This window comes from Barbus barbus, assembly GCF_936440315.1.
Source record: "Barbus barbus genome assembly, chromosome: 33".
In the NCBI taxonomy this organism is placed as follows: domain Eukaryota; kingdom Metazoa; phylum Chordata; class Actinopteri; order Cypriniformes; family Cyprinidae; genus Barbus; species Barbus barbus.
In genome coordinates this window covers 28,308,542-28,425,671 of record NC_136761.1, presented here as the reverse complement: position 1 = coordinate 28,425,671, position 117,130 = coordinate 28,308,542, and the positions used below count along the sequence as shown (strand labels likewise).

Below are 117,130 nucleotides of genomic sequence, written 5' to 3'. Positions count from 1 at the left end.
CCATACCGAACTTGTCATTCCCATACTCGTAGCAAGGGGTCAAAACCTCTCTCACGCTATCATAGGTTTCAATGTGATAGAACAAATTGTGAACTTTGAACCATTGAACAAGTCCAGCCAAGTACTGTGAGCGACAGCATGCTTGAGAGAACTGTGAAAGCCACATTCCCCAGCCTAAAGAGGAGCAAAGCCCAGACATTCATTAAACTTGTGAGTGCAGAGAGCTCATGTGAATACATAGTAAAGACCATGAGAGGGCATGTTAACGTTCCTAAACGTAGTACTGTGCAGGTCTCATGCCGAGCGTACATGCAGCCAGTTAAGGAGGACAGCACACTGATGTTTGAACCTGATGTGAATCATTGCTGGGCAGATGGGCTTGAATTCAAAGAAAGTTTAGTAAGGCTGACAAGAGGGGCTCCAACAAATATCATAATTGAGGTATACAATGACACTGATCATGATATCACTCTGTTGGGGCAGACTCCGATTGGTACAGTACAGCTTGTCAAGAATGGCGGCGTTTGTGACACCCTGGGGTCTATATGAATGGGTGCGTATTCCCTTTGGGTTAATGAATGCCCCTGCAGCCTTCCAGCGATGTATGGAAGAGTGCTTAGAAGGCTTGCGAGATGAGATCTGCATTCCATACCTCGATGACACCTTGGTGTTTAGTAAGACCTTTGAGAACCACGTCCAAGATGTAAGGAAAGTGCTTCATGTTAGGCAACATGGCATCATGGCATCAAACTTAAGCCGAGTAAGTGTGAGTTTTTCAAACCTGAAGTCAAGTCAAGTCACCTTTATTTATATAGCGCTTTTTACAATGCAAATTGTGTCAAAGCACTGCACAATATCAAAAAAGGAAAATAATGTGTCAATACATTTAAATAGTGTCTTTGCAATCATCGCTGGAAATGAAGCGTCCCCAACTAAGCAAGCCAGAGGCGACAGCGGCAAGGAACCAAAACTCCATCGGTGACAGAATGGAGAAAAAACCTTGGGAGAAACCAGGCTCAGTCGGGGAGCCAATTTTCCTCTGGCCAAACAAACCAGCAGTTCAGTTCCAAACTGCAGCAAGTCAGATTGAATGGGCTCAGCTGGTTCCAGTGGTCTTTTCCGATGGCTGTCTAAGTGGCGGGGTCCTCAATGGGGATCTGTCTCTGGCGTTCATCCAGGTGTCTGGCCTCTGCCTATGATCAGGGACACATACGTCATCTCCCGGCGCTGATCCTCCATCTCAGGTGTTCGGTCATCTCAGATCATGTAATGGTTGGATCCAGACTGAAGTTCTGTAATTCCTAGCAGAAAACGGAGAGACAAGCAAAGACATGATTAGCGTAGCTGCTGTTCCATCTAAGCAAAAATGAATTGTTCAACCCAAGCTAAAGAATAATAATAATGTACGTCTGATCAGATATAACTGCAGTACAAGATTATAAGATGCATTATGTGAATGCTTGGCTAAAGAGATGTGTCTTTAATCTAGATTTAAACAGAGAGAGTTTATCTGAACCCCGAATGTTATCAGGAAGGCTATTCCAGAGTTTGGGAGCCAAATGTGAAAAGGCTCTACCTCCTTTAGTGGACTTTGCTATCCTAGGTACTACCAAAAGTCCAGAGTTTTGCGACCTTAGAGAGTGGGTAGAAGACAAGTTAGGTACGCAGGTGCTAAACCATTTAGGGCCTTATAGGCAAGTAATAATAATTTGTAAATGATACGGAACTTAATAGGTAGTCAGTGCAGAGACTGTAAAATTGGAGGAATATGATCATATTTTCTTGATCTGGTAAGAACTCTAGCCGCTGCATTTTGGACTATCTGTAGCTTGTTTATTGAAGATGCAGGACAACTACCTAGCAGTGCATTACAATAGTCCAGTCTAGAGATCATGAATGCATGAACTAGCTTTTCTGCATCAGAAACAGTTAGCATGTTTCGAAGCTTGGCAATGTTTCTAAGATGGAAGAATCCTGTTTTTGTAACATAGGAAATATGATTTTCAAAGGACAAGTTGCTGTCTAAAATAACACCCAGATTTTTGACTTTAGCGGACGTAACAGTGCATCCGTCTAGTTGCAAATTATAATCCACGAGATTATGTGTACTGTTTTTTGGTCCAATAAGTAATATCTCTGTCTTATCTGAATTTAGTAGGACGAAATTATTGGTCATCCAATCTTTTACAATTTTTACACAATCTATTAGCTTAGATAGTTGAGAAGTTTCATCTGGTCTTGTTGAGATATATAATTGAGTATCATCAGCATAGCAATGAAAACTTATCCCGTGTTTTCTAATAATATTTCCAAGGGGCAACATGTAAACTGAAAATAGCAGAGGACCTAGGACAGATCCTTGTGGTACTCCATACTTTACTGGTGATAATTGAGATGACTCCCCATTTAAATGAACAAAGTGGTAGCGATCGGACAGGTAGGATCTAAACCATCTTAAAGCCTGTCCTTGAATACCAATATAGTTTTGTAATCGATCTATGAGTATATTATGGTCTATAGTGTCAAACGCAGCACTAAGATCAAGTAATACTGGTGTAGCAGGTGTGTAAGAAATGATTTTGTGATTCCACTTGCCATGACCATATTTGGCGTTTCCTGCCGCCATGCTGACTTGGGGGTTGGCGCACTTTGCTGCTTCCCAGTCTGTATGAGAATTCACAGCGGTAGGTCGCACACGTTTTTGCAGGGATTCAATGATGAACAACTTGCTTTGGAACGATTAGAGATGGTTTTCCAGAGACTTCAGGCTCACAATTTGAAACTGTCTCAAAAGAAATGTCATTTCATGAAACCTTCCGTCAAGTTCCTTGGACACATCGTGAGTAGTGAGGGTGTTGCTACAGACCCTGAAAAGGTCAGAGCTATTGTTGACATCACTGAACAGGATCTTATGGAAGATGGTTCTGATGTTTCGTCACAGAGAAAAATAAGGTCATTCTTGGGCATGGTGGTTTTCTACCAGCAGTATATCGAAGGTTGTTCTCGCATTGGCAGACCCCTCGTTGCATTGACATCAGGCATGAGGAAACCGAGGCATGCCAAAGGCCAGAAGCGTGCAACGGCAGGCAGAAAGCTTACATCATTGGACTGGACACAGGAATGTAGAGATGCCTTTTATGCCCTGAAACAAGCTTTGCTGAAAAGGGTTGTTTTGGCTCACCCAAATTTTGATAAACCCTTTCTGCTGTCTGTTGACGCTTCTAGTAACTTGGGGTGGTGCTTTCTCAGGTGGCCGAGGATGAAGTCGCTCGCCTCATAGCCTTTGCTAGCAAGTCATTAAATTATGCCCAATCAAAATATCCAGCACATAGGTTGGAGTTTTTTGCCCTCAAATGGGCAGTCTGTGAGAAATTTAGTCACTGGCTCAGGGGTCAGCGGTTCTCTGTGTGGACGGACAATAACCCTCTGACCTACATTCTTACGAAGCCCAAGTTGGATGCGTGCGAACAAAGATGGGTCGCAAAGCTTGCTCCATATAATTTTGACATCAAATACATTCCTGGGCCTAAGAATGTAGTTGCAGATGCCCTTAGCCGTGAACCGTTTGTGCGACCCAGTGTGTTCCATCGACTTACCAGAGTGCCCTATGGTGCTCTTTTGGAGGAGTCTCAAGTGGTGAACCCGGAGAAGGTCCAAGATGTGTTCCGCTGGTCATATCACCCTTTCGAGAATCAAGCACAAGACAAGCCCAGTTCGGATTTTAAATCATGTTGCTTTCCATAAGAAATCTTTTGTCTCTCAGGAGGATGTTTCTGCCATTTTAAACTGCAGTAGGCAACAGGACAATCATGTTCGACCATATGCTTACCTGCTGCCGCAGTTAATTGAGTCAATAATTCCATCTCAGCTATTGGAGCATCCAGTACTGTCAAGGCAGGAGCTGATGGAATTACAAGATGCTGATCCTGTTCTGAGCAGAGTGTTTCATTTTGTGGAGCGCGAGCGTAGGCCATCTAGGCGGGAGCGGAGCAAGGAATCGCCTAGTGTACTTCGGTTTCTGAGACACTGGAACAAACTATCAGTGAGGGTAGGCTTATTATACCGTGTCTCCAAGGTTGTCATCACAAAGAATAAGACTTTTCAGTTTATTGTACCGTCTGCCCTTCGAAATAAAGTGCTTAAGGGAGTACATGATGAAGCTGGACACCAGGGTCAACGCAGGACGCTTTACCTCACCAGACGTCGGTTCTACTGGCAAGGGATGGAAAAAGAGGTGAAAGAGTATGTTCGATGTTGCAGAAGATGTGTTGTCAGTAAGTCACCAGAGCCTGACGCAAGAGCTCCGCTTGAGAGTATCAGAGTATCAGGACATCAAGACCTCTTGAGCTGGTTTGCGTAGATTTTTGGTCTGCCGAAGACTCATCTAATAAGTCTCTAGATGTCTTGGTCGTGACAGACCATTTTACCAACCTGTCACAGGCTTACCTCTGTCCTAACCAATCAGCGAAGGCGGTTGCAAAACAGCTGTGGGACAACTTTTTCTGCATCTATGGTTTTCCGGAGCGAGTACATTCAGATCAAGGTGCCTGTTTTGAAAGCAGGTTAATTTCTGAAATGCTTCAGCTTGCTGGTGTACAAAAATCCCATACAACTCCTTACCACCCTATGGGTAATGGCGCGGTGGAGAGATTCAACCGCACACTGGGCAACATGATTCGTGCTTTACCACCTAAAGCTAAGCACAGATGGCCTCAGATGTTGAAGTCTCTCACCTTCTGTTATAATGCAACAATTCATGAGACAACTGGTTTTCCTCCATTCCAGCTGATGTTTGGAAGAACTCCTAGGTTGCCCATCGACATGCTGTTTGACTCTGCACTGCTTGATGAACAGGTGGTTGACTATAATCAATATGTGCAGTCTTTCAGAGAAGATCTTTCACAGGCTATGAAACTGGCCCAAATGCTCTGCTTCAAAACAACAGCAGAGGCAAGCAAACCTGTACAATAAGAAGCTCAAAGGTGCTCCAGTGAACGTTGGCGACAGAGTACTCCTGGCCAATAAGGGAGAGCGTGGCAAGAAGAAAACTGCTGATAGATGGGAGAGTCATATCTACATTGTGACCGGAATGAACAGTGAAGTTCATACCTTCAGAATCAGAAACGATGTGACTGGTACTGAGAAAGTTGTTCATAGAAATCTCATTATGCCAGTGAACTTTCTGCCTCTACGAAACGAAGTGTCTGATGTTGAAACTTGTGAGAGTGTCGCTTCAAGCAGATCAAGTCTGTCTGTGAATGAAAACGTAGAGCTGAGTTTACCTGTCGATGACCTGGACGGAAGAACTGTGTCGTGGGTGTCTGAGCTCCCAGTTTCCCAAGATGCTGGCCCATCTGAATCTGATTCTGTCCAGTTAAGTGTAGATGACCAGCCTCCTTCCCTGACTGTACCACATGATGCAGACAACAGTAGACTGACAATTAAGACTGCCTGCAGGTCTTTGACTTCTGACGAATCTGGCGATGACAAGAACATGGTTCAGGCTGATGGTGTAAATACTGATGCTTTAGCCACTGACCATTTGCAGCAATGTCCCAGAGCACCTTGCGGTCAGAGTGGGTCACTGACGGTCAGAACCAGATGTGGGAGGGTGGTGAAACCAGTCATTAGACTGATTCAGAATATGCATCAGAAGGTTTTGTCTGGGTTGTAGTGATTCGGTGTATCAAAATGATTACCTTTGAGGATTAAATTTGTGATACGTTTCAAATATCTGTGATTTATGGTACCTCTTGAGGAAGAGTATTTCAGGGTGATCCAAAAGTGGATAAGATCTTATGGAATGCTGTGCAAAAATGATCACTGAATGTATGTAATGTGTAACAGGCATGTTATTCATGTGGGGGTTTAGAGGATTTGCAACCCTCTTACATTTCTAATTCTGAAAAGAATGGTCTTACGACTGGAGTATTTAGTGTTTCATGTGACATACAGTATTATCTTTTGGTACTATGGTACAGATTACCCCCCCCCCCCCCCTTACTTCCCTTTTTGTTCTTTCAAAATTGGTTACATGTACCTGTTATTTTTTTTCTTAGGGGACTTTGTAAGCATTTTGATGTTTTATGCTGTACATTTTTTTTTTGTCATGTGCAAGTTGAAGTCAGCAGGGGGGAATGTGGCAGGTGTGTAAGAAATTATTTTGTGATTCCACTTGCCATGACCATATTTGGTGTTTCCTGCCGCCATGCTGACTTGGGGGTTGGCGCACTTTTCTGCTTCCCAGTCTGTATGAGAAGTGTGGGGAAGTCGTGGCCTAATGGTTAGAGAATTGGACTCGTAATCGAAAGGTTGCGGGTTCGAGTCCCCGGCCGGCAGGGATTGTAGGTGGGGGGAGTGAATGTTCAGCGCTCTCTCCACCCTCAATACCACGACTGAGGTGCCCTTGAGCAAGGCACCGAACCCCCCGGGCGCCGTAGCATAAATGGCTGCCCACTGCGGGTGTGTGTGTGTGTGCGCGCGCATTTTTTCACTACTCACTGCTGTGTGTATGCACTTGGATGGGTTAAACGCAGAGCACCAATTTCGAGTATGGGTCACCATACTTGACAATACGTCACGACTTTACTTTTTACTTTTTTTTTTACTTTACTTTTTACTTTTTTTTTAAAGTCACAGCAGTAGGTCGCACACATTTTTGCAGGGATTCAATTAAGGCCTTATTTCATGTAACAGATGAATTCACATGATTATATTTGTATGATTGTGATTTAAATCCCTCTGTGATGCACACTCAGGTGTTTCGTTGATTTATTATTATTTTTGTATTATGTGTAATATTCTCTCTTTCTCAGCGTCGTGCATTGCAGCCGCACGCTGGTTTATATGCTGCACAAGTCCTCATGCATGTTCGTTTGTGTTATCCAGGTACATGTTTTATTGTTATGTTCTCAAAATGAGTTTTTGTGAAAGTATATGCCCCAGTCTGTATGAGAAGTCACAGCGCGTCGTGCATTGCAGCCGCACGCTGGTGTACCTCATGCATGTTCGTTTGTGTTATCCAGAATAAACGAGAACATGAAGGCAAGAATTCCTATATTTCGTACTTGATTTCTACACAACGCTGAAAACACACCGCTACACTAGCAATGAGGTGCAGCCTTGATCTGAAGCAAGTAGTAAGTCATTCGTAATTTTAACAAGTGCAGTGTCTGTACTATGATTGGGCCTGAAACCTGATTGAAATTCTTCATAAAGATAATTTTTTTGCAGAAAGGAGCATAATTGAGTAGACACAACTTTTTCTAAAAATTTTTGACATAAACGGAAGATTTGAAATGGGTCTGTAATTTCCCAGTTCATTTGAATCTAGTTGTGGTTTCTTAATAAGAGGCTTAATAACCGCCAGCTTGAATGGTTTTGGGACGTGACCTAAATATAACGATGAGTTAATAATATTGAGAAGCGGTTTTTCTGCTACGGGTAACAACTCTTTCAGTAATTTAGTAGGTACAGGATCTAATAAACACGTTGTTGGTTTAGATGCACTGATAAGTTTATTTAGCTCTTCCTGTCCTATAGTTATAAAGCACTGCAGTTTTTCTTTGGGTGCGATGAGTGAAGCTGAAATACTAGACGCAGTACTTTTTCCACGCAATTCTAAAAACTTCTAATTTAGTTTTTCTCTGTTTGCACTCAAGAATACGAGTTTCTTTCTTGAGAGAATGGGTATAACTGTTGTACCATGGCGCAGTACATTTTTCTCTAACCTTTTTCAAATTGAGGAGGGCAACAGCTTCTAATGTATTAGAGAAGATAGTGCCCATGTTGCTAGTCATTTCGTCTAGTTCATGCGTATTTATGGGTACACAGAGCAGTTGAGATAAATCAGGCAAGTTATTTGTGAATCTGTCTTTGGTGGCTGGAACAATAGTTCTGCCCGGACGATAACGCGGAGCCATATAACTAATATCAGTAATAGACAGCATGCACGATACAAGGAAATGATCAGTAACATCGTCACTTTGAGGTACGATATCTATATTGGTAAGATCAAGTCCATGCGATATAATTAAATCTAGAGTATGATTAAAACGATGAGTGGGCCCGGTGATGTTTTGCTTGACTCCAAGAGAGTTTATTAGGTCAGTAAACGCAAGTCCTAACGCATCATTTGTATTATCAACGTGAATGTTAAAATCTCCGACAATTAGCAGTTTATCGACATTAACTAGTAGATCTGAGAGGAAATCTGCAAATTCTTTTAGGAAATCTGTATATGGCCCTGGCGGTCTATACACAGTAGCCAGAGCAAGAGATAGGAGAGATTTATTTTGCATATCTAACAGTGTAACATTAAGCAGAAGTAGTTTGAATGAGTTAAACCTCCTGTATCCTGTTTTCTGAGTAACATTGAGTATATCACTATATATTGTTGCCACACCGCCGCCACAACCAATCTGACGGGGCTCATGTTTATAACAGTAGCTTGGTGGAGTAGACTCATTTAGACCAAAATATTCATTTGGTTTAAGCCAGGTTTCAGTCAGTCAGAGTACATCAAAATGATTATCTGTGATCATTTCATTTACAATAACTGCTTTTGGTGCGAGTGATCTAATATTTAGGAGCCCAAGTTTTAAAAATTGTTTTTGTTCATTTATTTTGTGTTTTTCTGGTTTAATCACGGTCAGATTTTTTCTAGATGCTGCATTAAATTTATATTTTGACCTCGCTATTCGGGGAACAGACACAGTCTGTATAGATTGGACAACGCAAGTACTTCTATCTTTTAAGTGGGTAGAACAAAAGTTATCATAGCAGTTATTTGAGAATTGGCTTACTAGTCAGATGGAGCGTAGCGTCCTGGAGATGTTGTCCGACAGGAGTTCCGCTCCGACTCTGCTGGGGTGCAGGCCATCAGCACGGAAAAGCCTAGGACGCTCCCAGAAAAGATTCCAATTATTAACAAAGAGCAGTTTCTGTTCTTTACACCATGACGATAACCATTCGTTTAAAGCAAACAGTCTACTGAATCTTTCGTTTCCTTGTCGATACGTGGGAAGCGGTCCTGACACGATGATCGTCGCCGTGGGCGATGTGCTGCGTACCGTCTCGATCAGGCTCCTGTAGTCCCTCTTCAGTGTCTCCGTCTGCCGCAGCTTGATGTCGTTGGCCCTCGCGTGCAGCACGACAGCACCGATGTTCTCATTGCCCTTCAGGATCGCGGGTATCTGCGCAGAAACATTGAGAACACGTGCACCGGGGAAACAGTGAGTGTGCACTTTACCTTCAGCTGACGTAGCACGGACGTGCCGGACGATGGAGCTTCCCAGGACCACAGCATCGGAGGGGGGCGAAGCGGTTCCGGGTGGAGATGAAGGACATCTGGGAAGATCGTGTTCTGGGTGCACAGTGTCTGTGCAGAGATACACACGGAGTAGAGGTGGTGGGGATGTTAGAAGCGTGTACTTTACCTTCAGCTAGCGTAGCACGGACGTGCCGGACAATGGAGTCTCCGACGATCACAACGTCGCGTTCTGTCTCGCGGAGGGGGGCGAATTGGTTCCTTGTGGAGATCTCGAAGACGGGGGGGGGAGTCGTCACCCGAGGCCTGGCTCGCGTCCTCCGCTGCTGCAGCACCCAGGGTCCGTGGTGTCCCGGCGCCGGAGTGAAGGACATCTGGGAAGATCGAGTCCTGGGTGCACAGGGTCTGTGCAGAGAAACACACGGAGTAGAGGTGATGGGAGTGTTAGCAGCATGCTGTATACCTACCCCGGATTTGTGAGCGTCAGCCCGGGATGTTTCCAGCGCGGCTTTCCGCTGTCTCAGCTGGGCCTGCTTCTCCACCAGGTCGCGGATCTGCTTCTCCACGGCTTCCAGCTCCAGCTGCACCGAATGAAGCTTGGACGTGTCCTCACCTGCACTCAAAGGTAGACACAAATCCGCCATTTAAGCAAGTAACAGTGAAACGATAGTAATGTGTGTGAATAGAGGATTTGCAATGTAAGCGAGATTAGCGGCAGCCACGCTGCCATTGCTAACGGGCTATAAGCTAATAGCAGACTCGAGAATCAGAATAAAACTAGTGATAAACAGGCGCTCTGATTGGATTTGTTATAGAACGCTATAGTGGATATATTCACACGTTATAGAAAAGCCGTTTGAATAAGGCAGTAGAAGCCCCACTGTCGTCGTTAAAGCAGGTTCAGTGGCAAACAGTTCTGTATATCGTACTAACTAACAACCCGACCATACACGCCAACAGTTTGACTAAGGCTGTCAAAGCCCCACTGTCGTCGTTAAAGCAAGTTCAGTGGCAAATGGTTCTGTATGGTATAATGTTATTGCATTGAAAGTCGAGCAAGATCACGGAAAAAAATAAAGGCGAAAAGGGCAAGGCCATGTGTGTGTGTGATCTCAGTCTGGGTGTGTGCCGTAAGCGGAAGCGTCCTCTGGTGGCAAGCGTCCTCTGGTGGCCGGAGAAATCTAAAGATCTGAAGTGTGTGGTTTGACCAATTCCCAGTGCTCTTTATGCTGACCTATGATGTTTTTCAAGACTGTGTCGATCTGATATAGGCTGGAAGGCTGTTCCACAACCTTTGGCCAGCAACCGCAAAGGCTCTACCCCCTCTATGCTTTAACCGAGATCTGGGGACAAAGAGAAGTCTTTGATCACCAGACCTCAGACTTCGAGTAGGGTTGTAAAAATAAATTTGGTCAGATAAATAGCTCGGTGCCAGATTATTTATAGATTTAAAAACATAGAGAAGAATTTTGAACTCAATTCTAAAATGCACAGGTAACGATTTCAGAATAGGAGTAACAGAATCAAATTTACGTTGTCCTTTGAGGGATTTAGCAGCAGCGTTTTGAACTAATTGGAGACGAGCGATGGAAGATTTAGAAATGCCGAGATAGAGTTTCAGTAATCCAGGCAAGTTGTAATGAGCGCATGCATAGCAATCTCTAAAGTTTTCACAAAAAGAAACGATTTAATTTTAGAAAGAAGGCGTAGCTGAAAAAAACAGGAACTAATAACCACATTTATTTGTTTATCAAATTTAAGACTCTGATCCCAGAAATCACCTAGGTTCTTAATACAGGAAGAAGTAAAAGGAGCAAGGTAGTCCAAATCAACACGTCTGCTCCCTGAATTTTCACTAGGGCCGAAGACTATAACCTCGGTCTTTGATTCATTCAGAAATAGAAAATTATGAGAAAACCATGTTTTCAGGCAGGCAAAAAGTGATTCCAGAGCAGAATGTTTATTTCGTTTCAGAGGTAGATAAATTTGGGTATCATCTGCATAGCAGTGAAATGATACACCATGCTTTCTGAAAATAGAGCCCAGAGGAAGTAAATACAAAGAAAAAAGAATTTGTGCAAGAATATAACCCTGCGGCTCTCCACAGGAAAGTTTAGCAGGCAATGAAGAGAAATTGCCCACTCTGACAGTGAAACTTCTATTTGTTAAATATAATTTGAACCAGCTAAGAACAGTTCCCTGGATGCCCACAAAATATTCTTGTCGAGATAAAATAATTTTATGATCAACTGTATCAAAAGCCGAGGTCAAGTCTAACAGAATTAAGACAACAGAGTCACCAGAGTCAGTCGCCAATAAGATATCATTTAGGACTTGTAATAAAGCAGACTCTGTGCTATGCAGAGGCTTAAAACCAGACTGGAAGGTTTCAAAAATATGATTTACACTAAGGAAGGACTGTAACTGAAAAAACACAGTTTTCTCCAGTGCTTTTGTAATAAACGGAAGATTTGAGATGGGTCGAAAATTATTAAAATTACTAGTGTCAAGAGAAGATTTCTTTCTGTCACAGTAGCGTCTTTGAGGCTATCAGGTATAGTCCCTGAAATTAGACATTTATTCAGAAAAGACACCAGACTGGGACCAATCGAGTCGAAAATTTGATTTAAAATACGTGGAGGGAGAACATCAAGAGAGCAAAAAGACGGTTTCAAATGGTCAATGTTTCTTTGAGAGACTGGAGAGCAACTGGATCAAAATCACTCCATATAGCTGAAGAGTAACAACATTCAGGTGAAACATTAGCAAGAGGTTGTAGCTGAGATCTCAGAGTAGTAATCTTATCACAGAAAAACCTTGAGAAACCTTCACATAATGACACTGAGGGATTTGAAATCACATTTGCGGGAGGATTTAACACAGAATTTATAACAGAAAATAAAGCTTTAGAGCTATGGTGATTCTTTGCAATTAAATTTCAAAAATACTTAGACTTAGCAGATTTCACTGCTTTCTGAAAAGAAGCAAGACCGTCTTTAAGCATTTCATATGAAATTTGCAATTTGTCCTTTTTCCATTTTCGTTCAGATCTTCTACAAGCTTGCCTCAGAGAGCGGATGTTATCATTGAGCCATGGATCTGTTGTAGGTTTTGACTTCTTGGGAAAGAGGAGCAGTGGTATTCAGAACCTCTGAGCAGGCATTATAAAACAGACTAAGATGCTGTTCAGCATCCAAGTCAGGTAAAGATGACTCCAAGGACAGAGACAAGCACACCTCGTTAAAGGAGTTTGTGAAGTCATCACAAAAGTGAGAAGAAAATGAACGAATCATGTGTACGGTAGGAGTAATATATAGAACTTAACTGAGAGAAAGGCAACGTAAATAATACAGGCATATGATCTGAGAGCAAAGTGTCAAAAACCTGAACATCAGTGATAGAAAAACCGTAAGAGAGAGCCAAGTCCAAAGTATGTGCGTGTGTATGTGTAGGATCTTTCACCCACTGAACCATATTGAATGAATCAATCAAAATGAGAAATTCCATTTCCAGAGGTTTGGACTGACAACACACATGTATATTAAAATCGCCTAAGAATATTATCATACTTTGTTATACCATCACCCATAAAGGCAGTAAATTCATTTATAAATTCTAGGTGAGGAGGCCGATACACCAGCGCTAACAAAACCGGATGGAACAGAGCTACAGTGGATACTAAAACTGTTTTTTAAAATTACTGCTAGACCGCCCCCGCGGCCAAAAGAGCGGGGCAAATAAAAAAATGTGCAGTCCGCTGGAACCAGGTCAGAGAAAGGGCTCAGATCACCAACCTTAATCCAAGTGTCTGTGATGAACATAAAATCCAAGGCATGAGTAATGAAAAAGTAATTTAGTAAAATCGTCTTATTAACAAGCGACCGAGCATTAATCAGCTAGAAGGTGGTGGAGAGATGATGGGAGCAGAGGCTCTGTTCAGAGAGCGAAGATTCTGAAGATTAACTCCACCGCGGCGAACACAGAGAGGAGAGTAGCGAGAGGTCGTAAATGGAGAATCCATATGAGTGGGTCGAAGCCAGCGAGCAGGATGATCCAGCGAACGTCAGATAGCACAGCGGCCACCACCTAAGGTCCGTGTCATACGGAAAAAGCTGGAAACACGACCCATGCGTAACTCCACTTTCAATTTGACAGCAACCCCTCCATGCTTTCCGCGTCTCCTGCGACGCTTTCTCCGGGAAATATCAGGAAGCCATCTGCGCAGATGATCTGGAATATCCGAGATAAGGTTTGGAGAACACGATTGTGATTTAACCACAGAGCTTGCTAACTCTGAGGTATAGGTAGTCACAACAGAGTCTTTAATATCCAGAAGTAACTGGCGATCATAGACCAGAGGGGAGTAACAGTTTGACACGGATAGAAAAACAGAGACAACACCAAACAGCAGAGAGGCCAGACGGCATGCCACGTACACCGGCGCCATCTTGAATGATAACTGGAAATGTATAAAAGTAAACTTAGTAAACTGGAAATGTATAAAAGGTTTGAACTTATGATGTTCTGGGTTCATTCCGACTCCATTGAACCCAAGGTACTACATGTACTTTGTCACTGCTATGCTGCAATAAACTTCTTCATCAAGATCTTCAAAGTCCTCTTCACTTTTTCTTAGCAGTGACAAAGTACATGTAGTACCTTGGGTTCAACGGAGTCGGAATGAACCCAGAACATCATAAGTTCAAACCTTTTATACATTTCCAGTTTACTACCCTTCATCAGTGTGTCTGGATCTCCTGAAGGATTCAGTGTGGACACAGTTACTGTAAGAACTGTATTACAGGCTGCCAGGATCAGGAGGATCAGATGAGGGTCTACAGATGCCCTCAGTGCAGACAGACCTTCAGTCCAAGACCGGCTTTAGCTAGAAACACCATCTTGGTTGTTTCATATTTCATACAAAGTATTAGCTTTTTCTTTGTAAATATCTGTGAAATTGATTAGCAATTTCTGAGTGAAAATCCAGTGTGTCTGAAATGTTATCGCCATATTTTTACAGTGAATGTGTGGCATCCACAGCTGCCAGATTTTTCTGCTGTAACGTACTGAGTTTTTGCACTGACTGTGTTTCTCTACCGCAAAAACGAATACATGCTATTAGAGAAACTCAATACTCCAGCATTAAAACAGTGACGCAGCAGATCTGAAGGCCTCTTATTTTGTCCCAGCAAACTAAAATAAGAAAGTTTTTCTAACGTTCCATTTATGTTATGAAAACGTTATTTCTGTGTGTTCAATATCTAGTTATTAAATGTTTAAAAAAAATTGTCTTGGTTACAAGACAACATTAAGAGGAATGTTACATTTTGTTATTTTGCAAACATTATGAGAACTATTCATTATGAGAACATTACTTTTGAATGTTCTCTAAAGCCTTGTTCAGACTGTCAGTTCAAATCTAAACTAATCCAAGGATGTCTTTTGAAAAGAGTAGAGGTGTGACCTCTACAAAACTACAAAAGCTGTTATTTTTAATACCTATCAAAACATTTCCTGGCTTTATATCGCGATGTATCACTCCAGCACGGTGAAGAACTTGAAGGCCAAGAAGAATCTCCTTCACTATTTTCCTCAAAGCTGTGTCTTGTTGTTTTTCCTGACGAAGAATTCCCATGTAATCCTCCATATCATATTCACAAAGCTGTAGCGCAAGATAATAAAAGTCTTCATCCTCTGCCAAGTCCACATACCTGACAACGTTCTTACTCTCAAGATTTAAATCTTGCAGATGTTTTAATTCATTTTCAAAGTATTTGGTGTTCTGTTTGTCCTTGAGTATTCGTTTAATGGCCACCTCAGTGCCATCTTCCTTCAGGCCAATATACACTGTGCCACTTCCTCCAGAGCCAATATTGTATTTATCACTTCTAGAAAAGTAGAGGTTCCCAACTTTCTTCATGGTAGAATCTTTCAGGAGCTCCTCTATTTTACTTTTGTACTTTATTGAGAATGAGTTCCACCTGATGATATTGTGTTTAAATCTGTCTGTTTCTACTTTTTGAGACTCAGTTCCCTGTTTTTCATGGTCTGTCTGTGAGGATGACCCTGCAAAATCCATTTGTAAAAAAGCTGAGTATAAGGTTTGAATATATGCTTTTCTTATTTTTTAATTTTCACTACTGCTTTACCTTCAAGTTCTTGAATGACATCAGGATTGACTTCTTGCAGTACTTTGTAAAAAGCAGATTTTACTGCAAGTCCTCCAGATTTGACAGCGTCTAGAAGCGCTCTCATTTGAGCCTGTTTAGAAGTTGTCCTTGTGATCTTCGAATTCACTTCCCAGGTAAGCTTTCCATTTCCATACACTTTAATTAATAGTCCCTTTATAGTTACTGCTATCATAAAAATACACTTTATATGTAGGTTTAAAATTCCACAAAAGACGCATTTAATGTCCAACAACAAATATTTTAGCAAACGTCTCAAATGCATTATCATCACCATTTTTGCACAGATATATTCGCTGTTTGCCATGGTGGATCAATCTGATTCATGGTCGACATTAAGGGCTGCTTAAGAATCAACTTGCACAAATTAGTGAGATTGTGTGAACTTACATCGTCGTTTATGGAACCGCAATTTTGTGATTCATCACCAGAGTTTGAGAATAAAACACTGGTCACTTTCTAAATAATAAAAGTATAGCGCATCCACTAGTAATTATATATAAATAAATCGGTTTTTACAGATGCAAATATGTTAGAAACAATGCATCGCGATTTAAATGACAACTTTGTAGCCGATGCACACTTTTTAAATGCATCGGATCGTTAACTTTTTATGCCGATGCACCGAGCGAATCGAATCAGATAGATAGATAGATAGATAGATAGATAGATAGATAGATAGATAGATAGATAGATAGATAGATAGATAGATAGATAGATAGATAGATAGATAGATAGATAGATAGATAGATCCAGGAAGCAGGAACTTACCTAGGAACTTTGCGCAAAAGGAAGGATATAGTCACTAGGGGCTGATTTAAGACCTGCCCAAAACCCAGCCCAGTTTTGCCCTGTTTCCTGTCACAGTTGACAGCTGCGGGGATTCCTATAAAGGACCTTAATTTTAAGACCTAATGGTAAAATAGGTCATTGTCACATATTTAGTTTATTTGACTGTAGAATTCTAACAGAATGTGCTATTTTCAAGTGCAAGCTGATGTCATTTTTTTTCAGAAAACAGCTTGATTTTTTTTAAAAAGTACAGTTTTTGATCTTTAATGTTGTGTGGTGAGTTTGTAAACATAATTTAAATAGACAAAAAAAAAAAAAAAAAAAAAAAACGGAATACATTTTCTGTTTTTTATTTATAAAAAAAGAGAAAATCATGATCGAAATAATCCAACACTTCTTACTCCAAAATTCAACTATATTACATGTATACAAGTATTTTTGGGACACTGGGTTGCACAGGAGATGTTTTGTTCATACACACACACATCTAAGGGAAGTCGTGGCCTAATGGTTAGTCGAGTCAGACTCGTAACCCAGAGGTTGTAGGTTCGAGTCTCAGGTCCAGCAGGGATTGTAGGTGTGGGGAGTGAACCTGTTGGGGTGGATGGATTGGGCTGGGTGATGTGTTTGGTCCCCCTCAGCCATACACAAACTAATTGCCCTATTATAAAGACAGCCCATACACAATATAAAAATCGATATTTAGGCCAAAGTGGGTGAAGATAAAAATCTTTGTCATTATTTTATTTTGTTATTAAAAAATGAGAACGAAGATACACATTACAAATACACACAATATACAAATAAAATAAACTGTGTTTTATTTTCAGGTATGCTACAATAGTGAAAGTGAAAGTGATGTGACATACGGCCAAGTATGGTGACCCATACTCGACCTTTGTTCTCTGCATTTAACCCATCCAAAGTGCACACACACACCGTGAACACACACACACCGTGAACACACACGGAGCAGAAGGTGTATTTAGCAGGAGCATTCAAGAAATTGAATGAACAAATATAAAAATAAAACACTATAAATACTGATTCCTAGCAACTGTATTAAAGTTTTTCATTCAGGAGTAGTAAGTGATTTTTCTCTTTGTGTTTGGTGTTTCATTATCATTAAAGGAATAATTCACCCAAAAATAAAAATAGTGTTATTTTGATACCATCATTTACTCACTCAAAAGCTGTTTTAAACCTCAATGAGTTTCATTCTTCTGCTGTACATAAATGCTCTTTTGAAGAATGTGGAAAACCAAACAGTTGCTGGTCCTCAGTGAATTCCATAGGATTTTTTTTTCAATGTCAATGTGGACCAGCAACTGTTTGGTTACCCAGATTCTCCAAAATATCTTCTTTTGTGTTCAGCACAAGAAAGAAATTAATACAGTTTTGGGACAACGTGTGAGTGAGTAAATAATGACAGAAATACAATTTTAGAGTGAGCTATCCCTTTAATTACAGTCGGCAGCATGTTAGTACTGTCCCTTTAAGACCTGCTCCCATCTAATACACAGACAGGCATATGTTTCTCTCAGCTGTTTACTTTCATTTTAGACATAACCAACTGAGTCTATACATATACCTTGTGTGTTTTGACAGTATTAGAACAAAAGATAACGTAGTTCTGTAATCAGGCGCTGTTTGACGGGCTTTTTGTTTAGCGCGCTTTGGGTGTATGTGCTCAGAAATAAGCGCATGTCTGACCAGCGTGTGAATGAAACGTTTAACCGGCAAGGCTTTAAAGCAGATGCAAATAATGTACTTTTGTAATTGTGAATAAGTGCAGCGTCCCGTGAGAGTAACTCTACCGCTGAGTTAACACTGATGTGAATGTAGGCCTACAGGTGCATCTCAATAAATTAGAAAGTCGTGGAAAAGTTAATTTATTTCAGTAATTCAACTCAAATTGTGAAACTGGTGTATTAAATAAATTCAGTGCACACAGACTGAAGTAGTTTAAGTCTTTGGTTCTTTTAATTGTGATGATTTAGGCTCACATTTAACAAACTCAACAAATTAGAATACTTCATAAGACCAATAAAATAAAAAAAACATTTTTAGTGAATTGTTGGCCTTCTGGAAAGTATGTTCATTTACTGTATATGTACTCAATACTTGGTAGGGGCTCCTTTCGCTTTAATTACTGCCTCAGTTTGGCGTGGCATGGAGGTGATCAGCCTGTGGCACTGCTGAGGTGGTATGGAAGCCCAGGTTGGTTTGATAGCGGTCATCTGCATTGTTGGGTCTGGTGTCTCTCATCTTCCTCTTGACAATATCCCATAGACTCTCTATGGGGTTCAGGTCAGGCGAGTTTGCTGGCCAATCAAGCACAGTAACACCACGGCCATTGAACCAGCTTTTGGTATCTTTGGCAGGGTGGGCAGGTGCCAAGTCCTGCTGGAAAATGAAATCAGCTTCTCCATAAAGCTTGTCAGCAGAAGGAAGCATGAAGTGCTCTAAAATGTCCTGGTAGATGGCTGCGTTGACTGTGGACTTCAGAAAACACAGTGGACCAACACCAGCAGATGACATGCAGCCCAAATCATCACTGACTGTGGAAACTTCACACTGGACTTCAAGCAACATGGATTCTGTGCCTCTCCACTCTTCCTCCAGACTCTGGGACCTTGATTTCCAAATGAAATGCAAAATTTACTTTCATCTGAAAAGAGGACTTTGGAGCACTGAGCAACAGTCCAGTTCTTTTTCTCCACAGCCCAGGTAAGACGCTTCTGATGTTGTCTCTGGGTTCAGAAGTGGCTTGGTAGCTCTTTTCCTGAAGACGTCTGAGCGTGGAGACTCTTGATGCACTGACTCCAGCTTCAGTCCACTCCTTCTGAAGCTCTCACAAGTGTTTGAATCAGCTTTGCTTGACAGTATTCTCAAGCTTGCAGTCATTCCTGTTGCTTGTGCACCTTTTCCTACCCAAATTCTTCCTTCCAGTCAACTTTGCATTTAATATGCTTTGATACAGCACTCTGTAAACAGCCACAGCTTTCAGTAATGACCCTCTGTGACTTACCCTCTTTGTGGAGGGCGTCAATGTTCGTCTTCTGGATCATTGCCAAGTCAGCAGTCTTCTCCATTATTGTGGTTTCAAAGAACAAGAGACCCTGAATTTATACTGTAGAGATTTTCATTCATTGAAACTCAAATGTAAATATTCTAATATTTTGAGATACTGATTTTTGACTTTCATGAGCTGTAAGCTCTAACTTTACATGCAATGAATCTAAAATATAGTAAAGTTTAACGTTTTGAAATAACAAGAAAAAATGCATTTTTTCACAACGTTCTAATTTATTGAGATGCACGTGTATGTCTCGTTGTACAGTACATAGAGACAGCGGTGATAGAACTGCAGCTGATAGAATGTGCGCTGCAGCACGATACTACGGTATTTCCTCGTCCACGATCAACAATTGTCATATCGAACACCCCTTCCCTCGGCAGAAATCGTAGACCGGGGGCACCGGACCGCAAGGGCACTTTACCGTCGGACCTCAAAGGGGCAGGGGCTTGAGCTGTTAATAATTGTGTCATTAAGATTCAACCTATTCATTCAAACAGCTTTTGACTGTGTTAATGAGTGAATCACTGAATCATTTGTATCAACCGATTCATCCAAAAAGCTGATTCTTTCAATAAGTAAACACCGTCCATTGCTCAGAGACGGAAAACAGTGCTGTGATCTTTGTTTGGAACTATTTTCGTTGGCAAAATTGAGCAAAAACAAGCAATATTATGTCTAAAATGTAAGTCACTTAGTGCTTTACTGAACTTTTAGAAAAAAGATTATTAAATGTGTTATGCTGATATCTGTAGAAAAACTGTACTCTTTGTGTGATATAGATTGAGTTAACTATATTATAATTATATAAATATAAAAAGCATACAAAAGCATTTATGCCGTCTACAATTTAGAAATGCCTGGAATTTTTAATTTTAACAAACTAAGAAATCATGTGTGTGCACTCTGTGTGTGATTTGATGATATAGCCTACTTTATAATGTCAGATCACACACCATTACAACAACATTTACCCTATTATAGCAGAGGATATACTGTATATTGCACACCCCAGGCACTTTAACTGGGAAAATGAAATTATCCGCAGTTGTGCGCACACTTGTTTGCACATGAGCAAAGGTGTTTTTAGGAGTGTAACTTGTGAAACCTGCTTTCCTGCAGTCTGTGTTCTTCTGACTTCTGACTGTTTTGTAGTAAGTAACGAATATGCTTCGGGGAAAGGTATCGGAGTAAAAGTATACATTTTAATTAGGAAATGTAGAGGAGTAAAGGTAAAAGTTGGCTGAAATATAAAAACTCAAGTAAAATACAGTGTAGATGCAAAGTCCTGTATTCACTTAACTTGAATACAGCGGCAGGAAAAATGGGTTCTTACTCGTCACAGAACACAGTCAAAAGTCCGTAAACAAATGCGAGTTTAATCAAAACATAAAAATTACAAAAAATCCAGTTGGTTCTTGTATCCTATGATATTACACTTGTAAGAAAACCCTTATTTCTCTGCCCGCACCTATTCAACCTCGTGTATCAACATTTGCGTGGCCGTTAAAGAAACAGAACTGAAATTATACATCAGAAACATAAGAAATAATACTGAAACATATACATAGAAAATATCAAAATCTAAAGAAAGTTACAAAAATTATACTTTACGTTATTACAAGCAAATCAACACTCTAAGTAACAATAACAATATACAAATTATTGACATATTAAATTGGCTCTTACATACCAGCCCCTAAATGTCTTTGTGTTCAACAAAACAATTACCAACCTATATACACCAAAGAGCCAAACAAATTTCTTAAAAATAACATATATTCTTGACTGAATATGCCCTAGCTTGCAACATGGCGTAGCTTTGCATTCTCTATTTGGTAGGCTACGTCACTGCGACGAATATGGTCCAGTTATGTCATTCTTTAGCCTGTTGATTTTCATTCATAGTATATTATATTATTATTATATTATTATTAGGGGTGTGCAGCGGAGCCATTATTTATTGTTGTGACTGCACCAGACAGACAGCTGCTCAACCTCTTCTCCTGGATGAGACAGATGACTGGTGTCATCTGCGAAGTTCAGGAGCTTGACCGAGGGGTCTTTAGAGGTGCCATCATTGGGGTAGAGTGAGAAGAACAGTGGGGAGAACACACACCCCTGAGGAACACCAGTGGTGAAGGTGCAGGTGTTGGATGTGAGTTCTGCGCTTTGAGCTCCAGCTAATCTGAGATGAGACTGAATATGATCTCACACATGATCTGAGAGGAATGTGCTGTCGTGGAAAGAACCATAGAGAAAAAAAGACACAGATTTATATCCCTAAATGTTGATAACTCTCATGAATGGAGAGAGAGAGAGTGAATGTGTTCATGAACGAGCCTCAGGTGCTTTATTTACTCTCTATGACTCATTTTTAACATCACTGTAGTATCAGATCACCAATGAAAACTCAGCCAGTTTACCTCAGATTATGACACAAACTCCTGCAACATCCTTTCAGCAGTTAAAGATGATGCTGAGCAACTCTGTACAAATTCACACAGATCACATCTCAGACTGTTCATTATCTACTTTCTTTAACCTTCAGAGAAGAAAACATAATTCTTCATCTCGACTAGGAACGTTAACAAACACTGTAAAAAAGTGATTTTCAGTTTCTCTATTTCAGTGTATCTACTACACAATTTCATATTTAATTGTGTTTTTGAGATTTGAAGTCAATGAAGACTATGACCATGTACTTGGTGCAATGGATTCTCTCCTCCATCTGCTGGCGAATAGAGAAGATCTGGATGCAATAGCCTCAAAGAGGATGAAATCAGGCTTGCTCCAGAGCTGTCACCTTTCTTGAAGTTGGGCATGATCACAGCTTTCTTCCAGGTTGAAGGGATTTGTTCCGATCACCCGATTAGCTTCATGAGGACGAGGAACATTGTGCAACTTCTCCACCAGCCTTGATTGCTTTGGTCACTACACGGCCCAAGCCAGTTTCCATTCTTCAGTGATTGTACGGTGGAAGGAACCATCCATTTTCTTGATGTTGTCATTGGTCAACTTGGACTGTCCACTCAGCCTCTTGTACGGTGGCCGAGAGAGCTCAACGCGCTGCAACTTCAGAAAACACATGCAAATAGACAAAACACCAGCAAATCAAGAAAACATCTTCATCATTTTGACAACACATGCGCTGCAAATGCTCACAACACATGCAAATAAAGAAACGCTGCAAATGCTCACAACACATGCAAATTGAGAAACGCTGCAAATGCTCACAACACATGCAAATTGAGAAACGCTGCAAATGCTCACAACACATGCAAATTGAGAAACGCTGCAAATCCTCACAACACATGCAAATTAAGAAACGCTGCAAATCCTCACAACACATGCAAATTGAAACACTGCAAATCCTCACAACACATGCAAATTGAGAAACGCTGCAAATCCTCACAACACATGTGTTGTGAGGATTTGCAGCGTTTCTGAATTTGCATGTGTTGTGAGCATTTGCAGCGTTTCTCAATTTGCATGTGTTGTGAGGATTTGCAGCGCATGTGTTGTCAAAATGATGAAGATGTTTTCTTGATTTGCTGGTGTTTTGTCTATTTGCATGTGTTTTCTGAAGTTGCAGCGCGTTGAGCTCTCTCGGCCACCGTACTCTTGAGAGTCTGATAGAGAACCTCGTATTCTTGCCTCGACGCTTCATCTTCAAGATCGGCTGCTGCATTATGCCTCGTTCAGCTTTCATCCAGTGTCTGACTTCTCGATTTAGTTCAATGGTGCTTGAAGTTGATGTTTCATCTGTTTCCGCTCTTCAACCGGGTCCAGGCATTCATCCGAGATCCATGGTTGGGTTCGGTGCCAGATGGGAAGCAAAGCACCGTGATGATTTGCGCTTCTTCTTCAACACTGTCAGTACGTGTGTGTGTGTGTGTGTGTGTGTGTGTGACTACAGGAGCAGGAATGAGGAAGCTGCTTTACAGTCTCACAGACACACCTGTTTTACTCTCATTACTCGAACACAGAAGCAGGAAACAGGAATCAATTGAGTTCAGGGAAAGAGAAGCTGAAGTGTAGTTGAGCTGTTGTGTGTTTGTGTCTCTGTATTCACGCAGAAAAATGGCAGAACCCAGAGTTTCTCAGGATGATTTTTCATGTCCAGTGTGTCTGGATCTCCTGAAGGATCCAGTGGTCATTCCCTGTGGACACAGTTACTGTAAGAGCTGTATTACAGGCTGCTGGGATCAGGAGGATCAGATGAGAGTCTACAGCTGCCCTCAGTGCAGACAGACCTTCAGTCCAAGACCTGCTTTAACTAGAAACACCATGCTGGCTAAAATAGTAAAGAAACTGAAGAAGACCAAACTTTCTGCTGATTGTGACGCTGGAGCTGGAGATGTGCAGTGTGACGTCTGTACTAGAAGAAAATACAAAGCCGTTAAGTCTTGTCTGGTGTGTCTGAACTCTTACTGTCAGAATCACCTCGAACAACATGAGAGTCGGTTTAAAGGAAAGAGACACAAAGTGATTGAAGCCACTGGACGACTGCAGGAGATGATCTACCAGAAACGTGAAAAGATCCTTGAGGTTTTCTGTCGCACTGACCAGAAATGTATATGTACACTGTGTACAATGGATGACCATAAAAACCATGACACTGTATCAGCATCAGCACAGAGGACAGAGAAAAAGGTATTTAAAACTAGAGATCAAGTCAATACTCAGTGTAGTGATCCAATAGTACGTTTATTTTCTGTGTAGAGCCACAGCTTAATTACACAGAAACACTGTCAGTGTGAAGCTCTATGTCTGTGTCAGTTGTGAAACAAGCATTAATCTTCATGTTAATTCATGTATCATGGTGGTAAATGATCGATCATCACTTTTGGAATTTGAACCTATAGTTATCAGCTCCACTTTTACTGGATTCATCTGTTCACATGATGATTTAGTGCCAGTAGTTTTCTGTGACATTCACTATCATCTGTTTGTCCTCCAGCACCAGCTGAAGGAGACACAGAAGATGCTCCAGCAGAGAATCCAGCAGAGAGAGAAAGATCTCCAGCAGCTGAGAGAGGCTGTGGAGTCTCATAAGGTGAGTCTGGAGAAGAAGAGAAGTTTGTCTCAGTCTCAGTTCAGACTCACTGAAGCCTGAATCACTGTGTGTCCTAACAGCGCTCTGCACAGACAGCAGTGGAGGACAGTGAGAGGATCTTTACTGAGCTCATCCGCTCCATTGAGAGAAGCCACTCTGAGCTGATATGGCTGATCAGAGATCAGGAAAAGCAAGCAGTGAGTCGAGCTGAAGGACTACTGGCGCGACTGGAGCAGGAGATCAATGATCTGAGGAGGAGAGACGCTAAGCTGGAGCAGCTTTCACACACACAGGATCACATCCAGTTCCTGCAGGTAACACAGATCTAGAAGAACAGGATCATAAGTCGCTTTTCCACTGTTGGGCCAGTGTGAGTCAGTGCTTTAAACAGGCCGGGCGGGGCTAATAGACTCGGACCTGTAGCACCGAGCCCAAAATCATGAGGTGTTTCCACCATCGGGCCAGAAGCTCCGCTGCTCTTCACTAAAACCCGCCCTTTACACACCTCTCTGGAACAACGTCACGCAACCCCATCATTTCCCCAACAAAGAGAAGTCATCAGAAAACTAATAAGAAATAAGTCACTGGAACTAGTGCGATCACAAAACGAACATAAGAGCTGACTTTTGTTTGCATATTTTGTTAAAGATTTAAATCCAAAAGCATTGATGTTGTACAATAATAAGTGAAACATTGATCATAATTAATTAATTTATCAGGATTGAAAATGAGTCCGTTATTTCACAAAAGAAAGAGGACACACCTTACTTATTATATGAGTCTGTTTCTGTTTATTTGTAGTCACAGTATACATCACATTTAGAAAGAATGATAATTTCTTTCTTTTATTTCCATCAAAAATACGCCCTGAGTAGCAGAGGGAGCTCCTGAACAAAAAACATTATTATATTTTTTATGACATGCGTGGAGCCAAAGTCTCGAGATGATGGTCGTATTTACCATGTTTACTGTGGTAACGTTAATGGCTAGCGTGCATCACTTATAATTATTTCTACCTTGTGGTGATCATAATCCACATCGGATCTCAAACAGAAGTTATTTCAAACTCTCGCAACTGTCTGAAAGTAAGTTTTGAGATAAAATAATTTTAAAAGTCTTTTAATATGAATGAATGAATGATGCATTTATATAGCGCATTTATTGTGTATTGCCGTACACCCAAAGCGCTTTACAATCATGTGGAGGTCTCTCCTCAACCACCACCAGTGTGCAGCATCCACTTGGATGACAACGGCGCCAGTGCGCTCACCACACACCAGCTACAGGTGGAGAGGAGAGTGTGATAGAGCCAATCAAGTGGATATAGTGGTGTTATAGCTGTTAACATTATGAAATTATCCGCGGCCTTGACGCTCTCCAGATGCAGAGAAACCTCGCCTTTGTTCATAACCACTCCTCTATCCCCAGTTGGCAAAAAGCCCTGGCCATTGGCCCCTAGGAAGCACAGACGAGGCATGATCAAGCCCCGGAAGTGACCGTGGAAACGTGACTGGCCCTGGCACGCACTAGCACACCCGCTTTTGGCCCGACAGTGGAAACATGGCTATAGTGGACTTGAGCTGATCCTGCTGTGACAGGAGACTCACAGAGAAACATTTCATGAGTGTCTTATTTTATAATCATCAGTCAGACTCTCATCTGATCATTTTCTCTGGAAATTCCTAATCTCTTAGGAATCATTTCTCTGAGCTCTTTCTTCTGGAAGATATATTCTGCTGTCAAACACCACTAGCGCCACCAAGAGTTCAAAACTTCACTAACAATTCAGCTTTTTACCTAATTTTTCCTTTTGATTTATTACGTCATGGTGAAATCAGTGAACTCAATAGTACAGTAAAGTTCATCAAAATTGGATCAGATGATCCTCAAACCTGATAAAAGAAAGTTCACATAGAGTGTAAGTGGGGAATACTAGAATCTGTAGCTCTAATGTGATATAATGATCTAAGATGGCGCAGCACATGGCAGCTTCAGTGCTTGGGAAATCGTGCGGCGGCGGGACGTGCTTTTACATCAATGAAAGGTGGTGTACAGATGTAACTGTGTTAAAGAAGATATGCTGTTCTGATCTAGAAACGCTCTTCATTCACTGCAAGCCATTCTATTCGCCGAGGCAGTTTTGTTCGTTCATTCTCGTGAGTGTCTACATTCCTCCGCAAGCGCACGTAAGCTCAGCTTTACAGAAACTCGCTGATCTGATCACAGACACAGAACAACAACACCCGGACTCTGTTTTAATCATTCTCGGGACTTTAATAAAGCAAATCTCTGCAGTGAACTGCCAAATTACAGACAGCACATCACATGTCCCACCAGAGACAGTAATATATTGGATCACTGTTACACAGAGATAAAGGACGCATATCACTCTATCCCACAGGCAGCTTTGGGGCTCCCTGATCACTGTTTGGTTCATCTTATATCGACCTACAGGCAGAAACTTAAATCTGCTAAACCTGTATTAAGAACTGTTAAAAGATGGACTAATGTTTTACAAACAGGTTTTACAAGCCTGTTTCGACCTTACTGATTGGACTGTTTTCGAAGCTGCTGCAAATGATCTGGACGAGCTCACAGAGACTGTAACATCATATATCAGTTTCTGTGAGGATATGTGCATTCCTACCAGGACTCCTCTATCTTACAACAACGACAAAAAACTCAGACAGCTCCGTCAGGCCAAAGAAGATGCTTAGAGAAAGGGGTATAAATTCTTGTATAAACAGGCCAAATACACACTGGAAAAGGAGATCAGAGGTACAAAGAGGAATTATTCTGGCAAGCTAAGGAACAAATTCTCTTCCAGTGATTCTGCTTCAGTGTGGAAAGGTATGAAAGACATCACTAGTTACAAGACACCACCCCCCAGCATTCTGGAGAATCAACAACCGGCAGACGATCTGAATGAGTTCTATTGCAGGTTTGAAAAAACACCATTCACACCTCCTGCAACCCCCACCCCCCTCTCCCCCACACCTGCACTGCAGATAAGTGAAGACGACGTGCGCCAGGTCTTCAGAAAGAACAAAAAAAGGAAAGCACCAGTCCCAGATGGTGTGTCACCAGCTTGCCTAAAAACCTGTGCTGACCAGCTGGCCCCATCTTCACACAGACCTTCAACAGATCACTGGTGCTGTGCGAAGTCCCCTCATTCTTCAAATGCTACACCATCATCCCCGTCCCAAATAAATACAAAATTACAGGACTAAATGACTACAGACCTGTGGCTCTAACGTCTGTAGCCATGAAATCATTTGAAAGACTGGTTTTGGCTTATTTCAAGGACACCACTGGACCTTTACTGAACCCCCTGCAGTTTGCCTGCAGCGCAAACAGGTCTGTGGATGATGCAGTCAACATGGGACTGCGCTTCATCCTACAGCATCTGGACAGACCAGGGACTTATGTGAGGATCCTGTTTGTGGACTTCAGCTCTGCTTTTAACACCATCATCCCATCACTCCTTCAGCCCAAACTAACTCAGCTCTCTGTGCCCACCTCCATCTGCCAGTGGATCACCAGCTTCCTGACAGACAGGCAGCAGCTAGTAAAGCTTGGTAAATTCTCATCCAGCACTCATACAATCAGCGCTGGAGCTTCTCAGGGCTGCGTTCTCTCCCCACTGCTCTTCTCCCTGTACACCAACGACTGCACGTCTAAAGACCCCTCTGTCAAGCTCCTGAAGTTTGCAGACGACACCACACTGATCGGCCTCATCCAGGACGGTGACGAGTCTGCTTACAGACAGGAGGTTAAGGAGCTGGCTGTCTGGTGCAGTCTTAACAACCTGGAGCTTAACACGCTCAAAACTGTGGAGATGATCATGGACTTCAGGAGAAACCCCCCTGCACTCCCCCCACTCACCATCATGAACAGCACTGTGACTGCAGTGGAGTCATTCAGATTCCTGGGCAGCACCATCTCTCAGGACCTGAAGTGGGACAATCACATTGAGTCCATTGTGAAAAAGGCAGAGGTTGTACTTCCTTCGCCAGCTGAGGAAATTCAACCTGCCACAGGAGCTGCTGAAACAGTTCTACTCCACCATCATTGAATCCGTCCTCTGCACGTCAATAACTGTCTGGTTCAGCTCAGCTACCAAATCTGACCTCTGAAGACTATGGAGGGTAGTCCGGATTGCTGAGCGAATCATTGGTACAAGCCTCCCTACTCTCCGAGAACTGTACTTATCCAGAGTGAGCAAAAGGCTGGCAGAATCACTCTGGACCCCTCAAATCCAGCACACACCCTCTTTGAACTGTTACCGTCTGGGTTCGGGTCCAAAACTTCTACGAGTGCCTCGGACACGGGTCGGGTTCGGTATTAGCAGCCTCGGGTCTCGGGTAATTAAAATAAATGTGCTTTTCCCAAATGGACCCGATTAGACCTGAATTCTTTTAAACTTTCCCGGATGCATAGCCTACGTATGTGTTCATGTTAAGTTAATTTTTGAGAAACGCACATAAAAAAGGAACATAGGTTAACCTCAGAAATCCATCTTATATATCCATCAGGAAATCCACTTACTTCATTACGCTGCGTGCCAATGCAAAGCTTTTCTTTTTTGTGTGCAGAAGCCCTTCACCAAAGATGAGGTAAATAACGTTGCAGACAAAACTAGCAAAACCATGATTTATTTACCTATCGATTTAATTTTTATGAAACGATCACGTTTATATTTCAAATTCACTGGTTAGCCTACAATTGAAAGCCAAAGTCAGAAATAACATGTATCCATCAGGCAGGCAAAAATATAAAGTAATAGGCTAATAAATAATTAAATAAACTGAATGAAAGTAATGGAGCAGCGGCCAAATCAGTCAGCAGGACCCCAGGATTTTTCCGGACCGATGTGGGGCTGCAGGCTGTGCACACGTCAATGCCGTTTATGTTCGGGTCTAGTTGGGTTAGAAAACAAATGTGGTTGGGTCGGGTCAGACTCGGGTCTAATTTCATTGGGTCTGTCCCGGGTCGGGTTTATATTTAAAAAAAAATTATTTATGTACGTCGGGTTCGTGTAAGAAATTATTTGGGTCGATTCGGGTCAGGTACGGATTTTAGGACCCAAGAAGACCTCTAGTCGACGCTACAGAGCACTGAGCACCAGAACGACCAGACACAGGAACAGTTTCTTCCCTCAAGCAATCCATCTCATGAACACTTGACATTAAACATGGAACACACAACACTATTATACGTTATTTAATTATCACCACACATATTTATTTTTCCTTTCAAATTTGCACATATCAGACCTGTACACACATAATTGTCTATATTATATATTGTGTTTTTGCTATTTTGTACATTGCCTATTTGTATATTATTATTTTATTATCTGTGTCCTGTCCTGACGCTTTCATTCTGATGCACTGTGTAGCTTCTGTCGCTATTACAAACTCCTCGTATGTGTAAACATACCTGGCCAATAAAGCTCATTCTGATTCTGATTCTAATGAATATAAGAATGAAGCTGATGCTGTGAAAGTACTGGATTGAGGTTACTAGAGTTACTAAAGATCGGTCAAGTCAACAAGAGCCACACAAATCTGATGTTGGTGCAGATTATTGGGTGAAGTGTGGAGCTGATGATTTTTGATTTCTGTTTTCTGTAGAGTTTCCAGTCTCTCTCAGCTCCTCCTGAATCTACAGACGTAAATGACGATCTCTTCAGTTCTCTCATCCCTTTTGATTACCTGAGAGAATCTGTCCATCAGCTGAGAGACAAACTGGAGACTTTCTGCAAAAAGGAGCTCAAGAAGATCTCAGACAGAGGTAAAGTCCTGGAGATTGATCTGCTCTCAGAAACCAGTCCATCATCATTTCATATCATGGAGAACATCATATTAGAAATGTGTTAGGAATGGATGCAGGATCATGAGAATCACACTGTTCATGTCTGTTGATTTCCACAGTCACATTCACCAACATTGATCTCTGGGCCAGGAAGGACTTCCTACAATGTAAGTCAGTAAGAAAACAAGCAGAAAAACTCACTGAGTGTGTTCATGTTCTTCCTGTAGAAGGTGAAAGAAGAGTTTTATAAATGATGTAAATGATGATTAGCACAGATATCTGGTCATCTGTACTGAGACACTGATGATACACTGAACATGAAGAGTTCAGCTAAATGAAAAGATCAAACAGATTCATAATTCCTGATTCTGATGTGTTTTATCTCCATCAGATTCCCATCAGCTCACTCTGGATCTGAACACAGTGAATAAACGCCTCCGTCTGTCTGAGAACAACAGAGTGATTTCTAACACTGACAAAGTCCAGTCGTATCCTGATCATCCAGACAGATTTGATGAGTGGTGGCAGGTGTTGTGTAGAGAGAGTGTGTGTGGACCCTGTTACTGGGAGCTGGACTGGAGTGGAGATGATTTTGGTGTGTATATATCAGTATCATATAAGAGCATCAGCAGGAAGGGACGGGGTGATGAGTGTAGGTTTGGAAATAATGATCAGTCCTGGAGTTTGTACTGCTGTCCCTCCAGATACTCATTCTGGCACAATAGCTTAAAGACTGATCTCCCTGTAAAGTCCATCAGCAGGAGAATAGGAGTGTTTGTGGATCATAGTGAAGGAACTCTGTCCTTCTTCAGCATCTCTAACAAAATGAGCCTCATCTACTCAATCCAGACCACATTCACTCAGCCGCTCTATCCTGGGTTTTATGTTTGTGTTGGATCATCAGTGAAACTGTGTTGATGAATCAGAATAGACTGACGAGAGATTCTACACTGATAAAAATGATTCTGTGGTGAAGTAAATACTACAGAAAAACAAATATAATTTATACATGAAAAAGGTAGTTCAGGCAATAATTTAAAAAACAAGTTCTATTTTGGTACTCAATTCAAGCTTGTAGAAGTTAAAGCGTAAATATAAATGCTATAAAATTAAGTAAAACCTACTCTACTTTTCTGATACTGGTGTTACCGTTATGCATTGGGGCATGAATAATTGATAAGTTTGATTTTTTTGTTGTTGTTTTCCAGCTGTATTTATACTGTTTTATCATTGATTTTGTTGTTAGGTTTAGTAACTTGTGATTTTGTTACATCTACTTAAAATGTCATTCATGTTTAAGTCGAGTCACCATTATTTAAATAGGGCTTTTTACAAATGGTGTCAAAGCAGCTTTACAGTATTAAACAGGGAAGTAGTGTGTCGAAATATTGTGTTCTCCTCAAACGGAACCAGCAGTTTAGTTCTAGGCTGCAACAAAGTCAGATTGTGCAGAGGGCTCATCTGGTTCCCGTGGTCTTGTCCCGATGGCCGATGAAGACGAGGTCTTCACTGGGGATCCGTCTCTGGGGGGCATGTAGTTGCCCTGGTCTCCGCTGACATTCAGGGCTGTAGAGGTCGTCTCTAGGTGCTGATCCACCATCTGAGCTGGATACGGACTGGATCTGGGTGGCTATAGTGACCTCAGAATAAGAATAAAACAGACTAATATTAGCGTAGATGCCATTCTTCTAATGATATTCAATTTTCATATTCATATTCAAAAACGAACCACAGAATTTTATTTTACTGTCATTGTGTATTGTGCACCAAGTATTAAAGTCTCTGTGTTCAGATGAGTGCTGATTTACTAATTATATAGATATGGTGTCTACATGACATCTATTATGGCTTAATTAGGTGCTATATTAAAGCTGCAATCTATAACTTTTTTTGGTTAAAAATGATCCGAAATCAATATTTGAGAAAATTCATAAACAGCCAGTGTTCAAAACTATCACCTTACTTAAACCCGATTCACAACGGTTATCTTATAATAATGTTTTCTGATTTGAGTGGTACGGGTAGGTTTCCGCGAAATTCGAGCATGGCACTGCGTCATTACATCACGTCTGTAAACATAAAGACGTTTTCCCGGCTAGTAGGCTATCGCACGTGAGGATCCTTCAGGTGGTGGATCATTTATAGCCTTTACTTACAGCAGCTAGAATAATTCAATTTATCATTTTGATGGCGGATTTTAATCCAGAAAGGATTATGTGTTTATGAAACACGTATGAATGAAATTAAATTATGTGGGATTATACAAGTTATTGTATTTTAAATAGAACCAGTTTGAAGGAAGATTAATTAGATTTTTGGATTAATTTCTTAATATGAAATTCAAATGGTATGACAATTAGATATTAGACTGTACAGAAATTGAAATCTACATGCTAATACACACTGTACTCATAGTCAAGCAATGCTAATGTTGTTAACATTAATAATTTGAGAACAAAGTATAACGGCTGTTTCACACATGCTCCGTCTGCAGTCCGTATGCGGTGCAGAAGCAGCACGGACTCATTGTGCTTTCACACAGGATGCGTTTGCAGTCCGCTCCTGATCAGCAGCTGTTTACAAACACAACATTTATCCATTATTTTGATTTCAAATCCAAACGCTGTTAGCCTTTCCTGAAAGTGTTTTTCAGCATTGTGATCCTCAGTTACACAATTTTTCATAGACATTCACGTTTAAATTCAATTAATATATATATATATATATATATATATATATATATATATAAAAAAAAAAACGTATTAAATGCATTTGGCTTCTAGATTTGTATATTAAGTTGCTCAAGCAAGTGGAAACACATTTAAACACAGCATATAGCCTACTTTTCACAAATAGTTTAAATTAAAACATACAACTGACAGAAACAGTCTGCTCTCGTGCCTTTTACATTTAAATCTTTATTACAAACAGTCTTGCGGGTCTTAAAGAACTTTGTTTTTCTACCTCGGGACAAGTGCATATGTTGCCTTGTTTATTTAAAAGTGCACTTTTATTTGTTTTAAACCTAGCCAAAAAGCCTGTGAAACACAGTAGACTTTAATTATATCTATTTATAGTAAAATTACCACATTTCCATGTCAATCCATGTTCATTTTTACCGCGAACAAAGCAGTGTCACTTTAATTCAGCGCATGCAGTACAGCAAAAGTAGACTCGGTGTGGAAATGATCGCTGCACTGCTCCTGGAACACACTGCCGGACCGCAACCGCACTCGAACGGAGTATGTGTGAAACAGGCGTAACAATGATAATACTTTGTACAGTTAGATGTGATATGAGCTAACTGATCTTTAGATTTAATCACCATTGGTAGTGCGATTTATTGTAATGCTTTTTCCTCAGTTGGGCAGAACAGAGTTGTTCAGATGCAATATACGGTGAACATTCTTATTTGGGTCATATATTCCAAGACATAGGGTAGAATCTGTGATTGCGAAGTACAGTAAATATCCAGACCGGTGCGGTGATTGACAACTATACATTCACCTCAAAACATTAGATTCATCCGCGCATCACAGCCTCACGCACCGAAGATAATTCCGCAAGAAACTGCAATTCCAGCTTTTCAAACATAGAGGGCGACACAGAGGTAAAAGTTACGGACTGCAGCTTTAAGTCAAATCTAATTATTGCCAAGTAAGCTTTGACTAAACTCAAACTCAAACTTTTACTGGCCAAGCTGAAGTTACTTATTTTCTTTGTTAAATTGACTAAACTTAGGTTTGTAGATTTTACTTATTCCTATTCGTGGAATTATATATAATGGTGTAATGTGTATATTTAATGTTTATATATATATATAAATGTTAAGTTCAGTAGTAAGTAGACTGTACAGAGCAGTAGCAGTAAAAATTTACTTAAAATGTGTTTGTGCAAATTGTTACGAAGATTTTTAAGTAAATCCTACAAGTAATTTTTTCAGTGTACCCATAATGCTTTGAGCTGCATGATAAATAGTTAATTCTCAGCAGAGAGGAGGGTAAAATTGCTGTTTTTGAAGCAACTAAACTCAGCTTCATTGTTTGTAGAGAGAGACACAGATGCAGGTAATTCACTCACGCAACTTTAATCTCTCTCTCTCTCAAAATGGCCATATTTGAGGCAAAAAGTTGAGTAGTTTGTATCACTGGATATAGCTATCGGTTACTTAACATTTCTATCATAAAACAACTTCCAGCTTACCTCACTTTCTTTCAACGTTAAGCTGATGCCTCATCCTGGAATTTGTATTCTGCTTCTGAGAGCAGTAAAACCTGCCTACTTTGATTGGCCATCTCAGTCACTTTGACACTGACGAGCGCTGTTAGACCGCATTGATCTGAAGCGACTCGTATACACAGCGGTCACACAAATGATTCGCATCTGAAGACTAGCGCAGGTTAATTCTCACACTTTAATAGTATTTATACATCCTAACAGGCTGTGTAACTATGAGGAATGATTACCTCAAAATATAGATCAGTATGCAGTTTTCCCCAGTGATTATCCCTCTGTGTGCCACAGCTTGCTGACCCCTGTTATATGAGTCTCTTCATGACATTAATACTGCAGCTGAACTTCTGTCAGTGAAATAACATGTCAGAATAAATGTATTATAAATACTCATATAGACAGTAAGATCAGTGTGTGTGAGTCCTGCTGAGTGAACGTGTTTCTGTGCTCTGTTTGTGTTGATCGAAATCGGTCATTTCATTTTTACTGTATTGTCACAATTTTTATTATTACTATCAAAATGTCTTTTCAATTTAAATTATCAGACACAGCCAATAAATTATTTTCATTATTCATTATGTGTTTCCTGTGAGGCTCAATCAAATTCACATTGTGTTTTCATTTTATTGAACAATTCTTTTAATTTCTTTTTTTTTTTTACCTTATGGAGCTCCGGCTGTTTTCAGTGTTTTGTGTTGTTCTGTCTTCTGGCGTCGTGAGCTGCTGTTTTTAAGTCATCATTATTTATACAATGCTTTTTACAATACAGATTGTGTCAAAGCAGCTTTACAGTGTTAAACAGGAATATTGTGTGTTGATAATGCAATAGGACAGTAGTAAACACTCAGTTTTCAGTTAAAGTCAGTTCATCACTGATTCAGTGACATTATTGTCCAGCTCAGTTCAGTTCAAATATCTAATCAACAATATTGCCAGAAATTGTCATACACTTAGCTGTTAATCTCAAAATTCATTTAGATTTTTAGGTTACAGCTTGTTAATAATTTGTGTTACAGTTTTTCTTGATTGCTAACACACTATAACTGATTCATATGCCCAGTTTCCCAAACCATTCATTCATTTCTTGAAATGAAGACACATTTCTCAAAACTTTTAATAGATTTCACCTATTTTCACACACATTCCAATTTGCTCAATGTTTTCTGTAAAACTACACACAAAAATGCCCTCATTTTGCACAGGTTTGACCATGTTCGAATTCAGAATACAAAAGTACACAATATAACTAAAGGAATAGTTCACCCATAAATAAACATTCTGTCATTAATTACCCACTCTCATGTCGTTCCAAACCCGTAAGACCTTCGTTCATCTTCAGAACACAAATTAAGATATTTTTGATGAAATCTGAGAGCTTTCTGACCCTCTATAGACACCAAGGGTCCTACCACGATCAGGTATTCTCGTAGCTTCATAAATTGTTCTGTGCCCTGATCGTGGTAGGACCCTTGCTGTCTATAGAGGGTCAGAAAGCTCTCAGATTTCATCAAAAATATCTTAATTTGTGTTCTGAAGATGGACGAAGGTCTTATGGGTTTCAGAGAATTCTGAGAATGATTCCTGTTAGCTGGGGTCGCCGTGCTGATTTCTAGACTGTGATGTTGCATAAATTCACTGTACAGTATATGAACACATTCCTCTCTCAGATCTGACATCAGCAGAGAAACTTTCACTTCAGACACTGTTTTAAAATGAGCGTGTGTAAAAATATCATCCCTAACAGCATGTGTAACTCTTGAGATTGTGTGGTTTCTGGTTCTCTGTGCTTTATTCTCTTCAGATGAGCATTTGTGATCTATTGGCATCTTCAGCTGACAGTCTTCATATGATGTTGCTGAGACTGAGTATTATATTAAACAGAAACATCTGCACAGTAAATTGTATTTACTCTGAGGCTCAATCAAATTCACGTTGTGTTTTCATGGCATTCTTAATGCATTTTATTGAGCAATTCTTTTCATTTATTTTTTATTATTATTATTATTTATACAACTGACTTTACAGACAAAGAACTTTTTCAGTGTGAATGTGTGAGTGTAACTCATCAATAGAGGCTGATTGTTACATTTTACATTATATTACATTCAGCATTGCTAGCACCTTGTTTGAGTTACAGGAATACTTGCTTATTGTTTCCTCTGATGGAGGTGTGTTTGAGGTGAGAAAGCAGCTGTGTGTGTGTGTGTGTGTGCGTGTGTGTGTGTGTGTGTGTGTGTGTATATGTGTGTGTGTGTCAGTCTGGTTAAGCAGGTGAGCGCCTCTATTTGTGACTCATAATTTTACGGTAAACATGGCTCTTTTCTGCCACTGGTCGCCATTGCTAACGGTGAGTCACACACACACACACACACACCTAGGGCTCGACAGGTGAGAGAGTAACACCTGGAGATTAAAGAGAGACAAAAGAGAGATAAGTAAGTGCTGAAAGAGACAGAGAATCACTTGTTTTCTTCAGTTCTTTTTGGTTTTGGTTAGAGGGGTTCAGAGAAAATCCACTCATCTTTCACAAATCCTCATTCCAAAGGGTTTAATAACTGCGCAATAGAAGAATACCATTCTGTAAGCCCACCATAAAACATAAATACATTTGAGTAAAGTTTTGTCACGCGGTCGTGGTTGTAATGAGCATGCACAAAGAGGAATTAAACATGGAGATACATTTAATGAACATCAACACACTGAGACCATTAAAACAACATAAACCGAGACAAAGAAACTCAGGAGAACAAAGGGCTTAAATGGAGGGAGATAAATGAGATAACGAAACAACAGGTGGACAGAAGCAACTGTAGTTGATTAACTAATAATGAGAACAGGAACTAAACCAAATAAGGAAAAATAGGAACTAAACGGGAACATACATGTGACAGATCACCCCACTCCCGTATGACCACCGGGTGGGTGCCCTGGAGGCTGGTGCAGGACGGGGACACAGGAGACGAAGGGGAGCTGGACATGAGTGAGCCTTAGACAGCGGCGGGCTGGAGTCAGCGGTGGCTGACAGGCTTGACTGGGGAATGGCGGAGGGATTGGATGGCGGGCTGGTTCTGGATCTGGGCTGGACACTCTCCGTCCACGGGGCGATGGTAATAGGCCCTGATCCAAAACAGAGAGTTTTCGGTGGAGGAGCGCAAGGTCTCTAACATCCACCAGCTCTGTGATGTCATCATGGAGGAGTGGAAGAGGACTCCAGTGGCAACCTGTGAAGATCTGGTGAACTCCATGCCCAAGAGGGTTAAGGCAGTGCTGGCAAATAACGGTGGCCACACAAAATATTGACACTTTGCGCCCAATTTGGACATTTTCACTTAGGAGTGTACTCACTTTTGTTGCCATCGGTTTAGACATAAATATCTGTGTGTTGAGTTATTTTGAGGGGACAGCAAATTTACACTGTTATACAAGCCGTACACTCACTACTTTACATTGTAGCAAAGTGTCATTTCTGCAGTGTTGTCTCATGAAAAGATATACTAAAATATTTACAAAAATGTGAGGGGTGTACTCACTTCTTTGAGATACTGTATGTGTGTGTATATATATATATATACAGTGGCATACCGTGGGGTTTCAGTCAGTACACATCTCTGTTACAGCTAATGTAGCTATATGCATATAATGCACATATTATGCCGCACACAGGCTCTCAACAACAATGACGGCTGATCAACAATTTCAACAGTAGGCTAGATTAGTGTGGGTTAAATGCAGAGTAAATTTCCCTACATGGATCAGTAAAAGTAATCTGCCATGCACATTAACATCACTCTACAATGACGACGCACCCAAAGCAGCAAAACTGTACCCTGGACATCCACACACCGCACCACAGTATTATCAACACACCACCTACACCTCCATAACAATGTGCATGATACAATACTCATCAAATAATAAAGCTCTCACCTGTCACTTGTAAATAAAGTCCATGGGTCTGTCATTCCATGTCCCTTGTCTTAGGAATGGATGCAGGATCATGAGAATCACACTGTTTATGTCTGTTGATTTCCACAGTCACATTCACCAACATTGATCTCTGGGACAGGAAGGACTTCCTACAATGTAAGTCAGTAAGAAAACAAGCAGAAAAACTCACTGAGTGTGTTCATGTTCTTCCTGTAGAAGGAGAAAGAAGAGTTTTATAAATGATGTAAATGATGATTAGCACAGATATCTGGTCATCTGTACTGAGACACTGATGATACACTGAACATGAAGAGTTCAGCTAAATGAAAAGATCAAACAGATTCATAATTCCTGATTCTGATGTGTTTTATCTCCATCAGATTCCCATCAGCTCACTCTGGATCTGAACACAGTGAATAAACGCCTCCGTCTGTCTGAGAACAACAGAGTGATTATTAACACTGACAAAGTCCAGTCGTATCCTGATCATCCAGACAGATTTGATGGATTTAATCTTCAGGTGTTGTGTAGAGAGAGTGTGTGTGTACGCTGTTACTGGCAGATTGAGTGGAGTGGGATTGGTGTGTGTATATCAGTGTCATATAAGAGCATCAGCAGGAAGTGTTATGAGTGTTTGGATCTAATGATCAGTCCTGGAGTTTGTTCTGCTCTCGCTCCAGATACTCATTCAAACACAAGAAGATACAGACTGTTCTCCCTGTGAAGTCCATCATCAGTAGAATAGGAGTGTTTGTGGATCACAGAGCAGGAACTCTGTCCTTCTACAGCGTCTCTGACACAATGAGCCTCATCCACACAGTCCAGACCACATTCACTCAGACCCTCTAGGGTTTAGGTTTAATATTTTTGATTATGGATTAACAGTGAAACTGTGTTGATGAATCAGAATAGACTGATGAGAGATTCTACCCATAATGTTTCGAGCTGCATGAACAATCAGTAACAGTGATATGTTATAGAGTCTCTTCTTTCGTCTTCATGACATTATTACTGTAGCTGAACTTCTGTCAATAACATGTTAGAATAAATGTGTGTAATAAATCCTCATATAGACAGTACGATCAGTGTGTGTGAGTCCTGCTGAGTGACCATGTGTTTCTGTGCTTTTCTCAAAATCAGTCATATAGTTTTTGTTGTAGTGTCACAATTTTTATTATAACTATCAAAATTACTTTTCAGTTCAAATGATCACACACGGTCAATAAATAATTTTCATTATGCACTTTATAGAGTTCCAGCCCTTTTCAGTGTTTTGTGTTCTTCTGTCTTCCAGCGTCATGAGCCGCTGTTATTGTTATACATTTAACTGTTAACCTGAGAATTCATTTTTATTTTTAAGTTACACCTTGTTAATTTGTATTTCAGTTTTTCTTGATTTCTAACACACTATAATGGATTAATTTGGCCCAATTTCCCAAACCATTCATTTAGTTCTTGAAACAAAGACACTTTTCTCAAAACTTTGGACACATTTCTCATGTTTTCACACAAGTTCCAATTTGCTCAAAGTTTTCTGCAAAACTCTACACATAAATGACCTAATTTTGCACAAGACTGACCATGTTCTCATTCAGAAAGCACAAGTACACATTATAATTAACTCAAGCATCACAATATGAACTGATTTATCCATGCATGTTCATTTAGTTCACCTTTATTTATACAGTGTTAGTTCACCTTTATTAACAATGCAGATTTTGTCTAAGCAGCTTTGTGTTCTTATGCAGGAATGATCATAAGGGAAGTTGGCTTACAGGCCAAAGAATTACAGAAAACAGATAATAATATTTGTTATCTGTTTAAGCTGGAGATCTCATGGGGGGAATCTGTTTTTATGCCTAGATGTTGTAGTGCTCAGAGATCTATAGGTCAGCCTGAGGAGAGAATTGCAAACAGGTTGTGGCCGGGATGAGAGGGTGATCTGTGATGATGTTACCTGCCCGTTTCTTCACTCTGGAGTTGTACAAGTTCTGAAGGTTGGGCAGGTGCACACCAATTATCCTCTCAGCTGTCCTGACACTCCATTGCAGTCTTCTTATATCTGATTTGCTGGCTGACTCAAACCAGATAGTTATAGAAGAGCACAGAACTGACTCAATAACAGCTGAGTAAAACTGTGTCATCTGCACCTGTGGCAGGTTTTCAGTTGACGAAGACAGTACAACCTCTGCTGAGCCTTTTTCACAACAGAGTCAATGTGAATTTCACACTTCAGGTCCTGAGAGATGGCGCTGCCCAGGGCCCTGAATGACTCCACTGCTGCCACATTGCTGTTCATGATGGTGAGAAGGGGGAGTGCTATGGTGTTTCTCCTAAAGTCCACTATCATCTCCACAGCTTTGAGTGTGTTCAGCTCCAGGTTGTTGTGACTGCACCAGACAGACAGCTGCTCAACCTCTTCTCCTGGATGAGACAGATGACTGGTGTCCCGAGGAACACCAGTGCTGATGGTGCAGGTGTTGGATGTGAGTTCTGCGCTTTGAGCTCCAGCTAATCTGAGATGAGACTGAATATGATCTCACACATGATCTGAGAGGCATGTGCTGTCGAGGAAAGAACCATAGAGAAAAAAAGACACAGATTTATATCCCTAAATGCTGATAACGCTCATGAATGGAGAGAGAGAGAGTGAATGTGTTCATGAACGAGCCTCAGGTGCTTTATTTACTCTCTATGACTCATTTTTAACATCACTGTAGTATCAGATCAGCCAATGAAAGCTCAGCCAGGTTTCCTCAGATTCTGACACAAACTCCTGCAACATAATCTCAGCAGTTAAAGATGATGCTGAGCAACTCTGTACAAATTCACACAGATCACATCTCAGACTGTTAATTATCTACTTTCTTTAACCTTCAGAGAAGAAAACATAATTCTTCATCTCGACTAGGAACGTTAACAAACACTGTAAAAAAGTGATTTTCAGTTTCTATATTTCAGTGTATCTACTACACAATTTCATATTTAATTGTGTTTTTGAGATTTGAAGTCAATGAAGACTATGACCATGTGCTTGGTGCAATGGATTCTCTCCTCCATCTGCTGGCGAATAGAGAAGATCTGGATGCAATAGCCTCAAAGAGGATGAAATCCGGCTTGCTCCAGAGCTGTCGTGAGTTGTGGCCTAATGGTTAGAGAGTCGGACTCGTAATCCAAAGGTTGCGGGTTCGAGTCTCGGGCCGGCAGGGATTGTAGGTGGGGGGAGTGAATGTCCAGCGCTCTCTCTCCACCCTCAATACCACGACTGAGGTGCCCTTGAGCAAGACACCGAAGCCCCAACTGCTCCCCGGCCGCCGCAGCATAAATGGCTGCCCACTGCTCCGGGTGTGTGTTCACTACTGTGTGTGTGTGTGTGTGTGTGTGTTCACTGCTGTGTGTGTGCACGTTGGATGGGTTAAATGCAGAGCACGAATTCTGAGTATGGGTCACCATACTTGGCCGTATGTCACTTCACTTCACTTTAGCTGTCACCTTTCTTGAAGATGGGCATGATCACAGCTTTCTTCCAGGTTGAAAGGATTTGTTCTGATCACCCGATTAGCTTCATGAGGACGAGGAACATTGTGCAACTTCTCCACCAGCCTTGATTGCTTTGGTCACTACGCGGCCCAAGCCAGTTTCCATTCTTCAGTGATTGTACGGTGGAAGGAACCATCCATTTTCTTGATGTTGTCATTGGTCAACTTGGACTGTCCACTCAGCCTCTTGAGAGTTTGATAGAGAACCTTGTATTCTTGCCTCAACGCTTCATCTTCGAGATCGGCTGCTGCATTATGCCTCGTTCAGCTTTCATCCAGTGTCTGACTTCTCGATTTAGTTCAATGGTGCTTGAAGTTGATGTTTCATCTGTTTCCGCTCTTCGACCGGGTCCAAGCATTCATCTGAGATCCATGGTTGGGTTCGGTGCCAGATGGGAAGCAAAGCACTGTGATGATTTGCGCTTCTTCTTCAACACTGTCAGTACGTGTGTGTGTGTGTGTGTGTGTGTGTGTGTGTGACTACAGGAGCAGGAATGAGGAAGCTGCTTTACAGTCGCACAGACACACCTGTTTTACTCTCATTACTCGAACACAGAAGCAGGAAACAGGAATCAGTTGAGTTCAGGGAAAGATAAGCTGAAGTGTAGTTGAGCTGTTGTGTGTTTGTGTCTCTGTATTCACGCAGAAAAATGGCAGAACCCAGAGTTTCTCAGGATGAGTTCTTGTGTGCAGTGTGTCTGGATCTCCTGAAGGATCCAGTGGCCATTCCCTGTGGACACAGTTACTGTAAGAGCTGTATTACAGGCTTCTGGGATCAGGAGGATCAGATGAGAGTCTACAGCTGCCCTCGGTGCAGACAGACCTTCAGTCCAAGACCTGCTTTAGCTAGAAAAACCATCTTGGCTAAAATAGTAAAGAAACTGAAGAAGACCAAACTTTCTGCTGATTGTGACGCTGGAGCTGGAGATGTGCAGTGTGACGTCTGTACTGGAAGAAAATACAAAGCCGTTAAGTCCTGTCTGATGTGTCTGAACTCTTACTGTCAGAATCACCTCGAACAACATGAGAGTCGGTTTAAAGGAAAGAGACACAAATTGACTAAAGCCACTGGACGACTGCAGGGGATGATCTACCAGAAACATGAGAAGATCCTTGAGGTTTTCTGTTGCACTGACCAGAAATGTATATGTGCACTGTGCACGATGGATGAACATAAAAACCATGAAACTGTATCAGCTGCAGACCAGAGGACAGAGAAACAGGTATTTAAAACTAGAGATCAAGTCATTACTCAGTGTAGTGATCCAATAGTATGTTTATTTTCTGTGTAGACCCAGAGCTTAATTACACAGAAACACTGTCAGTGTGAAGCTCTATGTCTGTGTCAGTTGTGAAACAAGCATTAATCTTCATGTTAATTCATGTATGATGGTGGTAAATGATCGATCCTCACTTCTGGCGTTTGAACCTATAGTTATCAGCTCCACTTTTACTGGATTCATCTGTTCACATGATGATTTAGTGCCAGTAGTTTTCTGTGACATTCACTATCATCTGTTTGTCCTCCAGCACCAGCTGAAGGAGACACAGAAGATGCTCCAGCAGAGAATCCAGCAGAGAGAGAAAGATCTCCAGCAGCTGAGAGAGGCTGTGGCGTCTCATAAGGTGAGTCTGGAGAAGAAGAGAAGTTTGTCTCCGTCTCAGTTCAGACTCACTGAAGCCTGAATCACTGTGTGTCCTAACAGCGCTCTGCACAGACAGCAGTGGAGGACAGTGAGAGGATCTTTACTGAGCTCATCCGCTCCATTGAGAGACGCCGCTCTGAGCTGATACGGCTGATCAGAGATAAGGAAAAGCAAGCAGTGAGTCGAGCTGAAGGACGACTGGAGCGACTGAAGCAGGAGATCAATGATCTGAGGAGGAGAGACGCTAAGCTGGAGCAGCTTTCACACACACAGGATCACATCCAGTTCCTGCAGGTAACACAGATCTAGAAGAACAGGATCATAAGTCGCTTTTCCACTGTTGGGCCAGTGTGAGTCAGTGCTTTAAACAGGCCGGGCGGGGCTAATAGACTCGGACCTGTAGCACCGAGCCCAAAATCATGAGGTGTTTCCACCATCGGGCCAGAAGCTCCGCTGCTCTTCACTAAAACCCGCCCTTTACACACCTCTCTGGAACAACGTCACGCAACCCCATCATTTCCCCAACAAAGAGAAGTCATCAGAAAACTAATAAGAAATAAGTCACTGGAACTAGTGCGATCACAAAACGAACATAAGAGCTGACTTTTGTTTGCATATTTTGTTAAAGATTTAAATCCAAAAGCATTGATGTTGTACAATAATAAGTGAAACATTGATCATAATTAATTAATTTATCAGGATTGAAAATGAGTCCGTTATTTCACAAAAGAAAGAGGACACACCTTACTTATTATATGAGTCTGTTTCTGTTTATTTGTAGTCACAGTATACATCACATTTAGAAAGAATGATAATTTCTTTATTTTTTACGACCTGAGTAGCAGAGGGAGCTCCTGAACAAAAAACATTATTATATATTTTTTTGACATACGTGGAGCCAAAGTCTTGAGAGGATGGTCATATTTACCATGTTTACTGTGGTAACGTTAATGGCTAGCGTGCATCACTTATAAATATTTCTGCCTTGTGGTGATCATAATCCACATCGGATCTAAAACAGAAGTTATTTCAAACACTCGCTACTGTCTGAAAGTAAGTTTTGAGATAAAATAATTTTAAAAGGCTTTTAATAGTGGTGTTATAGCTGTTAATTTTATGAAATTATACGCGGAGCTGACGCTCTCCAGACACGGAGAAATTCCGCCTTTGTTCATAACCACTCCTCTATCCCCAGTTGGCAAAAAAAACCCTGGCCATTGGCCCCAAGGAAGCACAGACGAGACACGATCAAGCCCCGGAAGTGGCCGTGGAAATGCGACTGGCCCTGGTACACACTAGCACGCCCGCTTTTGGCCCGACAGTGGAAACACGGCTATAGTGGGCCTGAGCAGATCCTGCTGTGACAGGAGACTCACAGAGAAACATTTCATGAGTGTCTTATTATACAATCATCAGTCAGACTCTCATCTGATCATCTTCTCTGGAAATTCCTAATCTCTTAGGAATCATTTCTCTGAGCTCTTTCTTCTGGAAGATATATTCTGCTGTCAAACACCACTAGCGCCACCAAGAGTTCAAAACTTCACTAACAATTCAGCTTTTTACCTCATTTTTCCTTTTGATTTATTACGTCATGGTGAAATCAGTGAACTCGATAGTACAGTAAAGTTCATCAAAATTGGATCAGATGATCCTCAAACCTGATAAAAGAAAGTTCACATAGAGTTTAAGTGGGGAATACTAGAATCTGTAGCTCTAATGTGATATAATGATCTAAGATTGTGCAGCACATGGCAGCTTCAGTGCTTAGCTTTTCCGTGTTTGTACTGTTTTTGTTAGTTTTTCCTCTTTTTTGTTTCTCAAACACGATCAGTTTTACCAGGCATGAACTGCTGAACATTTGGCAGAACACACCACAAAATCTTTTACCGGATTTCGATTATTCAGATGTTTTGCTGGACATTGTAGTTGGCGGAGCAGCGGTGCTGTTTAGACGCTTCAGGATGCGCAGAAGGGGGAAGCAAGCCGGCACGCTCGTGAAGCTTCGTCAGTGTGGATTTAGAATGCCGTTGCCTAGCATCCATCTAGGGAATCTCCACTCTCTACCCAACAAAATGGACAAACTCCTTCTGCTCTCCTGGACAAATAAGGATTTTCAAACTCTGCTGCTCTGTTTCACGGAAACCTGGCTGAACGATGCCATACCGGACAACGATGCTCCATCTGCCGAACTTCCAGGCGATCAGATCCTACCACGGCACTGTATCAATGGGGAAATTGTGCGGCGGCGGGATGTACTTTTACATCAATGAAAGGTGGTGTACAGATGTAACTGTGTTAAAGAAGATATGCTGTTCTGATCTAGAAACGCTCTTCATTAACTGCAAGCCATTCTATTCGCCGAGGCAGTTTTGTTCGTTAATTCTCGTGAGTGTCTACATTCCTCCGCAAGCGCACGTGAGCTCAGCTTTACAGAAACTCGCTGATCTGATCACAGAAACAGAACAACAACACCCAAACTCTGTTTTAATCATTCTCTGGGACTTTAATAAAGCAAATCTCTCCCGTGAACGGCAAAATTACAGACAGCACATCACATGTCCCACCAGAGACAGTAATATATTGGATCACTGTTACACAGCGATAAAGGACGCATATCACTCTATCCCACGGGCAGCTTTGGGGCTCTCTGATCACTGTTTGGTTCATCTTATATCGACCTACAGGCAGAAACTTAAATCTGCTAAACCTGTATTAAGAACTGTTAAAAGATGGACTAATGTTTTACAAACAGGTTTTACAAGCCTGTCTACAAGTTTCGACCTTACTGATTGGACTGTTTTCGAAGCTGCGGCAAATGATCTGGACAAGCTCACAGAGACTGTAACATCATATATCAGTTTCTGTGAGGATATGTGCATTCCTACCAGGACTCATCTATCTTACAACAACGACAAACCATGGTTAACTGCAAAACTCAGACAGCTCTGTCAGGCCAAAGAAGATGCTTAGAGAAAGGGGTATAAATTCTTGTATAAACAGGCCAAATACACACTGGAAAAGGAGATCAGAGGTGCAAAGAGGAATTATTCTGGCAAGCTAAGGAACAAATTCTCTTCCAGTGATTCTGCTTCAGTGTGGAAAGGTATGAAAGACATCACCAGATACAAGACACCACCCCCCAGCATTCTGGAGAATCAACAACCGGCAGACGATCTGAATGAGTTCTATTGCAGGTTTGAAAAAACACCATTCACACCTCCTGCAACCCCCCTCTCCCCCACATCTGCACTGCAGATAAGTGAAGTCGACGTGCACCAGGTCTTCAGAAAGAACAAAAGAAGGAAAGCACCAGTCCCAGATGGTGTGTCACCAGCCTGCCTAAAAACCTGTGCTGACCAGCTGGCCCCATCTTCACACAGACCTTCAACAGATCACTGGAGCTGTGTGAAGTCCCCTCATGCTTCAAATGCTCCACCATCATCCCCATCCCAAAGGAATCCAAAATTATAGGACTAAATGACTACAGACCTGTGGCTCTAACGTCTGTGGCCATGAAATCATTTGAAAGACTGGTTTTGGCTTATTTGAAGAACACCACTGGACCTTTACTGAACCCCCTGCAGTTTGCCTACAGAGCAAACAGGTCTGTGGATGATGCAGTCAACATGGGACTGTGCTTCATCCTACAACATCTGGACAGACCAGGGACTTATGTGAGGATCATGTTTGTAGACTTCTGTGCCCACCTCCGTCTGTCAGTGGATCACCAGCTTCCTGACAGACAAGCAGCAGCTAATGAGGCTGGGAAAGTTCTCATCCAGCACTCATACAATCAGCGCTGGAGCTCCTCAGGGCTGCGTTCTCTCCCCACTGCTCTTCTCCCTGTACACCAATGACTACACATCTAAAGACCCCTCTGTCAAGCTCCAGAAGTTTGCAGACGACACCACACTGATCGGCCTGATCCAGGACGGTGACGAGTCTGCTTACAGACAGGAGGTTAAGGAGCTGGCTGTCTGGTGCAGTCTTTACAACCTGGAGCTTAACGTGCTCAAAACTGTGGAGATGATAGTGGACTTCAGGAGAAACCCCCCTGCACTCCCCCCACTCACCATCATGAACAGCACTGTGACTGCAGTGGAGTCATTCAGATTCCTGGGCAGCACCATCTCTCAGGACCTGAAGTGGGACAATCACATTGAGTCCATTGTAAAAAAGGCAGAGGTTGTACTTCCTTCGCCAGCTGAGGAAATTCAACCTGCCACAGGAGCTGCTGAAACAGTTCTACTCCACCATCATTGAATCCGTCCTCTGCACGTCAATAACTGTCTGGTTCAGCTCAGCTACCAAATCTGACCTCAGAAGACTATAGAGGGTAGTCCGGATTGCTGAGCGAATCATTGGTACAAGTCTCCCTACTCTCAGAGAACTGTACTCATCCAGAGTGAGCAAATGGCTGGCAGAATCACTCTGGACCCCTCACATCCAGCACACTCCCTCTTTGAACTGTTATCGTCTGGGTTCGGGTCCAAAACTTCTACGAGTGCCTCGGACACGGGTCGGGTTCGGTATTAGCAGCCTCGGGTCTCGGGTAATTAAAATAAATGTGCTTTTCCCAAATGGACCCGATTAGACCCGACTTTCCTGGATGCATAGCCTACGTATGTGTTCATGTTAAGTTAATTTTTGAGAAACGCACATAAAAAAGGAACGTGTTAACCTCAGAAATCCATCTTATATATCCATCAGGAAATCCACTTCATTACGCTGCGTGCCAATGCAAGGCTTTTCTTTTTTGTGTGCAGAAGCCCTTCATCAAAGATGAGGTAAATAACGTTGCAGAAAAAAACATTATTTATTTACCTATCGATTTAATTTTTATGAAACGATCACGTTTATATTTCAAATTCACTGGTTAGCCTACAATTGAAAGCCAAAGTCAGAAATTACATGTATCCATCAGGCAGGCAAAAATATAAAGTAATAGGCTAATAAATAAGTAAATAAACTGAATTTGAACTGAATAAACTGACTCCAGGATTTTTCCGGACCGATGTGGGGCTGCAGGCTGTGCACACGTCAATGCCATTTATGTTCGGGTCTAGTCGGGTTAGAAAACAAATGTGGTTGGGTCGGGTCAGACTCTAATTTCATTGGGTCTGTCCCGGGTCCGGTTTATATTTTAAAAATAATTATTTATGCACGTCGGCTTCGTGTAAGAAATTATTTGGGTCGATTCGGGTCAGGTACGGATTTTAGGACCCAAGAAGACCTCTAGTCGACGCTACAGAGCACTGAGCACCAGAACGACCAGACACAGGAAAGGTTTCTTCCCTCAAGCAATCCATCTCATGAACACTTGACATTAAACATGGAACACACAACACTATTATACGTTATTTAATTATCACCACACATATTTATTTTTCCTTTCAAATTTGCACATATCAGACCTGTACACACATAATTGTCTATATTATATATTGTGTTTTTGCTATTTTGTACATTGCCTATTTGTATATTTGTATATTATTATTTTATTATCTGTGTCCTGTCCTGACGCTGTCATTCTGATGCACTGTGTAGCTTCTGTCGCTATTACAAACTCCTTGTATGTGTAAACATACCTGGCCAATAAAGCTCATTCTGATTCTGATTCTAATGAATATGAGAAGAATGAAGCTGATGCTGTGAAAGTGCTGGATTGAGGTTACTAGAGTTACTAAAGATTAGTCAAGTCAACAAGAGCCACACAAATCTGATGTTGGTGCAGATTATTGGGTGAAGTGTGGAGCTGATGATTTTTGATTTCTGTTTTCTGTAGAGTTTCCAGTCTCTCTCAGCACCTCCTGAATCTACAGACGGAAATTATCTCTTCAGTTCTCTCATCTCTTCTGATGCTCTGAGAGAATCTGTCCATCAGCTGAGAGACAATCGGGAGAATTTCTGCAAAAAGGAGCTCAAGAAGATCTCAGACAGAGGTAAAGTCCTGCAGATTCATCTGCTGTCAGAAACCAGTCCATCATCATTTCATATCATGGAGAACATCATATTAGAAATGTGTTAGGAATGGATGCAGGATCATGAGAATCACACTGTTCATGTCTGTTGATTTCCACAGTCACATTCACCAACATTGATCTCTGGGACAGGAAGGACTTCCTACAATGTAAGTCAGTAAGAAAACAAGCAGAAAAACTCACTGAGTGTGTTCATGTTCTTCCTGTAGAAGGAGAAAGAAGAGTTTTATAAATGATGTAAATGATGATTAGCACAGATATCTGGTCATCTGTACAGAGACACTGATGATACACTGAACATGAAGAGTTCATCTACATGAAAAGATCAAACAGATTCATAATTCCTGATTCTGATGTGTTTTATCTCCATCAGATTCCCATCAGCTCACTCTGGATCTGAACACAGTGAATAAACGCCTCCGTCTGTCTGAGAACAACAGAGTGATTTCTAACACTGACAAAGTCCAGTCGTATCCTGATCATCCAGACAGATTTGATGAGTGGTGGCAGGTGTTGTGTAGAGAGAGTGTGTGTGGACCCTGTTACTGGGAGCTGGACTGGAGTGGAGATGATTTTGGTGTGTATATATCAGTATCATATAAGAGCATCAGCAGGAAGGGACGGGGTGATGAGTGTAGGTTTGGAAATAATGATCAGTCCTGGAGTTTGTACTGCTGTCCCTCCAGATACTCATTCTGGCACAATAGCTTAAAGACTGATCTCCCTGTAAAGTCCATCAGCAGGAGAATAGGAGTGTTTGTGGATCATAGTGAAGGAACTCTGTCCTTCTTCAGCATCTCTAACAAAATGAGCCTCATCTACTCAATCCAGACCACATTCACTCAGCCGCTCTATCCTGGGTTTTATGTTTGTGTTGGATCATCAGTGAAACTGTGTTGATGAATCAGAATAGACTGATGAGAGATTCTACACTGATAAAAATGATTCTGTGGAAGTAAATACTACAGAAAAACAAATATAATTTATACATGAAAAAGGTAGTTCAGGCAATAATTTAAAAAACAAAATTCTATTTTGGTACTCAATTCAAGCTTGTAGAAGTTAAAGCGTAAATATAAATGCTATAAAATTAAGTAAAACCTACTCTACTTTTCTGATACTGGTGTTACCGTTATGCATTGGGGCATGAATAATTGATAAGTTTGATTTTTTTGTTGTTGTTTTCCAGCTGTATTTATACTGTTTTATCATTGATTTTGTTGTTAGGTTTAGTAACTTGTGATTTTGTTACATCTACTTAAAATGACATTCATGTTTAAGTCGAGTCACCATTATTTAAATAGGGCTTTTTACAAATGGTGTCAAAGCAGCTTTACAGTATTAAACAGGGAAGTAGTGTGTCGAAATATTGTGTTCTCCTCAAACGGAACCAGCAGTTTAGTTCTAGGCTGCAACAAAGTCAGATTGTGCAGAGGGCTCATCTGGTTCCCGTGGTCTTGTCCCGATGGCCGATGAAGACGAGGTCTTCACTGGGGATCCGTCTCTGGGGGGCATGTAGTTGCCCTGGTCTCCGCTGACATTCAGGGCTGTAGAGGTCGTCTCTAGGTGCTGATCCACCATCTGAGCTGGATACGGACTGGATCTGGGTGGCTATAGTGACCTCGGAATAAGAATAAAACAGACTAATATTAGCGTAGATGCCATTCTTCTAATGATATTCAATTTTCATATTCATATTCAAAAACGAACCACAGAATTTTATTTTACTGTCATTGTGTATTGTGCACCAAGTATTAAAGTCTCTGTGTTCAGATGAGTGCTGATTTACTAATTATATAGATATGGTGTCTACATGACATCTATTATGGCTTAATTAGGTGCTATATTAAAGCTGCAATCTATAACTTTTTTTGGTTAAAAATGATCCGAAATCAATATTTGAGAAAATTCATAAACAGCCAGTGTTCAAAACTATCACCTTACTTAAGCCCGATTCACAACGGTTATTTTATAATAATGTTTTCTGATTTGAGTGGTACGGGTGGGTTTCTGCGAAATTCGAGCATGGCACTGCGTCATTACATCACGTCTGTAAACATAAAGACGTTTTCCCGGCTAGTAGGCTATCGCACGTGAGGATCCTTCAGGTGGTGGATCATTTATAGCCTTTACTCACAGCAGCTAGAATAATTCAATTTATCATTTTGATGGCGGATTTTAATCCAGAAAGGATTATGTGTTTATGAAACACATGTGAATGAAATTAAATTATGTGGGATTATACAAGTTATTGTATTTTAAATAGAACCAGTTTGAAGGAAGATTAATTTGCTTTTTGGATTAATTTCTTAATATGAAATTCAAATGGTATGACAATTAGATATTAGACTGTACAGAAATTGAAATCTACACGCTAATACACACTATACTCATAGTCAAGCAATGCTAATGTTGTTAACATTAATAATTTGAGAACAAAGTATAACGGCTGTTTCACACATGCTCCGTCTGCAGTCCGTATGCGGTGCAGAAGCAGCACGGACTCATTGTGCTTTCACACAGGATGCGTTTGCAGTCCGCTCCTGATCAGCAGCTGTTTACAAACACAACATTTATCCATTATTTTGATTTCAAATCCAAACGCTGTTAGCCTTTCCTGAAAGTGTTTTTCAGCATTGTGATCCTCAGTTACACAATTTTTCATAGACATTCACGTTTAAATTCAATTAATATATATATATATATATATATATAAAAAAAAAAAACGTATTAAATGCATTTGGCTTCTAGATTTGTATATTAAGTTGCTCAAGCAAGTGGAAACACATTTAAACACAGCATATAGCCTACTTTTCACAAATAGTTTAAATTAAAACATACAACTGACAGAAACAGTCTGCTCTCGTGCCTTTTACATTTAAATCTTTATTACAAACAGTCTTGCGGGTCTGAAAGAACTTTGTTTTTCTACCTTGGGACAAGTGCATATGTTGCCTTGTTTATCTAAAAGTGCACTTTTATTTGTTTTAAACCTAGCCAAAAAGCCTGTGAAACACAGTAGACTTTAATTATATCTATTTATAGTAAAATTACCACATTTCCATGTCAATCCATGTTCATTTTTACTGCGAACAAAGCAGTGTCACTTTAATTCAGCGCATGCAGTACAGCAAAAGTAGACTCGGTGCGGAAATGATCGCTGCACTGCTCCTGGAACACACTGCCGGACCGCAACCGCACTCGAACGGAGTATGTGTGAAACAGGCGTAACAAGGATAATACTTTGCACAGTTAGATGTGATATGAGCTAACTGATCTTTAGATTTAATCACCATTGGTAGTGTGATTTATTGTAATGCTTTTTCCTCAGTTGGGCAGAACAAGCGTGGCAGACTTGTTCAGATGGCAATATACGGTGAAAATTCTTATTTGGGTCATATATTCCAAGACATAGGGTAGAATCTGTGATTGCGAAGTACAGTAAATATCCAGACCGGTGCGGTGATTGACAACTATACATTCACCTCAAAACATTAGATTCATCAGCGCATCACAGCCTCACGCACCGAAGATAATTCCGCAAGAAACTGCAATTCCAGCTTTTCAAACATAGAGGGCGACACAGAGGTAAAAGTTACGGACTGCAGCTTTAAGTCAAATCTAATTATTGCCAAGTAAGCTTTGACTAAACTCAAACTCAAACTTTTACTGGCCAAGCTGAAGTTACTTATTTTCTTTGTTAAATTGACTAAACTTAGGTATGTAGATTTTACTTATTCCTATTTGTGGAATTATATATAATGGTGTAATGTGTACTTTTTTATATATATATAAATGTTAAGTTCAGTAGTAAGTAGATTGTACAGAGCAGTAGCAGTAAAAATTTACTTAAAACGTGTTTGTGCAAATTGTTACGAAGATTTTTAAGTAAATCCTACAAGTAATTTTTTTCAGTGTACCCGAGCAGCGGCTCGCCCATAGAGGGCGCTGGGGCGCCGACCTCCCTGCCAGTTTTTATTTTTATTTATTTATTTATTTAATAATAAGAAGTTTTTAATAATCTCTCATTTTGAAAAATGATCCGTGTTAATGACATGCTATTAATGGTTTTACTCTAGAATGTGTTTAGAACTCTCCAGAATGATATTTGCATTCACTTCATGTTGGTGTAGTAGTAGCCAATAGGCTGTCTTCCCTGGGCGCCAGTTCGCTCAGCCCTACAGTGCTGGAATTTAAGCCAATGGTTCCCCTGTTGCTATGCAAAAAAGTTTATATTTTGCCAATCATCTGAAAATATCGCCCGTAGTACTAAGATTAGAGCAGTGCACCTGCTGCGCGGGACATTACCTCAGAGGAGAGCGAGTGCAGTATGGCAGCGCCGGCGACGTCGAGTAGCATTAATGTAAATAAAAAAAAGAAAGAATTCTTAATTCAGATATTTTTGTTTAAAAACATTTTTTGTAAATTTTACTCATTTTAAATGGTTAACTTTTAAGGAATTAATTAGATTAATTATTACTCAATTCTAATTTGTTAAATGTATTTAATAATATTGCTTGTAATCTGTTGCCACAATTTTGAGTGAATATAGCGTATTCATTTTTATGCTGTCATTCTCTTACTCACTCAGTCTCTCTCTCTCACTCACAGTCACACACCACGTGTCACACACATTTGCCATTAAAATAGTGATCTCAATAGGAATGTAACTGTATGTTTGCTTCGCTTTTTTTGTTTCGAAGTTCTGAGCTGGATTACTGTGTTTCATACTAGTTAAAATGTTAAAAGAATTTTTCTTCTCATACTTGGTGTTCTTCAAGAATGTTGTCCCAGCCTTTCTTTGAGAGCCTTCTCTCTTTCTCTAGTATCAACACAGACTGTTATCCATTATCCAATTTGTCTACAGTGAACTTTAAAGATATGTAGTCTACAGCTGGGGATTGATTAAAGAACTAGATTGTTGTATTTCCTATAATAATTTATCGTTATGCGTTTGCACTTTTTCTATCTGGACACGGAGCATAATAAACATGCAACTTGTTCATTATCATTACCTGTGAAACTGTTGATTTCTACATGGCAGTTCAAATAATATTGTCTTTTTAGACCATTGGTATTGACTGGTTTGAGTTATTTTATTGATATAAGCAAGGGACATGGGTGGCCTAAAATGCACCAGAATGCAGGAAATCACATCTATGAAATTAACATTTTTCTGGGGGAGGAGCCACCAGACCCCCCGCACAAACAGCCCCACCTACAATATTTTTCACCAGCCGCCACTGGTGTACCCATAGTGCTTTGAGCTGCATGATAAATAATTAACAGTGTGACGTTATAGAGCAGGGGTCGGCAACCTTTTGGGCAAGAAGTGCCATTTTTAACATTTTTCCGGTTGACCACTGTGCCAATAGTTTTTTTTTTTTTAAATGCATGCTGTATCTATATTTGATTATTATACAAACAGTTCCTGAACCATTTTTTCATAAATTGACAGAGATCGGAGATAGCGCTACGCACACACAGAAACATTCAGGAGCTCAGAAACGGTACATTATATTTCTCAGCAGAGAGGAGGGTAAAATTGCTGTTTTTGAAGCAACTAAACTCAGCTTCATTGTTTGTAGAGAGAGACACAGATGCAGGTAATTCACTCACGCAACTTTAATCTCTCTCTCTCTCTCTCTCAAAATGGCCATAATTGAGGCAAAAAGTTGAGTAGTTTGTATCACTGGATATAGCTATCGGTTACTTAACATTTCTATCATAAAACAACTTCCAGCTTACCTCACTTTCTTTTAACGTTATACTGATGCCTCATCCTGGAATTTGCATTCTGCTTCTGAGAGCAGTAAAACCTGCCTACTTTGATTGGCCATCTCAGTCACTTTGACACCGACGAGCGCTGTTAGACCGCATTGATCTGAAGCGACTCGTATACACAGCGGTCACACAAATGATTCGCATCTGAAGACTAGCGCAGGTTAATTCTCACACTTTAGTAGTATTTATACATCCTAACAGGCTGTGTAACTATGAGGAATGATTACCTCAAAATATAGATCAGTATGCAGTTTTCCCCAGTGATTATCCCTCTGTGTGCCACAGCTTGCTGACCCCTGTTATATGAGTCTCTTCATGACATTAATACTGCAGCTGAACTTCTGTCAGTGAAATAACATGTCAGAATAAATGTATTATAAATACTCATATAGACAGTAAGATCAGTGTGTGTGAGTCCTGCTGAGTGAACGTGTTTCTGTGCTCTGTTTGTGTTGATCGAAATCGGTCATTTCATTTTTACTGTATTGTCACAATTTTTATTATTACTATCAAAATGTCTTTTCAATTTAAATTATCAGACACAGCCAATAAATTATTTTCATTATTCATTATGTGTTTCCTGTGAGGCTCAATCAAATTCACATTGTGTTTTCACGGCATTCTTAATGCATTTTATTGAACAATTCTTTTAATTTCTTTATTATTATTTATACAACTGACTTTACAGACAAAGAACTTTTTCAGTGTGAATGTGTGAGTGTAACTCATCAATAGAGGCTGATTGTTACATTTTACATTATATTACATTCAGCATTGCTAGCACCTTGTTTGAGTTACAGGAATACTTGCTTATTGTTTCCTCTGATGGAGGTGTGTTTGAGGTGAGAAAGCAGCTGTGTGTGTGTGTGTGTGTGTGTGTGTGTGTGTGTGTGTGTGTTTTCTTTGTGAGTCAGTCTGGTTAAGCAGGTGAGCACCTCTATTTGTGACTCATAATTTTACGGTAAACATGGCTCTTTTCTGCCACTGGTCGCCATTGCTAACGGTGAGTCACACACACACACACCTAGGGCTCGACAGGTGAGAGAGTAACACCTGGAGATTAAAGAGAGACAAAAGAGAGATAAGTAAGTGCTGAAAGAGACAGAGAATCACTTGTTTTCTTCAGTTCTTTTTGGTTTTGGTTAGAGGGGTTCAGAGAAAATCCACTCATCTTTCACAAATCCTCATTCCAAAGGGTTTAATAACTGCGCAATAGAAGAATACCATTCTGTAAGCCCACCATAAAACATAAATACATTTGAGTAAAGTTTTGTCACGCGGTCGTGGTTGTCATGAGCATGCACAAAGAGGAATTAAACATGGAGATACTTTTAATGAACATCAACACACTGAGACCATTAAAACAACATAAACCGAGACAAAGAAACTCCGGAGAACACAGGGCTTAAATGGAGGGAGATAAATGAGATAACGAAACATAACAGGTGGACAGAAAGAACGATGATTAACTAATAATGAGAACAGGAACTAAACCAAATAAGGAAAAATAGGAACTAAAAGGGAACATACATGTGACAGATCACCCCCCTCCCGGATGACCACCGGGTGGGTGCCCTGGAGGCTGGTGCAGGACGGGGACACAGGGAAGGCCTCGAGGGCAAATCAGGCAGACCTGGGAGCCATGGTGCGAACTACGGGGGAGCTAGGGGGAGCTCGGCTTCCCTTAATAAGACATGGACTCCCCTGAAAATGTGATTTGTGAAATTTTGGGGGGTCTCAAAAAATATTGACAATGTGTTATTTTGACGTGCAATTTCAGTTTTGTGTAATGTGATCATCGTGGATTATTAAGTGGGTCAATATATAATTGAGGGAGTTTTCATGTCCATGAGATTTATCTCGCAAACATGCTTATTAAAATAAAATTTTAAAAGTCTTCAGTGTTCTTCATGATCTTGTCTTTACAAATTCCATAGTTAATTATTATGGAAATAATCATTTATTTATAAAAATTGACTAGATATCCCTAAAATGTCAACTAAATAACCGTCCGAAATTAATTACAACCACAATCTCATTACCTAAAAAGACATTTTAAAAACTTATTCAAAAACAGTTTTAATTATATTATTTACATTAAGTTGAGGTAATTGTGAACAATGTGTCTTTTTGGGCAATATGTCACATTTTCAATAGAAATTGACAAATTGAATATGTGTCCGAGAAGTCGCTGTCATCTAAGTTACCCATAGCAAATACACCCCTCAAGGAAGAGTGTGTTTTCCAAATCACATGACCTGCTCCACATGATGTCATTTCCTCCTGAAGAGAAAACTAGCAAGACTCCAAGGTATGTTCTCCCTCCACATTTTCAGTTATTTCACCTAAAGTAGTGCTTGGGGCAAATGTGTACTTATCATATGTCAACAATGTTACTACAATGAATTCATAAATAACTTTGAATTTCAATTTTACTCAGTTGTACATATAATATTTAGAAGAACCTCTCCGTAAAATGCCATGTGGTGTCTGGTGCTAGGCAACCATTTTGATTTTATCCCTAAAAACAGCAAAAATGTCAACTAGGTTACCAGTCACCTATGTTACTCTGCAAAGGTAACTTAGTTGACCAAGAGTAACATAGTTGACATTCATGACATGTTCTTATAGTTTTCAGGAGTTCATTTAATATTCTAATTGTACAGTAACTATAAAATACTTTGCAATAAATATTATAAAAGTAAACTTGTTTTCAGGCAAATGCCACGATTATCTGCTGCAGAAAAGCAGCGCCGTTACCGTGCACGGCGAGATGCTGATCCTGCAAAAAGGAGGCATACTTGGCAAAAGGCCGGCAGAAATGGAGAGAAAAGAGGGAGCAAGGTGCATACTATAAGCCCATATCTGAACAGAGTGAGAGGGAAAAACGTGCAAAGAGAAAGGCCTGGAGAAGAGCCCAGGAACAGAGCAGACGCAGAAAGAAACAGAATTCTGCTATTGTTACCCCACCACTGAGTCCTGACAGCGAGGAACAACCAGTTCCAAAACCAGGAAGGTTAGAAGGTTATGTAGAAAGAACCTCAAACAGAACAGAACAGGTTGATTCCTGCCCCACAGCACGTGACAGCACGTCATGTTGAAATAAAAAGAGATGTGTGGGAAGATATTGCCAAATCATATCTTCATGGCTAAGGACATGCGCGCACACACACACACGCTAACAAACACGTGGCACAAGCACACGGTCAAGCACACACACATATAGACACCAGACGTGTATAGTCCAGGTGCCAGAAAGTAAAAATCCTGCCATGTTTTTGGATCTGCCTCTACATCTAGAACAGGTGTTTTCACTAACGAGCTCATCTACCTGGTAGAGGAGCTGGTTAGTGATGGTTGGAACAGCTGCTGGACAGGATTTCTACTTTCTGGCACCTGGGGCCTGTTCCATAAAACAAGTTTACCAAATAAGCCAGGCTTATTTCAGTAATTCTGACTTATTTTCACTTGATTTGGTTTCTGAAAGCAAAATTACCATAGCTCAAGCTCAGTCACTGTGGTAACTTATGCTGGCAAACTAACCTGGTCCGGAGCAGGCTAACTGTCAGGCTAAGCTGAGCTCCTCTAACTCTGACCAATAGGAACGCATCGATATTACCACTGACTCTCTCACATACAGGCCCGGTTTCACAGACAGGGTTTAGACTAAGCCAGGATTAGGCTATAGTTCAATTAGGACATTTAAGTCATTTTTATAAACATTCTTAGAAAAAAAAAACATTACTGGGGTGCATCTTGAGACAAAACAAAGGCACTGATATATTTTATGATCAGTCAATGCAAGTTTATTTCAGTTGAAACAGCTCAGACTTACAATTTAGTCTAGGACTAGGCTTAAGCCTTGTCTGTGAAACCGGGGGACAGTCAGTTTAATTTATTATCGGTCCAAAAATAAAAGTATACAGAAAATACACCTTAAATAATCAAATAAATAAAAAATAGGCTACAACCAACTGTATTTAATGTATTGTGCCCAAAATGTAGGCGAATGACATTTTAACATAGTTGCTACTCGTGCATGCAGTTGATCAGAAGTTTCTAGCCATGCAGCCTTTCTCTCTGAATTTATGACAGCTGTACCTTTTATGGTTATTAGAACATTAAAACATTACAATCTAAAATGGCTCTTTAAAGCATTAAAGTATAAAAACACAATCAAAAGTTAAAATCACTGAATTAAAAATGTAAATTTATAATAGAAATCAGAGTACATTTTAACTGATAAGAGGAACACACATTTAACTCATTTGAGCTAGTGATTAACAGTTGCTGCTATCATAAAAATACACTTATATGTAGGAAATTAAAATTCAATGTGTCACATTTAATGTCCAACAACAAATATTTTAGCAGAATGTATATTTTATTCAGAATTCTGCACTATTATTCTATCCTGCTCCGTCTGTGTAGCGCGCATGCCTCGCATAAGCCTCGCCCACTCCTGACAGCTAAATGGATATATTTGCATATATGGCTTTCTGACATTTACAGATGTAAAAAATATACCTGTGACGTATCAGTTATGCACTGAGGAAAACACAATGTTTCAAATGCGTTAAACAGCACAAATATTCGCTGTTTGCTATGGTGGATCGATCTGATCCATGATCGACATTAAGGGCTGCTTCAGAATAAGCGTGTACGTCACATTATCCTGACTCACTGAACCTGGATGGCATTAGTCAGATTGCGTGAACTTGAATTGTCGTTTATGGAACCGCTTTAGTCCCGATTGATTTGTTAGGTTATTTCAAGTCAGGTTTTGGACTTTAATCCCCGCTTTTCTCCTTTATGTCATGAAATATTCAACAGGTCTTGATTAAATGCAATAAAAGATTAGCTAACATATAATAATTGATATAGTTTAGGATTGTTTTTGTTAAATACATCATCCTACTTTGTCATGTCCAGTCAACTATGTTACTTTTGTCAACTATGATACTGGGCTGTCAATTAAGTTACCATTATGTTTTTTAAAAAATTTATGTATTTCAATGGTTCCCTAATCTCCAAGTAAATATTTAGAAACTGAGTAGCTGTCAAATATATACCTCAGCATAATTTCATCACGAAAATTATCATGAATCAAGCAGTTTGGAAACAAAATATACAGACCGGTTACTTCAGTACTTGAAATTTGGGGTTTCAATTGAACAAAATGTGTATTTTCTTAATTAATTGGGCATTTTAATTGAAAAGGTAGGTAAATAGACACATATTCTTCCAAGAGTAATGATTTTTTTAAATGTCTGACATTTACTTAAAGTTAAAACTTATAGGTTTTGTCCGTAACATAGTTGACCAAATAATGAGTAAACTTCTTGTTTTTAAAACTAAATATCTGAAATCAATTATGCCTGAGCTTGGCAATGACTAAAAACAAAATATTTCAGGGATGATTTATCAGGGAAGATAATAATATTTTGTAAATAAATATATTTTTTCCCAGAATTATTCAAACTCAAAATCTCCCACAATTATATATTGACCCAAGTGTAAAATAGCAGAAATATCATTCATTCATGCATGACGGTGATTTAAACCTAATACACTTCAATAAAGATAACATGCTATTCTTGTCATGAGCATCAAGGTGTGGGGGCGCTGCGGTGCAAATTCATTCCACTCATGTTTAGTGCATGTCAACTCAAAGATTCGTAGAAAAAATATAAACGTTGGATTCAACATTGGCCATAGATCTGCATGCGCAGTCCTTGAAATCAATTCTGCAGTTAGCATCATATAGCTACCATGGCAAAAAAAACACAAGGCAGTTTAATTAAATTTGGTTTTAATACGAAATTGTGTAATGATGACGTTAATGGCACGACTGATTCACCTGCTGCAAGCCCTGTTAGCACACCTCTCGCCGTGCCAACAAGTCATTGCAAGACCCCCCCCCACCCCCAGTTATTAAAAAAAATAGCAAAGTGTCATTTCTTCAGTGTTGTCGCATGAAAAGATATAATAAAATATTTACAAAAATGTGAGGGGTGTACTCACTTCTGTGAGATACTGTATGTATATATATATATATATATACAGTGGCGTACCGTGGAGTTTCAGTCAGGGCCTTCAGTAAGCAACTGTAAACTACATGTACACATCTTACACATCTCTGTTACAGCTAACACAGCTATATGCATATAATGCACATATTATGCCGCACACAGGCTCTCAACAACAATGACGGCTGATCAACAATTTCAACAGTAGGCTAGATTAGTGTGGGTTAAATGCAGAGTAAATTTCCCTACATGGTCAGTAAAAGTAATCTGCCATGCACATTAACATCACTCTACAATGACGACGCACCCAAAGCAGCAAAACTGTACTCTGGACATCCACACACCGCACCACAGTATTATCAACACACCACCTACACCTCCATAACAATGTGCATGATACAATACTCATCAAATAATAAAGCTCTCACCTGTCACTTGTAAATAAAGTCCATGGGTCTGTCATTCCATGTCACTTTACTTGTATTAAAAAGTAAACACGGGGAACAAAATAACCTGTGCTCGGTGCTAGCTGTTAGCCACTGATAGCACTCATAGTTGCAATCATTGAAATGGAGCATAAAAACTTTGCTGGCCTTTGTTAGCGAATTCAGTGTGGGTGTAAGTCTTCCTTTTTCAGTTATTCTCTTTTGTCTGCAAAAGAGCGCCTTGAAAAAGGCGTTTTTAGTAGATCGGCAACAAGATTTAGTGTAGGCGCCAATGACTTCAGCTGTCATTTCTTTTCGTTGACTTTCACTTGTTGGAAATCCCTGACTAAAGGGGTGGTCTAAAGGCCTAAGTATACTTTGTTTTTGTATGCTAGCATATGCGTACAGTCGAACGCGTAGCCTTTCAAAGTATACTCCAGCTGAAGTTGTACGCGAACGCAGGCGGTTGACACATGCGCAATACAATGCTTTATCCATGTTCAGTGTCTGCTCTATTTTTCCCCGTTAAGTCATGACTGATAACAAATATTTTTTAACTCTTTTAAACCAAAGCTGAGCTGTCTCATACCCTCTTGCTCACAAGCACTCGTCAAATGAGTGTCTGTTGTTGCAGTCTCCGCTGTTTTGTTGTCATTTTCCGTTTCTTTTTCTACTGTGAAACAACGGCCCGGGACAGTGTTGCCACCATGTGGGAAATCTGATTACTGCAAAATAACTTTAGTGTGCATGTGCGACCTGAGCGTACAAAGTACGTGTGGTTACAAAAATCGTGTGATGCGCGTACTGTTCTGATGACGCAATTTGCATCACGCGCACTGTATGCTGTCTCTTGCGTATGCATAAAAAGTGAAGTATACTTTGGCCTAAACGCTGGGGGTAGCACTGGGCACGTCACTAGACCCATAGGGCGGTCTGTCATTGAACGTCAAAATTTGATTGGCTGATGATTCTGTCACTAATGCTCGTAACAAATCAGATGTGACGTCTTTCAACAAAAGAGAGCTATATAATATATTTTCTTTGTCAATTGACTTCTATTAACTAAATTAAATCAACTTTTAGGGTGGGCATCCTTTACATTTAAAGCAGCTTCCTGGGTTTCTCAGGAGCTTTGCAGTACTTTAGAAGTTTGGGAACATTTTGTCTTAACATTTATATAACTTTAAAAAACCTTAGTAAAAGCTGTGACTGAGAATGTTTCCCTGTTAAGATGTTACAAATAACCGTGTTCACTCTCATGTTGAAAACAAGGTGGATATGAGAGGATGACTGATGTCTGACTATTCATCAGAGCGCAGTTTTAGTAAAAGGTTTCTGCTACACACTCAAAAGTATCTTCATTTTCTTCACAAAAAGAGTGCACACTTTTAGCTTGTGAAATATAAGTACACAAACTGGAATGCAGTATGAATTCTTCCTGTGTAATGGATGAGACGGCTGATGTTGGTCGTTCAGTGAGTGGGCAGACACACACACACACACACACACACACACACACACATTTGTTACTTAACCCATCTCTGTGGAGTGGGCTGCTGCTCTTAACACAAACATTAATGCTTCCAGCCTTCATGTCCTGAAGTGTCTCACTTTTACAGTCTTTCCAGTGCATTTATGAGCCAGTGCTGTAATAAAACAAATGCCATCAGTTCTGTTCTATACTAATAAATTAATGCAAAGAATAATGAATGCATACACTCTGAAAAATAATGGTTCTTTATAGCATTGATGGTTACATGAAGAACCTTTAACACCCATGTACTCTTTACATTGCACAAAAGGTTCTTTATAGTAGAAAAAGGTTCTTTAGATTTTTTAAATGTTCTTCACATTAAGAATAAAATATCATTTTGGGGAACCACAATAGTTGTTATGAAACCCGCTTCTGCAGCCTTTGTTTTTAAGAGTGCTTATGAAAAGACAGATGTGATAGTGGATGTGTCTCATCTTCAGTGCTGGTCTCTGACAGACAGACAGAGAGACACTGCTCTCCATTACCGCTGCGGTGATTGTATCATCCTTTCAGTTAATGGAATAAAAACACGATGATTTGATGTGTTTCCTCTGCAGCCTTTTTAAAGGTGATTCACACTAATGTGTTTTACAGACAGTTCACTGATAGATTTGGTCAGACACGTGGGACAATCCCATAAGTCTGTGTTTCTGATGTTTTCTACTGTTCCCATTAAGCTATGAGAACATTATTTCTGAATGTTCTCTGAGATATTTTGAGCTGTTTTAAAACGTTTTTTTCTTGGTCATACAGATGTTAAAGGAACATTCCATTTTATAATTTTGCATTATTATTATGTGAATGTTACTTTTAATGTTCTTTGAATGTTTTGAAGCAAGTAGTAACAACTATAAAACATTAGACAAAAATCCAACCAAAATATTTTAGAAGAAAGTTAAGTTATTTGTTAATTGTATGGAACAAATTTAGGTTATAAAAATGTTGTGGGAACATTGTTTTAAAAAGTTTTCTTTTCCCAGTTTTCTTGTCACGATTATAACAATATTTAAAAATTGCAAAAGCATTTCTTAGAACATTGTACTAACTTAAACACTTGTTGACATGTAACAATAATTTAGATTGGTCTGAGTTTTTTAAGGCGGGCAGGGCGGAGTGTTATATGAAGCTTTCAGAGAAATTGTACGGTAAGTGAGCCTGACATAAAATTTCATTCATCACTAATAAGGGTACTAAAGAAATTTGAAGTAAGCTTACCAACAAAGCAAAGGTTTATGGACAATGTTTTGACATGCTCTTTCAAATAAAAAAAGTGTAATTTAAAAAAGAAACTTCAATTTTTAAAAAGAAATGTCATTTTAGGTAGAAATGGCTGGTTAAGCTAAAATGGGCTGCATACACAAACACACACACACTTTTACACAGAAATTTAGGGTGAAAATTAGGTTTATAGGCCTAGATGCGTATCTATAGAAAATCTTAACTGTCTTTTAAAAAATATATATAAAATATAGCTGCGAGCAGCAATTACGGGGCCAAGCACTACAGAAGCAAGCATCAGACCAACTGCTGAAATGAGTAATTGAAGCCATTTTAGGATGATTTTTTCAACAGCTGAAAAATCATAAATACACCTCTAGTAATATGATTTATTGGCTTATCACGTTTGAGCAATAGGTGGCGCTGTTATCAAATCAATGTGGTGTGTTCTGTGTGAGGTGACAATGCCACACACAAATATTGGTGTCAATATGCCAAAGCATTGCAGAGATACGGCCTCAAGTGTCAGTTTGGCATCATGCATCAAATTTGTTGCTGTGGTATGCGAAAACGGCTTTGTCTATGTAGTACAATGTGGCTCATTAAATATGACATTTCCTGATCAATCCTCTGCTGGAACCAACAAGAAGCACCTGGACAACATAAAAATTGATTTGAATGATCTTTTAGTACAGGGAGCTCGGCGACGCCAGGATAAGGAGGCCAAGAAACAGGAACGGAAGGAGCGTCGCAAGGGGGCCAAGAAGGGAGATACAAGGCCAGAAGATTCTCTTCAAGATGAAGGAAAGTTGATGAGGAAACAAGAAGTGTTGAATAAAAGAATAATGAAATTAATGAGGGGAATGATTAAACTATGTGATTTCTCAGATGAATTGCAAGTGTTAACAAATGAGTTAGAGGTGATGGAGCTTCAGACTCCAGCTATAGGACTATAAAGGTCAGGTGTTATGTTAAAAGTATGTGCTATATAGTGTGAGAGCACAGGTATCACTTGTTTGAGGTTTTTAATGTTTCGTGCTAAGAAATGTTTGCTTTGCAAAAACAAGGTTGCAGATCAGGAGATGCATCTTGCAGGTGTATGCAGGATGGACCTTCTATCTATAACCAAAGCGTAAGTGTCAGTTACACCGTAGGAGGTGTGAAACAGTGGTTTAGTCATATATGTGTAAGGTATGTAAGGTGTTATGATCTTATTCTATGTATTAAAATAGCAATAGGCACGCTTCGCAGTTAAAGGGATTAACCCTTTCTTTTGAACTTTTGCCCCCGTCTGCGGAGTGCTCTGTACTAGAAGTTGTACATCTGTTCTGAGCACGAGTGGAGAGAAGAAGGGGGGCTGAAGGGAAAATGACAGAAGGTTATTGTTATGAGACTGAAGGTGACGAATGAGGAGCTATAAAAGGTTGATGCATTCTTCATACGTCATTCCGTGGTGAAGACTTCTCGTTGTTATTTTGTATTTTGCTTATGAGTTACTGTTTTTAATAAAACGAAACCAAGGTGTTGGTGATTCGTTAAATTTTTATATACAGACTCTGAGTATTTTTATTACATCATAACCAGTTATCAGAACTTGAATAAAAAATCCTATCATCGAGCTACAACAGGCCCGGACCTGACTGAGCCGGTTCGGAAACCGGGTTGTAAAGGTTGCTGATCATCGTTGAACATCTCTCAGGATACCAGGTAAATATGGAGACGTCTATTATGATACCTTTGGGAACTGAGATAATGATGCGATATCAGATGTGCAGTCTTTAAATCGGTATAGAAATACAACATCTATCAACACAGAATCCGTAACTTCTAGTCAGCATGGTCTGAAGATGATATGATTCAATTTTGGTGAAGTTCGAAAAAGTAGGTTTTTAAAGAAAATAAAAATGGCGGACAGGAAGTTTGGCTGATTATGGGAACATTGGTATCACTGTTCTCAGCATGACCCAAGGAATCTATTAATACCAGTCTATTAATTAATCTATTAATTAGTCTCATTACAATAGGAAAAATTCACAGAAAGCTATTAGCATTTTACAATTCCATTCTAACTTTTGACCACAAGGTGACACTGTCTCAAAACTTTTTGAGTACTTTCAGGACATGGTCTCAATGGTACATACAAAGTTTCGTAATAGTACACCAATGCATTCATAAAATATAGCATTTTATATCATAATACTCTATTGTAGTCAATGGCAATTTCATGTTTTGTTCAATTATAGCGCCACCAAGAGGCACAATCCCACCAATGTGTCCTTAGAGTGTACCCATACATTTGTGTGTCAAATTTGGTGAAAATATCTTGTTTTGTTTTGGAGTTATATACATCTTTATATACGAGAAGAGAAAAAATGACCGATGGTCGACTTTGTTTGCATTTTTGTGCCACATGCTATCAACATTTTGAGGAGCATCTCGCTGCAGCCCACAAGATCCAGGGGGCATGGTTGGATCCAGATCCAACTCCTCCCACCTTACATATACCTAAACCTACCCATCTCCACCTTCTGATCCCTAAACCCACCCATCTCCACCCCTAAACCTACCCATCTCCACCCCCTGATCCCTAAACCCACCCATCTCCACCCCTAAACCTACCCATCTCCACCCCCTGATCCCTAAACCTACCCATCTCCACACCTAACCCTACCCATCTCCACCCCCTGATCCCTAAACCCACCCATCTCCACCCCTAAACCTACCCATCTCCACCCCCTGATCCCTAAACCTACCCATCTCCACCCCTAAACCTACCCATCTCCACCCCCTGATCCCTAAACCCACCCATCTCCACCCCTAAACCTACCCATCTCCACCCCCTGATCCCTAAACCTACCCATCTCCACCCCCTGATCCCTAAACCCACCCATCTCCACCCCTAAACCTACCCATCTCCACCCCCTGATCCCTAAACCTACCCATCTCCACCCCCTGATCCCTAAACCTACCCATCTCCATTCCCTAGATGTGGATCCAACCACGCCCCCTGGATCTTGTGGGCTGCAGCGAGCCCTACTTGAAAATTTTGGCAATTGGGTATTAGTATTTAGCCGGCACACTATGTTTCTGAATTTCCTATGGTGGTTTCGTGTCGATCAGACTAACGGTTTCTAAGATATTGGCAAATGTCTTTTAGGCACTAAAATGCAACGTTGCACAAACCATAAGGCTAAACCTGATATGTTTGGCATCACTGGACTCAGGATTCAGGTGTCTAAAAAGGTGACTCCCGTGAAAATAAGTTGACTCGGCATGATGCACCGAATCTAAAGACCAGTTTGTGATTTTTGGCCAAACCACTGGTAAGTTATAAGCAAAAATATGCATTTTTCATATCTCCTAACCACCAGGTGGCACAGCACCGAAACACTGTAGGTAGCCTCAGGTCATGCTTGTTATAACACACACCAAGTGTGGTCTCAATACGCCAAACTGTTGCGGTCATATAGACTCAGACCCATTTTTGTGTACTTTTCACAGAATGTGTTCACATGTTATTCAAGAACGGTTGGACGAATTAACTTGAATTCCAAAATGTTTTGCCAGCATGGTCTGTAGATGATCTGAGCCAATTTTGGTGAAAATCGGACGAACCATCTAGAAGTTCAAAAAAGTAGGTTTTAAGAATTGAAATTGAATTGAAAGTAGCGAAAAAACTAAACCTTACAATTTTTGTATTTTGGTGTCCATTCGACTCGGCATGAGCCAAGGAATACTGAGAACGATTTTTAGAACTATATCTTTATAGTTATCGTGCTTGGTGTGAACAGGCCTTAAACATCCTTAAAACAAGATCAAATGACTTGAGAAGTGAGTTTGTGAGCCTGACTGTGAGAGGCTTTAGATGAGAGCTGACCCGACCTGTTAAACGTGAGGGTAACAGTATCAGGTTTGATGCAGGGTGAGAAACAGTGTTCACACTGCCGTTAAAGGAGCTCAAGCGTTCTGTCTCCACACTGATATAATCTGAACTGCCGCAGTCAAAACAGACACAGTGTTCAGGGTGAAAGAGCCACATACTGGCTGCTGATAAGGCTCAACACACACTTACACTCCACACACACACACACACACACACACACACACGTTCTGGGGCTTAATGTACCCGCATTCAACACAAACATATGCAAACTCACATCTTATAAATGTTCCTTATAAAATTCCTTGAGAAATAAAACTAGACATATGTTAGATAACCCATATGATATAATAATCAGAATTTGTTTTTGTTTTTTGTTTTTTTGGAATGGAAGATTTTATTGAATCTTTGCATATGTGTTTTTATTTATTTCATTTTTCTTTTTAGTATTTAATCCATCAGGCTTTTATGGCTCATATAGTCTGATATAATGAGAATATGGAGGAAAAAACAGCTAAATTTTATTCACAGACTCAAACTGAGCAAAAACGTGCAATTTGCTGCAGATGTTGATATATATATGATGAGATTCTGATGCTTGTAATATAAATAAATGAGATCTTTATAACAGTGCAGCAGATACTGACATAAAATGCTGGGTGTTGATGGCGCAGTGGATAAGACACATGCCTTTGGTGTGAGAGGCCCGGGTTCGAATCCACTGTGAGACACCAATGTGTCCCTGAGCAAGACACTTAACCCCTAGTTGCTCCAGAGGCGTGCGACCTCTGACATATATAGCAATTGTAAGTCGCTTTGGATAAAAGCGTCAGCTAAATGAATAAATGTAAATGTAAAATGATCTAAATATCAGCCGTTGCTCTGTATCTCTAATAATATATCTTAGTAAGATGAGATGGAAATGATCCAAACATATAATGCAATGCAATGCTGATTGAGAGATGAAGAAATAAACGCTCCTCAGAAGATGTGAGATGTTTTGGAGGCTTGTGGAGATCATTCCTCCGCTGAGGAACAGTGAAAGTAAAGCTTCTGGAAACAAATGCTCCTCAAAAGATCCTGATGATCAGATTTGAGACTAAAAATGATTGATCAAGTAAAGCTGAGCTGCTTCAGTCCAGAAAGTGTTTATCTGGAAATATTACTAACAATATTAAAGTTATTCAAAACTGTTTTATCTTCCTTGTATATTAAAGAAGCATACAGTCTTCATTTGTTCAGATGGCAGTGCTGGTGACAGGACGGAGATGAGAGGTCAGAACACTGTTAACCTTTGACCCTTACACTTCAGAGGTCAGAGTGATGACACAAACCCTGTCAAACCCGTCTCTGGACACCGAACAGACAGACAGAGAGAGATTGGCTGTGTTCGAAATGGCATACTAGCTTACTGCTTACTGCCCAGTACACAGTGCATACTGCCTACTATTTTTTAAAGAATAGTGTGTGAAACAGAATACAATAAGCAACACATGTTTCAGAGTAGTATGCTTAAATGTCACATGACAAACACAAACATTAATTCAGCACAGCTGTCAAGGTTGTTACCTTACAAACAAATGTGCTAACTATTCTTTTTTCAAAGGCTTGTTAATAAGGCGTCATATTAGTAAACAATGCTATAATTGAACATATTTTATAATTGAAGAGCTTTACATAGGCTATGGACTGAACTGAATGAGCTGTCTTTAAATTAACTATGATATTTTTGGCAGTTACACTAATTGGAAAAAGTGATATATTCTAGTTACAATAAGTGCAAATACCGATAAATTCTGTTTACACTAAAATAGCAGCATTTTCTTTAGCAACAGGCGTGTAAATAGTAGTTAGGTGGCAGATATTTATACTTCAGTACTGTAGTGCATTATAAAACAGTATGCAATAACATATTGAGTGTAAATTATCATACATTTTATTTGATGAACGCCACTTTATTGGGACAATACTATTTATTCGATACAGATAGGGTGGATAGTATGCACACTGGGACGCAGGGAGTGTCTTCAGATGCATACATACAATTTCAGCAAATATAGTAGGTCATCCAGGTATTTCATGCACTCAGAACATTTGCATACATACTGCATGCTGCAGAAATAGTACGAGTAGTATGATAGTATGGCATTTCCAACACAGCAATTGTGTGTGGTTCAGACGAGTCTTTGGCTTCTGATTGACTGTAATTGTTCCTCTCTTCATCTTCTGCTTTACCTGATTGGTAATTGTCCCTCATTTACATCTGATGATTTATTTATTATCCGTCTCTCGTTCACATCACACTAATGTTTTTTTGTTTGTCATCTGATGAGCTTTTTTGTCACTGTGATTTTAACACAAGCTTTAATGAGAAACACAAACCATCCGAGGATCACGACAACAAATACATTCAGAGGATTAGCTAAGAAAAATATATTCTAAGTTATGAAAGCATTATGTCTGAACGTTCTGAAACAAGTATCAACAGTTAAAAAACATTAAATGAACTTCCAATTAAAACATTTCAGAAATAAAATGTTCTATTTTGAATGAACGTTCCATTAACGTCACTTTCAGAATGTTTAATAACTTTAAGAGAAGCTTGCCAGAACGTTATACATTCACAGGTAACACATTTAGGTTATAAAAACATGGTGCAAACATTGTTTTGAAATGTTTCATATTATTATATTATGTTTAAAATGTCCAGTTTTCTTGCAATGATTGTAAGGTTATTTAAAGGCTACAAAAGACTTCTCTCAATGTTCTAGTAACTTTATAATGTTATTTGAACGTGTATATATATATTTAATATTCTTATGTAAAAGTTTTCTTCTCTATTTCAAGATTACAAAACCCTTTCTTGCAACATTCCATTACGTTTATTTTCATTCATTGTTTTTATATCCTAAGAATGTCCAGTTTTCATGATTAGAATGTTATTTAAAGGTTATACAAACGTTTCTTAGAAGGTTCATCAAGTACAAATGACATTATGAAGAATGTTGTTCTAAGACCGTTTTCTCTCAACATTATGACAATGTATGTCAAATATTAATAGTCATAAGAATGTTCCATAAACACTAAAAACATTTTGTCTTAACATTTAAATAACGTATAAAAATATGGTGAGAATGTTCCCTGTCAGGTGGGTTATTCCTGAAAACGCATCCAAGCAAACATATTCATGTGAACCGACAGCTGACAAGAGTTTTCTGTGTTTCGCACATGTAAAGTGTCGACTAATAATGACTTTGGCTGTATTAGATGATGGGAAAGCAGAGAAACCTGACAGCTGTGTGAAGGACAGACTGCGGGAGACAGATATGGGCCGAGGGCACTTTACATATTCACAAAGCCCTGAGTGCCGGGGCCGTTCTGACCCCCAAAGGCCCCAGATTTGGCATTTATTCTGCGACCGACACAAAGAGAGAAAATTGCAGCAATTATCTCCATTCTCTTGATTGGTTTGGCTGGCTGGGTTTCAGGTTAAGGTTTCATATAATGCAGAAACATCACCGATAACAGCAGCTGTGTAGTTCAGTGTCAACAGTGTCGGGGATAATGCATTTTAAGTAACACGAGTTACATCATAAGTTCTAGACTAAATATCATCATGATCTTACTGTAGTTCTAGACTAAATATCATCATGATCTTACTGTAGTTCCAGACTAAATATTTACATGATCTTACTGTAGTTCCAGACTAAATATCAACATGATCTTACTGTAGTTCTAGACTAAATGATCTTACTGTAGTTCTAGACTAAATATCATCATGATCTTACTGTAGTTCCAGACTAAATATCATCATGATCTTACTGTAGTTCTAGACTAAATATCTACATGATCTTACTGTAGTTCTAGACTAAATATCAACATGATCTTACTGTAGTTCTAGACTAAATATCTACATGATCTTACTGTAGTTCTAGACTAAATATCTACATGATCTTACTGTAGTTCTAGACTAAATATCAACATGATCTTACTGTAGTTCTAGACTAAATATCTACATGATCTTACTGTAGTTCTAGACTAAATATCATCATGATCTTACTGTAGTTCTAGACTAAATATCATCATGATCTTACTGTAGTTCTAGACTAAATATCATCATGATCTTACTGTAGTTCTAGACTAAATATCATCATGATCTTACTGTAGTTCTAGACTAAATATCATCATGATCTTACTGTAGTTCTAGACTAAATATCAACATGATCTTACTGTAGTTCTAGACTAAATATCATCATGATCTTACTGTAGTTCTAGACTAAATATCAACATGATCTTACTGTAGTTCTAGACTAAATATCTACATGATCTTACTGTAGTTCTAGACTAAATATCTACATGATCTTACTGTAGTTCTAGACTAAATATCAACATGATCTTACTGTAGTTCTAGACTAAATATCTACATGATCTTACTGTAGTTCTAGACTAAATATCATCATGATCTTACTGTAGTTCTAGACTAAATATCATCATGATCTTACTGTAGTTCTAGACTAAATATCATCATGATCTTACTGTAGTTCTAGACTAAATATCATCATGATCTTACTGTAGTTCTAGACTAAATATCAACATGATCTTACTGTAGTTCTAGACTAAATATCAACATGATCTTACTGTAGGTCTAGACTAAATATCATCATGATCTTACTGTAGTTCTAGACTAAATATCAACATGATCTTACTGTAGTTCTAGACTAAATATCATCATGATCTTACTGTAGTTCTAGACTAAATATCATCATGATCTTACTGTAGTTCTAGACTAAATATCAACATGATCTTACTGTAGTTCTAGACTAAATATCAACATGATCTTACTGTAGTTCTAGACTAAATATCATCATGATCTTACTGTAGTTCTAGACTAAATATCATCATGATCTTACTGTAGTTCTAGACTAAATGATCTTACTGTAGTTCTAGACTAAATATCTACATGATCTTACTGTAGTTCTAGACTAAATATCAACATGATCTTACTGTAGTTCTAGACTAAATATCTACATGATCTTACTGTAGTTCTAGACTAAATATCTACATGATCTTATTGTAGTTCTAGACTAAATATCAACATGATCTTACTGTAGTTCTAGACTAAATATCAACATGATCTTACTGTAGTTCTAGACTAAATATCAACATGATCGTACTGTAGTTCTAGACTAAATATCAACATGATCTTACTGTAGTTCTATCAACATGATCTTACTGTAGTTCTAGACTAAATATCAACATGATCTTACTGTAGTTCTAGACTAAATATCAACATGATCTTACTGTAGTTCTAGACTAAATATCTACATGATCTTACTGTAGTTCTAGACTAAATATCTACATGATCTTACTGTAGTTCTAGACTAAATATCTACATGATCTTATTGTAGTTCTAGACTAAATATCAACATGATCTTACTGTAGTTCTAGACTAAATATCTACATGATCTTACTGTAGTTCTAGACTAAATATCTACATGATCTTACTGTAGTTCTAGACTAAATATCTACATGTATTTACTCATCTCACCTGCACTAAAACACATTCAGTGTTCCTCACAATCAATAAAAACAGTCAAATGCAAACTCAGAATATGATGCAAACATACAATAATTAGATGTGTTAGCACAAATCCTTTATGTTTTTGATCCAATTTTATTAAACAGTGTCTTTGCTGCTGACCTTCATTGATACTAATAAGCAAAAATTACTTTAGGGAAACTAACATTATTATTGCTGAAGAGTGTTGAACTGTCTTCTCCTGTGTTCTAGTGTAGATATGGATTTACTTTTCCTTCAGCCTGAGGTTTATTCATTTCACTTTTGGTATGAAAGGGCTTTTACGTTTGCCAAAAATAGTACTTTTTATATTAAAAACAAACAAGCAAGCCCAGCCCAGATTACAAAAATAACGCGAAGGCGAACATAATGCATTATTTTCCATAAAAAGTAACTAAGTAACGTAATATTTAGGAAGTAACGCGATATTGTAATGCATTATTTTTAAAAGTAACTTTTCCCAACACTGAATGCCAATTAACATGATTTATGTCTTTCTGGTTTGTAGCACAAATAATAACCATGGTTTTACTATAATTTAAAACAAAAAAAAAAACATGGTTACGACACTTTTACTACAATAAGACCATGGTTGCTTTTCGTGAGGGTTATTGTTTTTTTTGGGGGGGGGGGGGGTATATAAGGTGACTTTATGTATGTTTATGAACATTCTTTTTTTCATTCTTTTATTTGTATACAACGTTTTTATTGTTTAACGTTAACAAACTACAGCGTCTGAATGCGCACGTACAACAGAACTACATATCCCATCATCTTCTGCGCATGCGTTATTGCGGCATGCTGGATGGGCGGGGCCTCAGCTTCGGCGAGCGTCGGTCCACGGGAGGAGCTGCACAGAACAAACCGACACACAACCGGAGTGGAAAATGTGAACGGAAGATTCGGGATTGGGACTAACGACAGAAAACCGTCACACGAGTGTTTCTCTGTGGACGGGATATGATATCTGAGAGAACAGACGCGCTGGAGGTGAGATTTTTATTAAATATTTACCGCATTCGGCTGAAGTTCCTCTCAGAGTCAACGCGAGTGACGCGACGCGACAAACTAGAACGATCCCATTATGATCAACGCAACGCTTGCGGCACCGACAGCAGGAGCGTTCTGGTGTTGACGCGTCGCGTCGCTCGCTCTCAGAGTAAACGGGATGTTTCAGTCAGAATAGCCGTTAAATAACCGTCACGATTCAAATAAATGTTTTTAAATTTGAAGATGAATTTCTAATGAACGGAAACCGGGAACCCGTCTAATGTGCGTGTGTGTGCGCGCGCGCGTGTGCGTGTGTGTGTGTTCAGACTCTTTGTCACCCGTTACTGTAGGTCCAGTGTTTCTGTGGTGTTCCGGTGGGTGTTTGAACGGGTTGGTTTTGATGGGCGTTTAAAGATCCGTTTGAAGAGCGCTCTCACAATGGACCAAAGTTTCCGTTAAAAACAATAGTGACCACAGTGATTCTCACCACTGTGAAACTCTGGTAACTTATTAGCATTAGCAGCTACTGTCCTCAGAAAGAGAGTCAAGATATTTGACAGATTTTAAAACAACTCCCATGAGATCCCGTTTTATTTTACAGTGATTTTACAGTGATTTTACAGTAGTAGCTGTGGTGATCAGGCTTTGTTGGTTTTATTATTTGTGGACAGCCATGACTTGACTTTTTTCCATTAGGAAACTCTGGCTGTGTGTCAAAACCATTCAGCTTTTTTGGGCTATAGTGAATCACCAATATTTTTGCAGTGTAAAAGTAGTTGCCAGTCACAGATATTTTCTGGCCATCATTTATGAATCAACAACTTTTTGGGGGCATTATAAGATCCATTGTCAACCACACTAGTATTTTTGGGGCTTTGTGAGATCCACTTTAAATCACTAGTATTTTTGGGTCAACAGCATTTTTGGGGGGATGATAAGATCTGTTGCCAGTCACCGATATTTTCTGGCCATCATTTATGAATCCGCAACATTTTTGGGGCATCGTAAGAGACATTGTCAATCACCAATATTATTGGGGTGTAAAAGTTTAATTGTCAATGACCATTATTTGTTTGGGACATAAAGTTCAATCACCGATATTTTTGGGACATCAAAATATCAATCATTGTCAATCCACAACATTTTAGGACATCAAATGTAGTTTTTATTCCAAGTCTTTCCTAAGATTCCCAAAAAATGCTGCTGACTCGCGAGCTGCTTGGATGCTTGATTCTCCCGCACGAGTGTTTGTGTTTCTCCTCATACTTGGCTCAGTATTTGCATATGTTCCAGTGGTTCGTTGCTCTTTTGAATGTTGGCCAAAGTGCTTGCTGCATGTGTATTTCAAGCCAAATCAAGAAACCTATCTAGAATCACAATTTAGGTGGTCAGCACCCACTGAGTGTTTTTATTAGGGTATAAAGTCAGCATGACCCTGTGTTTACAATCTATTTTGCTGATAATTTAGGATGGATTGATGAAATTTCAGAGATCAAGCAAGTTATTATGACGGATTATGAAGAACATGTTTTTCATTGATCATTTACATTTATGCATTTGGTTGATGCTTTATCTAAACCGACTTGCATTGCATGTTCAGTATATAGTTGATCAGTTCATGCATTCTCTTGGGAATCGATCCCATGACCATGGCATTGCTAGTGCCATGTGTGAGCTACAAGAATATTTACTGATTCAAAAGAAATAAAATGTAGCTGTATTCATTGCTACATTTTAAATCAAGAGGGATTGATAGCATTTCAGAGGTTGCTCAAGTTACTAAATTTTGATGGAAGATTATGAAAACAAACATGCTTTTTATGGATTGTTAATTTGTATTTATGCATTTGGCCAATGCTTTATCCGAACTGATGTACATTGCATTCAGTCTTTGCATTTGATCACTTTGAACCCATTTGTTCCCAATTCATTGAACCCATGACCAATACGTTGCTAGTGCCATGTTTGAGCAACACAAGTGCTTTCTGTTTTTTTTATAAAATGCTATCTTATCAAATTTATAACCAAATAAAAGTGCTGCACAACAGAGGTTTTGGGGTATCAGATTATCATTTCAAATCAACATTTTTTAAGACATTAACCTAGACTTTCAGAGGTGGATTAAGTTATTAAATGTTGATGAATAATTAGGAAGGCAAACACATTTTTCATGAATTGTTTAATTGCATTTATGCAATTGGCCAGTGCTTTGTCTTGCATTTGACATTCTTTTGACCAGATCATGCATTCCCTGGGAATCGAACCCATGACCATTGCATTGCTAGTGCCATGTTTGAGATGATCGTTCACTATGTGTGGGTTACAAGTAAACAGTGTGAATTACATGTTGGCTTTAATGGTGACTGTGGTGTTTGTTTCAGGGTGTTTCATCAGTGTGCTAAAGCCACATTATGATACATTATGTCTCTGTGGTCTCAGAGACATGGATGGATTTGATGGAGACCTCGCTGTGTAGGTTGTGAGGATTTAACCCTATCGCCTTCAGGGTCCGGCTCTGCAGTCCATTGGTCCTCTGTGTTCATCAAAGGGAGGAGCGGTCACTCAGACTCATCGTGATGATGAACGGGTGTCTACGTGGATACCCTCTCGGGGTTTGAGCATGCCCAGTAACATCTAGACGCCGCTTTTGACCCGCAGGACACCGATCATGGCCCAGACCAGCCTGCTGCAGGGCAAACGCTTCTACTGCCGCGAGTGGGTCTTCCACAAGATCCAGCACTGCCTTCAGGAGAAAACCAGCAACCTCAGCGCCCTGGGAACCACAGAGCCGCTCAACCCCGTCGGCGGCGCGGGGAAGGGCAGCTCCTGGGGGGTCCTGCTGGTCGGCGGTCCCGGAAGCGGGAAGACTGCTCTGTGTACAGAGTTACTGTGGCCCAGTTCGGTTCACGGTGTCCACCGAGGCCTGCACCAGCACTGTCCGGGCTTCCACTTCTGCCGGGCCGAGGACTCGGACACGCTGTGTGTGAGCGGCTTCGTCCGCGGCCTGGTGTCTCAGATACGTCGCTCGGGACTCGTGCCAGAATACGAGGAGAAAGTGAGAGAGCCGGCGGTCCAGAGCGCACTGCAGCCGGGAGAGTGCGAGAGAAACCCAGCTGAGACGTTCAAGAGGTGAGCAGCATTCGTTTGGCATTCAGAGGAGTAGATCTTTGATTTACTGCTTCAGATGAGGTGGTGTAGTGGTTAAAGCTCAGCGCTTTAAGGCTTAATTAATGAACTACTTTACCATCATCGTGTCTCTGATCAACTGAACCTCTGGTTACTCCAAAAGTAGAGTGCTATGAAAAAAATAACATAGAACCTCAAAAATATTTCAGATTTTTTTTAGATTTTTAAGGCCCTAAAATATTTTTTTTTGTTAAATGTTTTAATAAATTGATGTTAAATTTTATGTCATGATTTCAAGTAGTTTTTGACATGCATTTTGTACAAAAAAATTTATTTATTACTTCTGAAAAATTAAAGCACCTATTGAATTCTTAATCAAATCGATCTATGTATTTTTTCCTAAATAAAATGTTTGTTTGTTTTTTAGCTGTTGACGGTATTTATTGAGAGATACAAAGAGAAATCAAAAATCCCCTCTGGAAAAACTTTCAACTCGAACGTGACAACAAAAACAAATAAAAACTTTGAGCCTGGCTTTATCCAAAGTTCAGATTTCTTTTCTGGAAGTGTATGCAAATTAGTGCATATTTAATTAGATATTGCCTTATTTGCATAAAGATGAACATTTCTGAAAACTTGTGTGAAAACTAATTAATCATCTGGTGAAAGTATGGTGGTGAAAATATTTACCCTGTTGTGCTGTTTTGACATAAATATACATATTTTAAAATTATAAATAGTAATATATTTCTGTCATAATTTCTATAAGTTAAACCAAACGTTTAATTTTGGCAGTTGTGGTGAAGACTTGACTTTCTTTGTGTGTTTTTTCAAATGAAAAGGTGAAATACCAGTGAGCTCAGCAGCTCTGGAGATCAAACAGAGAGCAGACGCTGAAACACCACGAGCAGCACGAGTGCTTTAGTGTGTGCAGTAGATGCATCTCAGAAATCAGTGGTGTGTGTGTGTGTGTGTGTGTGTGTGTGTGTGTGTGTGTGTGTGAGTGAGTGAGTGAACTCTTCTCTTGACACGTGTTGATGTGACCTCGAGTGAAGGTCTCACCTGTAGCTCACACATGATCTCTGTGAACTCTGCAGTTCTGCTGAATTTGAGGGAAGATCTGTAGATGATTGTAAGAGCTGTATGTTTGTGTTAAAAGATCAATCTAAATTCTGCGTCAACATCTGGTTTATTCAGTATCAGTTCGTTCTCTACTGTTCAATGGTTTAGGGCCAGTATGTTTCTGAAAGAAGTCTCTTCAACTCACCAAGGATGCATTAATTTGATCAATAATACAGTAAAAACTGTGAAATATTATTACAAATTAAAATATGTGAATATCTGTTAAAGTGTAATTTATTTCTGTGATCTGCAGCTGTATTTTCAGCATCATTACTCCAGTCTTCAGTGTCACATGATCTTCAGAATCATAATAATATGCTGATTTACTGCTCAACAAACATTTCTGATTATCATCAATGTTGAAAACAGTTGTGCTGCACAATATTTTTGTGGAAACCGTGATACATTTAATTTTTCAGAATTCACAGTTGAATAGAAAGTAAAAAAAAACAGCATTTATTTCCAATATAACTTTTTTGTAACATTATAAATGTCTTTACTTTTGATCAGTGTATTGCGTACTTACTGAAAAAAAGTATAAAATTCTTTAAAAAGTCAGTAATGTCTAGGGATCTGTAAAGAATATTAAAGTGAAGGACAGTGGGTCTTTGTCATAGTGATGTTGAAAGTTGACAGAATAACTTCAGGTTTGCATTGGGTTTGTAATTACTGAAAAAAGTGATTAAAACGGTTTTGTTGTAATTAAAACAAAATGTGGTTGTGTGCTGTTTGAAGTTCAGGTCGTGTTGGTTTTTGTTTGTAGGCCGGTTTCAGCCATGATCTTCCAGACCTCAGATGAGGATGTGGTGTTGTTGTGGAAGGAAATACACAATGTGATGGTAAACTGAAGCCCATTGATGAGGTCTGTTTTTACCGCAGTCAGCAGGCAGGTTAAGTGCTTTCACCGTTGATCGGTCATTCCAGGGCATCTTCAAACATCTTAATGCGTCAAGAACTGATTTCGGATAAATTATAATTTGTGCAATGGAAAACCTGTTTAGTATGCGAGTGTTTTGTCAGTGTGGACTGAACACTGATCTAAAGCAGAATCTGGTCATTTGTTCCAGGACAGCCGGGGTTTATTGGGGGCTGGTCATGTGGTGTAGGAACTAATGAGGGATGAACAGGGTGGAGCTCAGTCCGTCTCTGTCGTTCTCTGAGAGATGATTCAGCAGTTTGTAGTCGATGGTTCAGACCACTTTAGACGAGCGAGACAGACTCTCTCTCTCTCTCTCTCTGAGCTGGGAATCTGTGAACGTCTCTCAGCCTGCGTTTCCACAGAACAATGATGTAACCGATTATGATGCATGAACATTGTGATGTTGGTTTACTGGTTTGAATAGCAGGGTAATTTAATCAGTGTCTTTTTATGCAGGCATTGGTTTATGATGCGGCACAGATGAGAGTCTGGTTCACTTTTCTCTATAGAGTTTCCAGGGTCTACTAAATTGATTTTAGTACATTTTATTTCCTAGCACTTTTCACAATGCAAATTGTTACAGCTTTATAAAAGGTCATGATGTTAATGTTTTATAATATCTTAATATCTTCATGCCTTAGTAGTTGCATTTAGCAGATCAGAGCTGGACAATAATGTAGTTACATTTTGTGACAATAATGTTCAGATTTGCAATATATATTGAGTGTACTGGATGTATCAGTGTTATTTTAGTATCATTGATATACTGGTGAATATTTTTTAATAATTTGTATGTAAATGTACTTGCAGTTATATTTTGTGTGTGTGTGTGTTATATAAAATAAAATATAGTTTGTTGATATTAAGGAGTAAAAGACCTGTAAGGTTTTTTGTTCAGTTCATAACGATGTGGTGTAGTGACAAGCCTAATTACTATTCAGCGACATGTGCCACTGCTGCAGTTAAATGAATCATGTCTCTGTTGTTCTGATTGACTGCTACCTGGCTATCTGCTGTGTTTCTCTGCTCCAGTGCATGCTGGGAGATTTCAGGCCATGCGCCCACACACATGCACAAACACACTCTGTGTCTGAGCATCGCTCTGTTAATGTGTGTGTGACGTGGGCCGAATGAGACTCTGTGAACGGCCACATTCAGGCTCATCTGTGTGCTCAGTCAGATACACGGTATTACAATAATGGAGCAGTGATATGATGAGTGATCTGACTGCTTCATCTCTGCTGGTTGTGTAGAGACAGCTGAGATCAGACACACATGTGCACATTAGTCACGATTTTACTGTACAAATATCAGATTTAAAACCTCATGTCAGTCTTCTGTAGTGATCAGATGGCAGTGACTCCAGCAGGGATAATCGAGTCCATTTAACTGATATAATGACAGAAACAAACAGGAAATGAGTGGACAAACACACGAGTCAACAGACAGAGTCATAAAGATGGAATTTACTGTTTAACGTGGATTTTGGAAAATATTTGGATGAATAAATCAAAAGTAGGGGTGTACACTCATTAAAATCTCAATATGGACTAGTGTGTGAATATTAAAGAGCGTAAATGTGAATCTGCATGTTGTGTGTGTGTCTGTTTGCTCCACTTCACATACTTAAGCATGTTTGACGAGAACATGGAACACATTAACTTCATCTTCAGAGCTGCTCTGAATCACTTCATCAGCATTTCACCTAAAATTATCATCCGATACACACGGCACACTCGGAGATCTTCATTACAGCCCGTGTCCAACAAAATGAAAGTTTGGTTTAACTTCAAGAAATTGTGACAGGAATATAAATATATAATGTACTTTGCAAAGTAATAATAATAATAATTTGATTATTGTTATTATTAAAAATGTAATACAGTTTTATCTGATTTTAAACAGTAAAGGTCTGCTGTGCAGATATTTGTTTGTTAAAATATGAAAGGAATTGTTAAATTTGATAACATTTTAATAGGGTAATCTGTTTTTTCATTTGTTTGCCAACATTGTTTTGATAATAAATTTGTATTAAATCATAAAACAGTATCCAATTTCTGAAACCAAAACAAATCAGGGCTGTATTATAGTTTTTATAGAGCTATATTTATAAATTCAATTAATTCATATACATTTTGATTATTAAAACATAATTAAACCATTAATCACTCACAATTTTTTAGTATGCATTAATTTGAAAGATTCTGTATAATTGTTAATATTGTTGTTGATATTATTTTGAGTATGTATATTTTTGTATGTTTCATGAAATGTTGTAATCATAATTGTCTTTGAAAATTTACATACTATTAATTTTGCCATGAGTATCACTATTGCAGCTGATATGGCAATCAATCAATAAAACTGTATCGAGAAGAATTTAAATGAAAAATACTAAATTTGGGGAAAAATAAAACCGATTTCTGAATCACTAACAAATAACTTGCTAAATCTGACCAAGTTCAATTCTTTTGCCAAAGTTTTTGAAAAAAAAATGGTGTATTCATCTGTGTGTGTTTGTCTCTCAGGTGTGTGTTGCTGCCGCTGCTGGGCTGTAAGGCTCCGTCTCAGGCTCTGTTTGTGCTGGTGGACTCAGTGGACGAGGGCTATTTGACCGGAGACAGAGATCAGAGGTCAGCAAACATCGCCGAGCTGCTGGCCGCCCATCATGAGCTCTTCCCGCCCTGGCTGCTGCTCGTCTGCTCGGCACGCCGGCAGAACAAACACATCACCAAACTCTTCACAGGTGAAAATCTCTACCTCAGTGATGATTATTCCCTACGTTTACATCACTCATCAGATCAAATCAGCAGCTGTACTGAATTACAGACCTTCAGATTTAAGAGTTTTGTGTGTGTGGTGCATCAGAGAGTCTGTTTTTGTGTTACTTTGCATAAAAATGAATTATGTTACATAATTGTTTTCTTTTTAGGACTACTGTTCATTTGAAAACATAATGTCTCCCAGCGCTAGAAAGTAAAGGCGTTGTTGTGTGTGTTTGTGTGTCTGAGAGATCAGACTGGATGAGTTTCGCAGCTCCTGCAGCAGGAAATCAGCACCAGATGTGTGAATATTTCTAATGAGCAGAGAGACAGTGAGAGTGTGTGTGTTATGTGAGGACAGATAAACGTGGCTGTTTGATTTGACCGTATGGATTCGGTCTGAAAGAAAACACCTCATTGACAGGGTGTTAAATCTTTTGTGTGATTTTCTTACTCTGACGTTTCTTCAAACCCTTAGCTTTTTTCAATTTTTATAACATTCTATTCTTTTCTTTTTTTATTATTTGAAATAAATCTCAAACATTGTATACATGTTTAGTTGTTAAAAAATTTTTTTTATGTTTTAACTTGGATTTAAAATAATTTTTCCATGAAAATGACTGTTGAATCTGGCATGGCACTACAAAAACAAGCACTTTCTCAAGATTTCTTGCACCAAAACGGTCTTGATTTAGTTTACATTGGCACTTATTAATAAGCATCTTTTTGCTTGTTGTTTGGGCTTTGCTCATAAAGCGTTCCAGAATATCAAATTATTAAAGTGGGAAGGTGCGGTTTGTGGTATTTTGGTCTTATTTGCAACATAAACATGGATTTTTTTTGCGGTTTATTATGAGCTTGTTCTTTTTTGCTGTTTTTGTTTTTTCATAACAAGATCTGCCAGCAGGAATGAGTCAAGACTTATTCCTTTTTCCCTGTGATTTTCCTGCACCACTGAAATATGCCATTTAAAGGAATAGTTGACCCAAATATGAAAAGGTACTCACCCTCAGGTCATTCAAGGTTAGGATGAGTGTGTTTCTTCATCAGGTTTGTATAAATGTGTCTCTGCATCAGTGTCTCAGCAATGGATGCTCTGCAGTGAATGGGTGCCGTCAGAATGAGTCCAAACAGCTGATAAAAACATCACAATAATCCACACCACTCCAGTCCATCAGTTAACATCTGGAGAAGACAAAAGCTCAAACAAATCCAGCTTTAAGACATTTTTAACTAAAATATGAGTCCATAATAACGCTTCCTCCAGTGAAAAAGTGTTCTGGTCTGAATCAGGAGCGAAATCTGCACAGATCAAGCAGTGTTTACAAGACAAAACAGCTCTAAACTAATATGTGGCTGGATTTTGATGCGAGAGACAACAGGAGATGCACTTTTTCACTGGAGGAAGAGTTATTATGGATTATGGACTTGCATTTTAGTTAAAAACGTCTTAATGCTGGGATGTTTGAGCTTTTGTCTTCTCCAGATGTTAACTGATGGACTGGAGTGGTGTGGATTATTGTGATGTGTTTATCAGCTGTTTGGACTCTCATTCTGACGGCACCCATTCACTGCAGGGCATCTATTGCTGAGCAAGTTTGTACGTGGCCATTGACACTTGAATCCATGCCATTTACGTGTAAACGTGTTTTTGGATGAGACATTTTTGCAGTTTAGTTTTAGTAAATGCTCTTTTCTTCACTGTGGATTTGACTTTCAAAAGTTGCAGATTGTTTTTATTTTTAAACTGAATATTTTAGCTTCTCTCTCTCTATTTCATCTGCCATGTGTTATCATTTTTGTAAAGCTGATATTAGTGTTGCGATGTTCAGTTGTGCAGTCATTTGCCAATTGTTTGTGTTGTGTTTCTGATGACATCACAGCTGGATTGAGAAGAAATTATGTGAGGTTTTTTAGTTGTGTGTGTGTGTGTGTGTGTGTGTGAATGGTCTCAGCACAGAAACAGGCTGCAGGCTTTCAGAATCCAGGTCAGACTGGAGTAAAAATACACTCGGGGTGTGTGTGGTGGCTCACAGTAAACATCCGTGACCAGTAAACACTGACCTTAGACCAGAAAATCAACTGAAATCCCAAAGTGGTTCGTGTCCAGCATTAAAATCAGATGCATTTAACCGCAGATTATAAACACCTGCTCTAAAGTCAACATGACGTCAACATTCACTCTGTTTACATTCTGAATAACTCACTCCTGCTCTCATTGTACTCATTACTCCATTGTCTGCTGTAAGGCTGCTGGTGGCAAATGTTAATTAGCTAGTAACATCACGGCAAATACAGCAATGATCCAATCAGAACCTGAAAGATAAAATCATGACTCGTCCAATATGATTTCACTCAGAAATGAATGCTTTTATTCATCAAAGCTGCATTAAATTGACCAAAAGTGTCACTAAAAACAATGTTCTTTTGTTTTTTTTAATTGTGCAGCACAACTGTGTTCAACATTGATAATAATCAGAAATGTTTGTTGAGCAGTAAATCAGTATATTATTATGATTTCTGAAGATCATGTGACACTGAAGACTGCAGTAATGATGCTGAAAATACAGCTGCAGATCACAGAAATACATTACACTTTAACACATATTCACACAGAAAACCGCTGTTTTAACTTCATACAGAGATTTTTACAGTTATGAAGCAACATTTGAGTATTTCTGAAAGCATACTGTTGTGTTGAGCTTCTATAAGGAATAAATGTAAGAGTCAGCTTATGATGTTCATCACAGTATTCAGAGTCTGATTGAGACGCTGATCCAGCAGTACAGCTGTGTTCTGCGAGTCGGGTCAGATGTCAGATTCACCCGCACACGCTTATTCATTAACACGTTTGACCGTTAGCGGTGTTTGGGTGTGAGGGGCCAATATCTGTGACCTCTGTGCCGTTCCCATGGTGACGGGGGCTCAGAGGTCGAAGGCTAATCTGTGGGAAACAGTGCAGAACTGTCATGTGTCGCTCTGCTGCCGGCGTAAATGAGTTTGAAGTGGGATTGACACAATAACATCTCATTTAAGCTGAAATACCAATGAAATTAGTTATTATTAATACAAGTTTCAATACCTGATCAGAAGCTAATATACACACAGAGTGTTAATCACTTCAGACGCTTCATCACGCTGCGTGATTTGAGTGACTGACATTGTTCTGCTGTTTCTCTTATTTGATTAAATGATTGCTATTCACAACTAGCATTTTTTCAGCATTTCACACACAAATCACAGTGATGCGCAAACACAGATACAGAGTCACATTGGACAAAAATTAAAAACAAGAAATACAGTAAAACTACACAAAAATTCAGTAAAAATTGTGAAATATTATTACAATTTAAAATAACCAATATTCTATATGAATATCTGTTAAACTGTCATTTATTTCTGTGATCAAAGCTGAATTTTCAGCATCATTACTCCAGTCTTCAGTGTCACATGATCTTCAGAAATCATTCTAATTTGACAAAAAGGTTGCTGACTGTAATATGCTTTTGAGTCACTCATATGTGAATGGTTCATTTTCCACTTGCAGTGCTGGGAATCACCACAGATCAGAAAGAAAAACACACACACACTCTCTCTCTCTCACAGACACACACACACACACACACTCTCTCTCTCACAGACACACACACACACTCTCTCTCACTCACACACACACTCTCACACACAGGCCCCTTGTCCACAGGTGAAGTGTATGTCTGCTCCCTGAGTGTCTCCACAATCTTCAAGTTTCCTTCCCTTGGAATTTCTCTCTCTCTCTCTTTCTGGTCAGGCTGTGTTATATTGTTGTTGGTGACAGGCCAGACTCTCCAGCATGAGGTTCAGGAGTGTTTGTGTGTGTGTGCGATCATATCCCATCATGCTCTAGACTGCTGATTCTGCCTTAGAAATGCAGTCCTTTTAAAAACGCTGTCAAAGCCGCACCCTCCGTTTTCTGTCCGTGTCTCCAGAGAGAAACACAGCACACATTAACCCTGAGCTGGCAGAGCAAACCCTCTGAAGTGATGGAGAAGAGAGATGTTGAGTTAAATGACTGAAGTGCAGCTCGTTCTAGAGGAGGAGATTGAAGAAATGCACGCCTCATGCTGGCAGAGAGAGCAGGAAGAGTCTGGTGTCTCTGTCTTTCCTGCAAACATCCTGATCCTTGAGCTGTCATCGGACTGATGATGAGCCTCTGTTCTGATTGGATGAGGCTTTTTAACAGCTTTTTTTTTTTTGGATTGAACTGATAAACCTACACTTTGAAAAAAGAAAAGTAAAGACTGTTGGACTAGGTTAGGGTTCTGCAACCTTCAATGTCAAAAGAGCCATTTTGGCCCCTTTCCCACCGAATAAAATTCACGTGGAGCCACAAAATAAGATAACACTCATAGCTAAAGCTTCATATTCAGTTATGTTACAGGGCAGGGGAGTAGCAATCATTTCAGAAGTGAGAGGGACAGAAATGTCAAATGTAGTAATAATAATAGTAATCATAATATTTATTTATGTATATAATTGACAAAATCTCTTTTAATTGGCTAACAAATAAAATATACTGCTGGACAATAACCAATAATCTGTCTCCTATAATATTTTTGATAAATATTTGACTAATGACAATTTTATGGTTATGATTGTGCAATCAGTATATATATGCACACTATAAACACTTTTTCCATTTTTATCACAGAATAAGGCAGAACATATATTTTATAGCTTCTGTACTGTAATTAATGCTGTCAGTTACCACTGTATAATTCATATTTATTACCTGGAGAAGACTTGAAAAACACACACAATGTCATGCCTGTCAAAAGTTATTATTACTTCTCATATGAGTCTGTCTTGGGCTTTCTGCGCGAGCGCGCCCTCCGGCTTCGAGTATGAATGAAACATACAGCGCGTGAGAGTTCAGCGCTCCGTGATGTTCACATCGTTTTGGATACGAATAAAACGTGACGCTCTTTTCTCTTTTAATTTAAATCTAGATTTATTCACATTGGCCCTTGAAAACCTCTACTTTAACACACTTGACCGAGAAGAAGTGCAGGGGAAGAGTTTGTTGTATTAAAAGTCGGGAGGGACAAAAAATCAGTATTTAAGAATATGTATATTCTACTTTTTGGCATGACCTTGTTAAACGTGTAGTGCAAAACTTTTTTTTATGTATATTATTTAATTGTCTATCTATATTGATTTTTTTATTTTATTTTTTTATTTATATTTATAATAATAATAAAAAAAGTATTGAATAATTATATAGTGTAGATTATTGCTAACGGTAAATTGTCTCTTGTTTTGAGCTCAGAACAGTGAAATCAGATGCAATTTTCATCTGCAATTTAAATAACACTCTATGGCTCGGTTTCACAGACAGGCCTTAGACTAAGCCAGGATTAGGCCATAGTTCAATTAGGACATTTAAGTCATTTTTATAAACATGCTTAGAAAAAACATTACTTGTGTGCATCTTGAGACAAAACAAAGGCACTGATATATTTTAAGATCAGTCATTGCAAGTTTATTTCAGTTGAAACAGCTCAGACTTACATTTTAGTCTAGGACTTGGCTTAAGCCTTGTCTGTGAAACCGGGGGACAACAATGTAATCTGTACTTAACTGTAGCTGTATGCAGTGAGAAGTAAAGTTAAAGTAAAATAGCTAGTGCACTATTATACTACAGTATCATTGCATCTGGTTCAACAATAGCGCAACAGTCTTTCATCTCGGTCTGCAGCAGAGAACACGTCTGTACATGATTTTGTTTGTATATAATGATTTCAGTTCTCTTTCTGTGTGAGAGCGGCCCGGTCCTCTGACTCGACACACTGCTGAAGCGCTTGTGTGTAATCTGAACACTGTATTTGGATCAGGACGCACACACTTGAGCTCTGAATTGGGCGGCTTGCGTTTGGGAAGTTTGCTGATTCAAGTGTATTTTAGGAAACTTTGCTCGACTGGCGTAATTACAAACGCGGAGCAGCGGACGCTTGCATGTTTTCGGGTGGCTGAGGGCGAGCGACGTTTCATTCATGCAGAACCCTCACCGCATGTACAGAGAGCGAGTTAAAATAGCATGTAATCAAGACACATGTGCCTGGGGTTTAGAGTTTCTGTGCCGCTTTAGCATCAGACGGTTATGTCTCTATTTCAGACGGACTGGAAAGACCACATCAACGGCAGATTATCTGAGAAACACCCTCTTAACTCAGAAGCAGGCCTGCAACTAATGACTGTTTTGATCATTGACTAATCTAACGATCTGTAATGTTCACGTCAGCTCTGCTCAGATGTAATGCTGCTCTCAGCTACATTTAGTTTGAGCATCAACTCATCTCAGGGTTTAAAAGACAATTAATATTTAGTAATATTATTGATTTGACTTGGGGCTGAATGATTAATTGAAATAAAACTGAAATCACCATATGGTTTTGTGCGATAACCATGATTTACACAAAGGCCATGATTTAATTAAATAAATATCATGTTTCTGAGTGAATTTACACGCTTAAGGGCTCCCTGCAGTTTTCTGTCAAAATAAGAGTTTGATGGTTTAATTATATTATTTTTCTTAAATGCTGCTTTTTTATTTTACAGTAAAATATTACAATAATATTTCTTTTGTTTTTATTTTGTATTTTTTGTTTTTATTTAGTTGTTGTTGTTGTTGTTATTTTATCACCATATTTAGATTGTGTCTAATTTATGCAGCCCTAGTGTATTTCTGATTTCGTTTTTATTTATTTTATTTAGTATATATATATATATATATATATATATATATATATATATATATATATATATATATATATATATATATATTATGTAGTAGTAGTTGTAGTAATAATGATAATAGTTTAGAGTTTTATTTATTTAGTAGTAGTAATAAATGTTATTATTACTATTTATAGACATTAACATAATCACAACATTAACTATTATTTATTATTATTATTATTATATAGCCATTAGATTTTTCCTTTTTAAATAGTTTTTTTAAATTGCAATAATTGTGCAATTCACCAGTTTGCAAACTGCTGAGCAATCAGATGAGCACAAAACTTGAACTGAATTAATAATGACTTTAGAATAGAATAATGAATTAGAATAAAGACTTTTATTTATTTCTGTAGAGCTTCTGAAATTGAATTTGTTTCATAATTGATTAATTTAGTTATTTTGTGTTTACTTTACCGCTGCTTTGAAACAGTCTGCTATAAAGCACATAGAAGTAAATGTGATTTGACTGGATGTTTAGTTTAAAATGCTTCAGGTGATTAGACTTTGGGATCTTTAGATTACAGAGATCTTTATTCAGGAGAAACATCTGCGAAGCCGGAGACTTAAGCAAAACTTTAATCTCAGTGCAGGCAGTTGAGATATTGAGGAGATGTCGTTTGTGAAATCTCTTTCCTGTGGGAACACAAGCTGTCTGTATACGTGTATGTGAAGTTCACACACCCGAGTGTTGTTCACAGTGGCCACTCCTTATGTAAGCACACCTGTCTGTCGCTCTATCGCATGATTGATGAATTCATTTATGGTGGAAGATCCAGTTTCCTCCCAAACAGCCTGCAGCATCTCCTGAATATAACAGCAGGGTGGATGTTGTTATTCGACGGCTTTATCAGCAAGTGTTGTTGAGTTTCTGACCTCCTGTTTAGATTGCACTTGCATTTTATGATGTACAATTATTGTATTACAAGTTAAAGACAAGACAAAAGATCAGTTAAAATAGATCTGTGTGAATACAGCCTGTTAAACCTGTCACTGTCATCAAAATAATGCTCAGAAAAAAACAAAAAATCCCTGACTGCCCTTAGAAAAACAAATGATGTGGTTTATTCATATCAATATAGGCCTAAACTGCTGAATTAATCTACTGTGTTGTTGAATTGATCTACACAACACGGTGATGTTATACTATTACCAAAAAATACACGTGTTTCATAGTAATATATTATTTAATCTCATTATTAAAAATCAGCCTTAATTCTGTCATTTTTGACAATTTATATATTTAGCTAAATAAAGCAGCAGAATATTCTCTCTAATGATAGTTTGGTAAAAAAACAAAAAAAAAAACTATTAATAATTCTGGATTAGATGAAACTGAAGGAAAACAACTTTAAATATGATTGCAGAGCAGTTATGTGAGGAAAAAGGATAGATTCATAATTTTTCTTTTTTTTTTTTACTTATGAATGTGTAGATTGAATTTCTACTATACTTTTCGTTCACTGCTTGTAATATTTCTGTGTTGCCTTTCATTACCTTATAATTACTTATATGTTTGGAAGCTATATTTAACTATTCTTAACAGAAAATGGTTTTGATTTGTTTTTAATAATAATAATGTAATTTAATACAATTTAATATAACTTTATAAATTTAGAATTTAATACATTTGATATTCAGAGTTAGTCATTAATTAACAATAAAATAAAGTGTAGATCATTTTAGAACCGACACCTACCCCAAAGTAAAACAGTCAAATATAGCGATTAATTCATACATATGATGCAATATAGTATTATTGTATTGATTATATAATGTATTAATAAGAATAAGAAGAATTTGGCACAGAACCACGTTTCTTCATTAGAGACATGGAGAACAGGGTCAGTTTGGGCACGAGTGTCCTGTCAGGGTTTCCTCGACCTCCCGTCTCTGATTGAAAGGACATGTGTTTGGGAGGATCCTGAAAACATAATGAAAGAGGTTTAGTTGGCTTCAGGTTTTCTTAGAAGACTAAAAAGATGAACTCTTGAAATGCCTCCAGTATTTACTAGACAGTAATTTGTAATCTGTATTCTAAACCCGGTGAACTGTTTAACCGGTGGCAGCTTTCCAAGCCCAACTTCCCTTCAACCCACTTAAACAGACGAGTTAGTTACGTGCAGGACCCGCCGGCCAAATAACATATTTGGGTCATCTGTTCCACTGCCCCACTTTTAGTCCCCCTACAAGGCCCCTTCCTCGTTCAGCCTTTCTATTTCCTTCATCTGGAGTCGTACAGGCTGAAGGCTTGGACACTGTTGTGTGTTTTGAAGGCAGGGTGAAGGTCTGGGTCAGTTAGTTCACTAATGACAAAAACAAGCCTCAGACGCGCCGGGGCTCAAAGAGAGAACATGGGTTGTAAACTGCACTACATACTGGTGACCAGTCTGACTTCATTTAAAGGCTTTTATGGTGAACTGGAGTGAAATGTTATGCAATAGAGTGCACCAGGCAGGTTTTGGAAGTAAAAATTGTATTCATTTTCTCCAGAGGGGAAAAATAAATCTTCAAAGACAGACCTGTTGTGAGCTCCGAGGTTGTTAATCTACTGTATGCTTTGTTGAACCCATCTGTTCGCATTCAACGTATTAATTAAACATATTTTTTAAAGAATCTTGTTTAATAGTAGAATTCATTGTAAAACTAAATTACCCATGATGCTGTAGAGAAAATTCCACCAGAATTGCAGCGAGCAAATTGCGCCAAAATATATTTAGCCCCACCCATTCTTGTGAAGCTCCGCCCACTCCCATGAAGCACTGCAAATGTAATCAAGTCACTGGATGCTTCATGAGATTGTAGTTCTTTCCTCACTAAAGCTGTTAAGAACAGAGTCTTGTACTTTTGTCTTATTGTCCGATTTACATTTTTGCTTCAAATAAAAATTTGTTATTCTTATCTTAGCTGATTGGCTTGGTTCATGGCTTATAATGTTTTAACAAAGACTTTTTAAAAATCCCTATTGGATAAATACTTCCAGAACCACCGCTGCTGAAAAGTGGGTGGGCTCTAATGAACTCTATAACTGGATATTAAAAGCCAATGGTATGAAGGAGAAGAGGAGAAAAGATGGCACGAAGGCGGGATGACTGTCCACAGGTGTGCATGTGTTGTCATTCATGCCCTGGTTTAGATTTCACACAGGTTTTATTTGGGAAACCTCAGCTGTTGACAGCAGCCTCAGGCCTCAAGCACCAAAGACAAAGAAAATAACTCCTGAGCCCTTTCAGAAAGATGGACGTTATATAATCTCATTCAAAGAGGTTTTGTGAACTTTTCAAACTCTAAGGGAACGGCCAGGAAAGATGTAATCTGTATTCTGTTTTTGTGTTGCTGGTTTGTCTTTCTGAAGGACTGTAAAACTTTTCTGGGGTTTGGCTTGAAAAGAGTATTGTATTTACTTGGGATTGTTGTAAACATGCTTCTTTTAGAGAGGAAGTAGGCCTATTTTTATCCTCTTTCCCATAGAAAATGGGCTCATATAGATTGTATGAGTGAGCGACCAATTTAATTACATGGAAAAGGAATGTTTTGCTGTTCTCCCACCAGTGGGGCTACAGAAAGATTCAGACATATGTGAACGACCTTAGAGGAGTTCATGTTTTTTCCTTTCCTTTGACCTTGGTGAGTCTTGAGTCCATGGGAACTGTAAATAAAATCTGTGCATAAAATGCTCGATCTGCCCTTGGACTGCTGTTAAACATGCATGCCGACCAAAAAAACGATGGAATTTACACTTATCTAAAGCAGAATGCCTTGACTTCTGTTGGCATAAGTGCTTGTTTATAAAACCCTTGGTTCGCCCTTGTTTTATTTTGAAAAAGTCTTTTTACAGTTTATGTGAAACTCTCGAGTGCGCCTCATTCTTTGTGAAGTTGCAGATGTGACCTAGTTCTGCCACAGGAATCATTACACATCTTGTTTTATTTTCTAGAGAAAACAAAGCAAATTCCAATCATCCTTTCTGCAAGAAAACTGCCTTTATCAGTCACTGCTGTTCTTGAGTTTTGTATATTGTGCATGAAGATGAAGGTCCCTGTGTGTGTGTGTGTGTGTGTGTGTGTGTGTGTGTGTGTGTGTGTGTGTGTGTGTGTGTGTGTGTGTGTGTGTGTGTGTGTGTGTGTGTGTGTGTGTGTGTGTGAATTTGCAATACTGCTGATACAGATGAGTGCATAAGTTTACATTCCTCGTGGTATCTGCAAGATGTTTAACATTCAAAAATAATGCATTTTGTTTTTTATTTCATATTGGCTTGATGAAGCTCTTTCATATAACAGATATATTCCACAAAGCAAAATAACTACTGAATGAACATAAATGATCCTGTCTTGAGTAGTGACGCTGCCACTGTTCTTTAGAAATAGCACATTTTGAGCTTTTCACAATTGAGGGACACACAAAACATTGGAAAAACTAAGATAGGTGCAAATATTTATTGATAAGAAGACGACAACATACTAGAAACCACTTTTAGAACAACTTTTGTAAACAGGATAAATAATGTAAATTGGTATTTTTTGTTGTGGGAAATATACATATATCTTTATAATTATACATTACTGACACTCTATCCTAAAATTTGATACTGTTAAGTGCTTTGACACAATCTGTATTGTTAAAAGCACTATATAAATAAAGGTGACTTGACTTTACCTATTTATATCTTTATCTCTTATGTTTATGAGTTCTGCAATTTAGGAGACAAAAGGGGTATGCAAACATGACTGTAAATTTGAATTTTTGAACATGCGTCCAAAGCTAAACTAATATGTTTACCTAAAACTTAATCTTTTATGAAAACACACGTCAGATTGTAGCTGACATCACCAGATAAAATATGCAAAGTCAGTGTTGTCTGCTCGTTTTGTGAAATTCAGTAAATGCTATGAAATTCTCAGGCTGATACTCATAGCTATCATCTTATTATTTTTCTTCTTCTTCTAGATTTTGTCTCTTTGTTTCTTCATAGGAAACCTTACTGTGACCAAATGTGATACTAGCAATCATCTGTACAGACTTCAGGCCAAACTAATCACCTTTTGTCTCTGTCTTTCTTTTAGGATTCAGAAAGATCAGCCTAGACGACCTACGGAAGGCCTACATCGTAAAAGATGTGCAGCAATACATCCTCCACCGCCTAGACCAGGAGGAGGCCCTGCGGCAACACCTCACCAAGGAGACAGCAGAGATGCTGAACCAGCTTCACATCAAGAGCAGTGGCTGCTTTCTATACCTTGAGCGAGTTCTTGATGGAGTGGTTGAGAACTTCATCATGCTGCGGGAAATCCGAGACATCCCGGGGACACTGAACGGTCTCTACCTTTGGCTCTGCCAGAGACTGTTTGTGAGAAAGCAGTTTGCCAAAGTCCAGCCAATCCTAAATGTGATTCTGGCTGCCTGCAGGCCGCTGACTGTCAGGGAGCTCTATCATGCAGTCTGGACTAAAAACATGACTTTGACAATGGAGGACTTTCAGAAGAAAATGGACATTCTCTCCAAGTTGCTTATTGATGGACTTGGCAGTACTAAGATCTTATTTCACTACAGCTTTGCTGAATGGCTCCTGGACGTTAAACACTGCACACAAAAATACCTTTGCAATGCAGCAGAAGGACACCGAATGATGGCCATGAGTTACACTTGCAGAGCAAAACAACTTAAACCTCTGGAGGTGCAGGAGTTTGCCTTTCACCTGATCAACTCGAACCTGCAGATCGAGCCCTTTAATCTCGCCCTTTGGATGGTGTGGAATGGCACCCCTGCTAAAGACTCCCTATCCACTTCAATCCCAAAAGAACAGGAGGTACTCCAACTACTAGTCAAAGCTGGGGCTCACGTCAGCAACGAAGATGACCACGCTTCGTGTATTTTGCAACAGGCCTTGGAACGCGAGGACTCTATTCGAACTCTGCTAGATAATGGTGCTTCTGTTAATCAAACTGACTCCAGCGGGAGAACTCTTTTAGCCAATGCTGCCTACAGCGGAAATCTGGATGTCGTGAACCTTCTCATCTCCAGGAGAGCCAACATGGAGTTGGCGGACAACCATGGGCAGACAGCACTTACTCTGGCAGCTAGACAAGGCCACACCAAGGTGGTCAACTGTCTCATCGGGTGTGATGCTAACATCAATCACACGGACCATGACGGCTGGACCGCCCTTAGGTCTGCAGCCTGGGGAGGTCACTCGGAAGTTGTGTCTGCGCTCCTGTATGCAGGCGCTAAAGTGGACTGCGCAGATGCTGACAGTAGAACTGCCCTGAGAGCTGCCGCTTGGGGAGGTCATGAAGATATTGTCCTCAACCTTCTTCAGCATGGAGCCGAAGTCAACAAGGCGGATAATGAAGGACGAACGGCGTTAATCGCTGCAGCATACATGGGCCACAGAGAAATTGTAGAGCATCTGTTAGATCATGGAGCTGAGGTCAACCATGAGGATGTGGATGGCAGGACGGCGCTCTCTGTCGCTGCTCTTTGTGTGCCAGCCAGCAAAGGCCACGGCGCGGTCGTAAGCCTGCTGATCGACCGTGGAGCCGAGGTGGACCACTGCGACAAAGACTGCATGACCCCGCTTCTGGTGGCTGCCTACGAAGGCCATGTGGATGTGGTTGATCTGCTTCTAGAAGGAGGAGCGGATGTTGATCACACTGATAACAATGGGAGAACACCTTTGCTTGCTGCAGCGTCTATGGGACATGCTTCTGTTGTCAACACTCTGCTTTTCTGGGGTGCGGCAGTGGACAGTATCGACAGTGAAGGCAGGACTGTGCTGAGCATTGCATCCGCACAGGGGAACGTGGAGGTCGTCCGAACTCTGCTGGACAGAGGACTGGATGAAAACCACAGAGACGATGCAGGCTGGACGCCGTTGCACATGGCCACTTTTGAGGGACACAGGCAAGTTTGTGATGCTCTCATTGAACAAGGTGCCCGCTGCACAGAGGTTGACAATGATGGACGTATCCCTTTGATTCTGTCTGCTCAAGAGGGTCATTACGACTGTGTGCACATCTTGCTGGAGAACAAGTCGTGTATTGACCAGAGAGGGTACGATGGGAGGAATGCTCTCCGAGTTGCAGCGCTCGAGGGACATCGAGACATTGTGGAGTTGTTGCTGAGCCACGGGGCGGATATTGACTTCAAAGATGCAGACGGTCGCCCAACTCTTTACATCCTGGCACTTGAGAATCAGCTGGCTATGGCGGAGTACTTCCTCGAAAACGGAGCCAATGTTGAGGCCAGTGATTTGGAAGGAAGAACGGCCTTGCATGTGTCATGTTGGCAAGGCCATGTAGAGATGGTCAGGTTACTAATCAACTACCATGCAGATGTGAACTCATGTGATAATGAGAAACGCTCTGCCCTCCAGTCGGCAGCTTGGCAGGGTCACATAAAAATTGTTCAAATCTTGATTGACAATGGTACCGTTGTAGACCACACATGCAACCAGGGTGCTACAGCTCTGGGTATCGCTGCTCAAGAGGGGCACATTGATGTGGTTCAGACTTTTCTAGAGCATGGTGCAGATCCAAATCACGCTGATCAGTTTGGACGCACTGCCGTGAGAGTGGCAGCCAAGGGTGGTCACACCTCCATAATCAAACTTTTGGAGAAATATGGCGCCACAAGTCTCAATGGCTGTAACCCGTCTCCTGTTCACACCATGGAGCAGCAAACGCCCGCTTCTGTTGCTGGGAAAGTGCAGTCTCTCACTATAAAGTCCAGTAGCTCTGGAAGCACAGGAGCTGGTGATGTGAATTCAGCAGGGCGAGGACAATCCAACGGACCTGTTCATGCTTTCAGCTCACCGTCAGAGTCTCCAGACTCAACAGTGGACCGGCAGAAGTCCTCCCTCTCCAATAACTCACTCAAAAGTTCAAAGAACTCTTCGTTGAGGACCACCTCATCCACTGCAACTGCCCAGACTGTCCCCATTGACAGTGTCCATGCCCTTTCTTTTATTGAACAGATCCAGCAGCATTCACTGCCTCGCAGTCGTAGTCGTCAATCCATTGTTTCTCCCTCCTCCACCACCAGGTCCGTCGGCACTCAGCCTGGCTCTCCAACCAGCGAGTATGACTGGAGCCAGGTGAAGCCAGGCCTCAAGTCCACCAAAGCATCCAAGAATGGGCAAAACTGCTCAAACAAAGGAACATCTGGTGAGAAGAAGAAGAGCAAGAATGGCTCTTATTCACAGAACCAGGTTCTTGAGTACGAACTGACTCAGTTTGATAAAAGGATTGTGCTCAATAAGCCAGTGTCCAACATTGCAGTTAAAGTTCCTCAATGTAAGATCATGGTGGGAAGATCCAGCACTCTGGATTCTGTCCAATCGCAGGAGCAGTTTTATATTCAGCCCCAGAGCTGTGCAGAGAAGAAGAGGAACGGTATTATGACCAACCCCAACTACCATCTACATGGAAACCAGGTTTTTCTTGGGAGAGTTTCAGTCCCCAGAACTGTTCCCAGCAGGGGCCACCAGGACCTTCTGGACAATTACCCAATAGGGGAGACGGAATTAAGCCTGAAACAAGCCCTACAGCTCCAGATTGACGGATCGGACTCTGGGTTAAACTGCAAAAAAGAGACGCCGTTATAACTGGTGAGTACATGATGTTTAAAGACTATTCTGTGGCTGAAAGCACATTTGTAACTTACATATATAGGGTATAAAGCCTTTGTCATTAAAAAAGCTTATGTCAGTGGTTCTCAAACTATGGTACGTGTACCACAAAATTCTAAATGCTACTATTGTGGTATATGTATGCTTTTAGATGCTCTTCTACTGCAAAGGGCAGCACGATTTATCCAAACAACAAGAATATTTATCAAAATCTGGTTAAATAAGTTGGTTTTCGAAGAAACTTAGCGACTAGACTGATTCGATCAAAGGTGGTACTTAGTCTGAAAAGTTTAAGAACCACTTATCTACATGTTGTAAGAATGCCAGTAGCTTCTCAAATACTGACCCAAGGAGTTTTGATGCCGTTTCAGGTGTCTTAATCCTAATTCGTTATTCAGAAAGAGACTGTGCCAAAGTGAATGCTTTCATCCGCAAAAGAACTGAAACCATTTTCCACACGTCTCTGTGGAATGTCTCAAGAAGAAAGGAACGTGGGAGAACCGAAGAGGGATTATCGCCCAACGGTGATGCAAATTCATACTCGTGCCTGTCGATGCTCCAGCCTTCTTGTGGTGACCATGATGCACACAGACGCTTTTATTTAATGAATTAATATTTAATAGGCAGTGGATGCACTTTCTTCCTTTTGTGTTCTTTTTTGGAAAAAAAAAATCTAAATTGTATTTAGTTTTTCTTTGCCTTTTAATGCTTTGTTTGTTTATCAGAGTTTACTTTAAAAAAGAAATGTAAATGTTTCTGTTTATTTTGACCTGTGTAAGTGCAACTGACAGCAATGTGCCGCTGGAGTACGTTGTTTCCTCTGACAGATATCACAAACTCTCCGTCATATTCACATCTTTAAATCTCTGAAAGTCTTCATTAGTCCTTCGGCGCACTCATAAAATCAGTCTTTAATAAGTCATAAAGTCTTAGTTTACTCTTCACACATATTTATTTCTGAGAAAAAGCCGGTTCCGGTTGTGCTGTATTTGCTAAAATCATGGTGCTATGTTTTGGCGTTGCCTATTATATATGTTTATTATTATTTTTAAACCACAAACGTCTTACTCTGTCATTTTAACTCTATATAATGTTTGTAGCATTATTGATGCCCTTAAAGAAGAGTAACTCTGGCTTTACCATATTTCATTATTTAGTCCCTGTGGGACCTGTCTTTTATTTGTTTGTTTGTGTTTTCCTCTATTTACATAATTGCATATTTAAACTAACGACGGTGTATCGTTAACTACAGAGTTTGGTGCTAAATGCAGAGTTCTCAGCGACTGAAGAAAATGCAACAAGTTTGCGCTGCGGTGAGAAAGCGGCAGATAACGTCAGGGACTTCTGATGATAAGGTCAGCGAAAGGTCATTGAGCTTTTTACTCATGCCAAGCAGCAAACTGCAGTAATATTTGGATTTCAGGACAGGGTTTGAAATGTATACCCCTCAAGCCAAAGTTAAAACACAAAAAAGCCCATGGTCTTGTGAAGCCGGATCTCATGTCTCTGAGCCGTGGCTCTCTGTGGGGGAGGGAGAACGGGGCGGGTGTGGAGTGGATTTCAGACATCTGTTTGCTATGAGAGGAGACTCTTAGTAAGGCCATATTGGGTGTAACTGCAACAGAAAACTTGTCCTCTGAAGAATTACAGAAAGGCACTTTACTAAGCCTGGGACAAGGACAGAGAATGAGCCTTTTAAGATGAAGATGAACCCTGGACAGTATTCAGAAATCTCAAGCCATCTGTATTACTGATGTTTTCTTTTTCTCCTTTGTTCAGCTGTTTTGGTTCTGAGCCTGGAGTTCATTGCAAGAGAAGTTTGATTGTAAATAGCTGACCGTGTACATTGAAAACGTTCACATTTTGAAATTTAATTTCCTGTATTATATTGCGCTGAATTTTTAAGTGCTTAATAAACATATCTGCTTTTCTGCCAAAGCTATTCATTAAGTGTTTCTTCTTAATTTGTGGTGTCGATCGTGACTATTGTTGTTGCTCTTGTTGATTTGACAAACTTACATTGAAGGAGGGACTTGAGCAGCATTGAAACACCCTATGACATAGATTTGAGTGGGTGAGCATCATGCATGTTGTCTTTACAAATATCAAATCTACTTTAGATTAAGGCAAACCCATTGATTTTTCATGCACTGGTAAATTTTTGTTCAGTTTTTGCCTTATTTTGCTTCAATAACAGCTGTTGTTTCAGACTAGTGGAAAGAAAACATCCAAAAAAAAACATTTTAAGTTTGTTTTATTTCACTTATTCTATTTGCATCTGTAGATTTCGGATTTCAAGTTTGTTTGTCCACTTCAGCAGCACTTACATACACCAAAACTTAGAATTTTATTCCTCTCTTTATTCTGAAGGATTTTATAGAAGGGTTTGTTCATATATCATTCACACTGATTTATACAACATTTTATTCTTAAAAAAACATGGTAAAAACTATATATATTTAAAGTCTGAGAGTTTTTTCTCTACTTCAGCAGCACTTACATACACCAAAACTTAGAATTGAATTCCTCTCTATATTCTGAAGGATTTTATAGAAGAGTTTGTTCATTTATCATTCACACTTATGTTTACAAAATTTTATTCCTAAAAAAACATGGTAAAAACTATATATATTTAAAGTCTGAGAGTTTTTTCTCTACTTCAGCAGCACTTACATACACCAAAACTTAGAATTTTATTCCTCTCTATATTCTGAAGGATTTTATAGAAGAGTTTGTTCATATATCATTCACACTGATTTATACAACATTTTATTCCTAAAAAAACATGGTAAAAACTATATATATTTAAAGTCTGAGAGTTTTTTCTCTACTTCAGCAGCACTTACATACACCAAAACTTAGAATTGAATTCCTCTCTATATTCTGAAGGATTTTATAGAAGAGTTTGTTCATTTATCATTCACACTTATGTTTACAACATTTTATTCCTTAAAGCATGGTTAAAGCAAAAATGTGTTTGTTTTCTGACTGTTGACAGTATTTTCTGATTTATGGAGTGATTAAAAAAAAGAGAAATCAAACCAAAATCCACTCTGTAAAAACCTTTAACTCAAATATGTCAACAAAATCAAACAAGAACTATCAACCTGACTTTATCCAACGATCAGATTTATGTTCCTGAAATGTATGCAGATTTAATGCCTCATTTGCATATTTAAACATTACATTTCAGAAAATTTGTAATGCAAAACAATTGTACTGTGATTAATCAGCTGAGGAGAGTATGATGCTGTCTAGTAGTTAAATTGTCATCCTATTCACCTGTAGTGTCTTGCCTTAAAATCATTTTCCAAGTTCTTTGTAAGTTATACAGTCTTTGGATATGGACTCAGTGTCCTGATTCATCACACAGCCTGCAGACACCATGACAAAAATGCTTTGTGTTGATGTTTTTACCCCTTATCTGGAGACTAGATCTCTCACAAAAAGGAGCCAGTGATATCTGACAGCTTTCACACATGAAATATCTTGTGCTTTCAGAGTCCGGTTGATAAGACAGAGAAAAGCTGATTCTGCTTCCAGTTGTTCATGCCACTAGGTAAAGTGTGACAATCGCACATGCATCCAAACAAAAACTGAGAACACTGACTGTCACTGGAAATATGTTTCAGAATATTTGCACATATGTTACAGTATAATGGATTTTTTTTTAAACCCAAACAGAAATATCGCACAATGTCTAAGCTATTCGTTCATACATTGAAAAAGAAGGGGACTGTGGCTTTCTAAAAAAGTGCTTTGCTTTAAATAGCTTTGTGTGGGCAGTATAGCTCTCAAATCTCATTCGTGCTTGCGTTCAGGTCGGCCAAAACCAGGCCAGGTTTGACATCACGAAAGAACCAGCGATATTTGACAGTCGACGTCGAACCTGCTGAGACACGTCTCAAATTGAACCTGCATCATCAGGTTAGATTTTCAATGAATAACGCTATTTTCATCTTTCTGACAGAAAGCTGTTGTATCATTTCATAATACTTGGAATAAAGGACAAGACCCATACTAAGTACTTGTATGGTGCTTTTTCTAAACTACTGGAGTATTGTAAAGTTGGGACAATATTTGGACAAGTTTTGAACAAATACTTGAGTATCTAAGTAAGGTCAAGGAACATGTTTAGAGTATTATTGTTCAGTTCACAGCACACAAAATCATAAATTGACTCATTCTACTAAAAACGTAACCCTGTACCATAAAACCAGTCATTAGGGTCGATTTTTTCGAAATTGAGATTTATGCATCATCTGAAATATTAATAAATACATTTTCCATTGATGTATGGTTTGTTATGATAGGACAATATTTGGCTGAGATACAACTATTTGAAAATCTGGAATCTGAGGGAGCAAAAAAATCTAAATATTGAGAAATTCGTCTTTAAAGCGGTCTAAGTGAAGTCATTAGCAATGCATATTACTAATTAAAAATGAAGTTTTGATCTATATATGGTAGGACATTTATAAAATATCTTCATGGAACATGATTTTTACTTATTATCCTAATGATTTTTGGCATAAAAGAAAAATTTATAATTTTGACCCATGTGTTGATGTCTATGTGCTCCAGGATACAAATAATCTTTGTAAAAGCTACTTTTTTGTATTTGTTAAAGGGTTTTGAGCCAAAATATGATCATTCTGTCATCATTTACTCGCGTTCATGTCATTTCAAACCTGTATGATATTTTGAAGAACACAGATCCAAAAATATTGGACCCCACTGACTTTCATTAAATGGTAATTTTTCTCTAAATATATATTGTTTTTAGTAAATGAAGACAAAATGTTTGTTTCTGGGTGGACTGTCTCTTTAAGGGTTTGTTGCGGCCCTTAGAAAGCATAAAGCTCTTGAGAACTCTAAGAATCTGACAGCAGTGAAGAGCTGCAGCAGATGCTGGTATTACTCCAGCTTTCCTCAGTCTTTCCATCGTTTGTCCTGCGGTGAGCGCCGTAATTACACAGCCGCGTCCTGAGCTGCACGTGGCAGCCATAGGTTGAGGGGCTGCAGCTCAAACCTCAAACTTTTAACCGAGTCATGTCTAAATGTTTCCTGTTACGCTGACCCGACAGATTTATAGGCTACGTGACGCTGAGCCACGTAACAAACCGCAGCGGCGCACTGCGAAAACATCTCGTCCTGTGTCCATTCAGATTTAATGGCGTGCAGGATTTTTATCAATCACTGTTGCCTGTCTGGGTTGTTATCTTTAGCTAAAACTATTAAAAAAATATGTTTGTTAACTGAAATGAAAGAACATAAATAGTAATATATAGAATGAAGAACATAACAATATATACAAATGACAAAAGCAGATAAATCACTAGAAATGAATATGAAAGCTGAAAATACTAAATATTAAAAATATGAATAGTATATAAATTATTCTAAAATAAGACTCATTGGAGGCTGATAACATGGCTTATTATTTCCAAATGCATTTCACTCAAAACGTGATTTCATTAAATGAATATACATTTTATTTAACTTTTTTTTTTTTCCTTGAACAGCCATAGAGTTAAAAATCATTGACAAAAACATCTCTATTAGCGCATCTGAGAAGCTGTGGTCTTCATGGACAGATGGATGGAGAGAAACGAATTCAGTAATCAGTAAAGCTGTCAGCAGTAACGGTCAGATAGTCACTGTGTGTTCTGGACTCTGGGAATCTCTATCTCAACAGCTGTGTGTGTGTGTGTGTGTGTGTGTGCGCGCGCGCTGTGGCAGTGTTTTGGATGCCTTGTGAGGATTTCTTGAGGTCTGTGTGTGAGCATGTGTTCAGAGTTGAGCTGAGGACACGTCTCTGCTGTCAGTGAATTATAGTCTCATGCAGCAGAACTTACAGTTACTGGAACTTCCTGTAGTCAGACACACACACAAGCACAGTCTGTTAGAAAGCCTGAGACACAATAATGGGTGTGTTTATGTTTCCTGATGCTTTTAAGCATCTCTTGATTGTGCTGCTGAGTGAGGAGGGGTGTGTGTGTGCGTTTTTGTAACAAATGAGGACATAAATGTGTATAATGACACAGGTATTACAAGGTGAAGGTGACTTTTCAGGACATTGACCCATGTCCCCACGTTTCAGAACACTTATAAATCATACAGAGTGAGTTTTTTAGGGAAAGTAGAAATGCACAAAGTCTCCTGTGAGGGCTAAGTTTAGGTGTAGGGTTGGTGTAGGGCAATAGCACACACAGTTTGTTCAGTATAAAAACCATTACGCCTATGGAGAGTCCACATAAACCACAAAAACCAACGTGTGTGTGTGTGTGTGTGAGTGTGTGTGTGTGTGTGTGTGTGTGAGTGAGTGTGAGTGTGAGTGTGTGTGTGTGTGTGTGTGTGTGTGAGTGTGTGTGTGTGAGTGTGTGTGTGTGTGAGTGAATACACAGGTGTGACCCAATAGAACACTGAATAATTTATAGATGGCTTGATGTGTCACATGGTCATGTGACTTTAACCTCCATTAGCTTTACATCTGCAGAACGAAAAGAAAAGAACTGACACCTTGCAGTTCAAGAGTCTGAATCCTGATGTTAATTAACAGGAATCTGAATTGTCATTTGAATTAAAGGACGAGGAGTTTTCAATTAAGAGAAATTCAATTAAATGTCAGTTTAATTCTGTTTCCTTACATTTAATTCAAATTGCAATACTGCGTTCTGTTTGCTCTCAATTCTATTCTGAATTTTGCACAACCACTAGAACCAGATTTTCTTTATGTCTTGCATTTTGCTTAAATACATTATATATAAACTAAAACATTCTGAAAATGTTTTGTTTTTAATCTTATTTTCACAGTTTGATTTCTTTGGACTGTAGATGTTCCCAGACTAAAGACAGAAACACCTGTCAGTCGAGCGCATCCACATATGTCTGTCTGCATTCATTACTGTAATCGTTAAGCGCTAAGACAGACCGTGACCCCGCCGAACGCACAGGTCAGAGGTCACGCAGGGTCAGACCAGGAGTGTGTGTGTGTGTGTGTGTGTGTGTGTGTGTGTGAGAAGCCAAATGTGTAATTTTACTGCCATTGTGGTTGTTTCCTAAATCAACGCTCCTCGTCTGGTTTGGTCACAGTGTGACAACCCAAAACTACTCACCGGCCAACAATAACAAAACATGTCTTTAATATCAAACACTGAAATTGATCAGAATTATTCTGAACTGCAGAAGTGGAACAATATGGAAAATTATCAACACTGGCTATATAATTCAGTAAATGAGGAGTTTTGTAAACAAGGATTTACCAGCTGTCTATTATAACTTATATGCGTGTGTGTATATATATATATATATATATATATATAATAAATAATATACATGATGTAATACATTTTCATTTTATTTACAACCCTAAATGTGTCTAAATATGTTTTTTACATTTCTTTGCATTTTTCCTGCTTACAAACCTGAGACACCAGATGAAAAACATTCATTGATTTCTTTCCTTCACATGTTTTATTAATGTCAAGAGGAGAGAAATAGAGTCTGTGTGTGACTAATGATTGAGGTTCATTCAAGGACAACGCTATGTGTGTGTGTGTGTGTGTGTGTGTGTGTGAGAGAGAGGGAGGAATAGCTCAGATTGACTGGTGTGTGTTTGTGTGTGTGTGTTTGTGTGTGTGTGTGTGTGTGTGTGTGTGAGTGTGTGAGGGGGAGGAGCGGCTCAGATTGATGTGTGTGTTTGTGTGTGTGTGTGAGAGGGGGAGGAGCGGCTCAGATTGATGTGTGTGTTTGTGTGTGTGTGTGTGTGTGTGTGTGTGTGTGTGTGTGTGTGTGTGTGTGTGAGAGGGGGAGGAGCGGCTCAGATTGACGTGTGTGTTTGTGTGTGTGTGTGTGTGAGAGGGGGAGGAGTAGCTCAGATTGACTGGTGTGTGTGTGTTGAATTTATGTCACTGTGTTAATTGGAGCTCCTTCAGCTCTCAGTGTTCGATCCACATCTGTGTGTGTGTGTGTGTGTGTGTGTGTGTGTGTGTGTGTGTGTGTGTGTGTGTGTATTACCATATAAATGGCTCTCTGAGAGATTTCAGCTGTTGTCAGGCTGCAGGGCATTATGGGAAGGGAAACAGACAGGTGTTAAAACTGATCACAATCATATCAGTATTACTGTCTATTACTCAGCCGCTGCAGAATAACGAGCAGACAGTTCACTGATTAATAATGTCCTTCTCTCTCTCTGTTTGTGAAATGAAATATCTTCTCTCTCATTTTAATGTCACTTTGTTTTCTCTCAGACCGCTGTGTTTTGTCACACTGAGCTCGGTGTTAGTAAACCAACACGACGCTGACGTCTGCTGTGAAATCATGTTTCCTCGAGCTGCTCCGTCATGATGAGGAATAAAGAGACTCAGGTTTGACAGACTTTACCATATTTATTTACTGGGAGATCAAAATCATATCTCAAATACGAAATAATTATATTGAGGGGAAAAAGAAGAAACATGTTTACAGAAATACACATCTTTAATTAGACTCTCAAACATCTGGTATTTTTGTTATTGTTTGTAAGTCTGAGGGATGAGATTGAAGAATTCAAGAAGGAAAGTTGGTTTGAATGAAAACTTTGGCATATAATATAAAGAATTGTTGATATTTTCAAGATATATTTAAGGCTTCTCTCAGTATAAAACAGTATCTTTGATTAAAAAAAAAGAAGCAGTGATTAACTTCTGTTGGGAACCAAACATTTGTTGACGGTAGCCATTGACTTCCATAGTGTATTTTTCCTTATGAAAGTCAATGGCTACCAGCAACTGTTTGGCTCCCAACATTCTTCAAAACATCATCTTTTGAGTTCAACAGAAGAAAGAAACTCGTAACACTTTACTTAAAGCCTTTATGTATAATGCATTATAAAGGGCTATTAAAGGGTATAATGCATTATAATTATTCATAAGGTACGTTGTAAAAAATTGTATCTTGTCATAAATAATTATAGCCAAATTTAAATTGCATAGTGTAACAATAAGTTGAAAAGTGTTATAATGTATTAACTGTGGTTTACAACTATTCGTGAGTTTGTACGAGGCATCATAAGTTGCATTACAAGGCATAATTATTGCATTAAAACTACTTTTGTAATTCATTATGCATAAATGCTTTAAGTAGAGTGTTACCAGAAACACCTGCAGGTTTGAAACAACTCAAGGAAGAGTAAATGAGGACAAATGTAATTTTTTGGTGAACTGTCCCTTTAATAAACGTCACTGATGTGTACATGTGGACGAATCTGTGTTTGATGTGAGAATAGGATGTTTAATGAGGTGAAAACACTGCAGGATTGGATTTTCTCTGTTGAACAGATGTGATGCTGTAAAGTGTGTTTATTACATTCTGATGAAAGATTACAAAGACAAGCATCATCCCAGTAAGAGTGAATGAATGAAAGTAACTGAGTTGGGTTTGATTTGTTGCTGGCCTGTGAGGTGATTCTCTTCATAAACAGCTGCGTGATGAGTCTGCACTCGCCCAAACACAGACACGCTCAGAGGCGCTTATCGTGAGAGCAAGATCATAAACGAGCAGAGACGTGATTATACCTGCCCTCCGTCATGAAAGCAGAGGACAGGTGGATGGATGCTCTCTGTTTTTATTTCTGATCATACTTTCATCTGATGGACAAAGAGCTGCTTTAGACGAGAAGTGTCTGTTCTAGAGAGAGAAGAATAAATAAGCTCATTCTCTGTGTCAGGTGACTTCAAACAGGACAAAAGACCCGCCTACTTCCTGTTAGCTAAAACACTCAGTACCTGGTGTGTGTGTGTGTTTTCATCTGTAAATGTCTCTAATATTCTGTTGCATAAGCAGTAGAGCAGTGATGAGTTAGTTCTGAACGATCACCATTTCAATTTATACTTATTTTATGAAAAAAAGTGAAAAATCAACTTTTGTGTGAAAAAAGAACAAAATGCATCTACACTTAATTATTCTTATATATAAGAAATATATAAAAAATATTTCATCAAATCACAATATCGAGAGATCATAATTTTAAAATATATTTTATATACACTCACCTAAAGGATTATTAGGAACACCTGTTCAGTTTCTCATTAATGCAATTATCTAATCAACCAATCACATGGCAGTTGCTTCAATGCATTTAGGGGTGTGGTCCTGGTCAAGACAATCTCCTGAACTCCAAACTGAATGTCAGAATGGGAAAGAAAGGTGATTTAAGCAATTTTGAGCGTGGCATGGTTGTTGGTGCCAGACGGGCCGGTCTGAGTATTTCACAATCTGCTCAGTTACTGGGATTTTCACGCACAACCATTTCTAGGGTTTACAAAGAATGGTGTGAAAAGGGAAAAACATCCAGTATGCGGCAGTCCTGTGGGCCAAAATGCCTTGTTGATGCTAGAGGTCAGAGGAGAATGGGCCGACTGATTCAAGCTGATAGAAGAGCAACTTTGACTGAAATAACCACTCGTTACAACCGAGGTATGCAGCAAAGCTTTTGTGAAGCCACAACACGCACAACCTTGAGGCGGATGGGCTACAACAGCAGAAGACCCCACCGGGTACCACTCATCTCCACTACAAATAGGAAAAAGAGGCTACAATTTGCACGAGCTCACCAAAATTGTACGGTTGAAGACTGGAAAAATGTTGCCTGGTCTGATGAGTCTCGATTTCTGTTGAGACATTCAGATGGTAGAGTCAGAATTTGGCGTAAACAGAATGAGAACATGGATCCATCATGCCTTGTTACCACTGTGCAGGCTGGTGGTGGTGGTGTAATGGTGTGGGGGATGTTTTCTTGGCACACTTTAGGCCCCTTAGTGCCAATTGGGCATCGTTTAAATGCCACGGCCTACCTGAGCATTGTTTCTGACCATGTTCATCGCTTTATGACCACCATGTACCCATCCTCTGATGGCTACTTCCAGCAGGATAATGCACCATGTCACAAAGCTCGAATCATTTCAAACTGGTTTCTTGAACATGACAATGAGTTCACTGTACTAAAATGGCCCCCACAGTCACCAGATCTCAACCCAATAGAGCATCTTTGGGATGTGGTGGAACGGGAGCTTCGTGCCCTGGATGTGCATCCCACAAATCTCCATCAACTGCAAGATGCTATCCTATCAATATGGGCCAACATTTCTAAAGAATGCTTTCAGCACCTTGTTGAATCAATGCCACGTAGAATTAAGGCAGTTCTGAAGGTGAAAGGGGGTCAAACACAGTATTAGTATGGTGTTCCTAATAATCCTTTAGGTCAGTGTATAATCTAATAATGCCTTTTAAATTTGTTTTTTTTGTTTTTTTTTATTAACGCTTTAGACAAAATATTAAATATTTATTAAAAAAGTTTGCATATGTATTTTTTATTCATATTTGCTCCATCAGGCTTTTATGGGTCATAAAGTCTGATACAGTAAGAAAAAAACAGCTCAGTTTTATTCAGAGTAATGCAATGCTGATTGAGAGATGAAGAAATAAACGCTCCTCAGAAGATGTGAGATGAAGATCATTCCTCCGCTGAGGAACAGAGAAAGTAAAGCTTCTGGAAACAAACGCTCCTCAAAAGATCCTGATGATCAGATTTGAGACTAAAAATGATTGATGGAGAATCAAGTAAAGCTGAGCTGCTTCAGTCCAGAAAGTGTTCATCTGGAGATATGACTGCATTTATTCTGATGTTTACTTAAACATAAAGTTTCATTAAAACTCTGCTGTTATTCTGTCCTGTTGTTCAGGTTCTGATCATCGTCTGATCTGTGAGTCTTCATCGGTTTCTCAGGAGGTCGGGGAACAGCACAGGTTCTGATGGATTTTGTTGCTCTGAAGAAACCTGTCGGTTCTTCCCTGGAGCGCCCTGTCATCCTCATGAAGGAGACAATCAGTAACCCGTCTGCTTCATTTACACACGCACACACACACACACACTCTCTCTCACACACACACACTCTGTCACACACTAACACACACACACACACACACACACACACTCTCTCTCTCTCTCTCTCTCTCTCGCTCTCTCACACACACACACACACACACACTCTCTCTCTCTCGCTCTCACACACACACACACACACACACTCTCTCTCTCTCTCTCTCTCTCTCTGTCACACACACACTTCATTGATCAGGATCTCAGGGCTGAATCTCGAGGGGAGTTTTCTCCTCTTCAGCTTGTCATGTCAGATTCTCATCATTCGAGAGCAGAAGAGCCGCTCTGACCTCTTGCTGCAGGAACAGAGCAACAGAAGTGTGTGTTTGACCCTCAGTTATCACAGATAATCAGCTCTGATACGCTGGAGCAAAAGCTGTTCTGGGTCTGTTAATCAGAATTCAGTATGATTTATTAAAATCTATCAAAGCTTATCTAATAAAATTCACCTAATATAGTCTATACACGTTTTGGTGCAGGAATTACTTAGAAACAATTTTCACTTATATTTTGCTAGTAGGTTTTACAAACAGTTACAAAGAAACGGCAAATAACATTGAATTAAACATTACATTTTGAAGTAATGAATATAATGTATATGCAAGTGTAACAGACGTAGGCAAGCAAGCGCCTCAAAAAGAGGCGCTCTGGCGACTGACGCTAGAGGCCGTGGTTCCTTGTTAGAGCGCCCGCCTCTTAATCAAACTTGAGTCAGTTGCTAAGGCAATGCTTCTCATTTTTAAAGTTTTTAATCTGATAATTGTTACATTATTTCAGTTTTTTTCAATTACTGAAAATTCTGGATTACACTTAAAAAAAAATCTATAAATAGTTTGAAAAATGTAACATTTTGTCAGTATTTACTTCATGCTGTTCTAAATCTTCTAAAATGGGATGTTTAGCATTAATAAAATCAGTCTGGTTTTGTGAAATTAATTTACTTATTTATAAAAAGGATGAATCTCAAATGACTGAAATTGTGATATGACTTCAGATGCACGAGGTTATGAGGTTATGAGGTTATGAAGCTCATTCACTGTGGTCAAACTGAGCAGGACTTTCCTCAAAATACATCTGTTGTTTTCCACAGAAGAACAAATATGGGTTTGGAAGGACATGAGGGTGAATAAACGATGACAGGACGATCATTTAAGGCTGAACTTTCCTTTAGCGCAGTAATGAAGGAATGTGGAGCGTGATGAAATCCTGCAGGTTTGTGGAGGTCTGGTATCTGAGGTTCGTCTGCATCAGTGAGGAACCTCAGCCGTTCTCCGTCTGATGGATGTTCCAGATGTTTGTCGGCCCCCAGCGCAGCGGCCGGAGGAAACACGACCCCACAGAACCCCAGAAACCAGAGCTGAAGACCAGACTGAGAGGAAAGAAACCAGAGCGGGAGCTGGATCAGATTCACTAAACCACACCAGGAACGAGAGGAACACATCAATGAGCATTATTTTAGTATCAGTTCTTTATTTTATTTTAACATTTAGTATTTTGTTGTTTTTGTTATTTTTATTAGCTTTTTTTGTCAATATAGTTTTCATCATAGTTTTCTTTTTCTTTTTTACTACAAGACAAACTAAATGAAAATGTTGCCTTGCAAGCTCAAATAAAATACGTTTTATATATATATATATATATATATATATATATTTTCAGTTAAATTTTAGTATTACAGTAGTCTTTGTTTTACTTATAATTTATATACAATAACTTAATGTTTTACAGTGTGACGTTTCATTACTGTTAACTACTTGCCAGTGTTATTTTAGTATTTTTTAAGTAAAATGATAGTATTTCAATTGAATTCACTTTTATTTTTATGTTTTCAGTTTTCTTTAAGTTAAGTTTAAGTTCTGGTCATTTTTTATGTGGTTTTCATAATTATTTGAGAATTGTTGCTTTGGCAGCTAGCTGAAATAAGTTTCTTTATTTCAGTTCATTTATATTTAAATTAACATTTAGTAATTATAGTAATTTTAGTTCTAGTTAAATATAATAGCCCTGTGATTTATTATTATTTTTATATTTTTAATTAGGCCTAGATTTAATTTATTTTTATTACTTCCACTTATTCTGTTGCCATTTTAAAATGAAGATTGTGTGTGCGTGTGCAACTGTAATTGAATTTCCTGTCGTATTGACAGCGTGTGTGTGTGTGTGTGTGTGTGTGTGTGTGTGTGTGTGTGTGTGTGTGTGTGTGTGAGAGACCTACTAAAGTCTTGGAGTTGTTTCTCCAGTCAGATGGTTGGAGGTGTTGGACGAAGGCCATCAGTGCGTCTCTAACACACTCATGTGCTGCTGCTGTGAGTTACACAGATCACACACACACACTGATTCACATCAGGCCTACATGAGTAAGGAAAGATAGAAAAATGATAGTTGCATTACAAATATGGATCCAAATGAAGAACAGAGGAATAGAACAGGGGTCTAAATGAAGCTGCCGGCAGTGAAATGATCTGAGGGTCGTTCACTGAGAGAAATTCCTCTCCAGATGTTTGTTTGTGTGTGTGAATGTAGTTTTATCTGCTAATGAAAGAATATTTCTGTGAAAAGCGGGCCTGTGTAACACGTGAGGGATGGAAGTAATTATTACTGTGTGGAACAATGCATGTTTGATTTCACTTCATTTTTAATGTAACTGAATGTTGCACAAAATAGAATTGATCACTAACTTGAATAATATAAAATATAAGTATTTACATATATATATATATATATATATTTACTGTATATATATTAGTCGAATCTGTTGTTTTCACTTTTATACATACGATGTTTGCAATAATGATGTCATGAGATCTATATGTCATTCAATGAAAAACATTCATCAAAATCAATGACAATTTGTACACAAGGATAAATTATTTTTTCACACGATGAAATCATCTTAAATGTCTTCTGTTTCTGTAGGTGATTCTGAGACTTGAACTACAGAACTAGTACTAGTGAGGACTAACTTGGCAAAGACTGCTAAGTAAAGTTCACTGATGCTGGAAAACATGAAGCTGGAAACAAAAGCCTCATTTCAGAGCTGTGTGTGTGTGTGTGTGTGTGTGTGGTTTCACTAGTGAACACTAGAGGCATCAGAGTCACGTGTTGAACTGTAATGACTGCCATATGAGCCTGTTAAACTTTCCATCACACACACACACACACACACTCGGGTCACTCCAGGAGAGAGAGATCGACCCACATTCTGGTTCTGCTCGGCTCAAGCTGCTGTTTATTTGCTCTGAACATTTTAATAATGAGTTTCTCTCTCTCTACAACACAAATCCAAAACCCATAAAACTCCTCTGAACGTGTGTGTGTGTGTGTGTGTTAGAGATACACGTGGCCTTCAGATGGGTTTGTTCAACTTTTATATGAATATCATTCAGATATGAGTGTCCCAGTGATTGAAATACTGTGTACACAGTGCCCTCCATAAGTATTGGAGCAGTAAAGACACAATTGCTCTGTTGGCTGTGGAGTCAAGACATTTGCAAATATGATTAAAAGATGAATATGAGACAAAACTACAGAATGTCACATTTTATTATTAGCCGTTTCAACACATACATGTTTTACCAAATAAAAAGTTCAGCACTTTTAGAGTTCATCCCACTCATTGATGTGAGCATAAGTATTGGGACAGTTGAACATAAGGCAGATATAAAAGATTAAAAGCTATTATTTAGTTGCAGATCCCTTGCACACAATCACAGCAGTGAGTCTGTGACCCATAGACATCACCAGACTCTTGCTCTCATCCTTTCAAATACTTTTCCCAGCCTTTAATGAAGCTGATTCCAATTGTTGCTTGTTTTGGGGAGTTTCTGCCTTTCCTCTCCTCTTCAGCTGCTGAAATTCATCTTCAATCAGATTTAAATCTGGAGATTGACTTGGGCAATCTAACACGTTCCATTTCTTTGCTCTTATAAACTCCTTGACTGAACTGGCAGGGTGTTTTGGGTCATTGTCCTGATGCAATATGAAGCACTTCCCAATGAATCTGGTGGTATTTTCTTTAATATTGGTAGGCAAGATGGTTTTGTACCCTTCCAAATTAATTCTGCTACTGTCATCATACATTAAGTCATCAGTAAAGTTGAGAGGGCCTGTTCCAGAGACAGCCATGCATGCCCATGCCATGACACCACCTCCACCATGCTTTACAGATGAGGCTGTATGCTTGGGATCATTGCAGTTCCCTTTATTTCTCCACATTAGTGCTTTCCCATCACTTAGATAAAGGTTCATCTTTGTCTCATCGGTCCACACACACAGTTCCAAAACTCTTCTGGCTCACCTTTGTGCTTTATTGCAAACTCTAATCTTGCCTTTCTATGTTTGGTGCTGGTCAGAGGTTTGCATCTTGCTGTGTAGCATCTGTAATTCTGTGTCAAAGTCTCCTGAGGACAGTAGATTGTCAGAGCATCACCCCAGCTTTCTGGAAGTTGTTGCTGATTTTACAGACACGTCTTTTAGGGTTCATTTTCACAGCTTTTATGATTTGTCTGTCATCATCTACTGTTGTTTTCTCAGCCGATCAGGTCGTTGTTGGTTGCTGGTGGTTTCCAAACTCTTGATTTCTCCATGCCCTTTGTTTTTGCTAGAGCGCTAACTGACTTCCTCTTTTCTTTTAGCATCTACATTGCTTGCTTTTCTCTCAAAGTCAGCTCCCTCGTCTTCATCCTGGTTTGTGTGTCATCATCGAATGCAAGATTCAGAATACAGAAGTAATGGATATAACTGATACGACACATTCCCTGCTTTTAATATCTGAAGAATTAATGCAACAGGACACAGCTGATCACTTAGAAAGACCTGAGAGGCAACTGCTCCAATACTTATGCTCACATCAGATAGAGGGATGAACTCTAAAAGTGCTGAACTTCTTAGCTGCTAAAACATCTGTGTGTTGAATCACCCAATAATAAAATGTGACATTCTGTAGTTTTATCTCATATTCATCTTTTCAGCTTTAACATATTTAAACAAAACACTTTCTTCTCATTTAAAGCGTTAAATCCTTGACATTTACTCCTTGCATAATAATGCATGTCGTTAGCATATTCATGTATTTAAATCACAGCACATTACAGACTCGACCGCTCAGTGTCTCTCTGATGAAGGACGTGATTGATTATGAAACATCAGTTTGATGGAAATTCAGTTTCAGACATATAAACTCTTTCTGAACAACATTAAACCTAAAGAACAGATTCGGCTAATTCTCTTCTGCTGGTTAATGGTCACAACATGCAAGTAAACAAATTAAATATTTCATCAGTATTTCAGCATTTAAAGTGTTTAAATTTAAAAATGTTTTAGTTGTTCTTTTTATATTTTCATTTTTAGTTTCTAATTTTCATTTAATTTAACTTAATTTACTAAAGTAATTAAATTTTTTTATAAAAACTATATAGACATTTAAAAAACGAATAAATATGGCAAAACAATAAAATTATTTGGACTAACAAATTCATGCTGGACAGACTGCATTCACAAAACATGTAATTTTAATAAAGTTTAACTAGTTCAACTTATGTACTAAAATAACTAAAACTTAAAATAAAAACTATACACATAAAACATTACGAGGGGGAAAAGCCTAGCAAAAACACAAAAAAGATTTACTAAAATTTAAATGAAGGCGAAAAAAAATAAACTAATTTAAATGAAACATTTAAAACATTTAATACTAAAACATTTAAACTAATTTAAATGTTAATGAAAACTAATGTCTCAGTGAAAGTAAAATCCCACTGATCGGAAGTTCAGGCAGGAATGGTCGGGTTCTTCTGGGTTTTCAGTGTAACACAGTCTGGATCTGAACAGATGAGAGATGTGTAATGTTTGGTTTGTTCAGCAGATGTTTGAGAACTTTCTCTCTCTTCTGCAGGAGTCCTGAACATCCTGAAGATCAAGAAACATCAAAGAAGCGTCTGATCATCGACACACTGAACACTGATCTGAGGTAAAACACTGATGCTTGCTGGACCAACACAGCATTTATCTTTCATAGAGCAATAAACCACCACAGAACAGATCAGAACATCTACCAGTTGACTCCAGCTCATCAATTAACATCTTGTGAAGCCAAAAGCTGCATGTTTGTAAGAAACAAATCCATCAAGACGTTTCTTAACTGAAATATGAGTCCATAATAACATTTCCTCTAGCTTCCTCCTGTTGTCTCTCACATCAACATTAGTTTAGAGCTGGTTTGTCTTATAAACAGTGCTTGATCTGTGCAGATTTCTCTCCTGATTCAGACCAGAACACTTTTCACTGGAGGAATTGAGTTTTTACATGCTGTACCAATTTGTGATAAATCTTAGCCTCAGATGAAGTTCTGAAAGTGCCCGACTCAAGCGCTGGCATTTCTGCAGCATGGGAGAAACATCAAATGGCAAACGAAACAAAAGCGTAACAGAACCGTGCTATATTTGACTCTTTATCAGCTTGAAGTAATAACTGAACGCTGACGCAGAAGACCAGCAGTAACGCTTACTATACCATGGTGTGGCAGAAATAGACTAATGTCATTACATTATTAATTCAGGGTTTGTACAGCCTTTTGAGAAAGAAAATTAAGCACTTTTCAATGGCAAACAAATATTTTAAACAACTATTTCCACCACGTTAAAGCTCTAAAGAAGATCCAATTTAAATATTATTTTTAACGGGATGACCAAAATATACTTTGTGGTACACAAACATTATGTAAAATATTTTTTTTTATAAAAAATTACCACTATAACCAGCAGATGGCAGCAGAGGAGCACTTATTGTCTTAAGTCATCCTTTTCCACTTTTTGCTTTATATTTTTGAAATGATAAATCACTATTATAAAGAATCAAATAATCAGTCACAAACTTTAACAAAAGATTTCCTGAGTTTGTGACTAAATCAC

General features: G+C 39.2%; 3 protein-coding genes across 4 annotated transcripts; all 3 read left to right on the top strand.

Moving 5' to 3' along the window:
• Positions 1-23,410: 23,410 nt before the first annotated feature.
• LOC306852895 (E3 ubiquitin/ISG15 ligase TRIM25-like) lies at positions 23,411-31,121 on the top strand (the record flags this gene model as incomplete). The annotated part of the gene is made up of 7 exons (XM_079390016.1): positions 23,411-23,983; positions 24,291-24,386; positions 24,467-24,700; positions 30,023-30,182; positions 30,323-30,378; positions 30,431-30,433; positions 30,603-31,121. 7 exons carry the CDS (start codon positions 23,411-23,413, stop codon positions 31,119-31,121), a joined length of 1,641 nt encoding a protein of 546 aa, XP_079246142.1.
• Positions 31,122-42,451: 11,330 nt separating this feature from the next.
• LOC306853055 (tripartite motif-containing protein 16-like) lies at positions 42,452-51,308 on the top strand. Its single transcript, XM_079390225.1, has 6 exons — positions 42,452-43,125; positions 43,433-43,528; positions 43,609-43,842; positions 49,337-49,493; positions 49,634-49,681; positions 49,906-51,308. Exons 1-6 carry the CDS (start codon positions 42,553-42,555, stop codon positions 50,430-50,432), a joined length of 1,635 nt encoding a protein of 544 aa, XP_079246351.1. The 5' UTR covers positions 42,452-42,552; the 3' UTR covers positions 50,433-51,308.
• Positions 51,309-74,812: 23,504 nt separating this feature from the next.
• ankrd50 (ankyrin repeat domain 50) lies at positions 74,813-102,184 on the top strand. 2 transcript variants are annotated; one of them, XR_013782699.1, is made up of 6 exons: positions 74,813-74,970; positions 77,352-78,099; positions 82,666-82,883; positions 94,740-98,281; positions 101,804-101,861; positions 102,124-102,184. XR_013782699.1 is itself a non-coding variant. In XM_079390219.1 (5 exons), exons 2-4 carry the CDS (start codon positions 77,639-77,641, stop codon positions 98,276-98,278), a joined length of 4,218 nt encoding a protein of 1,405 aa, XP_079246345.1. In that variant the 5' UTR covers positions 74,813-74,970; positions 77,352-77,638; the 3' UTR covers positions 98,279-98,281; positions 98,674-100,249. The 2 variants fall into 2 exon arrangements, 1 of the variants encoding a protein (XP_079246345.1); XM_079390219.1 differs by lacking the exons at positions 101,804-101,861; positions 102,124-102,184 and adding an exon at positions 98,674-100,249.
• The last annotated feature ends 14,946 nt before the right edge of the window (positions 102,185-117,130 follow it).

Excerpts from the sequence above, each read along its gene's own strand:
- ankrd50 (XM_079390219.1), top strand. The coding sequence starts at position 77,639 with ATGGCCCAGACCAGCCTGCTGCAGGGCAAACGCTTCTACTGCCGCGAG. Across the intron at positions 78,100-82,665 it reads CCAGCTGAGACGTTCAAGAG|GTGTGTGTTGCTGCCGCTGC; the intron begins GTGAGCAGCATT and ends TTTGTCTCTCAG. Across the intron at positions 82,884-94,739 it reads CATCACCAAACTCTTCACAG|GATTCAGAAAGATCAGCCTA; the intron begins GTGAAAATCTCT and ends TCTTTCTTTTAG.
- LOC306853055 (XM_079390225.1), top strand. The coding sequence starts at position 42,553 with ATGGCAGAACCCAGAGTTTCTCAGGATGAGTTCTTGTGTGCAGTGTGT. Across the intron at positions 43,843-49,336 it reads ATCACATCCAGTTCCTGCAG|AGTTTCCAGTCTCTCTCAGC; the intron begins GTAACACAGATC and ends TGTTTTCTGTAG. Across the intron at positions 49,682-49,905 it reads CAGGAAGGACTTCCTACAAT|ATTCCCATCAGCTCACTCTG; the intron begins GTAAGTCAGTAA and ends TATCTCCATCAG.